The 123,030-nt window shown below is 36.8% G+C and overlaps 4 protein-coding genes across 6 annotated transcripts; 3 read left to right on the top strand and 1 right to left on the bottom strand.

Moving 5' to 3' along the window:
• The first annotated feature begins 24,720 nt into the window (after nucleotides 1-24,720).
• Nucleotides 24,721-45,422, top strand: LOC117411158 (poly(A) polymerase gamma-like). 2 transcript variants are annotated; one of them, XM_034018374.3, is made up of 22 exons: nucleotides 24,721-24,868; nucleotides 26,577-26,750; nucleotides 27,078-27,144; nucleotides 27,533-27,614; nucleotides 27,793-27,902; nucleotides 28,945-28,998; nucleotides 29,929-30,040; nucleotides 30,325-30,414; nucleotides 30,509-30,647; nucleotides 32,060-32,132; nucleotides 32,477-32,597; nucleotides 32,711-32,795; nucleotides 38,204-38,257; nucleotides 38,336-38,455; nucleotides 39,066-39,175; nucleotides 40,257-40,378; nucleotides 40,480-40,649; nucleotides 40,763-40,866; nucleotides 40,974-41,197; nucleotides 41,404-41,487; nucleotides 43,737-43,796; nucleotides 44,895-45,422. In XM_034018374.3, exons 1-22 carry the CDS (start codon nucleotides 24,852-24,854, stop codon nucleotides 44,991-44,993), a joined length of 2,271 nt encoding a protein of 756 aa, XP_033874265.1. In that variant the 5' UTR covers nucleotides 24,721-24,851; the 3' UTR covers nucleotides 44,994-45,422. The 2 variants fall into 2 exon arrangements, with proteins under 2 accessions (XP_033874265.1, XP_033874266.1); XM_034018375.3 differs by having other exon boundaries at nucleotides 24,728-24,868; nucleotides 26,580-26,750.
• Nucleotides 45,423-52,603: 7,181 nt separating this feature from the next.
• Nucleotides 52,604-70,934, top strand: LOC117410670 (proto-oncogene c-Rel-like). Its single transcript, XM_034017392.3, has 11 exons — nucleotides 52,604-52,736; nucleotides 54,779-54,823; nucleotides 55,036-55,175; nucleotides 59,189-59,337; nucleotides 60,091-60,182; nucleotides 63,327-63,467; nucleotides 65,457-65,561; nucleotides 65,826-66,038; nucleotides 66,418-66,486; nucleotides 66,966-67,016; nucleotides 67,392-70,934. Exons 1-11 carry the CDS (start codon nucleotides 52,730-52,732, stop codon nucleotides 68,195-68,197), a joined length of 1,818 nt encoding a protein of 605 aa, XP_033873283.2. The 5' UTR covers nucleotides 52,604-52,729; the 3' UTR covers nucleotides 68,198-70,934.
• Nucleotides 70,935-73,201: 2,267 nt separating this feature from the next.
• On the bottom strand, nucleotides 73,202-104,184 carry pus10 (pseudouridine synthase 10). Of its 2 annotated transcripts, none has more exons than XM_034018782.3 (18): nucleotides 104,076-104,184; nucleotides 103,232-103,366; nucleotides 100,298-100,558; nucleotides 99,240-99,326; nucleotides 95,932-95,966; nucleotides 92,140-92,251; nucleotides 91,710-91,771; nucleotides 89,011-89,056; nucleotides 86,317-86,381; nucleotides 83,745-83,830; nucleotides 83,468-83,593; nucleotides 82,198-82,254; nucleotides 80,507-80,583; nucleotides 80,350-80,405; nucleotides 80,146-80,263; nucleotides 79,581-79,723; nucleotides 78,971-79,070; nucleotides 73,202-74,063 (listed from the first exon to the last, which is right to left on the bottom strand). In XM_034018782.3, exons 2-18 carry the CDS (start codon nucleotides 103,355-103,357, stop codon nucleotides 74,025-74,027), a joined length of 1,596 nt encoding a protein of 531 aa, XP_033874673.1. In that variant the 5' UTR covers nucleotides 103,358-103,366; nucleotides 104,076-104,184; the 3' UTR covers nucleotides 73,202-74,024. The 2 variants fall into 2 exon arrangements, with proteins under 2 accessions (XP_033874673.1, XP_033874674.1); XM_034018783.3 differs by having other exon boundaries at nucleotides 103,977-104,125.
• A 509-nt stretch (nucleotides 104,185-104,693) lies between these two features.
• LOC117410858 (peroxisomal membrane protein PEX13) lies at nucleotides 104,694-108,928 on the top strand. The gene is made up of 4 exons (XM_034017762.3): nucleotides 104,694-104,869; nucleotides 105,768-106,471; nucleotides 107,049-107,174; nucleotides 107,468-108,928. The coding sequence occupies exons 1-4, from the start codon at nucleotides 104,796-104,798 to the stop codon at nucleotides 107,764-107,766; spliced, it is 1,203 nt and encodes a 400-aa protein (XP_033873653.3). The 5' UTR covers nucleotides 104,694-104,795; the 3' UTR covers nucleotides 107,767-108,928.
• The last annotated feature ends 14,102 nt before the right edge of the window (nucleotides 108,929-123,030 follow it).

Raw genomic sequence — 123,030 nt, 5'->3', positions numbered from 1 at the left:
ATTCACTACAACAAAGAAACCTAATACTTCCAACATTGCTTTATTCTGTGGTTGAATTGAATCTACTGCTACACGTGTACATTCATTTATTACAGCGTTACCCTTGAAATAACAAATCAGGTTTTACTTATGAACTGTGTGCGTTACACAAGATAAGTGGGTGACATGTGCATTTATGGATTTTATAATCCTGGTGTGAGATCTACAGTTTAAGCTTCTGATATTAAGCGATTTGTGAAAATATACAACCAACAAAGTAAGGCATTGTGTAAAACAGTTTCTGCTCCATTTTCCTTTTTTTCCCCAAAAACTATAGTACGACGTGCGCTTGGCGTAACCTGGTGATGTATACCTTATTAATATAGGAACTCAAACACGCACAGGTATAGGAATATTCTTTTGGCTTGCAATGTGTACCCCCTGATTCCAGTACGTGTGTTTTATTACTCTGCCACTGATTTATGTAATAATATCGTTTGAACTATAAAGTCTGTGTGATGTATTCAAATGTACTCTGGGGTGTAAATAATGGAAGGACAGCATATAACCTTCTCAGTAGTTTTCAGTATGAATTTCGAGCAGTGTGTCCCCCAGTAATAACCTTTTAGAAAATAGACTGCGCTCTTATTTTATGGTGTAAAGTGTTTTGTTTTTTTGTTTTTTTTTAGCTTAGGGGCTCTGGACGTGAACGTGGTCAACAAACAGCACATAAAAGCGATCTCATTATAATCAATTTTGATGTTAACAGAAAAGGGCTTTAAGCTTCTCAGACACTGGTAAAGTAACAAAAGGGTTAACGGCTCATATTTACACTGGCTACACAAAGCATAAGAGAAAACGTGACATCTCGAGTTGAGTTGAATACCATCGTAGCCTACTTGCCCATTTTAACTGTTGCCTGTTTTCTTATCGTTTTATTTATTTACCGGAATTTATTTATTTACCGGTATCTATTTATTTATTTATCTATTTTACTTTTAAGTAGCTTCTGTGTTAATTTTATTTAAGGAACAGACAAGGCAGCAGTAAATCATATTCCAACAAATGTACTGACAGTAATGTACTGCAAGCCTGATTTTGAAGTTAGTTAGGTAGCCCATTGGTGGAAGGTCATTACATTTTCTGGAGTGATGATATCACGTTCCTAAATCCAAAGTCGCCTCTGCAAAAAAAAAAAAAAAAAAAAAAAAAAAACCTCATCGAACAAAATAGATAATAATTGTGGAAATCAATATGAATGAGTAAGCTTCTTGTTATATATTTGATCGTTCTCTTTATTAAAGTGTGGGGAAATGGAAATAGAGCAAAACAAAATAAGTCATGAACAAACAGTATCTCACCCCAACCACTCAGACTATTGAATGAAAGGGCTGTTGGGTCTTATCTGTATCTGTGAGCTGACTACCAACCTGCTCAGCCTGTATTTCACACAGTTCAACCTGCACCATGTCCAATTCAAAAGCATGTTTGGTTTTTTTTTTTACTTATCACTGATACGTTGTGGCATTGATTATTTTGTGTGGCATTAAGGTTCAATGTGTTCTTTGTTTGGAGAAGAAGAAGAAGAAGAAGAAGAAGAAGAAGAAGAAGAAGAAGAAGAAGAAGAAGAAGAAGAAGAAGAAGAAGAAGAAGACGAACAACAAGAACAAGAACAAGAACAAGAACAAGAACAAGAAGAAATAGTGATACGGTAGTAATCATATCCATTATGTTTATGGACGCTATTTGCCTCTAATGTTTAGTAATCGCCACACAGAATATACAAATACACAGCATGTGGCAAAGTCATATTTCTGATTTATATACCTGGAAATAACATTTATTAACTTCAAGTTTTTTTTCATGGCTTTTTCGCCAAATGATAGTTCTAGCAGCACTGGGGCAAAATGGACTCACATTATTAGTGTTTCTTAAAAAAAAAAAAAAAAAAAAAAAAAAGACTTTGCATTTCAGATAAGCACCAAATGACAATCATGTGAGGTTAAAAACTATTTTACTAGAAAACAGTCAAAGAGCTCCACAATTCGTTTGTTAATCAGAGCTGTACAAGAGCACTTAACTTACTGTACTATCCAATCAACATCATAGGTTTTATTTCAATCACAAATTGCAAAGCTTTTTCGGGATCACGTGTGTGATTTCTTTCTGTACCCTAATAACAATTTTAGCATTCAGATGAGGCGATTTCATTCTGTGACTGCCTTTTGTATTAGATCTGATTGTGAGAAGCCCCAGTGGGTACCTCTAAGGCAGAGATCTATCTGTGAGGCTGCAGCCGATTGAATAGTAGGCTGAGCGCTAACCTTGACCTTTCCCTAGACCCCGCTCCATCTGGTGGCAGCCTGTTTTTTTCTACTCCTTCTTCCTTCACAGTCAACATTGATCAAGGCAGAATCGAGCGGCTCGGCACCTCCAGGGGCAAGACAGACCCATGTGGACAGCAAATTTCAATATATGTAAATGATCGAGCGACTGATGCGATCATAAATCAACCTCTTATATAGGCTACTGCCTAGTTATGTGCATTAAAGTGCAGAACAATATTTCAAAATACATTTAATAAAGCGCTATTTCTCGTTTGTTTGCAATTATATATTATCTATCTATCTATCTATCTATCTATCTATCTATCTATCTATCTATCTATCTATCTATCTATCTATCTATCTATCTATCTATCTATATATAATTGAAGTTAATAATTGTTATTTCCAGGTATATAAATCAGAAATATAACTTTGCCACATGCGGTGTATTTGTATATTCTGTGCGGCGATTACTAAACATTAGAGGCAAATAGCGTCCATAAACATACTTTGTTTTATTTAATTGTTTTTCCATTTTCCTAATAAAGCAGGTTGCCCAAATCACCCTGTCTGGCATTAGCATACCTTTAGACATAATAGGCAATGAAAATGATACAAGGATTTTATATATTTTCTGTTTCAAATTATTATCTGTCATGTGCCATCTATTTATAATCTATCTACCTAGACTATGCCACAATGGCCTGTTGAAGTAGTTTCGTTTTATTCATGTTTATGAAAGAAAGCATTGCGTTTAACAGGAGAGCTAGAAGAACGAGTCACGTGCGTATACCATGGGCAGCAGCTCATAGAAAATTGACTGACTGGCCGCTTGGGCGCATTTCAATATATGGAAATGACCAGAGGCTTATGCAATAAATCAACGCTCAACACTTTGTCATTTTTCTCTTTCTGCTTCACTTTTTTTCATTTTCTTTTCCTACATCAGCTGCTGTGTTTTGCGCTTTTTTCTTTTTTGTAGGCCTATTCTGAAAGAAAAAATAAAATATTAATGTTTATTTACTGAGAATGTCAATGTAAAAATGGCAAGTATTTAAATTGTATTTATATAAACATGTTTATTTCTGTCAGTTTGTTTCAATGGAAATCTAGAAACTTAATATATTGCAACATTATGTAAATAATCCCTATAGATGATTCAACTTTAGAGAATAAAGGTGCTTAGTCAAAATGTACAATCCTATGATCAGTAACTATGAACTTTGACGAACCCACTTAAAATGATGTCTGGATTGGGGGGTGGAGGGGGGTGGGGGTTGGCTTTGTTTCTTTTCTAGTCAGCTAGACAGTTTTTTTCCTTACTGAATAAAGCATATGGGGGGGGGGGGGGGGGGGGGGTCACTGGTCATCGCCCTGCTCAGAACCTAATTAATTTCATTAAAGGAAATATACTGCTGCATTATATCAGCAATGGGTAATTAACCCCTTGGACACTGCAATGCTGTTTTAAATGGTTTATGAATAAGTTGCACGGTTAAAATCCAGAGGTTACTAGCTTTGAGCACTATTGAAGGAATACGGTAACTACCAAAAGTAACTTTCCACTACGTTCTGCGTTCTGCGTTCTGCGTTCTGCTTGCAGACTAGTAACACCATAGTCTGACTAAAGTAAAGCACAATAGTTTAATTTGACAATCATGCTTTCGTTTAAAATAAATCAGTTTATTGTAAAATGTTCAGGTTAAAATGTGATTCTCTACTAACGTGTTTTTTTTTTCAACGATCGCATCTGATTTTCTATATGCATGTTTCAAGACTAATTTGTATATAGTGACAAGGGAAAAAAAAGAGTATATCTTGCAACTGTATTTTTTTAAGATGTCCAGACAGGATTGTTATAATTCTGCTGTCATGTGCAGCGTGTTTAAAAAGCTAGGTTGCAACAATTACAGGGTATATCGTGCAAGAGTAATACTGTACAGAATGAACATCTAAATAACTCCTTTTGCCATAAATGTAGCATTCAACCCCTCTGCTGTATCAGTTTTCGATTTTACATAGTGTGTTTTACAAAACGCTGTTTAAATGATCTTGTGCTGCCTATACGGAATGTCTGAGACCTGTCCGTGCTTGCCATGCAGCCAAATTAAGTGTCAATTAAAAAGCTTCCATATTCCAGCCCACACAATGGATAAAGCACATGAGCTGAAATTGTTTAAGGGCAGTATAATCTTTTTTTTACAACTTAATGGAAGTTATTGTTTATGTCTTGTTGTATGAACAAAATATGAAACACAATGGCACATCCTCATAGATATGACCTATCCCAAACTAATAAGGCAGCTCTATACGTTAAGGTTTTGTTTGCCCGATAGACTGGGCTTTCATATCTTGTGTAAATACAGCTGTTGTCCTGCTTGTGTAGATTTAATAACTTAGTCCCATATATGTTATAAATCATTTAATAAAATCATATAGCCTAAATTAAGGGATGTCATTGTTAATGGTGCAAAATTAGTTTAATAAACCACCCGATACGCATGCCAGCGTCAGTGACACACTGTCGCTGGAGGTTAAAAGCGCTCAGTGCCTACTGGCGCTGGTGTGTAACACCTGTAACATGTTAAACCAGCGCTCACTGCTGCACCGCCGCGGACCAGCAGCCAATTGCAAGCCAATACAGAAAGAGTCACATGACAATTGTTCGTGTGGTGTTTTAGCTTGCTGAAATCATCTTCTTTAGAAACTTTATTTTTATTTTTGATGGCGCACATTGTAAGTGATATTCTGGAACAGGAGACTCCCTTTTCAAAGCGCGTAGAAACAAGCAATCAGCAGCGACAGTGCTTCCCGGCAGCTTTTGTCGAAATTCTCTTTTTATATTTATTTTCTGTTAACATTAGTTTATGGATAATCTTGTTTGCTTTTAAACCAATTAAATTGTTACCAAAAAAACCCCCGACTATTCTATAGTCCATTCATTTTAATTCCGTACATGGTCTTGTTGTACTAGTGCTAAAATATACACTCCCTTTTTTCTTTATATTTTTACCCGAAACCTCGCTTAATATAATTTTAGGAAATTACATGTCAGCACTGTACTTGCACCCAGAGCGCGTCTGCAGATGAAAATAAAAATACTGCTAAAAACAAAACCGTATTCAGTTCAACAGAGACAGTAAGTTAAAAAAAAAAACAAATAAGCGAAATGCTCCGTGTCTGTCTGTGTAGTTTGGAATTTGAATGTGCCGCCCCTGCTTGCTCTGTGACGCTCAGCCAATAAGCAGGGACGGGACGTTGAAAAGAATTGTGGGAAATGTCGTTTTAAGACCTTGGAATATACCTTTGCTTCTATGCCTGATCCCACATTTCCCACAATTCTTTTCAATGTGTGAAGTTGTGGAACTAGATTTTTAACTTCACCTTTCAGCGTGACTGTAAATCTTAATAAGTTTCTTTTGAAAATGACTTTCACGAATTGTAATGTGATTATTGTCATAAGCTTGGTTATTTAGCTCTGTTTAAATATCGCTCTGTTTGCCTTAAACTGCGGTATTTTAAATCCCCTGCAAACTGGCAATTGTGTCATTCTGACATAAGTAAGCCCCCCGTCATTTTGTTTACCAACCCACTGGTCATTTTGTGGTAAACACTTGAAACACTGTGTATGGTCCCAGACCACTTCAATTTGTTTGTGGCTAGTCGAGCACACAAGGCTGTATTGAAAGTGTCTGGATTCAAGTGCAGACAGATGGAGAGCATGGAGGTTAGCTTTGCCAAGCCTTGCGTTGACCTTTCCAGAGAGAATTAAATCAGTCTGGTCCCGTTGTTAGCGCAAAATTATAGCCTGGATCACAAATAATCCACCCAAAAGATATTGTTGCCAATACTTAGTTATCATTTTGCCTCTAGGCTACTTTCTTTTTACTTTTTACTAAGTAAAATAGAAAATGGAAATAGCTTGCATTACAACTGGTAATGCAAGCTATTCCACTATAGTGCATTTACTTAACACAATAAACAAGATTATATAGTTAAGAACGTTAACATAACCGAATTTTTGTATTTACATTTTCAATATATTGATTACACGATATAAAATTGAGTATCAGCTATTCTTCTGCACTGCCAACATGCCTTTAAACATTACAGTTCGTCTTTGATTAATCAAGATTCTGATTGACGTGATCATCAATTAAATAAAAAGCTAAAAAGTCAGATTTCCTCATATATCTTCTCATAAACTCAACTATTACCACCCTAAAGTAACCTATTACTACGCGTGTGTTCTTTAACTGGAATTCAACGCATTAGGGGCTGCATTTATTGATTTGCTAATACGATTTTAAAGAAATAAATAAAAACAAAAAAACAATCTAATATATCCTTCTACCTATATACAAGATCTGGTGAGGTGCTGAATAAAAGGGCAGAAAAATCAAGAATTATCTTAAAATCCCTGCTAAGTCAGGCTTTGCTTTTTTCAGGGGAATTTCAAGCTTTAGTAGTTCAGACAGATTCACAGGCTGATCATTAACATTAATGGGTAGATTTCACAACGTGGCATTATCACACTGTGAGATGGGTGGGCATACCATCTGGGTTTTGGCAGGTATTAGATGTAATCAAAGGGATTACTTGACTATGGCAGAATTTATACCTTAGACTTAACATGTTAAGTCTCTTACTTATTTAAAAACAAAAATAGGTGTATTGGAATTGGAAATGTATGTCAGTTTTGTTTATCTTTTGATTGACAGTAAATGTATTTATGCTGATAATATTTTTTACTTGATTATATATATATATATATATATATATATATATATATATATATATATATATATATATATATATATATAATTATTTTATTGGAAATCTATTTGTAACAAAGCATTTGATAATATTCAATTGTAGAAACTGAATTAGCTTTTCTAATGACATAATAGGCTTTGAAACTATTATGGCAATGAATACAAATAATCAAAAAATAACCATGTTAACTTCTACTTTGTACATTTGTATTCTGGGGCAATTTTATTGGTGCTGCAAATTGTTTTTGGGAAACTGTTTATTAGACAGAATTTTTCCTTTCAAGATATAGAATTTGCTTCTGTTTTCACGGATCTAACTGTTCTACACTGAAGATAAGTTTCCTCGGCATAAAAGGAGATCTTTCACACAGTTTGCTGATTTCACTTAGCAATCTTCATCAATCTATGGTAATGCGTGACCATGTTTATTGGTGTAATAGTGAAGTTGTTGTTAATTTTACACTAAACGGTTGTTATGATGATGAATGTGGAGGCTGAGATGGTACACAAGGGACTGCCAACCATTTATCTATTACTGAAAGAAAGCTCTATTGTTTTCAAGCAATATGAGTTGCTATATGGTTAAAGTTAATACCAGTAGGCTTATGTTAAAACAATGTTTATGAACATACCTTGACTCTTTAAACTGTAGGGCGATTAAAGAAATAATCAAACCACGCGGGCGCCAGATTTGTACAAAGATTCAGACTTTTGCTTTGAAGTTTAAGCGCAGTGATTTGTAATGAGCCACAAAACTTTCTACTGCATTAACTATTTTGGTACTTGCATTGATATTTCAGTTCCACGTGTTTGATTACACTATATCGCTCTAATTAAACTTGATAGGAGGCACACTTTTCGCAAGACGTTTGTTTGATTGAATGACTGCGTTGTTACTGTCTGAGGAAGTTGGAAACAAAGTAATAATTGCGACGTTATATGATATGTCATATGTACAATTGCCACTGGAATTCCTAGATGCCGATTTCCGATTTGTAATAGAAGAGATACTTTTGTAATTTGGTGTTTATGATGTTGTATTAAAGTTATGTAAAATGGAGAGCGAATGCATAAAAACACTACAAATTGTGAAAATCCAACATTGAGCGAGGATGAATGATTGGCTTTAGTTTTAGACGTTTTTCGTATCAGATTTTTTTGGGGGTAGCCAGATTACTCGATATGCTACATAATATAAAAAGTCAAAGCAATAATCATTAAATAATACACAATACAATTATATCAGAAAACATCACTTAGTCTATGATAGGCTAATACTCCTTTGCATTTTCATAACATCTTTTTAACTTTGCTTAAAGATTGATATCTTTTTTTCACAACTGGATTTACCTTTTCTCACCAGCGTTTCGAGCTATTAGGTTCTAAAATGTTGTTCCTTACAAGAAAAAGCAGTTTTTTTCTCTTTTCTTTTCTTCCTGAGTCGCATATTCTAATGAACTGGCGCCATCTTGAGGACAGATAAAAGCAGACGATAGCTATGTCTGTTTTTATTTTATTTGTATTACATTTGTAGAGTTTTTAGTTGTGGCCGGCTATTGTTTTTATATTCTCTTTTAACTCTCAAGAGTTTATTTTAACGAAATTGTGCTTATCGATGTGCTACTCCAGAGGCAAACGTTCTTTGAAATTATATAATTCCCTTGTGCTATGCTATGGGCGACTTGTTCTTAGTGTATCTGCAATTTGTTTCAATGTTTAAATTAATATATTGCAATACATGCCTGTATGGTTATGTACAATGTGATGTACAATTAATTATATATCGCTGTGCTGGGTTCCGCTTTAAACACTCAGCAACCTATCATGTTGACCTTAAGAATGCCTTTAAAATGGACAGTGTACCTTTCCTTGTAAAATTACCCTATTTGGTAAATTGCTACCCAATATACTACCCAATAATTATGAAATAGAAACCACCATACTTTGGAGTGTAAAAACTTTTGTATTTAATTGTCTTAGCAATGCCACCTGGCCTTGGTCAATATTTTGGAGTTGAAATGGAGACATGTGTAATGTGTGGTCTTTGCTACCCTATCGACTATTGACAAGTTAAGAATTTAAAACATTTTGAAGTATTGTTTAGCTGATTTAACAGTTTGTTGAATGCATTTTATTGGTCATTGCGTGTTAATTCGAAGATTAAAAAACAAATCATTTAAGTCGGAAATGGTTTGCAATAGATAACCTTAGAACATTACTGTTTACTAAGCGCATATGGGCTATTCCATTGATTTTCATGCATTATTTATAGGATTCACAGGTAAAGCAAAGGCTATGAAAAACAATTACAACTGGTAAGCTTCACATTAAAGTTGGTTTGAAAAGTCTAGGTGATATTATCATAAAAGGTGCACTATATGTTGGTGCTTGTATACCAGGTGCTCGTTTCTATATACCAGTACAATGTCTTATACTATCAGACTGTAAGCATCACCTATTAGGCAAGTTTTAGTCATTTACTTGTAACTAACAAGCACTTAATAGATCATTTATAAGCACTGAATAAGGCTTTTCAAGGTAGTCATTACACCTATTCCCACACATGCCTTATTAACAGCTAACTGGGTGTTAATTAAGGATTTGAAGACTATGCTGAAGACTGTTCTTCTCCAGGTAGGGGCTTACTGGCTGCTTGTTAATCACAAATACCTTAGTAATAAAGCAATTAATCAAAGTGGAGCGTTTAGGGATAACATGTTCTTTAGGCATAAACTACAAGACTACATTTATATTGATAAAGAACTTATTAGCAGGTTATAGGTCACAGATAAAGACTTATCTGACGTGAAACCCATTTCATCACTTACTTGCACTCTATTAACTACAACTGAGCTTGCTATTCAGCAAACAAGGTACAAAGAAGTAATTATGTCACTAAAGGTGCAAGAATAGCTTTAGTCACATAGTAAAGTGAAAAAATACAAAAATACATAGATAACCTGCATTAATAAACAAAAATGTGTTAGCCCCTGAAGTAGAAATTATATATATATATATATATATATATATATATATATATATATATATATATACAGCTCTGGAAAAAATTAAGAGACCACTGCAAAATTATCAGTTTCTCTGGTTTTACTATTTATAGGTATGTGTTTGGGTAAAATTAACATTTTTGTTTTATTCTATAAACTACTGACAACATTTCTCCCAAATTCCAAATAACAATATTGTCATTTAGAGCATTTATTTGCAGAAAATGACAACTGGTCAAAATAACAAAAAAGATGCAGTGTTGTCAGACCTCGAATAATGCAAAGAAAATAAGTTCATATTCATTTTTAAACAACACAATACTAATGTTTTAACTTAGGAAGAGTTCAGAAATCAATATTTGGTGGAATAACCCTGATTTTCAAGCACAGCTTTCATGCGTCTTGGCATGCTCTCCACCAGTCTTTCACATTGATGTTGGGTGACTTTATGCCACTCCTGGCGCAAAAATTCAAGCAGCTCGGCTTTGTTTGATGGCTTGTGACCATCCATCTTCCTCTTGGGGTTCAGGTCTGGAGATTGGGCTGGCCATGACAGGGTCTTGATCTGGTGGTCCTCCATCCACACCTTGATTGACCTGGCTGTGTGGCATGGAGCATTGTCCTGCTGGAAAAACCAATCCTCAGAGTTGGGGAACATTGTCAGAGCAGAAGGAAGCAAGTTTTCTTCCAGGACAACCTTGTACTTGGCTTGATTCATGCGTCCTTCACAAAGACAAATCTGCCCAATTCCAGCCTTGCTGAAGCACCCCCAGATGAGTTCAATTTTCAGCTTTGCCCAACACCTGGTCGTCTAATGGTTAGACAGAGACCTGGAGAGGCCTACAAGCCACAGTGTCTCGCACCCACTGTGAAATGTGGTGGAGGATCGGTGATGAACTCTGAGGATTGTTTTTTCCAGCAGGACAATGCTCCATGCCACACATCCAGGTCAATCAAGGTGTGGATGGAGGACCACCAGATCAAGACCCTGTCATGGCCAGCCCAATCTCCAGACCTGAACCCCATTCAAAACCTCTGGAATGTGATCAAGAGGAAGATGGATGGTCACAAGCCATCAAACAAAGCCGAGCTGCTTGAATTTTTGCGCCAGGAGTGGCATAAAGTCACCCAACATCAATGTGAAAGACTGGTGGAGAGCATGCCAAGACGCATATACAGTGCTGTGAAAATGTATTTGCCCCCTGTCTGATTTTCTGCATTTTTGCACATTTTTCACATTGTATTTGGTCAGATTTTTTTGTGGGTTGTAGTAGTATATAGAGGGAGTCTGAGAGAAAAAAATGACACCAAAGTTTGGTGCTTCTTTCATTTGTTTGGTGTGCAAGATAATCAAACATGCAATCTTCAGGTGTGAAAAAGTTATTGCCCCCCTAGTTAACTCAACCCAATTAAAGGGATAATTAGGGTAAGCTGTTTGAGTACTTTGGTTAACAACCAGGCCTGACTTGGGCCAGCCCTGCCCAATATAAATCTGACTAACTTTGGCCCTTACCATCAGAGTGAAGTTGTCAGCACACAGGTTCTAGAGGCACATCATGCCACGAACAAAAGAAATTCCTGAAGACCTCCGGAAAAAACTTGTTGATGCCTATCAGTCTGGAAAGGGTTACAAAGCCATTTCTAAGCCTCTGGGGCTCCACCGAACCACAGTCAGAACTATATTGTCCAAATGGAAAAAAAAGTTTGGGACAGTCAGGCCATCTGTCCGTGAGCTGAAGCTGAAGTGCAGCTGGGTCATGCAGCAAGACAATGATCCAAAACACACAAGCAAGTCTTTTTTAAAGTTTTGGAACGGCCTAGTCAAAGTCCAGACCTAAACCCCATTGAGATGTTGTGGCAGGACCTGAAACGAGCAGTTCATGCTCGAAAACCCACAAATGTCACTGAGTTGAAGCAGTTCTGCATGGAGGAGTGGGCCAAAATTCCTCCACGGCGCTGCGAGAGACTAATCAATAACTACAGGAAGCGTTTGGTTGCAGTTATTGCTGCTAAAGGTGGTGTAACCAGTTATTGAGTAAGGGGACGATTACTTTTCACACGGGGGCATTGGGTGTTGTATAACTTTCTTTAATAAATAAATGAAATATGTATCAAATTTTTGTGTTATTTGTTCACTCAGAGTCCCTTTTATCTAATATTAGGTTTTGGTTGAAGATCTGATAACATCTAGTGTCAAATATGCAAAAATGCAGAAAATCAGACAGGGGACAAATACTTTTTCACAGCAGTGTGTGTGTATATATATATATATAGTTTGTTTTGTTTTCAAACATGGATGCTACAAATGCATTTTTGTTTTGAAATGTAGACATTTAAACTGTCATAAAATGTAATTTTTCATTGCTACATAATGATTTTTATATTGCTAAAAATACACAACAGCTTTTAATGATTAATTACAAAAAGACCTTCAACAACAAAACTTCTCATGTCAAGGTGAATGCTAACAAGGTAGTTAGTAAAGTGTGTCAAAGATGAATCATACAAATTGTGTTGTTTTGAAAAGTGAACATTAGAACTCTTCCATAGTGTATCAAAATGGTTCAGAACACTTTCATTTTCAGGCATGCATTTCAGACTAACAGTAGACTGAACTGCAGAGACAAACAATGTCATTTATTGGTTATATATTTTTTAATTAACATAACTCCATAGTTCAAAAGGTGTTAGAGTACAAAATAATCTATTATTCTGTGGTCATCCACAAATTCAGAGGCAGTTGTTCAGAAATGTATGTCTAATACATGTGAGAAATGTAAACTTTAATACTAGTAAGTGATTCTAAAAGAAAAAAAAACGTGGATAAGGTGCTCAAAACATCTCAATTTTTGATTTGCAATGTCTTTTCTTTTTCATTTTTGGTAATGTTTTCTTTTCTTTGCTCATCAATGGCATCTGAGCACCTTTGGGCAAATGCCAGAAGTGTTTCTTCAGCAGCTGGGTCCCTTTTTCTGTGTGGGCCTGTGACGGGGTGCCCACCCCTTGTGTGTATTTTTTTATGTATGATTATTATTTTCATTTATATTATTATTATTGTGTATTGTATTTGTGTGCGGACGGATGGAAGCCGTCCAATGTTATTGTTTATTATTTGTGGCCGGTGAAAAGCCGGCATTATTGTTATTATTTGGCAAGGATGGGTTTACTTCCCCATCCTTAAATAAACATGTGAGAATGTGGCTGGAGCCTTAATGAGGTGATTGTTTGATCAATGGGTAGTTAAGGCTCCAGCCTCAGGATATATACACACACACATGAATCAGTGGTTGGAAATTCTGGCCTGTGATTGGTTAAAACCTCATCATAGGAGCAGAAATAGATTGAACAATTGCCCTGACATCCTTACACCACCGGGCAATAGTCTATCTCTGTCACTGTCAGTCCTGCCCCTTTTCAAAGGAACGCCTTTCTCCCTCGCACTCCTCACAAAAAGAGAAAATGGCTGAACACCGATTCTGTGACTTAACAGAAAATGAATTACAAAATATACCACAAAAGAAAGATGTCCAAACACTAAAATGGTGATTAAAACATCACTGTCACTGTTTTCTGACTTTCTAAAATTCAAACAAATTCAACTTGATGAAAACAAATATGACGGGCGGGATATAAACTGGATTATGCAGTAGTCAGCAAACCAGACAGAGAAAAACTTTGATAACTATGCGGTATGAACTTCAAAGACATTTTCTGCTATTATTTATGTTATTTATTTATTTACTTATGCTGTATCAGCCTGCGGCTTCGGGGATTATAGCCCCCTGTTGGTAAGAATGGTCTTCCCTCGGGTCAATAATTTTCCACTATATCTGCTAAGAAATAAATAATAATAAGAAGAAGGAGAAGGAGAGGGAGGGAGAGGGAGAGGGAGAGAGAGAGAGAGAGAGAGAGAGAGAGAGAGAGAGAGAGAGGCAAAGGGAGAGGGAGAGAGAGGCAGAGGGAGAGGGAGGGAGAGAGAGAGAGGGAGGGAGAGAGAGAGGTATTACATTATGATATTTTTGAGACCCCTCTTTCCTGATGATGCTGCATCCAGCCAATCCAACTGGATTTGAAACTGCTACGACAGCCGAGTCTTTAGCTTTGCTAATACAGAAAGCATATCTACATACATAAAACAATATTGTTTTGGACCATTAGATCAAGGTAAACTGAATTCTAATACAATCTCACTAATATATAGTTATACTGTATGCATAATGAACAATCTATTATTTTTGTATTACAGATGCTGTCCTCTTCTGGTGAGTGTGCAGAGTACAACCTGATAAGGCTCGAAACTCTCAAGAATTAATCATAAAAATAAATGCTATTTGCCCTTATATTTGACACAGCCAGTACGCCAGAGACACACCCAGTACAGGGTGTTTCCTGCTTCCCATTACTGGACTATCCATTTATTACAGTAAAAAGGAAAAACAATGGTCAGATATAACAAATAATTACTAATATGTAATTCATATAAAAATATAACCATCATCCTTATAAACGTTAACCATAGTAAAAGCATAGCAAAGCGTAACAAAGCATAGGAAAACAATGTAAAGAACAGTGAGGTATGGTAAGGCATATTAATAAACATGGCAAACCAGGGCAAAGTATGGTTAATACATGGTATTACCATGGAAAAAGCATGGGTAAAAGTGCAAAAATATCATGCAAACAGTAAAATAATACAGAGCAGTAGGTGCATTGATGTCTTACTGTTTAATTTGGGAGGGTACCCAATCAAATTACCTCAACTTTTGTAAACAGAGTTGTCTTTAAGTCACTTATAGGGCAAGTACTGATGGTTCAAACAAGAAGCTTCTGATAACTGCTGAAGCAACGGATTGAATGTGTCTTCAAGGAATTTTCACTTTTCAAGCTGCTCAAATTAAAATTGCTTTGATTTTGTTGGTGGAAAATACTGGAAAATGTCCCCTATAACTAGCTGCTTGAAAAGTGGTTCATGTCAGAGCTGATGAATCGGACCTTTGATGGGGTTCTGTCGTCAGGTGGTTTAGTACAGAGAAACAGACTGTGGGTCAGAAAGTAAGCAGGCACAGAAGTAAGGGTCTAGCCCAGCCCCCTTTCCCCTTTAGCTGCCCTGGCATTGTTTTGTAAAACAAAGCCACAATCACCTCCCTCCAGCTCATTTCTATATGTTGAAGGCAATAGAAAAAAGTGCTGGACAGTCCTGACAAAGTCAATACAGCTAAAGCAGCATGTTTGTCACAGTGGAATGACAAAATAAATCTACTGTTTGAAAGTAAAACATGCAGCTGGTGCAGTTTTGAACTTGTGGGTTTCAAACTATGCATTGATTAACAAATACACAGATTATGGTGTATGCCCATTTTTTATTTTTTTGATTGCAAGTCTGGTCACATTTTTATTACGTCCTGCTTTTTTAAATCGGTTTACTCTAAATTCCCTGTACTCTGTATTTCATTGTCTAAAAGCTGTGTGTGTGTTATAACACTGAGATTTGGTTGCATGTGTGTGAAAGTAATACAGGTCTTTGTATTTAAACTGTTTTATAACTACTTCATAATAAACAAACATTTTTTGATGTATGTGTGTGTGTGTTTTGTGCTTCTGACCCCTGGTCCTTGTTTGACAAAAAACAAGGACCAGGGGTCACAAATGGAGATTAGATAAAGGGGCATTCAGAACAGAAAATAGGAGGCACTTTTTTTACACAGAGAATTGTGAGGGTCTGGAACCAACTCCCCAGTAATGTTGTTGAAGCTGACACCCTGGGATCCTTCAAGAAGCTGCTTGATGAGATTCTGTGATCAATAAGCTACTAACAACCAAACGAGCAAGATGGGCCGAATGGCCTCCTCTCGTTTGTAAACTTTCTTATGTTCTTATGTTCTTATATTAGTGAGCAAAAATGGCACTTGTATGCTATGTATCAATGGTATTTGATTTGTCTACAATAATATCAACGTTACTAAAAAAAGTGCATTTCTCCCTCTTTCAGATGCCAGGTAACATTAAAATGTGGTGGTCTGGAGGGTGGGGGAGGTTTAGAGGGATCAGTGCATGTGCCAAGTGGGTCTCATAAGAAGTTTCACACTTTGATTTCATTGCAGCTACAGTACAGTACAGTCCTACACATTTTCTTTACAAAAATCACAAATCTCTTTGCTGTAAGTGACACTTTTGTTTCATCATGCACAAACTGAATGAATATGCATGTACCACTACTGTTTTAAAGGATAAACAGTTCTAATTGTAGAAACTTGAGTTAATGGAGCCAGCAAAGTTCATCATCATTTTCTAGAAGTTCTCAAAAAGAGCAGGCAACTGAGATTCTATAATCTCTGATAAGGGCAAAAATTATACATCTCCAATATTTGAGCAAAACTCATGAGAATAACTCATAACATTTAGGTAAGAAAATAACAAATGACATTAGAAGCTAGTTTTTAAGTACAATATATATCATGTGTTATGGAAAATGATGTGGCAGATGGTAGACAGCAGGGGATGTGGTTTATAATGGGGTGTCTTAGTGAAGGAACAATGCACTATCTTCATATACTTCAAATATTATGCTTCAAATATTAGATTTTATATTACATTAGTTACAATGTCTTTTAAAAAACTTAGGCGACATTATTTATCCAGTTTACATCTGTATCTGATATTTTACTGGTATCTGACACTGTTAACATGGTATGACATATTTTATTACTGTTACAAATAAGGTAAATTAATTTACTACTGTTTATCCAGCTAGTGGCATTCATTACATTTAGTTGGAGGAATGGGATATATCTTCAAGAGATTAGTGATAAATCATGTATTTTTAATGAATATCAATAGGAGAAACCCCATGACATAGCTCGCTATCTAATTTGATTCAACTCTGCTGAAGGCAACCCTACCTCTCTGGCTGGGGAATAGCATTATAATGACTTTGAGCATTATATAGGCTGTTTCAATGATTTAATGAACTGCCTATGTATTAAGTTCATTGGCTTTTAAATGATTAGAGTTAAAGAAAAATTAGCTTGTTTTGACTTGATCGCAAGTTTAAATAACCGGGACCTTTAAAAAAAGAAAAAAAAAAAGAAAAAACAGTGCAGGAGTGCAGTCAAGCACATCCAAAAAATCTTTGTAGTAAGGAGGAGAAGAATCAAGTAACCAAAACCACTGAATTATTGAGTATCAAAGGCAGCATATGTACACTTCAGAGGATTACAATAACACGTAATCATGTAATCTAGGCATAGCAATTGTTAGTTACACGTTTCTAATTAAATACCAGTGCCTGGGGAGGTAAAACATTTTGGAGAACCTATACTCTTTTAAGTTGCTGATAACAAGTTCTTAAAATACAAATAACATAGTGTGGTAGTTGAACTACACTTAGAAAGCAGGGCTTTTTAATGTTTTTGCTAGTCACAGACCTGGAAATGCTATCTTACGTGTAAGGTAAAGTTCTTTTGTGGACCTTTATTCACTGATGTTGTTCATCTGTATAACGATAACTGCCTCACATTTTATACAGATTTTTAACCTATAGATTAATGAAGTCTAAGATTATGAAGACACTACTATGCGCATGTGCATTGGTAGGTTCTGTAAAGAACCAATTCCCTGTGTCATATTGTGACTTCGGGGACAGTGATCAATTATAAATGTTTCACTTTCTTTTTATTAATCAAACTGACTTATGATTATAACCTTGGTCCAAAACGAGCCATATTTTGTTGATGTTGTACCATCACATTTGGATTAATTGATCTCAAAACTAGTGGAAAGGAAGGCCAATGGTGAAAAGTTTCAAATAGGGCCTCAGATTTAATTAGGCTAGCCCTATCTGCCAACCAGTGTTTTGTGGGTATTTTTGTTTAAGGGGTTTCCACGTGGTACCATGGTGCCTGACCAGGGGGTTTGTAAACTTCAAGCTAGCATGAGTAAGGGATGATCTACACAGTGCCAAAAAATAGAGGATTCACTTAGACTAAAAAATAGTTTTTACTCTTTTATTATTTCCTTTACAATACTTTTCAGTGCACAATGGTTTGAGGGGACCGCTGCTGCCAACAACATCACAGAAACAGGAGATGCTACTTTCTGCATTACAGATATGAGCACTAGAACAAATTCCATGAATTAAATAATTAAATAAGTGCTGTTTGATGAATGATACATTCACTTCTCACCAACAGTGTGGTCTCGTTCAACATGGTCAATGCTTTGGTGTAAAATGAAGAACAACTGCAACAGTGATCGGTAGTCAATTGATAATATTTTGGGTACCACTGTACCTGTAGGACAGATTTTTTATTAAAATCATTTGCATATACTAAAAGAGGAAACCACTGTGTATTCAGGGATACCGCGATATTTAATGAGCAACTATCCTGTAGTAAAAACTAGCCGATAAAAGCCCCACCCTACATTCCTAAGTATAAATAGCATTTTGCGTTACTACTGCACTTATGAGATGGCCTGATCCATAAAAATGTTTAAAGTGGAGATAATTAGCCATGCAGGGATATGAAGGTACTTAGTAAAGGGGTCTGAGTCGACTCCCTCTGTCCCCTCACCTCCCGACCTGCTCGCCCCTCCCCTCCCCAACCCTGGCTCTCCTCTGTGCTCCGCTCAGCAAGAATCACACTGCGATCTGCTGAAAAGAAATGGAAGAGAACCAAACTCCCTGCTGCCCTAGACCTCTACCGCACTCTCCTCTCCTCCTTCTCCTCTACTCTCTCCTCTGCTAAATGTACTTATTTCCAATCTGTAATCCAAGCCTCCACTAACAATCCACGTAAACTATTCTCTACCTTCTCCTCCCTCCTAAACCCTCCCCCCTCCTCCTCCCTCCTCTATCTCCTCTGATGACTTTGCCTCTTTCTTCTCTTCTAAAATCTCAGATATCTGCAAACTCTTTAACACCTCTCCCTCCCCCGCACCCCCTCCTGCTCCAACCCCTACACCCACTGCATCCCCTACTAACTCACCTTCCTTCTCCACCTTCTCTCCCCTCTCAGATTCTGACTCTCCTCCCTGCTCCAGGGTCACAAACCCACCACGTGTGCCCTGGACCCCCTCCCCACTCACCTCTTTCAAGCTGTTGCTCCTGCTCTACTTCCCTTCATCTCCTCCCTTCTCAACACCTCTCTCCTTTCTGGTCTCTTTCCCTCTGCCAGAGCTACCGTCCTGTCTCCCTCCTACCCTTTCTCTCCAAAATCCTCGAGCGGGCTGTACACCGCCAGCTCTCTGCTTTCCTGTCCAACCACTCTCTGCTCGACCCTCTCCAATCTGGCTTCCGCTCTGCTCACTCCACTGAAACCGCCTTCCTGTCTGTCACCAACTCACTAAACTCTGCCCGAGCTGCCTCTCTCTCCTCGACCTCTCTGCTGCCTTTGACACTATCGATCACTCTATTCTACTATCCTCTCTCGCTGACCTGGGAATCTCTGGCACTGCTCTGGCCTGGTTCTCCTCCTACCTCTCCAACCGCACTTACCAGGTAACCTGACGTGGAGCAACCTCCACACCTCGCCCTCTCTCAACAGGAGTCCCCCAAGGGTCAGTCTTGGGTCCTGTCCTGTTCTCTCTCTACACCCGCTCCCTGGGCCCCCTCATCGCATCCTATGGTTTCTCATACCATTTCTATGCTGATGATGCTCAGATTTTCCTCTCCTTCCCCACCTCTGACTCCACCATCCCCTCCCGTATCTCTACCTGTCTGTCTGCTATCTCCTCCTGGATGCACTCGCATCACCTCAAACTCAACCTCTATAAATCTGACCTCCTTTTCTTTCCCTCCTCCTCCTCTGATCTCTCTATCTCTGTTCCTCTGGAATCTACCACACTCTCTCCCTCCTCCTCAGCTAAGAACCTCGGAGTCACCCTGGACCCCTGCCTCTCTTATTCCCAGCACATCTCCACTCTGGCACGCACTTGCCGATTCTTCCTGAGCAACATCTGAAGAATCCGACCCTTCCTCACCAACTACGCTACCCAGCTCCTGGTCCAGGCCCTGGTACTCTCCCGCCTAGACTACTGCAACTCCCTCCTGGCTGGCCTCCCTGCGTCCGCCACCCGTCCACTCCAGCTCATCCAGAACTTTGCTGCCCGCCTGGTGTTCTCTCTGCCTCGCTTCGCCCATGCTACTCCACTACTCCGCTCACTCCACTGGCTCCCGATCACCGCTCGCATCCAGTTCAAGACTCTTGTACTAGCCTACAGATGCCTTGACCAGACTGCACCCAGCTACCTCCAGACCCTCATCTCTTCCTACACCCCCACTCGACCTCTCCGCTCCGCCTGCACTAGAAGACTGGCTCTACCTCCGCTATGCTCCCCTGCCTCCAGAGCCCGCTCCTTCTCCACCCTTGCTCCGCAGTGGTGGAATGACCTTCCTACAGATGTCAGGACTGCCCAGTCCCTGACCACATTCCGGCGCCTCCTTAAGACTCACCTCTTCAAACAGCACCTGTAGAACTCCTCTGTTTGTATCCTGGGACACGATTACCCTTCATTTAAATGTGCTTTATTTTGCTCTTATCTGCCCCCTATTTTACTGCATTTAATCCTGTACTTCAGAATACTGTAATCTGCCAAGTGTTTAACCTGTAGTATTTTGTATTTAATCATATCCTGATCTAACTATCACTGACACTGTTATCTGCTCCGTTTTTTAATCGTATTTTGTCATACTTGTACTTGCTAGAACCAAAGTCATTGTATTTATCTTGCTCTTAATTGTATTATTACTTGTCCTGTGATTCTTGAAATGTATTTGTTTACGACTGTAAGTTGCCCTGGATAAGGGTGTCTGCTAAGAAATAAATAATAATAATAATAATAAATGGAGGAATTTGTTCTGTAGCAGAACAAAACTCTGGTAGAGTGCTTATATTGAAATATGACGTCCCAATTCTCCCTGAAACTTCTTCATGATAATATTTCTGACATTACATTACAATGAAACAGACCTGAAACTTCTTCATGATAATATTTCTGACATTACACTACAATGAAACAAATCTGAAACTTCTTCATGATAATATTTCTGACATTACATTACAATGAAACATACCTGAAACGTCTTCATGATAATATTTCTGACATTACATTACAATGAAACATTATTACCTGTCTGAACATTCGGGTTTCAGTTTTACAGGTAGAGAGTCCTGGTGACCAGTCAGTGGCAGAGCACAACACAATCATGTTCTGAAATAATGTTGTTTATTTTTTATTGTGCGTTATTTCTGAATCATCCTCTATATGCATTCAAGTAAGGGCTTACTGAGTGCAAACAATGTTGTTAAGTCAGTGTGTGTAAGGAGCATCTCATAGAAACAGAAACAGAAAATGATGTGCATCATAAACTGCTCTGAATTTTTACATTGAGTTTCCTTTCAAAATAATGTAAATCAAGGTAACCCTAACCTGCCTCAAAATGACCCCTTACTATTAAAGTAGCAGCAGTAAGAGACACTGGAAAGGTCAAGAATGGCTTTTATAGTCCATTCTGATGCAGAACTTTATTCCAGCTTGTTCCCTAATTTAAGTCTGCTGAAGAAAAGTATCTTAAAAAAAGTTTTGAACAAAGTTTTGAACATAGCGTAGACTGGGAGAGCCAAGGTGGCGTACCTCTGGTTTAAAACATGAGCAGATGAAGACTGCAATTACATCTGCTGTTAGCTGGATACATATCTGTAAATCCATGATATGCTGAATGCTGGTCGCAGCTTCGGAGGAAACAATAGCAGTGGAATATTTTAGTGTCTTTCAGGTTCGCACTTTCTTCAGGCTTAAAAAATGGAAGGAAGATTAAAACTAATTAGCTGAACCACAGTGAATTCCTTTGTTCTCCCACGCCCCCACATCCATTTATTCAGCAACCAATTTTTAAGAACTTAAAGGGTAATTGAGATGTTAAAATGGGTAATACTATGCAAATGTTAGTGTTCTTTAATGATCATAATTGCCAATCTAAAAATGATAGATGGCACCGTTTTCCTAATCACAAAATCAGTAATCATCCTCAGATATATTTATAAAGAACATAGTCATTCTAAATGTATTTAATGGAAGCTTCCTTGCTCCCTGATGGCTCTGACTGTAGTAAAATTCTAAAAGAGTAATTACACCGACAGCTGGAATTTCTTTACATTAATGATTTCACACATTCAACTGATGCAAACTCAAAGCTGCATCTACTCCAGGTAATATGACCCCTGCTTTCAATACCTAAATACATTGATGAAAATGAAATCTTTATAAGATTTATACAGAGTCCTAGAAAAAGTGGGCCACCCCTGCTGGTTTGTGGTGCTTGCCCATTGCCAGACCTTTTGTTTACTAATTTTTAAAGTTAACATATAAGTGGACAATTGCAATCCTGTTTGTGTAAAAGAAAAGTGATTTTATGAAGAAAGGACTACAGAATAAACTAACTCTGCAGCCAGAGACTTCCTTTTTGAGTTTTAAACCCACAAATATATTTGGTAGCATTCAAATGTGTTACATACTTATCAGACTTTAACCAGGGGTGCAACTCATAATTATATACACAAACTCTGCTCCAGAAGTACATATTCAGCAGGTACCAGCTGTCAAAATCAATTTTAAGACTGAGAAGGACCAGATTGGAAAACCATTGAGATGAACCAACCAGAAAGGGCTCTGAATATCAAGAAAGTACAGAACTTAAAATAGGACACTGAGATAGCCACGTTTACTTTGCTGCTGTATGTTGTAAAATCTCGGATTATTTTATTTATTACAAAAGTTCAAACAGAGATCACTGATAGATGAAAAGGTGCAGTTAATGTACCAGACCATTACCTCTGCAGTCCCTGGTCTCAATTCTGACTTACATATTAAAGTGATTGTTGCCAGCAAAATAATTCTATACATTTTACCTGTTCTACACCTCCATTCGTTTTATAGGTCTCAAATATGCAGTTCTGAAAGAAACACATGGTATAATAAACATGTATTTTTCTTTTAAACCATTATATCTGGTACTGAACTAGGTTTAATGAAATCTCTCTTTGCAAACCATGCTTTCAGGTAGTGTTGCATTTCCTTGGTCATTTAACCAGCTGCTTTCCATATTGACCCAGAAAACACTGCTGAGGTGAAATTACCAAGGAAGTGCAACTAAAACATGGATTTTAATTTTTTTTTATCAAGGCCTACTTGTTATTCCAGCAAAAAGCACTGCATCTTTTGAAAAGACTCCTACAGTTGAATTTCAGTCGTGGTGTTTTCTGTACCATACAAGGTTAAAAAAAAAAATCTCAATTACAAGCTTCAGCAAGTTGGTAGAAAGGGCAACAAATGCAGTATTATAATTGCTTATATTTTGTTCAGTATTCACATCCTTGCAATGTTTTATACTTTCATAATTTAGCCACAAGTCTATATCAAACTGTCATTGCAACACATCTTCTGAACCAACTAGTGCAGAAGTTTAACTTCATTGATTTCCATTGAAACAACCTTAAGACCCCCACCCTAAAAACATTGTGGTTTTATTTATTTGTATGTCCCTTTTCAGAGATAACTGATAACTGAAGCCTGTGAATTTTCAATAAAAACTAAGGTTTTTCTAAGATAAGAGTGGCTAAAATAAGGGCTATTTTTAAATTACGATTTACACAACATCTAGAATGTCGTACCTCAGTACTACCAGCAGATGGAGCCACAGGACATCGTCGTCACTATGTCTGGTGATCTGCAGTCACACATCGATGTGAAGTGTCACGTCTTTCAAAGCCTGTAAGGGTTGGTTTTTTATTTTTATTTTTTTGTTTGTTTGTTTTAGTTTTGTTTTTCTAAATACCAAAACTTCCTGGTTCTTTGGTTTGCCTGTGACATACCAGTCATTCAGTTTTCAGAAACTCAGTAATACAACTAGCTGAATATATCAATGTGCAGTCTCTGTCAATGTCTTCATCTACACAAACGTGTTACAACTATTCAATAGATTGTATACAGTTATAGAAGAGATGCAAGTCGTAAAGTTCAATAACAAAAGATTTCTGTTGAGGAAATTTGGAGATGGAGAGCGTGGCGGAGGGGGGAGATAGTGTATTGTTTTTTTTTTAATCGCCTTTATGCAGTTTAGTATTTGTAACATGGTTTAATTTGTGTTTTTATGTATTTTGCCTGTGAATGCTATATATTTTACATTTCTTTTGAAAAAAAAGGTTTTATAATGTCAGAAACGTATGATACTGTGAGATTGAACCTGTTGTAATACATAATGTGCTCATGTTGAACAATACCAGTTAGTATCCTTTAAATACGTAAAAGGGTAACACAATCATGTTTCGTATACAATAGAAATATGTATCAGAATTTTAAAATTACTCATGGTTTTAGAGACCTCGATTAGACACTCATCCTGGTCTACCTTAGCTAAAACGGGTCTGTTAACTAGCCGTTAGAGATGTTGATAGAGGACCTACTAAGTGTTTTACTTTGTTGTACACAATTAATTATGAATATCTTTATGGTACTTTTTAATTACACCCACCACTCACTTGTGTCGTTGCTTTTAAGAAATGGTCTGACCATCGCAATAAGCGGCCTCTGTTATGTCAACTCTTCGGAGTTAAATCCGCGCAGTGGCTGTCGGGATCGTTTAAGCCGGTGGGCGCCATATTGGAGTAGATCTATTGTTATAAATATGGAGAGAGGGGCTGGTGGTGGTTGAGTTCATGTTTTGTCGAAATTAATTATAAACATATACAGAGAAAGCGCCACGGGGTGTCATGAGAGAAATGTCGGCGTAAGTGGGGTGATCTCATAACATTAGCATATTTTGATTGTATATGTATTTTGATGGTTGAAAAGGGTTCTGCAGTTATTCGTTGACTAGAGAGGCCTATGTTGTTTTCTAATTCGAGCTAAATCGTATTGGTTTTTAAAATAACAATTATTAATATTATTTAGGGATTAGCAATGGAAACCGTCGCATGATAACACAGGACATGTTTATATATATATATATATATATAGGTGTGGCGTTGTGCGTTGTTTATTAAAATAAATAAAATGGTTGAGTTCTGGTTAAGTTCCTGGTGTAAACATTGCACAACCACGTTAAGTAAACTATAGCTGTATTTTGTGTTCAGCCATGACATTATAAACTTTTAATAGAAGCGTATATGCTGCTGTGCTAACAGAAACGTACACGTTGTACTGTGTGCTGTCTTTAGTTTTTAGTAATTATACAGAATTTCTTTGTTGTTTACACTTACAGCTGTTGAAGTTTAGTCTCCTCAGTCATACTGTCTAGCTCGGGCATGGTGATAAAACACGCACATCGTCTGGCTAATTATTATAGTTACTTCATCTACTGTGTTGTAGGTCATGTCTTTGAAAAGCTACAACGAATCGGTAGCTAAGAACCGTCAGAAAGATACACACAGGGCAGGCATGTACTATTTTCTGAATGATCCTAAGTTAGCATTTAGCGTGACCTATTTGAAATGATTGGTACGGTACGACAAACCTGGTGAAGTTTAAAATAAATCAATAAATAACATTGAGTTTTATGTTCTACATTTTTTAAAGTATACATTTCGTAGATTCCTTTCAGACCGGGAAGTAGGATAGAGTACACATTTGTCACTGTCAACATTAGACGATTTACCCGGACTACATTAAACAGATCTGTGTTGGGAAATGTTTGATATGGTCAGACCTATGTTTCCGCAAAATTATAAACCGTAATTGCCACAGGCGTTTGCCACAGACGTTTACGTAATGGATTGTAGTTGTTTCAAAGGATATATCCTGTGTTAAAATGTAGTATACTACTTGCTGTTGGATCTCCTGTTGAATTGCTTACCTGGGCACCAAAAGCGAATTGTAATGATTTATCATCAATATCCACCATCAATAAATACTTGCATTGAAAATGACTGAAGTGGGAATTTCATTGTCTAAAGCCCATTCCCCTCCTCCCACCTACTTGATTTCTTTTTTTTATGCACCGTGAATGTTTTATATTGTGAACCAAGGTGGAGCCCATATTAATATACTTTATTTTTGTTTTAGTTTTTTTTTTTGAGGGGGGGGGGGCTTGAAATGCAGTCTTTATACTGTATATTCATCAAAGCTCCTGAACTTGCACTGTAATATGTTCTTTGAAATAGCAATTACATTTAATCAACAATAGTAAAAAAATTAGTGAACATGTAATGTCAGTTTTTAGATATTGCCAATGCAAGATTATAGGTAAATTGTGATGGGGAAATTCAAGAATGGTATTGAGCTGTATGACTATCAGAATCCTGTAGATAGATTTCTTGGATTGGATTTACACTTTCTCTTCCACTTGTAGTTTAGTCCTGCACATACACTTGTCATGTATACATTTAATGTATTTTGTGCCTGTTTTCATAATTACTGTGCCTAAATGTGTCAGTAGAAGGTTTGTAAAGGTGGAGGTAGGAGATACATGTTGAATTTATTGTTTCTTGATGTGCCAGCAGCAATAATGCTGTGCAAGGAGGCCAGCAGCAGCAGCCTCAAAAACATTATGGGATCACTTCTTCAATCAGCCTGGCTTTTCCCAGAGAACTGGATCACATTTACACACACAAGTTAACAGAAGCAATGAAACCCTTTGGGGTGTTTGAAGATGAGGAAGAATTAAATCACAGGTAATCCCACAACTCCCCCCCCCCCCCATTTAAACAGGGAAACATTTTTTTTGCCCCAACTTGCACGTCAGGTAACCATTCAAATACTAGTGACAGTCTTTCATCCAGTGTGGTAACCTTTGCAGAGCCAGCTTACAATGAGTTGTTTTAAGGCTGCACAAAATGAGCAATTAAAACGTCAAGTTGTGTGGGCCTGTACTATGTAAACACCAACATGTTTACAAGTTGTTGATTTCTCTATACATTTTTTAGTGACTTATTTTTGTTTCAAATTTAAACCTCCCCTCCACTACCTTTTTTCTTTTTTTTTTTGTTATTGCTTTACAGACTGGTTGTTTTGGGTAAATTGAATGACTTGGTAAAGGAGTGGATTGCAGAAATAAGTGAAATTAAGGTAAGTGTTTTATTATTTTGTAATTCAACCAAACTCAAACTCGCGACGTCCAGACTATAGGGCACTCCAAACTGCGTGCCTTTTACTGGATGCGCCACTTGGGAGCCCCGCTTAACTTTTGAAAACAAAAGGTTTGAATACTAAAGTACAAGCAATGACAACAGGATTAAAGTGTGTCTGTTTGAATATCAAAAAGGGAGGTCAGCAGTATTGACGTATTGAAAATAATGGAGAGAACAGTCTTTTGTAAGTGTGTACCACAAATTGTGTGGTTGCCTGAAGGTCCTAAATCTACAAAAAAAAAACACATTATTTGTACACAGTTGTCAGAACAGTTTTTTATATATATATGTGTGTTTTTGGGTTTTTTTTTTTTTTTGTATTTCAGAACCTACCACTCTCCGCGATTGCAAATGTTGGTGGTAAAATTTTTACATTTGGGTCCTATAGACTTGGAGTACACACAAAAGGTATGAATACACTTATTAAAATGTTTCCATCTTCAAATCTGTTTTTTGAGAATAAAATTGATTAAATCACTACGTCTTTCATAACTTTACAAGTTAAGGGTACCAGGTACATTTATTCACTTTTTTATTTTTATTTGTGGAGGATATTGACGCAGTATTGGACTCTTTCACTTTACAGGGGCGGATATTGATGCTCTCTGTGTTGCACCTCGCCATGTAGAGAGACCAGACTTCTTTCAGTCATTCTTTGAAAAGCTTAAACTACATGAAGGGATCAAAGATCTAAGGGCAAGTGTTTCAATTATTGATTTTAATGTCATCAGTTGCTAAAACTGAGCATGTTTTTCTTTTTTCTTTTTATAGTTTGGATATTGACTTTGTCAGTGGAACTCTAATTCCATGAATGTTTAGACATGTTTATTAAATCTTTCTGGCCTGCATAAGCTCAATTATTAAATGTGTCTCATTACGTTACTTTAACCATTTGAATTGGTCACCCCATTACTACAAAGTACGTAACAGATTAATAAACAGAACGCCATAGCTGGCTGCTGACATTTTATTGAACCCTTGCATCCCTGTGAATACGTATAACAAGATTTTAAAAGGAAGTTTTTTTTTCAATATTTCAGAAGTGTAAAAACATTATAGGTTTTAATTTACAAGTGCACTTACACAAATTTCATAAAAATAAATTACATTTTCTTTTATATATGGATCTTGCAGGGCACAAATATATATTTTGTCAACAAGAGAAGATGCTGTTTTTTAGTAGATTTCCCGTTTCTGACACCGATCCCTGAACAGTATAGATATTATAACCATTTATTGGAATCTGGCCATTTAATGGCTTCTGTAACATAAGTAAGCTGTATTTATATTTTGTTTAGTAGTTTTGTTCTATGAATAACTTTTGAATAAAGTTTTTCATAAGAAGCCCATAAGTGCTACATGTTTGCATGAAAGACACAAAAAAAACTTAAGTTTAGGTTAGTTATAGTAAGTAGCATAACAAAGTTTTTTACTGTCTGCTTTGTATGATTGCAATAATTCTCATAGCTGTTTTCATATGCAATGTTTTAGCGCTGTCCCAAACTTCTACAGTATCAAAAAACTTATCTATGGCTGATCTAGCATCCATTACTTATGTCAGTAACAAGCAACTATAACTGAAGAGCAGCTTCTGAACTTGGGTAAAAGCACTTTGGCACAGACTTGCTCAAACACAATATAAGTAATTGCAATACAATCTACTCGGAATGTATTTTAAAACTACTCCTTTTAAATATCTGGTCTGAGATGCTAATTGACTTTTTTTTTTTTTTAACAGGCTGTGGAAGATGCATTTGTACCAGTCATCAAGTTTAAGTTTGACAGCATTGAGGTAAAGTGTGTTTACTTGTTGTCCGGTAACTAGTGGTCAATTGCAGCAAACTTTACTGTTTAGTTCTATTCCAAGTTGAGTACTAGCTAGTACAGTACGCTCTGCAGATCATCCCAAGCTCTGTACTATCTTAGTACCAATTGCAATAAAGACAATACTGGGGAGGGGGGGGATGACGGGAAAGTAAGAAGAGTGCTGCGTTTTTGTATTACATATTTAAACTAATTTTAAAACTTTTAGGTGTTTTTTAAATTTCTTCATTCGAAGTAAGATATAGGTGTCAACTCAAGAAAATATTCAGTACCTGATATTGAAAAGAATAGTTAGCAGAAATTATCCTAAGTATCATGCAAACAGTTAATCTTTATATATATTTCATTTAAAAAAAAAAAAAACTGCCGTTTTAAAACGTTGAAATTACACACAAAATGGTTAATTTCATATGAGCAATAAGTTTGTACACCTGTTGCTGTAAAGAATCACTTGACTAACTTAATACCTTGTTTTACAATCCTGAAATGGGCAGAAGACTGATGCATTGTTTTTGTTGCAATTGAGAACATGTTAAAAAAACAAAAAACATGCAGTCTGTAAGTGCTTGATTCGTTGCAATTGAAACTATCCTGCAGACTATCATTATAACCGTCCCCTGTGCTAACCACAGGATCATCCTCCAATAAGCATGCTACTTTCAGTTTGTTGCAATTCACCCTTGAATGTGTGAAATAATCTAAAATGTATATTTCAGAAAGCCCTCAACCTAGGATATGACCATATACATACACAAACGAGCTACAGTAATTCAGTATTGTCTTTTAGTGTCGATCCATGCTCTGTAAATCATTTGTGTAAAAGCAGCTTGGGTAACAAGTCTCTACTTGAAAATGTTTTGCAGATTGACAGTTCATTACAGTATTGTTCTCTATGCAGATTGATCTTTTGTTTGCAAGGCTGGCTTTGCCCGCTATTCCAGACAATTTGGACCTTCGAGGTGATTCACACTTGCGAAATCTTGATATAAGATGCATTCGTAGCTTAAATGGTAAGTTTCTGGTATGTTTTATATTTTGTATAATGTGAGTAACTTGCACTTGAAGCTTCTCTTTGTATTCAGAAACAAAAGGCTATCGTGCACAACTTTCTTGTGGACTCCAAAATTGTCTATAGAGATAGGGAACTCAAACTATATTTTGACATTACCTATTCTGTGTCATTAAGTCCTTGTAGAATTGAGTTACAATCTCCTCCTGATAAATGTGTTATTCAATTTTGAACTTTTGGCATTGATAAGTGTAAAATCATTTTTATTGATGTAAACTTTGACAGGTTGCAGAGTCACTGATGAAATTCTGCATTTGGTGCCAAACAAGGAGAATTTCAGACTGACCTTGAGAGCCATCAAACTTTGGGCAAAACGTAAGTAAATGGATTGAATAGTAAGGCGCAGTGACTGAAATACTTACTTACAATGGGCCTAGTAAATTTGTATTCTGAATGTACTGCTTTTCAGGCCGTGGGATTTACTCAAACATGTTGGGCTTTCTCGGTGGTGTCTCCTGGGCAATGCTGGTTGCAAGAACCTGCCAGTTGTATCCTAATGCAGTAGCAGCAACTCTGGTCCACAAGTTTTTCTTAGTCTTTTCAAAATGGTGAGTAATTTTAATGTGGTATGAAGTGTCCCTGAATTGTTTAGGATTATTTTGTATTTTAACAAGAAAATCCACAATTGCCTGTATAGATTACATTTAAATTTTGAAAGTTGTCATTTGGATTTTAGCTATGTATATAAATTTGATTTAAGAATTATCAAATTAACATGATATTCTGATATCTATCGTAAAATACAGGGACGTTCTGCGTTAACCAGGGTATTACACGGAAGACTGACTTTTTACCAAATGTTTGACTGGTCTGTCTTATTTATTAGTGCTGGGACAAACATGGCATTTAATATTTGTTCATTTGCAGAATGTAATCAAAGCCATTATATGTAACACTACTAAAGTGAAAAAAAAGTGTATTTCAGGCAAAATGGTACATAAAGTAGACGTGTGGTGTGTTGTTTTTTTTTTTTTTTGTTTTGTTTGTTTTTTATTCCCTACCATGGCCGTTTTCTTTGCAAGCAACAGTGGCAATAGACATAATTAATTTTTGTAATGTTACTGAGGTTTACTTATGCCTTTTCGCTGATCAGGCAAACAACTTGCATTTAACTTGAGTTAACACTTCAAATAAAATAAATCTGGAATATGTGTTGTACAGTGAAAAAACAGTATTATATTCCATATAACAGAAAAGAGCATCACAACATAATTGTGTGTGTGTGTGTAATATATATATATATATATATATAATATATATATATATATATATATATATATATATAAATTACACACATATATAAATAATATAATTTTTATTTTTTTATATACTTGATTACGGCACATTTGCCTTGCAAGTTGGGCCAGTGTTGAAAAGCCAGATGCATTTCTGAGTGACGTTCCTGCATCTGTGTCCAGTGATTGACTCGCTTCCCAAATCTGAAGTGCCATCTGCAGTTTTAGATATCACTATGCATGTGCATCCTAATCTGGTCTGTTTACTACTTGCTGTCTCAAACTTTTAAAATGGAGGGTTAGGGGCAGCTGTGTTTTGATAATCATTTTTTTAATTTTATTTTTTTTAACATTCTCTCCTCAATACTGTATTAATCCCACATATCATAGATGTTTTTTCACTTGTCGTTTTGGAAACTTGTACAAATTCTGTTGAGTGGTAAATTGGAGCAAGGCAAAACAAGTTGTGATACGTGTCTTATCAATTATGTATTTTCTGGCATACACGGCAATGGATTTTTGCCTTAAAATACATGTCAAGAAATGTTCATTCAAATATTCAGATTTGTCCCAGCACTATATTAGTAGTACTATTGGTATTTGGGGATCTTTGCAAATCTGTTGTCGCCTCCCATTTATTTTTTTTATTTTTTTGTTGTTTTACGGGTTGTAAATTTTTTTTTTTTTTTAATGTGTGTGTTTTTGTTTTGTTTTTTTTCCCCTAGGGAGTGGCCAAACCCTGTGCTTTTGAAACAGCCAGAAGAGAGCAATTTAAACTTGCCTGTCTGGGACCCACGGGTAATTTAAGCATCTGCAGAGATGGTGATATGAATGTAGCATCCACTGATTTGCTTGCATCTCTGGGACTGTTTGTTACTTTAACTTTTAAGCATTGTTGGGTGACCTTGACCTATCTCTTAATATCATGATTTAATTAAATTGAAAATTGGTAGGTTAAACAAACAACCTTGTGGTGATTTTCAAACTTTGCATAATCCTTTTTTGATAACTTATTTTGTGATGAATGAATGTGATGATGGTTGATGTACATATATGATTTTGTACCTAGACGCACAAATGTCTATAGTCATTTTTGGTTTATTGTAGTGATCTAGATGTCAACACTGCACATCCTTTTACAGGTTAATCCTTTGGATAGATACCACTTAATGCCAATCATAACGCCAGCCTATCCACAACAGAATTCTACGTACAACGTGTCCACGTCAACACGAACAATAATGACTGAAGAGTTTAAGCATGGTAACTGTTCATTTTATATAGTCCTTTTTGGCTATATTAAAAATAACTTAATGGCCCTTATGTACCGTTTTCCATTTTTAATTTTGTCTGTCTGAATCTTGTTTTTTTCCTAGGTCTTGCTGTCACTGATGAAATACTTCTAGGGAAAGTGGAATGGTCAAAACTCTTTGAACCACCACACTTTTTTCAAAAGTACAAGTATGTATATCTTTTTTTTACATACGGTGAAAAGGCATCACTTTTTATATAAATTTAGTCGTTGCCAATTATTTTTATTATTTTTTCCCCAATTTGGAAATGGCCAATTATTTTTAGGCTCAGCTCACCGCTACCACCCCTGCGCTGACTGCGAAGACAAACGCACGCTGTCCTCCGAAGCGTGTGCCGTCAGCCGACCGCTTTTTTTCACACTGCGGACTCACCATGCAGCCACCCAAGAGCTACAGCGTCGGAAGACAACGCAGCTCTCGGGCAGCTTACAAGCAAGCCCGCAGGCGCACGGCCAGACTACAGGGGTTGCTGGTGCGCGGTGAGCCGAGAACACCCTGGCCGACCTAACCCTCCCTCCCCCCGGGCAGTGCTCGGCCAATTCAGCTCCCGTCCTCGTCGGCAAAGGAATATCCTGGACTCGAACTCGCGATGTCCAGACTATAGAGCACATCCTGCACTCCACGTGGAGCGCCTTTACTGGATGCACCACTCGGGAGCCCAAAGGCATCACCTTTTAACCCTTTGCGGTCCTATGTCGGACCTGGTCCAACATTGCAATTTTCCCTTCATCAAAGACGTAAAAAACAGGTCTCTAGTTGTTTAATCCAGAAAAAGCCGAGAAAACATTCAGTGGCCAAGTGAGACCGATAGGAGCTGAGAGAATCCGGAAAAAAAGGGGGGTATCTCATGAATACAGACAGCCCTGACACCACATAGATAACATGAACATAAACAAACAAGATAGCTGCTTCTGCATCCAGCACTCAAAGAATATCACAGACATTTGCAGAGCTTTTTTTAGATGTTATAGTAATAAAAATAATGACTTGGATTGCATTATTGAGGAGTTTGGTGATAAAACGAGTGATCAGGAGATGATTTATCAGTATGCACTATTATGTAGAGGTATGTGAAAAATACAACGAACAAGGGGTGGGGCGGTGCTGGAGATGCAGTACTGAGTGTCCTGTTGATATGCAGTGCCTTATAAACCTGTTTTACTGGGGGGGGAGGGGGGGGATACTTTTAAACGGCGCATCTACAGTAAACTGCGCATGTGAAAATAAATTGGACTTGACACGCTGAATAAATGGATCCCAAGGGTTAATATTTAAAAGGAAATGCTGCTACAAGTCCCTAATCTTTTTAAATCATATAACTAAATATATTGTATCAGAAGCCAGGCTTGGGTGGTAGCATATGTCTCTCACACTTGCATTTTTACATGTGTTGGTGGAAGTTTATTATTATTTATTTCTTAGCAGACGCCCTTATCCAGGGCGACTTAAGCCCACCGCACACAGCCCGACTCAAGCCGTCCCGACTCATTTCATCTCAACTGGCCGTACAGAGTTTGGATGAATCGTATCAGTGTGCGTGCCCTTAAAACCAAGATTATGCAGATTTCAGTCAGGATGTCTTCAGATTTGAAGATTGAACATGTTGAATCTTTTTCAGACGCAGTTTCGTTCAGATGTGATCAATCTGCCTGTGTGCAGCGGTTGCCGACCAAGACTGACTGAGACCGATTAGTCATAAGGGTGTCAACCAATGGTGAAGCAGGTTTAAGTGATGTAGCTTGTCATGTAACTTGTCACAAGATGGCGGAATATTGACAGCTTTAGTTCCACAGGTAAAAATACATTAGTCATGAATTGCTCTGAGTGTCCTGAATTCAAAAATATCAGATATGTGCGCATTTGAATAGGTTTTTTTTAGGCGTTTACTAATCAAAGGTATCAGTATACCTTTTTATTATCAATCTACTGGCAGCAAATATTTTCTTACTGCGCTAAAACAGAAGTAACCGGTGTGTCGATCTCCAATAGGTCACAAATCACAAGCTCCTAGATCCACACGCTGAGAAAAAAAAACCCGCCAAAGTCAAATAAAAAATCAACAGGTTGGATTTTATTTACCACAGGCTAAAGTGTAGTAGACAAGTTATACAAAAAGTCAAACACTGCCTGAAACGTTTGCACTGTGTAAATGGTCAATTAATTAATAGGCTAAGCGCTTCTTTTGGTTGCCTCGCTGTGCTGTCTCCGCCGTCTAATCAGTATACGATGCCATGCATAATATGAGGGTCGCTATGTTGGGCTAAGTTAATACAAAAATGTGCACAGGGCAGTATTACTTAAATCTGCATACATAGTAATCACCAGGATCTAGTTGTGGTCCGTCTAATTCAGTCTTAGCAGTGTGCGACACCCAGTCGGGGGAAAAACTCAATTGTGACGTCAAACCAAAACTGAGCACAACTAATCACAAAATCTGTGCATACTCAGATGAGATGAGTTGGGATGGCTTGAGTCGGGCTGTGTGCAGCGGGCTTTACCCATTTACCCATTTATACAGTTGGGTTTTTACTGGAGCAATCTAGGTAAAGTACCTTGCTCAAGGTTACAGCAGCAGTGTCCCCCACCTGGGATTGAACCCACAACCCTCCGGTCAAGAGTCCAGAGCCCTAACCACTACTCCACACTGCTCCCCCGTTAAGTTTGTATCTGAGCAATTACCTGTGGCTGCTCGTCAGAGGAGGCATTGCCGACTCAAATTTAAATAAGTATGTAATATAACAATAAATACATAGTTTTATGCCAAGGCAGCCGTCTGATCCAAATTCTCCACTCAGTCACCGCTGTATGTTCAGAGGAGGCAGATGCGCTCTTGTCGCCTCTGTAGTTCTGATTAGCATGTCCTATTAGCCGATCGTATAATTCAATTTCTTCAGCTGGCTTGCAAAGAGCGCTGAGTAAAGCAGTAAAAAAAAAAAAAAAAAAAAAAAGTCGAACTGTGCATGTCACCGCCTCTCCTTTTTATCCAATCGCTGGACGTGTGACCTTGGATGCTAATACTGATGCAAGAGGAGTGAAGCATGGTTTAGAAGGACTAGCGAATCTATAGATTAATTTAAATGTAACTATTTATTTTATTTATTTATTTGAGTTGTACTGTTTTGTTTGTTTGTTTCTTTGAATTAATGTACCTTGCTCTGGAATTAGTTTGGCTGAATGGCTTCCTTTTTATTAAATACACGTTTCATATGTACACAGAGGTATATCATTTTGTTGGTAAGTTTAGCAAATTAAGTCTGGGGCGTGCTTGATTTGTCTGCCTTTCCTTTCTCAACTTTTTTATTTAGAAAGTATTTTGTGAAAAGTGTGGTGGTGACGTTGACTTAATCTAAATACTGTTGTATACAGTGCATTTTTTTTTTTTTAAATTTATAAATTGTCGTTGCCAATTTTAATTTTTTTGCCCAATTTTTAGAATGGCCAATCATTTAAGCTCAGCTCACCGCTACCACCCTTGCGCTGACTCAGGAGGGTGAAGACAAACACACACTGTCCTCCGTCAGCCGACGTTTTTTTTTTTTTTTTTTCCACACTACGGAATCACCATGCAGCCACCCAAGAGCTACAGCGTCGGAGGACAGCGCAGCTCTCGGGCAGCTTGCAGGCAAGCCCACAGGCGCCCGGCCAGACTACAGGGGTTGCTGGTGCGCGGTGAGCCGAGGACACCCTGTCTGACCTAACCCTCCCTCCCCCTGGGCTACGCTCGGCCAATTGTGCACCGCCCCCTGGGAGCTCCCATCCACAGTCGGGAAAGGAATACCCTGGACTCGAACTCTCAACATCCAGACTATAGAGCGCATCCTGCACGCCACGTGGAGCACCTTTACTGTTACAGTGCATTTTTAAACTATTATTATTAATTGGTCATTTAGCAGAGGCTTTTATCCAAAGCGACTTGGATACCAGAAGTATTTTACTCTGCACATTTTTAAGCAATATAATATTATACAACGTAATGTTGGTATATTGGGCTGGACATGGCCTGCCCGAAACCATATGCTGGCAGTTGCATTTATTAGATTAAACTATGGGCTACTCTCTTCTTTTCTCTGCTGGATAGTGGAGAAAATGTGTTTTACAGCTGAATTGGGGTAAAACATTGATATTAAGTGTTCAGTCAGAATACAATAAGATTCTTCTGCTACTGGGGGATTAAGGGACCAAACAATAAATTACAAGTCTTGCAATACACAAAATCAGAAGATGGTATTTGTGAATCTGTTTGGGAACACACATAATCGCTTTCTTTTCAAAGGTAATATGTCTGCACTGTAAATGTTTCACGTTGACATTTACTTCCCATCTCGGCATATTTGTGTTCATTTAAAATGTTTATAATATCAAAAACATTAACCTCAAGAAAAAACTATAATCACTAACCATTAAACTTTATTAAAGCCAGCATACAATTATCCAAAGGGACTCTGTAGTCTTTTGTTTTGCAAGTAAGAAATGTATCAAAAACAAATTCAACCAGCCACTATTGCTGTTATTAAAATGCAGCCGTGCCTAAATAAAACTTAAAAGTACTGTATAAGGTATTGGTGGCTGTTTGCCTCGGCATTTATACTTCTGAAAAATACAGAAAGCTTGTGCTTAACTAATTTAGTGTTCGATGATACAATTAGTTTAAAACTGCAATGTTCATGAGCAGCACTGAGCAGAGCTCTCCATACAGTAGGAAGAATCGCCAGATGCCTGCTTCATCCGTCCTCATGTCAGAGTGGAAATCTGCTCAATTGAAGTCACGCATGCGTACAGGTGAATGATAATTTTGAAAAAGTCTGAGCTGTTAAACACAAAATGATTTTTTGATAATGATATTATACTGTTTTTTTTTTTTTGTATTTGCGTCATCCCGCGGACCCCTTATGACCCTTAGAAGTACCCCTGCTTAAAACCCAGAACTATTGCATTGCACACAAATGTACTTTATTAAAAAGCTCCTTTTATTAACCATTTAGAAGTATAACTTCAGGTTTTATATTAGTTTAACACACCGATTCCTCTGTCCCTTGAGTAATGATTACATCTGAAACCTGCAGGTGTGTTAATACAAGTATACTTGAAGCCTCTTGCAAGTGGTATGAATTCACATTAGATCTTTTGACTGTTCAGTTTCTGCTCCTCCTTTCATATGTCAAACTGGTAGTTTTGTAGTTTGGGTTTGCAGTGACAATGTTTGACGTGGTTCTAAAATATGCAAACATTTTTGTACTTTTCTTGAACAGACAAGACTCCAATTACTCACATCAGTGAAGGGACAAAGTCTGAGTTCAGCCTTCTATTATGAAAGCCTTGTGAGGCAATAAGTGGCAGCAGTACCACTCTTGACCTGTTGGAGCCAGCCTTCCCTTATGAAAGCATTTAATGAGTTAACTTTATTGGGTTTTGGGTTGTGTGTGGCCATGAAGCCAGTGATGGATTTTCAATTTTAGATTAATTTTAATATTAACCAATATGAAGAACTTATTTCCTGTTTAATTTTAAAACTGTTTGTTTTGTTTGTTTTTTAAAAACCCCTCTTGTAATTCACAGGCATTATATTGTATTAACAGCCAGTGCATCTACTGAAGAAAACCACTTGGAATGGTAAGCTAGTACTGTTTTATTCTTAGTGTTAAACATTTGAATTAATAGTGCTAAAATAAATTCCTGTTTTCTTTGTAGGATCGGTCTCGTTGAGTCCAAAATTCGAGTTCTAGTTGGAAACTTGGAGCGCAATGAGTACATAACACTTGCACATGTAAACCCTCAGTCCTTTCCTGGATCAAAGGAGCATTGCAATGAGTGAGTTTCTTTAATCAGTGCTTTGTTTCAAAGTGTGTACAATGTTGTAAACCCAATAGAAGTACAGCTCCTTCATTTGTGTTAAATTATGTCCAACTGGGAGTTTAAAAAATAAAACAAAAAAAACACAGCTGAAATAAAATCGCCAACTGGAAGGCTTCTGATTTGTTTTAGTAGGCTTCACGTTTATCATTATTTTCTACAGGTGGAATACTCAAAATGAAATGTGTATTTCTTTACTTTAGCTATTAATGTCACCAAAAATCTGCTCAGTGTTTACTAATGTTTCTGTGCATTCATTCTTTCAAATACTAAGGCTACCAACTAATTAAGTTATACTGTAAAAGGTTTACTAGTCTGTTAATATGATTTTATTGTACTTTGTGCTAGAGCATCTTGCATTTTTTTATTGGAGTTCTCTCCTAGACCTGTATGTGGTGTGCTGAAGGAGTTAAGATGCTAAGATTGAGCTATGCTTGTTAAGGATACACACATTTGTAGTGGAAACTGTCCTCTGTTAAGAACCTAATGAACGGCAATTTAACGATTACACAATCTGTATTACACACCTAACTGTCATTTGTACAATGCATTTTCTCTCCTCTTTCAGAAATGATTTTGTCTCAATGTGGTTCATTGGCATCTCATTTAAAAAGGTAGAAAATGCAGAAAGTGTAAATATTGATCTGACCTATGACATCCAGGCATTCACTGATACTGGTAAGTTTAAATTGTTATATAGCTTCCCTGAAAAAGAAGCAACTAAAAGGCAATGTATTCCTACACCCTGTATTTCAGGTTATATATATATATATATATATATATATATATATATATATATATATATATATATATATATATATATATATATATATATATATATTTTTTTATAATTTATGGATTGATGACAGGGTACGTGGGGGGATTTTTCTATTTCTTTTGGATCAGTGAGGGTTCTGGGTCTTGCAAAACAATTAGAAGCCTCTCTGGTAAAGCATTGCGCTTTTGTCATGTTCTGGTAATCCTTGAGTAAACACTGCAACCATAGATACAGAAATACTGTACTGCATACAAAAACTCAACTCTATTGGTTAGGGACTTTAGTGAAATACATTTTGATTGGTTTGTAATGCCTGAAGTTTGTCACTAAGATCTTTACTACAGAAAGTTTTTAGTTTTATTTTAAACATTTTGGGCGAATTCAGTATGGTGTCGGGTAATTCTTTGTTGACTCTGCAGAAAAAAAGTTCCTAAAAAAAAAAAGGAGAAATGTTTTTTGACCTACAGACCGGACTAACTGGTTTGGTTGATTTTTGTCTGAAGTCTGACAGGCTTTTATGTCAATTAAAAATCTCTCTCTCTCTCTCTCTCTCTCTCTCTCTCTCTCTCTCTCTCTCTCTCTCTCTCTCTCTGAGATAGAGAGATATATATATATATATATATATATATCATTTAAAAAAAAAAAACTTGTTACAGCGTTGTGTACAATTGTTATCAGACAAATTAATCTCAAATTATAATGGTCTGTCTGCAAAGGGCTAATTAACGCAAATCATGTTATTGTTTGAATGTTGAACTCTTCCTAATACAGGCCTCTAGTTGCTGGAGCTGAAAGGGCACTGCGGCTATAATGGCCGTGAATAGACATACGTTTTGAGGGGCATTGCAGCAATTGAGAAGGGCACCCATGGCAATTGCAGCATGGCCACCCTTAATTTCAAGCCTTGTTAGTAGTCTTGGGTTTCTCCGTTTGTGAATCTTGACTGCTGATTTTTCAAGAACTTTGGATTTTCTTTTTCAGTGTACAGACAGGCAAATAACATCAGCATGTTGAAAGATGGCATGAAAATTGAAGCTACTCATGTAAAGAAAAGGCAGCTTCATCAGTACCTACCACCAGATCTTCTGCAGAAGAAAAAGAAGGTAACTTGTGGCATGTCTTCCTTTTAAACCTTGCTATTTTATTTTTGCATCTCCAATACTGACAATGGATTGCTTTTTGTTTTGTTTTTTCTCCTATACAGAGCATAGCAGATATAAACCGCAATTCAAATGGAGGTGGGTCCAAGCGATGTTCTCTGGATGGTAACCCATTGGACAGCTCAAGGGACACTGATAGTGGAACACCCTTCAGCTCTCCAACACTAGTGAGCAAGCCTTCCAAACCAAACATAGATGCAGAGGACTCTGAAAGGTAAGTGATGCCCTAAGTTGGAAATCCTCTGATTGTTTCTTTTCAAAATTGTGCAACTTCATAAAATCATACATCAGATGGAAATAAAATTTAACATACAACTTTGTTAACAGCATTACACCAAGCAAAATACCAGCAATGTGTGTAGATGGGTCGCCACCTTTCGACACATCTGGAAAAGCAGAACTTGGGATGTCTATTCCTGTAATTGGTTCAAGTATGTAACCTTTTGTTTTGTTTTGTTTTTTAAACTTAACTACAATAATATACATATTTACTTTAATGTCAGAACCACTCCTCTGAAAAATCCTTTGGTTTTCTTAGAGCCTGTTGCTGACCCTGTAGTAAAATCAGCGCAGCCTCCAGCTGGAAGCACCATCCCCACTGTGGTGGGCTTGAATGTTATTCCACGTCTGACATTGCCAACAAATAGCCAAACAGCTCAGATGTTGCTTAATGGAGTAACTAGTGCAAACTGCGCCACTCCCAAAAGACCACATTCTCCTTCCGTGGAGGAATCTCCAAAGAGACTGAAAGACACAGAAAAGGTAAGGATGGTGTTTTAAATTTGGGCTACTTTTATTTTACCTGAGAAGATCATGAACTGTTGATTTTTGAATTCAATAGATCTAGAAAAATGTATGATAGTAATTGAACCAGGTGTGTTCATAAAACATGTGTTCATAAAACTAAATAGTTCTTTTTTTAAAATTAGATTGTACTGCCTTAATATTAGTGTTCCATTTATTTTCAGTTGACTGTCCTGGATGGTTCTTCATTCAAAGAACCTTACCCACCTGGCAACAATGGTCAAGAACCCGATGAGGGGCAGGTATTGGTAAGTAGAGTATAGCATGTTTGCCTAGCAAGCAGTTTTTCTAGGGACCTGGTATACACAAGATGTTTTGTTTTTTACTAAAGACTTCAACATGCTTTTTTTTTTTCTCCCTCCCAAAGCATTACCTGAAAATAATATATTCATTTATTTTGTGATATGAGGATGTACTAGACTTCATGCAGAAATTACGTACTATTTAAACTACTTTTGAGATTTAATCCAGCAAACACTCGTGATAAGGAACAGATTTTTAATGCTTTTTTTCTCCATTTAGAGGTATGTTCCATTTAATATAGCTACTTGGTTTAGACTTATTACTGGAATTTACAGTACTATAGTACAGTCAGCACTCGCATATCTAACCCTAAAATTAGTTCAGTGAGGGTTAGAGTGACGTATGTCGGTGGGAACGTTGTAATCCGCCCTGTGCGCACACGTTTCGTACAAGAAATATGATTTGCGTTTTGAGGAACTGTACAGGGAGACTTTCATTGAAATGTGTAGCACACAAGTTGGGAATAACGCAGCAGTAAAAGACAACTTGTCTTTTTCAGGGAATATAAAAAAGATGCAATGTCAAATACATAGCTGAAAGGACTGTTTTTAAAATAAGTAGGCTTCCATTTAGATGTAGTTGGTTTTGTTGGTACAGTACTATATTTTCAACAGTAGTATTTTAATTCAGAACGCTATGATTCTGAAAATCACTTGCCAAAAGACAACTGGGCACAGACTGTAATACAGTACATACTTTTAAATCGGCTACGTATAGTAGCAGTATGTCAAATTCCCCATTAACGACCCAACAGTAAAATGAAATCAGTTACCCATGCACAGAACTGCTTAAAATGTAAACACAATGCAATTTAGCAAAAGATTAAAAAATAACAATAGTCTCCAGAATTAAAACCATATCCAAAGTCAGTATTCAAAATCACAGAATATAGTGCTTGATAAACCCCTAATGTCACAAAAACTAAAGATCACAGATTTAAAAAAAAATAATAAAATAAAAAAAATGCATCGCAGTGTCAAACTGCTGAATGATTAACTTTTACATTACCGTGCCTTGTCTCGTTCGCTTTGTTTTTGGAGGGAGTGCTGTGTAACTGCAGTGCACAATAATGACAGACTGATTTGCCATGCCAGAAAAAAAAAAAAAAAAAAAACCCAGGCTGTGACGGTTAAACGGTTAAACAAGTAAATTGTAACATTGAAGGGATGGGCTTTGTATCAGAAAACTGGTGACAGTCGGAAATCGAGTGACAGGTAAGTGCATTAATTTGTTACATATATATAATGGGGATTGATTTTATTCTTCATACAAGGGCGGTAAAACATGACTGACGTGTAGCCGAGTGCTGACTGTAGTATTATATGTATTTTGACATTTGCATTTAAATTTACTTGAACTAATTTAGAAATTCAGACACAGAATAGTTTCTAGCAATTTAACTTAAAAAAACAAAAAAAACACATTATTAATGGAATAAAACGTTGCAAACAAGGGTCATTTCGAAACTAAACCTGTGTGTCTTTCTTTATTGGTGTTGAGCATATAGGAAAATAATCAATTGTAAATATTTTAAACAAAGGTGTTTTTCCTAAAATTGAAGTCTTAAAGGGGGGAGTGACACTTGCCAGTTCAACCTATGCAACAATTTTGATAGTATGTAATAATGGAATGTCCCATTCCTTGGGCTGCACAAATGCATTTTTTGTGTTACGGTTTTAAATTCATTTCAGTTTTACCGTAAAACAGATTTTTTTGGATGTAAAAACAGCTGAAAAGCCAACCGATCATAACCGACTTGCATCCCGAATTTAAATAAATGTAGATTATATCTATCTCGTATGTACTTACTTCCTTATATTTTATGGATGGTTCCGTTTTCCAATTTTAATCTTAAGTCCATTTAATCTGCCACCGCAGATTCCCTCCGTATACAACAGTAATTGGGACCCACCTGAAACTTTAAACGACCAGAAAAATAAAGGGCTGTTGTCTTATTTTGTATGTTTACTGTTTGTCTCATTTCGTTTTGTATCCTTGTTTTATTTATTTTTAAAAGAGAAAAGGTAATTGCTAATATAACTTATGCTTATAACCTGTATAATTAATTTAAAACGCTACCTTTTCAGTCATTTTCACTTGATTTTCATATATATACATACATACATACATACATACATACATACATACATACACAAAACTACATAAATATTGAATTTGGTAAATCTTTTAACAGGAAAGTCTTGGAGGAGCTAAACCTATGCCAATCCCAACCATTGATACATCACGATCACAGGTATTGCTTATTAAATGTGTTTAACGGGTAAAACCAACAGAGTTTTATCCAATGACAAAATATGAATTACGTATGATATTTAAATGTAATGTGTAATAAAGCAATTTTGCTGCACCGCTTCAGTTCGCAAGTTATCGAGCTTCTTGTATTTTGTTAGCTCTTGGCGTATCGATGGTCAATTGTGAATATACTGCATGTGGAAGCTAGCGAATGGATCAGCTAATTGTAGACTGCGTGGAAATTGCTAGAAACACGTGACCAATAAGTTTGGGTTTGTTTAAATAAATAAATGAATGATTGATTCTACTCACTTGCAATGCATGTTTGACTGTTGAATAAGCAATTTGGGATCCATTTCTCAGTGCTGTCTTAATTCCCCTCGACCTAACCTACCAATTTGCCTGTCAGTCAACTGAGTTTTTGCAAGGTAAATATATAATACAATATTCTGTGTTTGGCGTCCTGTATGCTTTTAAATTGCTATAGCCAGGCAATCAATAAGGAATACAATATCGTTTCTGTTTTTGCATTGGTGCAGTATTTCATTTTCTTAGAAATATATAGCATATGCTTTTGTCAAGTATATTCAATTTCCAGCACTGGAATAAAAAAAGGTTTGTTTGTGTATTTGCTTCACAGCCCTATTTTGATTGGTGAAGAACACAAATAAGAATAATTGATTTTATTGCAAGTTTTTGTACAGTTTATTAAAGTAACAGTAGTTAAAATGTGAAGTTGTAGTTAATGCATACCCCATAAGTTAGCATTAAAGTTACATTTGTTACATTTTACTCACCCAAAATACATTTTACTTCCATAGTGTCTAAATTGAAGAGTCAATGATCCAAAACCTTATCGAGAGTGCTTGTTAAAACTCTGTTTGCACATTGTATTGCAGTAGTGTATTTAAATAAACTTGAATGTTGAATAAATGGGGTTAGTAAGTTGTTTTGATCTTTTATTTTTTTGTGGTCTTGAAATATAATTTTATATAAATGTTGCACATTTAATATGTAAAGATAACTTAATACATAATTTTCAATATTTAACTTGTATTCCTGTTGTGCTTTGTTTTTGTATCTTGTTTCTTTTTGACAGAGACTGCCCAGCAAGGAATTGCCAGATGCATCTTCTCCATTACCGACCAGCAACCTTCGTGTCATTAAAAATTCCATCAGACTGACTCTAAACCGATAACATAGGTGTCTCCAGCAGGTAAACCTTATTTTGTAATTTATCACAGTTCAAACCATTTTTTTTTTTTTTTTTTAATATAAATACATTTGAGTCTGCTCAATTGTCCTGAAAGAATTGTTAAAACAAGACTACTGGTGATAATTGTATAGGCACCTTTTTAAAGTTGTGTTTTCTGTATATCACATGGATACCTTGGCCATGTCTCCTGGTAATCCTAGAAATCCACCAACTCAAGGCGTTCAAAGATATAAAATATATATAATTGCCTTAAAGAATTGAAATGCTAGCTGCTTACCTCCTTGATGAGCTAAATCTCTGTCCTAAACACATCATTGTATAGTTTGTGTAATTGTTAAATCACTGATTTTCTGGATTTGCAAAACAGTTAACTTTAAAAAAAAAAAAAAAAAAAAAAAAAAAAAGTAAAAACTGAAAGAAAAAGACTAATGTATTGTTTTATATGTATCGCATTCTCTATTTGGTTGTCAATCAATTTAGACAATTTAAGATTTCAACATCTTTTAAAAAATTAAAAAGGTCAGTTGTTTCTGCTCTTCTAATCTAGGCAGATTGTTATAAAATATAAAGTGTTTGCAGTTGATAGAAGTACCTTGCAGTGGGAGTCATGAGTTAAACTTGCATGCTTTGAAATAGATTACAGGTTGCTAATAGAGCTGGAGAATTGTCTAACTTTGAAAATGTAATGTTTGGGATTGGAAAGCCTGCTTGCCTCCTATGGAGGCTTTAAAGCCGTAACTGTTCCTGTGTCTGAGAGTAATTTTAATAGTTTGTCACAAGGTTACACATTTCTGCTGAGAGGTATTCATTCTGCCTATGTTGGGTGTAGAGACAACATTTAAATGAATAGTTACCTTAATCATTCTTGGGGTTCATTTTTGTTTAATTTATATTTCCACTTTTATTTTTACCATGTACTTTTTATATAGAAAACATGCATTAGTTAACATTTCCATGGATATGCTTACTGTATAGTTACATGCTTATGCCAATTGTGTATTTTCTGTTAATCCATCACCAAGAAACTTTCCAGTCCATTTGAGTGAAGTTTTTGTAAGACAACAAATCATGTATTTGAAAGGATATTTTTATATGTAATATATAACAAATTGCCATCTTTAAAAAAAAAAAAAAAAAATGAAACCCCCAAGACTGTCGTCTTCTTTTTTTTTACTGTTGCATTTAACACCTTTTAATATTTAGTCAACTGATTTCTGTATTTAGTCAACCAAATGCTGAAAAACTAGAAGATTGGTGTAATTAAGAGCAAGTAATGTCAAATCACTATGCTGTGGGTTCAGCTATATCATGGTCCTGGAGTTATCTCCCTATTTTTACAATCTAACTAACTGCGCATGCCTCTAAATATTCTTCACCGCATAAGATCATCGATCATTTGGTGGTTGAATTTGCTGTAGGAGCTCAAACGTCCTCAGAACACCCACATGAACAAGAAAAACAACCAGAAAAAAGTTACCGACTTACTTTTGTTACAGGAGACTCAGTCAATGCAACTGGGGAAAGTAAGTCAAGTAGTATACAGTGATTGCCTGTTTCCTATACTGTAACAAAAGTGCATTTAAATGCTTTTTACAGTTACTGTTTTTTTTTCAATGTTTCTTGATGTATCGCTGCCCTTGTTATAACAGGGAGTATTTATATTGGACCCTGCCACTCCCGATAAAACAAGGGAGTGGTTGTACAGTATTTGTTAGCCTATTTGTTTTTCTATGAGTCTTTCGCTATATAGCGGATTTGTATTGGACCCCGACACCCATGATATAGAGTGGGTGATGTATTGCAAATGTCATAAAGGTAAGGGAAAGTTTAAAAAATAAATACTCCTTATTTTACGACACTATTAATATTAAGGTTTATATCAATGTTATTTGCACGAGTGAGTGGTCAAATAACCAAAGTAATCTTATCCTAATTTGGCCTACATGTATGTCTGTGCATGGCTTCAAACACTTACTTTAGATTAACTTTTTTGGCTGCCTCTGCCCAGGTAGGGAAAACAATCATGAGTTAGAAATTGCTTCAACACTTGTGGACAATGCATGGTTCAAGCATGACTCTGTGGTGGGTGCAGGTAAGGTAATGCATAACCAATCCTTGAACCAAAAATAATCGATGAAAAAATATAATCAAACAAGTGCTAACTTAATTTTCAGATTACTAATAATATGGGTGGACTGTGAAAATTGTATGGGAGAGTCTAGGTTTATTAAGTCTCTAGAAATATACAATTTAGTATATTTCAATATAATTTCAGGTATTTGTAGTGCTTAACCTTGTGAAAAAAGATGTTTATCAATTCAACACAATTAAGTGATCTACCTCATTCCTAACTTATATACTGCCAGCCAGGGCTGCAGTATGTTTGTGCACAATGTGCACCGAAGTATTTAGTCTGGAAGCCAAAGATTCTACATTTTATTTTTATTCTTATTTTGGTAAAATTAAATTTTAGTTAATGCCTCCTCCTCAGAGGGTGAACTGTGATTGTAAAATAAAAAATGAGCTTGCTCATCATGCTTTTCCCTCAATTGGTAAATATTTAATGTAACCAAAAAAACCACCACACAAAACAAGGCATATTTTACTTTTTTCCAATAAACAAAGAAAACTGTTTTAAAACAGTGCTGTGTCTAAGATTCTCTTTACAACCCACAATAATGCTCACACATGCATTCTCTAGCAACCGCATGCAGTATATTCACAATTGACCATTGAGACGCCAGGAACCAACGAATTATAAGAAGCTTAATAACATGGAAACTCAAGCCACATGGCTTATTGGGAACACAGACTACTGCAATATGATTTTTATATGCAGGTGTAAAATAATAAAATCAAACTGCTAACTTTAATTTTTAATAAAATAATTTGAATTTTGTATTCGCTTGAATGTGAGATTGTATTGATTTCTTTGAGTACGCCATAAAAAGATTAAATTCTGCAATTTTACTTAAGAAAAAAAGGAACTGACAAATGACATTTGACGTCTATTGACATTGACTGCAACTACATTCTTGCTGACATTTAGTTGTGTGTATCTAAGAGCATCACATGCATGACTTAAAAGGATTAAGATTGAGCAGTCAGTAAAAAATATATATTTAAAATCATGTTTTTTAAGCCATTATGACACATGAAGATCAAGAGTTTACCATAATTCTTGTACAAGCACTACTCTACCTGTGGGAATGACAGCAATGACTTGTTTGTCTTGAGTACTGAGCATGATGGATGGGTAAGAAGCATTACTACACTGTGCTTTCGAAGCCACCTGTAAGTAGTAATTGTGTCCATATATATTTACACACAAATTCTGTGTCTATAAATAAACACATTTGAAAGTAAAAGGGCCAGTGGTAATACATAAAACATGGTGCACTGTACAAAAATGGTATTTTATGTCCATGCATTCCACATCACACAATGAGTTGATGATTTGACATAATGAGTAGTGGTTAGGGCTCTGGACTCTTGAGTGGAGGGTCGTAGGTTCAATCCTAGGTGGGGGACACTGCTGCTGTACCTTTGAGCAAGGTACTTTACCTAGATTGCTCCAGTAAAAATCCAACTGTATAAATGGGTAGTTGTATGTAAAAATAATTTGTAAAAAAAAAAACAATGTAATTGTATGTAAAAATAATATATCTTGTAACAATTGTAAGTCACCCTGGATAAGGGTGTCTGCTAAGGAATAAATAATACTTGAACTACGTGACATCTTCCGTTAGGCATAAGGCCTATCCTATGCCGATAAGGCCTGTGTACGTTTGGAATTTAACACCCGCAGCTGCTGCTAACTGGCTTACTAATATTTCATAAGCCGACTTTTTATATTTTCAGTGTTATGGAAATGTCTCAGGCAAAATGTAATGGTACCCGTGACCTAAGATGGCTGCCATATAGTGGTCATGTTAGTTAGATAGATAGATAGATAGATAGATAGATATGGGCAGCAGTGTGGAGTAGTGGTTAAGTCTCTGGACTCTTGACCGGAGGGTTGTGGGTTCAATCCCCACCAGGGGACACTGCTGTTGTACCCTTAAGCAAGGTACTTTACCTAGATTGTTCCAGTAAAAACCCAACTGTATAAATGGGTAATTGTATGTACAATAATGTGATATGTGATATCTTGTAACAATTGTAAGGGAGTCTGCTAAGAAATAAATAATAATATATATATATATATATATATATATATATAGATAATTTCTCTCCCCCCCCCCCCCCCCGTTTGTGTTTGTCATGTTTGATCATAGGTATTGTACAACAAAAAATGTACCATTTTGTGCCTGTGACTTTCTACTGTATAAGGCACTACACTTTGGGTAATTGTCCTAATGTTTGGTACACAGGCGTCTTATTTGATATCCTCTGTTAATTTTACATTGCCAGTGCTGTCCAGTAAAATATATATATATATATTCCTACTGCCATCTTGTTAACCTAGCCCAATCAATGTTACAGACCACATTTATTATTATTTGTTTATTTAGCAGACGCCTTTATCCAAGGCGACTTGCAGAGACTAGGGTGTGTGAACTATGCATCAGCTGCAGAGTCACTTACAACTACGTCTCACCCAAAAGACGGAGCACAAGGAAGTTAAGTGACTTGCTCAGGGTCACACAATGAGTCAGTGGCTGAGGTGGGATTTGAACTAGGGATCTCCAGGTTACAAGCCCCTTTCTTTAACCACTGGACCACACAGCCACATAATTTCACAATGTTTTTATAGTTGGTACACAGCTATATTCAACGATTCTCTCAAATGTCCATTGAAGGTGATGCCCAGTAGAATGTAACCATTTCACTGTAACATTGTTTTCACCATTTGACAGATCAATGATGCAGATTTTTTCACACATCTCTATTGCATCTGCAGTGTTAGGGTTTGGTGTTTGTGAAAGTTAAATAAGGCACTGACCAAGTTTTTATAGTTGAACTCTGTGACCTATGAAGATCTCTATGGCACCCATCTATCAGGTATTTTGTGCCGTTTGTACAGTACGAAAATGACAGTCGTAACCATAACAAACAGGAAGCACCATCGGGGAAACTAATGTTGAAATGTGTAATTAATGAGTATATCTAAAAAGTAATACACATAGTACATTTAGCGAACTGTATGTTATATCATGGCATTGTTTTGGTCGAAATAAGTTTTGTCACTACTTGTAGCGACCATTGGATGAATAAGTTTGATTTATAAACAGTAACACTGGTCTCCTTGTATTTATTGCACGCGTAAGGTTGACATTTCAGTACTTTTTTCTGAGGTGTTTTTTGTTTTTGTTTTTTGTTTTTTTTTTAAAACCTATTGGTTAGTATAATATTAAAGAAGGGTTCCCTCAAATTACCCTATGTTTCTCTGTCTGCTTCGCCGCCCACGGCCAATGAGTGAGGTGTGAGTGTGTGGGGTCAGAAATCTCGTGGGCAATCGAGAAAAGTGGCGGGTGGCACATTGACAGTGCGTACGTACATTTAGGCTACAGTGCGACAGTGCGTACATTTAGGCTACCTACGCTGTAATGTCAGAGTCACTTGGTACTTGCTATTCGTGCATGATTTCCCTAGGAATATATAGGTTGAAAAACTTGACACTATATATACATAGTACATACATAATTACAATGTACGAAACTTTCTCCTGCATTGCCAAATATGCTTTATTGTGTGGTACCTAAATACTTCCTCATTCACACGCTCGCTGGGGCATTCCCAGATCTCCTTTGTAGTAATGCTTGTTTGCATTCTGGGTAGGTGTACTTCTGACATCAACACGGGGATTACCCATACTGAAAAAAAAAACAAAAAAAAACTTCGCTGTAAGTCCCAGAGTTAAACTATAAATTATAATTATTTTTACTCACAAAAATACAATAGATACAGGTGCCATTTTGTCTTTAAATGTGTTTAATTCAAACGTAAAACTGATAAATACATTGTTAATAAAATACAGTAGATTGTTTTTTGTTTTGTCTTTGTTTTCAACAATATACTTTCTGAAATGTATTTAAGACAACATCCTGCAAAGTGGAGTAACAGGTGAAAATTACACATAACGGGTCTGTAGATATGATCGTTTATTGTAGGCTAAATACAGCTTTCATGAGAACTCAATGTATATGTTAAAACCAAAACACTTTCACGCAATAACGTCATATTTGAAATTGATCATATATGTTCCGTCGTCAGAATATGGGTATTGATTGATATTTCGTAACTTTACTTGTAGGCAGCATTTACATGATTGTAATTGTGGTTTACAAATAACGTTTGGTGTATCTGAAGTTGGTGGAGCGGTTGTGGTATTTACCTGAAAACTCTCCTGACAGCAAATGGATACCGACTGGTACCGGGGACGAATACAGGTCAATAATTCCTCCACTAGAATTTCGATATCCTAACTCAGTTCAATTGTAAAGTCAAAACTGTTGTCTTATATAGATAGATAGATAGATATAATATCCGTGTGATATCAGTATGATGCATTACTAACTAGCCACATATATGCATGAAAAAAGCAGGTATTTTTAGGTTTATGATTCATATGTTTTATTAGCGTAGCTCCGAAGAAGTTAAGAGAAAATACAAACAAGGAGTAACGTCACAGAGGAAAGTACAATATATCCACGAGTTGGTTCTAAAACAGCTGTCACTTAAGCTGAGCATGATGATGATGATAATAATAATAATAATATGTTTTTATTGTTATTTACTGTAAATACCAGTTGGCATGACATAAATGTTACTATGTGGAATTTAAGCACTTTGGTAGGCCCATTAAACCTATAAAAGTCCTTTAAAACGGTCATTAGAATTGCATAGACTAGCTAACTACTGTATTTGCTTTTGTTGCTGAATCCCACCGATAACAATACAAATACAGCAGATACAAATGTAGGTCCTTTTTAACATGTTTAATCTCTGTGTACTGTAGCCCTAAAACGGGTTACATGGTAGCCTACATTGGTCAGCTATTTACTAGCAGTTAAGTATTATGGGCCTGCGGTTAAACTAGATACTATTTTACAATTACTTGTACACTATTAGTTATTTACTGTTACGTTTGATGTTTGCTTATAATTTAGTTTATTGCCTTTGAATCATTTACCTGTGGATAAATTGTGTATCCTGAAAACAAGACCTTTTTATTTGCTTGCTTCTTATTCAATTGAATTAACTTATTTCTGATTTTAAATAGTTTGATGATTAAGTGGGCTCAGCACACAAACAGTCTGTGTTGTAGTGTTACAGCACAATATTATAAACACACCGGTAGGTCTAGGACGGTTAGCTGTTCATGAAGGTGCGGGGATTCTCGTTTAACACTGATCTCACATAGGAATGTTAAAGCAAGCAAGGGGCCCTTTGATGACATGATGGTCTTTAGTGTGGGTGAGTGTTACCCCCCTCCCTCTCCCCCTGCATTGACATTAGATATATTATTTCAACAAGCTGTATTTCTAAACTTTAATGATGTAATTTATAGCCTACCGTGCATTCAGCCAATGACGTGCGGGCCAGAAGGGGCGGGCGTATTATGGGAAGTTCCCCTGGTTCAAATCCTGAAATATGTTGCGCTACCTAACAGGTTGTAAATCAGTTCTGTTTTCATATTACACCAAAACAGTTAGTGGTGTTTAAAGTCTCGATATTGTCCATTTGACAGAGTTATTAGGAAGGGCGTTTGAAGCATGAGCGGTGAGTATGTTTTACAAACAGCTTGTTTCTTAAACACTAAATTACTTTCATTTTCCACGATACGCAGTCTGAAGATTTTATTTAAAAACATTGTATTGTGGTTTCTTTTTTTCAACTTAATGAAACTGTGTTTGGGATTTATAGCCTACTGTGTAATTATTTACAGAAAACAAACTGGAGGATTATATTATAGTAGTATCTATGGCAAACCTTAATTACTACTGCACTGAGTATATTTTACTCATAATTTGATTCACAGGGCATTCCCCTAGTGGATTATTATGCCATAGGTGCTTTAACATAAATCCCGTTTTTAAACATTTCATACAGGATTATTTTAATACACATTTTATTGTAAACGTAGTATTTGCTTGCAAGTGCAGTTTTTTTATTAACCGTGTTTTGTAATTCAACCAGTTCATTAATTTAAACAAAAAGGGAACTGAAAGTGTGTCAGAAGAATCCATTGCTTCCTGCTTTTTATCTTCAATTTTTTGTTGCTTCTCACATATTAAATTTGTCTCATTACGTACTGTTTTCCTTTTTGTTGTATTATTTTAAAATATTAGTGATATCCAGTTAGAATCCGAATATGCACAACCCATATCTTAATGTAATGTGTGTATATATATATATATATATATATATATATATATATATATATATATATATATATATATATATATATTTTATTTATTTGAACATTTATTTGAAAGTTTAGTTCAATTACAGTTATATTTTAAAGTAAATTAAGGAGGTTGGAATTAAATAAAGTTGCACATTTAAATGAGTTCCTCTCGTTACAAACCGAGAACACTTAAATTGAAAATATATAGCTAAGAACAAACGAAAATGATAAATATGGAAGAAGAAATGTGTAGGTTGTCTGGTGCGTAGATGAAGAGACAGGGAATATGTGTCTCAAATGAAGATGTAGGTCTAACTATATTAAATATCAAAATTACGTCGTTTTCCAGTTTTTCCGAAAATAGTACACTTTATTTTTGTTGAAGACCGTCTTAATTCACTCCATTTGAGTAACCGTATTCAATTAAATCTGCCTGTCACAATAATTTAGAATTGGGGAAGTAGTACCATTCCCATTTGTTCTCGTGATTCATTATTTGTTCGTGTTTTGCTAAGTGAGTCCTACTTTGTTTGATTCATTTGACAGCTATGTCCAATTTTTCAAGCCTAGACAAGCGCGTTGCTGCCCGGTATTATTTGTGGCATAGTGCTCAGTAGGGACGGGACAGTGGGTGCAAGATGCGTGTTGGGGCCCCTTGTCTTTGTTTCACATACCAGCCAATAACCACTCATTTAATTGTGTACTTAGTTTGGATGCAACACACTTACACACTGTATGGTAAACATATTGCAAATACCACAGCTAGTGATACGTTTAAAGGGGCATATTCAATCAGAAATGTGTTGAAGGAGTTGAAGGTGTTTTACTGAGGAATCGTATTCCTCAATTGAGGAGTATTATACCTCCCCCCCCCCCCCAAAACCCACACTTTTAAGCATTTCTCTGTAAAATGAAAAAAAAAATACTAACGTTACAGAACTAACAGGCATTCTACTAGTAGTAGTACTACATTTGTTGCCGAACAGAAGTATGCTTTTAGATTGGGTGTTAAATGTATGTGTTACAAACGAGCAAAACGCTGCAATGAAATCAGGAAAAGAGTAGAACAAGTTATTGATGCCAATAGCATTGCTGACCTACATTGAAAACACTGAGAAAGACTTGCAGTAGAAACATTTGACACATCATATTTTAGTACTGTATTACTATATATACCAGTACCACCATTGAGTGCATTTTAGCTATGGGCGATTTCAGGCCTTTTCACGTTTAAATGTGTAATCATCCCACATTACTGTATAGTATTATGGTCATATTTTGAAGCCAGAAAGGGCAACTAAACACATTTTATGGTATGATAACTAGCAAGAAATGTTAGATACAGTTTATAATTTACTAGTTTAATTTCCCTTTTAAAATATATTTAAATACTTTAACTCTTTCCTTTTTCTAGTTCCAGCAACTCATGTTCTTATGTCGAGGGCTTCCCAACATTTAGGTGAGTTTTTGTGCCAATATTATGCAATCAACCTGAAAACAAGTATTGAAAACATGAGTACATCCATTTAATTTCTGCATGTGCAGCTACTTGACCATTTACCACATTGTGTGGTTTAAATATGCTTGACAGTACTACATTTAAAATATTACTGCAGTAATGGAGGTTAACCTGGCTAAGGAGTAAATGTTCACATCCTTTTTACTTTTCAGGTGGGGAGCCCAGTGTTCAGATGTTTGAAGAGCCTAAGCAAAGAGGCATGCGTTTCAGGTATAAATGTGAAGGTCGATCAGCAGGCAGCATTCCTGGAGAGCGCAGCACAGACAACAACAGATCATTTCCAAGCATACAGGTGAATTATCAAACAGAGAGAGATCATACTCTATTGAGTAAAAATTGAGGAAGGCTCTGCACTTCGGCAGTTCAAACAAATACTGCCACTGTTACGTCCTTATAACAACTTTAAAATGTCTGAAATCATTTCAGATTTCTGTTGTTGTTTTTATTTGGACTCCCATTTCTTTGAGAAGTTTAGTCAAGAAATCCCTGAATTAATTGGTTTCATATAAAAAAAATGTACACATTTTATTGCTACTTATTTTAAATAAGACCCCAAAAGCTGTCTAACAAGGAATAGAAATAAGACATCCATCAACAGTCCAAAGCACCTTTTAACCATTGTTCCATAGTCCAATTTTTGTTTTCTTGTGCATATTTTAACCTTTTAGTCTTGTTCGCTTTTCTTAGCAAAGGTATTATCACTGCAACACCTCCTTTAAGTCCTGATTGCAAGAGTGACCTTCCTACTGTTGATTTGATGGACAATGACACCTGTGCTTTCTGCCAGTTCTTTGTCAATTCAACGCTTTCTATTCCTTAAGAATATTATCTTCCAAGTATTGCTCATCCTTGTTAGACAGCTTTTTGGGTCTTCCAGTCCTGGGTGTCTCAATTGATGTTTCTCTGTACTTGCTGATAATGCTTCGGATCACACACCTTGAAAATCGAGCGATGCGAGCTATTTCACTCAATGTTTTTCCACAATGTGTATTTCGGTGATTGATCGTGTCAAGATATTTCCCAAAGAAACTGTACATGCAGATGGTGGTAATTGTTTTGCATATCGTAATGTGTCTGGGGAAAATACGATCAATCGTTATTTAGCTTCAGTCACACATTAAACAAAAGGCAACTACAGTGGCTGCTGAACAGAACATAAAATAAACAGCGTTCAGAAACCAATTATTATTGCTGTCGGCAAGATAAGTCTAGCACAGCCACCTCGTTTCAACCTGCTGCCTCCTTTTTCGCAGTTGGAATTTGTTTTGACTCGGTACCTACAAAATAAATTATCGGATGTGACAAATAACATGACAACGAACGTGCTACATATATTGCCTTTATTAAAGTATGCCAGGTGCCCTTGGGTAAACGAGATTTGGGACTGTTTCTAATCGTTTTCCACATCTGTATAACTTGGCAAAGCTTTGCCTTAACTTCCAACCAATTCAGTGGATGCAGACGTGCAGTCTCAATGTATGGGCAAGTCAACTGCAGGGGGATGCTGCATACTTGCCTTTAACAAATTTTAGTAAGGAAGCAAGTACCACTATTTAGGCTTTATATTGTTCTGAAATACTGTCTACTTAGGTTTATTTAATGTTTAAACAGGTCCACGAAATGTCCGTAAAATCCTAATTTTATTCCGCAACCTACCAGTGAAAAATACGTAAATTTACCGCGATTAAAGTAGACTCTACTCATAATGCATCTGAGTAGAAAAATGCAACATGTCTAAGACTTGCAAGCAGTGTGTGTGTGTGTGTGTCTATATATATATAGAGAGAGGATAGATATACCTTGAAAGGAGGTATAACTGGAGTTTTTTCTGTTTTTTTTCATGAAAACAAAATGTTTAAATGATTAAAACATCATTGCATTCAAAATCTACTTTACTTTAATATTGCTTATTTAATTTATGACCAGAAGATAAAGTAAAACTGGAGGTCATTAAGCAGTTGTGATATAAATATATATATATATATATATATATATATATATATATATATACTGTATATATTTTTCACATTGTATTTGGTCAGATTTTTTGTGGGTTGTAGTAGTAGTATATAGAGGGAGTCTGAGAGAAGAAATGACACCAAAGTTTGGTGCTTCTTTCATTTGTTTGGTGTGCAAGGTAATCAAACATGCAATCTTCACGTGTGAAAAAGTAATTGCCCCCCCCTAGTTAACTCAACCCAATTAAAGGGATAATTAGGGTCAGCTGTTTGAGTACTTTGGTTAACAACCAGGCCTGATTTGGGCCAGCCCTGCCCAATATAAATCTGACTAACTTTGGCCCTTAGTGACGATGTCAGCACACAGGTTCTAGAGGCACATCGTGCCACGAACAAAAGAAATTCCTGAAGACCTCCGGAAAAAAGTTGTTGATACCTATCAGTCTGGAAAGGGTTACAAAGCCATTTCTAAGGCTCTGGGGCTCCACTGAACCTCAGTCAGAGCCAGATTGTCCAAATGGAGAAAGTTTGGGACAGTAGTGAATCTTCCCAGGAGTGGCTGTCCTGCCAAAATCTCTCCAAGAGCAAAGTGTAAAATCGTCCAGGAAATCACAAAGAACCCTAAAACAACATCCAGGGACCTGCAGGCCTCTCTTGCCTTGGCTAAGGTCAGTGTTCATAACTCCACCATCAGAAAGACACTGGGCAAAAATGGGATTCATGGCAGAGTAGCAAGGCGGAAAACATTGCTCACTAAGAAGAACATGAATGCTCATCTCAAGTTTGCCAAAAAGCACCTGGATGATTCTCAATAGTTCTGGAACAATGTTCTATGGACAGATGAGTCAAAAGTGGAACTTTTTGGCCGACATGGGCCCCGTTATGTCTGGCGAAAACCAAACACTGCATTCCACAGTAAGAACCTCATACCAACGGTCAAGCATGGTGTTGGTAGTGTCATGGTTTGGGGATGCTTTGCTGCATCAGGTCCTGGACGCCTTGCCATCATTGAAGGAACCATGAATTCTGCTCTGTATCAGAGAATTCTACAGGAGAATGTCAGGTCATCCGTCCGTGAGCTGAAGCTGAAGCGCAGCTGGGTCATGCAGCAAGACAATGATCCGAAACACACAAGCAAGTCTACATCAGAATGGTTGAATAACAAGAAATTTAAAGTTTTGGAATGGCCTAGTCAAAGTCCAGACCTAAACCCCATTGAGATTTTGTGGCAGGACCTAAAACGAGCAGTTCATGCTCGAAAACCCACAAATGTCACAGAGTTGAAGCAGTTCTGCATGGAGGAGTGGGCCAAAATTCCACAGTGCTGTGAGAGACTAATCAATAACTACAGGAAGTGTTTGGTTGCAGTTATTGCTGCTAAAGGTGGTGTTATCAGTTATTGAGTCTAAGGGGGCGATTACTTTTTCATACGGGGGCATTGGGTGTTGCATAACTTTAATAAATAAATGAAATATGTATAACATTTTTTTTTGTTATTTGTTCACTTGGTCCTTTTTATCTAATATTAGGTTTTGGTTGAAGATCTGATAACATTCAGTGTCAAAAATATGCAAAAATGCAGAAAATCAGACAGGGGGCAAATACTTTTTCACGGCACTGTAAATGTATATATACAGTTGTGAAGATTGTTTTTAATGAACAGGTGGTAAAACAATACCTTGCTAGAAGACATGTAGTGTGACGTGGTTTTAAAGGAGTGCTGACAAAGGTTTTAAAATAGATTTTCTTCCATCTTATTAGTACTGGCAGTATTATCACTGGCCCCCATTTTCCTTACTTTGATATCTTGTGGTTCTTTGCTTATTATGTTTTATACTTCAGTTTGGAATATGAAGAAGTTGCTTTTACTTCCTGATGCGTCATGTTCTAAAGTTCAGATTTACTCCAGTGGTCAAGCCACAATCACACCATATGACCTGCAGCAAATATTTGCATACCACAAAATAATAAGTGAAGAGCTAAAAGATTTTCAGCACAATAAAAGGTTAAATGTGTTGTTTCTTACCTTTTAAAAGTAAGAAAGTAGCTACCTAATGTAATAACCTCCTACTGCTGCAAGGGAAACAAAATGCACAGGAGGCTACACAATGGAAGTCTATAGCTATGGCCAAAAGTTTTGCATCGCCTAGAATTTTAGGCTTGAGAGAGAATTACAAAAAACAATATCTCAACATAATTGAGATTTTTTTAACATCATGTAATCAAAGAAACTACAAAATTGTTGCAAAAGTCTACCAGAAGTCTACCCTAGTGGGTCAAAAAACAGGTAAGGCTACTGATGGATCCTAGGAGAGTTAACACAATATTTGTTTTTCTTTTTTGTCAGATCATGAATTACTATGGAAAAGGCAAGGTCATAGTTTCACTAGTGACAAAAAGTGTTCCCTATAGACCTCACCCGCATGACTTGGTTGGGAAAGATTGCAAAGATGGGTACTATGAAGCAGAATTTGGCCCTGAACGAAGAGTGATCTCGTAAGTGTCATTTGATTAACCACTGTAAGCATTTGACAAAAACAGGGAAGCATGGTTATAATATGAAGACACCAGTCACGTGACTTTCATAGTTTGCTGTTCAACCCTGTGTTTCAGTAGTTAGTGATGATGAAATACACTGAATCTGACTTAGTAATAGGATCCCTAAGTAAAAGCTCTTGTGATATCATCATTACACCCACTCTGAATAATTTCATTCCCTATGAGACTGTTTGTTTTATTTCCCATGTGGGAAATGGAAAGGGGAATTCCCTGGCAAAGACCACAATCTAGTCATATGCAAATTATTGTAATTGTTGAAAATACTTAAAATAGATTCATAAATAATTACAATTTTCAATAGTGCATTACAGTGTTTTACATTTTTTTTTCTGTTCAGACAAAACCATACTTGTTTCACAGCAACACTATTTTTGAATCCTATCTTATTTTTGTTCCAGCTACTTCCTCTTTGTTTGATGCAAGCTCTTGTGTGTTCACTATAAAGCTATAAAAACACTTTAAGCTCTCATTTTTTCCCCCATGGTGATGACCTCATCTGTTGTAAATGTATAAATGTCAGATAATGTTTATATGCTTCAATAACTCTGAGAATTTAGGTGCTTAAAAACACACAGCTGTCTTATTTTATTAATCAAGTTACATTATCCAGAAAAAATACAGTTTAACTGCCACATTGTTTTAACCTGATTTTAACCATATTGTACTTATATTACATTTTTTAATTCACAGCTTTCAGAATCTTGGCATTCAGTGTGTACGTAGGAGAGAAGTTAAAGAATCTATTGTGTTTCGGATTGCAAAATGCATCAATCCATTTAATGGTAAGAAATGTATTCAGTGAATATGAATACATCTGATGTTCTGTTCGTTTTCATTGGGTTTCCTAGTCCTATTATCCTGCGATAACAGGACGCGATACAGTTCAGTTAAACAAATGTTACAAAAGCTCAATCAGCAACATGGATGATGCAGCTGAATTATTGCTTCTGTTCAAGTAAGGCTCAGTGCAGAAGCAGTACTATTGACTTAAAAAAAATAAAAATCCAGGAACTTATCTCCTTGTACTCTCAGTAGTAAATGTTAATTATAAGACAATGTAACTGGCTGGCCACTTACTGATCCTATGAAATACTGACTTTGTCATATAAGAGGCATAGACTGAAAGCAAATTACACAGATAGACTTGTACAATTCAAAAGATAATCTAGATTTTATTTTGTCTTTTGAAAAAGAAAATGTCAGAAAAAAACAAATTCTCAAATAATTGGTATGTGAAAGGAAAGTTTTGTGTTTTTTATTTTGTAAGTAGCCAATTGTACACGCTGCCTGCTTTTTAACATAGCACTGGTTACTGAAAATACCTACACAAACATTACAGTTTTGATTTCCTCAAGTAAGAACTCTTACTTTACAGCTTCTTAACATATTTCATACAGATTTTAAATTAATTAGTTACTGAGTTGTTCAGACAAAATAGATCCGTGATCATCCATGTTGAACTTGACAGCCAGTCAATCGAACCTAAAACTTTAAAGGCACAGTGTATTCTCGAATCACAAGTCAACTCATAGTTAAAACTACATATACATCAAGTGAAATAATCGGTTACTCGTACGCTTGATTCACCATCTACATATTGTATAAATTATAAACCCCTGAGGTTCAATTGAAATTTAAAACATAACTAGTATACATGGTTCAGAAATGAATACCCATTTCTAGTACAGAGTTTAAAAATGATCACAAAATATGTTTTATTTTTTGTTTATTCAAAAAGAAAGCAGCATTCAGTCAATAGTAGACAAATGTAATCTTTCTTGACTTTTCAAACATAGTCACACAATAGTGCACATTGCAACGCATCGCTGAACACTACACAGGACAAGTCCACCGAAAACAAATAGCACTGTAAACAGGAAGCCAAACCTTTTTCAGCTTTACTCCTTATCGTTCTCAGATGAGTGAATCGAGACCACCTGTTTCCGGGGGCTCTCTTGGCAGTTGTTTGTGAGGCTGTTTTAGTGATATTCTTCATCTAAAATACTTTTCACATACTGTATAATCTGTACTGTATACAGTCTTGAAAGTGCTGTGTACTTCCTGTTATTGGAACAGGGACAGATAACCAATATATTTATGTTTTGAACACCTTGTAAATGTGTCTTCTAAATGTATATTAACTTTATGGGATTACATGGGCAGAGCTTTTTTGTGATTTATTTTTTTATTACTGTTATTATTATTTTCCATGAGTCTTTTTAAAATCAACAAGGGAAAGCACATATAAAATACCAGTGTAAAATATGAGCAGCATATTAAACAAACTAAAATTAACTCAGTTATTTGAAAAATATTGGTAAATATTTGCCACCATTTAAAAAGAAAAGAGAGGCAAATTGCTGTGTTATATCTGTGAACATTTTCATCAAATAGATTTAGAACAGAATTTGGAATGGAAATCTGTCGAGGTGTATTACTCATAAAACACCCTGAGCTGTGCATATACATCAAATACAGAAGCTAGCTCATCTGCTTCCTACTCAGTTAAAAAAAGAGGGGGAGGAACTTAGGCACTAGAGAAGTGATTCTGCTCTTCGAAAAGTCTTACGTTTTTAGAATTTAGGTGGTTTGACTTTATCAGCCATCGGACGTACAGTACTCTGTGGTGACCTTAAATGGGCTTCAGTTGACATCATTAACGTACGTTGTCACACTTGTAGGAGTAGGTTGGCTACCATGGAGACTAAATTGTGCTAGCAACAAACACTACACGTGTAATTAGAAACAAAACTGAAGACAATCATACAAAGGGGTATTCATAAACTACAACCTGTAAAATGTTTTAGGCTTCAGCCCCCCCTGTAAATAACCACTGCTCTGGTCAGAAAATGTAAACACACGTTTTATTTTAAACTCATGGATTCTTCTGTTCAAAGACAAAAAAAAAAAACTCTATGTCTTTTATAGAAACAGGTGTCTTGAATACCAAACTTATTTATTTTTTTTTGTTCCTCAAGGCAGGCTTTAATATAATGTAAGTTAGAAGTTGCACAGCAACTGTATGTGTTAATTGATTCTTTACTTGGGGGCATGTTTTTTACAAGGAGAGAAATTGAATGAGATTAGTTTTAAAGTTGTAATATTCTGATTTCCGTTCCTCCCTCACTTGGGGACTCTTGTTGTCACAGAAACCTCTTCCTGTGCACTTTCAGTTCCTGAATTAACAGGCGGTGTCATGAGCTTAACCTACAATAATGCACAATAACATCAACTTGTTGAACACTGGAAAATCATTGAGGAGTTTGCATTTTTCAGCAAGTGCAATGGCTCATCTTATTAGCATGTTAGAGACATTTTTTCAAACCATATTAGTGAAACTGTGAAATAAGAAGGTTTAATTATGTAATTTAAAATACTAGAAATAATACTATTGTAATGAGAGGAAATAATATGCATACTAAAAAAATGTATACCCAGTGCATTCCCTCTGAGCATATTTCTTGCTGTCTGATACAGGGAAGTAATCAAAGCAAATTGATTCTTCCTGCTCTGGGCTGAGGATAAGGTGACAAGGTCCTTAGACTGTACAGTACCTTATGCAGTACTCTGTGCTGGGCAGAAGTAAACATTCTGATATTACAGTTAACCTGCATGAGAAATTTGATAAAAAAATAGAGCTTTTAACTTTGCAACTTAACTTTGGAGACTGTATCGATCGGTGAAGCACTGAATTCAGAAAGCTCAGCTCACAACAATTACTTGTTCATTTGGTTGTAGCAGATGGAAGTCTGTTTTTTTCAGGCTAATTGAAATCTCCAGGTGGATTTGAGGATTTCAATGAAAAGATTCTAAAAGCAGTCTGTCAAACCAAGATTTTACAACTTTATATCCCATAGGAGATCTCCCAAAATGTCTATTGTTAAAAAGTTTGTTCATACTATAGCATTTCTTCTTTGTTTCTTTAGTTCCAAGGGAGCAGTTGTTGAAAACAGAAGAATATGATCTGAATGTGGTGAGACTGTGTTTCCAGGTCTACCTGCAAGATGAATGTGGACATTATACCAGGGCTTTACCACCCATTGTATCCAACCCCATCTATGACAACAGTAAGTGACCCAAACCCTTGCAAACCTGTACACAAGTGGTCCAGAAAGCACACTGGTACTGAAACTATATAATGCAATGGATCGCCAGAGTCAATTGGTTCATACCATTGTTGTGTTAAACTATGAACGTTTTACCACTATAGCTGCCCCTCAGCTACTCTGTTACAAGGTTGTTGCATTGCAGTTGTATTTCTTCAGTAATGTTATTGAAGTTAATGTTAAGGGCAAGTGCTGTTTTTTTTGCATGTTTCCCTATAAGGCAGATTTAGGTACTGCTGAAGGGAGAGGGGGTGGACTTGTATTTCACCTTCAGCCCTCAGTGGAAACTATTACACTTCACACAAAACTACCACACAATTTTGCACATAATGGCACTGCCCACCATTGCAGGCAGGTCCCTCTGAGGCAGGCTTTGGTCTTGCACACAGAGCAATGTAGAGCAGTTTATATTGTCATTGCCATGGTTTAGTCTCTAGTGCTGCCAATCTAGCACTTTTCATTTAAGATGCATGGTAAATGCTAACAATCCTATCTAATCTTTTTATTTGAATTTCAGCCAATGTGTTTATATTCACCTATATAAGGATTCATCCTGTATTAAAACATTTCTGTCACATCACCCTTTGATGTTTTAATTGACTAATTCTACAAATCTTCTAACAAAAAGTGGTGTGTGGCTTTGAAGAGTATATGAAAGAAGTGAATCATTTTTACAGATTCCTGTACGAAATACGTCACTAAAGCGTCATTATTTGGGGTGTAAATATACATTGATAAAAAATTCCTTTACATGATTACATAGAAACAACACATTTCTCTTAAAAGCTTATTTATGCTAAAGGCATGGTTCTATGAAAAGCATACTGGGTGTGGCACGGTACAGTACCGCTTGGTCTTTTGTGTAGAATTTGCTGTTATGTTAGTGTCCTTGTATTGGCATGCATAGTCTGTGTACTCTAATTTCTTCAATAATAAAAACTGTTAGTAAGCTAATTTATATGGTACACAATGTACATTTGAAACCTGAAAGGCATATTCAATTTAAGGTGTAGATTTCTGACAGGTCTGTAAACTTTTGAAATGTCATGACAGAGAGAGAGCTGCAGCTTGTAGGTGGATGTGGGTTGATCTGCTGTGTCAGTGTCGAAGCAGAGAAATGGCATTAGCAGAGGTGTAAATAAACATTACGTCACAGATGGGGCTGGCTGCATATGCTTCTCCTGGTAGAACTGACAGTCAGTTTTATGGTTGACGAGGGTGATGTTGAAAAGGTCAGATTTAGTTTAGAATTAAACTGTGAACTGTGAAATGCAAATGAACATTTTTTTTTAGGCAGAAGAGGGAGTTGCATGGGTTCCACTTTATGATTCTGATTAGCATGATTGACAGCCACTTATACTTATTCTTTTACAAACGTGAATGTTTTGATTTTAATTCTATTCTTTATTTTATTCTTTATTTGGGACACAATGAACATGCTGTTAAATAATTGACTTTTCATGTAAAGGTCCTTGGATTAAATAAGAGTTGTTAAAAACATGTTAATTATTACTAACATTAAATACTTTTAGTAAAACAAAACTACAACTGAAACTAAGCAGCAGAACAAAAATAAATAAATAAAAATAAAATTAGAATTACTTCTGCAGTGTCCAAAATATACATACATACACACACGCACACACAATAATGGCAACAGTATTTTACAAATGCTAAAGAAGGCTAGTCTTTTGTAAATGGAAATTTCACTACATAGGGATTTTCATGTGACGTCATTGCACAAGAAGTTATCCTAATTACATGGACATCACTTATAAAACTGGTTTCAACAAGGACATTTTGTTAAAGATTAGGTTCTTCCTGTAGTAACTGAAGGTTCTAATGCTTCAAGTTCCCGGTATTGTTCTGGGCACCTGCAACCATTATTTCATGTTACCTGTGCAGTTTTTCATTACATGCCATTATTAATGAGTGTAACTCATTTTGCAGGAGCCCCCAACACAGCAGAGCTGAGGATTTGCCGTGTCAACAAGAACTATGGGAATGTGAAGGGAGGAGATGAGATTTTCCTGCTTTGTGATAAAGTTCAGAAAGGTATAGCAATGTTGTCTTTTTTTGTAACTGACATTGGTTTAAAGAGTATCACAAGATTTCTTCAAACAGCTTTTAGTAAATAATCTCAGGTGTGTGTCCAAAGTGGATGACTGCTCCAAGACATTTCCTACCTTTCACGACTCTTCTTTCTCAACGTCCCTTCCCTTTCTTACACTTCATCCCAACTGATTCTCAAGCCACCAGTTTTAATTAAAGGGTTCAACTGTAGTGACATTTCTTCTTTTTTCTTTGATAATCCATTAGATGATATCGAAGTCCGTTTCTTCACGCAAAGCTGGGAAGGCAAAGGGTTGTTTTCACAAGCAGATGTTCACCGGCAGGTTGCGATAGTGTTCAAAACTCCCCCGTTTCACACCAACATCACCGCCCCAGTGAGCGTTCAGATGCAGCTCCGCAGGCCCTCGGACCAGGAGGTCAGCGAGCCCATGGACTTCAGATATCTCCCAGACAATACAGGTAACTTGCACTACCTACCACAGCCAAGCAATGGTAGGCATTGACAGGACGCATTATAAACAACGAATACTGGACAGCAGATACCTTTGTAATTCTTTCCTTCGTAAATTGTTTTCTTATCAATATGGGGATTTCCTTCTATGGAGAATACAGATCAAGATGAAAGGATAAACTAAATGTTTGAAACCTGACCTGTTGGGGTTCAAATTCAAATAAGATTCCAGACTGACAATACAGTACTGTACTGAGTCGTTTACAAAGGAAAGGACAACTGGTGTCTTGAGTGGAAATATTTACCTGTAGTAAATGTATTATGCATTGGCATCTGTTGACTTGGATTTTTTTTTTTTTTTTAATGACCCACTTTTTATCTCTGCAGACCCGCATCACTTTCAAGAGAAGAAAAGGAAGATCGAAGAGTTCCAAAAAAGAATGCAGGCTTTACCTGGTAAGACCTACATAGTTGAAGCTCTCTCCTAGACTGCCTCAAAAGACCTTAGAGTTGTTTTGCTTTCCACTGAACTCGTGGTGCATTTTAATATTTGGTAAACCTGAGTAGAGACAACAGTTGTTAAGAAGGTGGGTGTGCATTGGCAAGTTCTTTGTAACCAAATGTATAGGATCTTCAGGTTTGTTTTACACTTTCTAGAGCGAGTTAAAGGATCAGGGGCAGGTTTGAGATGCTTCCAGAGCAATGTGATTTTTTTTTTTTCTCCAGTTCTGTTTCAGTTATTTGCAACGTTACATTCTTGCATTTAAAGTGTAAATTTGGTACAACTGTGAAAATAGTTTCTTAAAAAGCAACAGAAGACTGAAGGTATATGACTTAAAGCAGAGTGTTATCTGTTGTATTTTTCTTTATCTTCCTATTTATGATCTTTTTGTATATCAAGAAAACAATGTAATACGCTCTTTGTTTTCTTGCAGGCATACACCAAATGGAAAGGCACAAAATAGTACCAAAGAATATTAAAAAAGGTATGAAAAAAAAGATATGTATTAAGATTAACAATGTGGTACTGCGGTGCTGCCCTCCTCTATATGTTGTTCTCTTTCAGGGGAAATATTTCATTCAGTTGTCCCACAGTTTCAGTATAGCAGGATGGCACATAATGCATTAAGTGGATTCTCTGTGCCCATCATGGGAGACTAATAGGTGCAGGTCCAAAGTCTCTATAGTGTTATACTTTCAGCAGATTTTTGTAACAGAAAAAGAATTATAGAAATAAAAAGTTGAACTAAACTATTAAAAAGGGGGTTGCCCTGCCTTATAGTGAGTTCTACCAAAGTTAGTAAGTAATGTACTTGACCCTCCCTTGAAGAAGTAACATGTTCTTCCATTTCCTTTTACAGAGCCTTTTAATATGTTTCCCCAGAGACCAGTAGCATCAATGGCCAATAGTACTTTGTCACAATCTGTCAGTTTCGTTCAACAGTCTCAGAACAACATGACTAATTCAATGTTCACACACAACGATCTGCAACAATGCAGTCTGATGACCAACCCACCGCAGTCCACCTCTGTCAATAGCAGCTGGTCTCCTGTCGTTACGTCAGGAATCTCTTTGGACACCATCAGGCTCAGCCAGCCCAGCAGCAGCAGCATGCTATCATCAGTTCAGACCAGCAAGACCTTACCTCCTTTAGCAGACAACCCTGGGCTCCCTCTACTGACAGATCATTACCTGAGATTTTTAGATTTGCAAAGTAATCCATCACAGCCTTCCGTAAACCAGAAGGACACAAACACTAACAGTACCGGAGCCTTGTCTGTCCAACAGCAGAGTACTTTTAATGTCCCTGATCCTGACATCTTTGGAGGGAGAAATAGTGTTATGAATCTAATGGTTTCAAGCACAGAAAATAATATGGAAACTGACGATATTCTTTTAAGCGGCATTCCAGGCTCCATGTTTCAGTGGAAGCAAGAACAGCAAGGTGCACAGGCAGCGGGTACCAACCCTCTGGGGATGAATTACAATAGTACTGCTCCAGGGCTGCCAAACAATGGAGGAGGAGTTTTTCAAGGCTGTATACAGCCGTGCAATGATGTAAGCAACAGTTTAAACTGTGGAGCACACAATGAACAGTTTGGGGGAGGGGCTAATCAAGGTGAAGACCGTTTTGATGCACTTTTGCAAGAATGGTTTTTTCAGTAATGATGAAAGTGAAAGTAAACTAAATGTGCTGAAACTGAAAAAACACAGTTTATTTCATGATTTTAAAAGGAATTATTTGGGTCCCCAAGTGGATCACTTGGTAAAAGCAAGGTTGCGTGATGTGCAGGGTGTCTTAGTCAAGGGAGCGCGGATTTACGTCCTGGCTGTGTAAAGCTGCCGGTCTTCACTGGAGAGTCCAGTGGGAGTGTCGTTTTAGCCACTGACCTTCAGTTCTCCTGAGCTATTGTGAGAGAAGGTAATTGGGCATTCTAAATTGGGGAGAATATCAGTGGGAAAATAATTAGGCAAAAAAATAACATATCCTTTTAACTAGATGCAATTGCAACAAATGCATTATTTGCTACGAGATTAAGTGCAAGAATAAGAGTAAATATATTTTCATCTTGTAAATATTTAAGTCTTGCATTATTGTAAAATAAGTTGTTTTCTAGGTTTTCAGTCAAGCTTACTAGCACAAAACGTTTTGTGATGTTATTAAAGTTCTCTTTAGTTGTACCATATATATATATTGATGGTACTTTTTTTTTTTTAAATCATATACCAATGACTAATTGTTCAATTTTGTTTTCATGACAAAATGCTATTATAGGGATTTTATCCCTAAAAGTAAAAAATACAAATAAAAGGTATGTTCTTGTCCTTGTTTGTAATGACTGTGTCATATTTAAACAATACAGTCAGCACTTGGATATCCGACACTCAGATACACGTCAGTCACGTTTTACCGTCCTTGTAGTAAGAATAAAATAAATCCCCATTTTTTATATATATATAGTATGTATGTAAATAATTCATGCACTTACCCATCACACTTGATTTCTGACTCCGTCGCCAGTTTTCTGATACAAAGCCCATCTCTTCAATGTCACAATTGACTTGTTTAACCGTCACAGCCCGTTTTTTTTTTTTTTCTGGCATGGCAAATCAGTCTGTCATTATTGTGCACTGCAGTTACACAGCACTCCCTCCAAAAACAAAGCGAACAAGACAAGGCACGGTAATGTAAAAGTTAATCATTCAGCAGTTTTAGATACTGTGATGCAAGTTTACTGTGACATTAGGGCCTTATCAAGCACTATAACCTGCAGCTGTTTTAATTCTGGAAACTGGTGTTGTTATTTTTAAATTTTTTGCTAAATTGCATTGCCTTTTTAAGTTTTAAGCAGTTCTGTGCATGGATAACATTTTGATATAATTTTGCTGTTGTGTCGTTAATGGGGAATTTTACATACTGCTACAATACGTACTGGATTTAAAAGTATGTACTGTATTACAGTTCACGTGTCCAGTCGTCTATTTTGGCAAGTGATATTTTCAGAATCATATCGTTCTGAATTATAATACTACTTCTGTTGAAAATATAGTACTGTACCAAAAAACAACTACAATACATCTTAATGGAAGCCTACTTATTTTAAAACAGCCATTTCAGTTATGTATTTTTGACATTGTATCTTTTTTGTGTTCCCTGAAAAAACTGACAAGTTTTTGTCATTTACTGCTGTGTTATTCCCCCAACTCATGCGCAAACAAATGAGTTGCCAAGTCATATTTTTTCTTTCCGTACAAAACGTGTGTGTGTGTGTGCAGGGCAGAGGGTTGTTTGGGTGGTACGGGGCAGCTTACAATGTGCTAGCCTACATACACGTCAAATCTGATGAAATAATCAGATGTGCGTCACACTCGTTTAACCATCACTGAAGTCAAAAAATTTTAGGGTCGGATATGTGAGTGCTGACTGTATACTTTCTTAAAGTTCTCAAAGATCTTCATATTGTATTTCTAATTTTATTATCAAAATCTATATATATCTCCTGCTGTGCAAAAGTCTTAGACATGTTGCATTTTTCTACTCTGATGCATTATGACCATCATCAATTTACTCAAAGCCTCCACTAGTGTTTTCTACTATTATAACAACCTTGACTTGCATAAAGAAGGAAAAACATTGAATGAAATAGCTTGCATCACTTGATTTTCAAGGTGTGGTATCAAAAGCATAATCAACAAGTACAGAGAAACATCATCTGTAATTGACAAACCCAGGACTGGAAGACCCAAAAACCTGTCTAACAAGGATGAGCAATACTTGAAGATAATATCCTTAATGAATAGAAAGAAGACAAGTGTTGAATTGACAACATAATTGGCAGAAGGCACAGGTGTCGTTGTCCATCCATCAACAGTCTAAGCACCTTGACCATTGTTCCATAGTCCAATTTCTGTGTTCTTGTGCATATTTTAGCCTTTTAGTCTTGTTCCCCTTTCTTAACAGGTATTCTTACTGCAACACATCCTTTATGTCCTGATTTCAAGAGTGACCTTCATACTGTTGATTTGATGGACAATGACACCTGTGCCTTCTGCCAGTTGTTTTCAATGTTTTTCCTTCTTTATGTAAGTCAAGGTTGTTATAATAGTAGAAAACACTAGTGGAGGCTTTGAGAAAATTGTTGATGCTCATAATGCATCAGAGGAGAAAAATGCAACACGTTTAAGGCCTTTGCACAACAGTGTATATACTGTTTGTATTACTTTGTAAAATTATATAATAAATATTTTTCATAAAAAAATCTGAACCGTTTAAAGCATAATATATAGATGTTTGTTACTGTATTAGTTTTCTCTTTCCATACTGAAGTATTTTATCATGTACTGACCTCAACATGGCATGCACTGTTTTGTATATTTGGTATTAAAGTTGTTTTGTAATCAATGGTGTAGTATTTGCAATGCCTGGTTTGTATATCATTGTGTGCAGGTATTTTGTTTGCATAAAAAATGATCTAACTTAGAAACTACACTGCAATCAGTTTGTGGCACTTTAAATTTTGACTTTTTTTTTTGTTTTGTTTTAAGTCAGGTGTGGCCAAAGTTGGCCCTTTCACTCCTCGTCCTTGTTCCTTCCAGCCCTGATCTAAATTGTTAAATTGAACCAATTAAACCTCCATTCAGACCCTTCAGTAGTTCATTGTATCATATTACCTGTTAAACCTGGAATGGAATGGCCCTCCACGACCATTGGACACCCCGTTTTTAAAAAACAAAACAAACAAGAAACCCCACCTAATACCACCAAACTATGATGCAATTTTGAGGATACTAGAGTTTAATGTTTCAGTAATCCTCCTACCCAACATTTAAATATGGCAGCAGTGTGGAGTAGTGGTTAGGGCTCTGGACTCTTGACCGGAGGGTTGTGAGTTCAATCCCAGGTGGGGGGACACTGCTGCTGTACTCTTGAGCAAGGTACTTTTATCTAGATTGCTCCAGTAAAAACCCAACTGTATAAATGGGTAATTGTATGTTAAAATAATGTGATATCTTGTAACAGTTGTAAGTCGCCCTGGATAAGGGCGTCTGCTAAGAAATAAATAATAAAAATAAAAAGTAATAACACGCCCAACAATCACATAAGGTGAACAATGATTGTTAATTCTTTAGCAATAATATTATTGCTCATTTTCATTTATGTCAGTAATTCCAACACACACTTACGGCTCATTCAACAGTAAAGAATTACAGCCTTATTGTACCAGATTGGAGGCGTGAACAGATTTGAGGTACAAAACCTTATCACCCAACAGATCCCTTAAAAACGATTTTAAAAAGCTACAATATTGTCAATTGTTGAACCAGGTTTTTTTTTTTATTTACGTTGAACTTAAGATGTAGACATAAGTGAGCAAAGAGACTTGGATGATGTGTTACTGCACATCACAGAACAAACTCTGAAGTAGGGAGATAAATGCTCATGGAACAGAGACATCACAGCTTGCATCTTTTTAACTCTGTGTTCTTCCTTGACTAAGAATTGCAAGGGCACCCAAGCAGTAGCCTTACAGAATGACTCATAACTACAGGCAGTCCAAAATATGCAAAAAAAACTAGAGATTTTAAGTAGATGTCTGCAGAGTGTTCTGCAGAGCATCGTATGTGTTTAGTATTTGCATTTATAATGGCTTATAAAAATTTAAATCAAGTACACAATCATATTAAACAACTTATGGGCTAAGCACTTCCAATTTAATAAGCACATTTTTGTCAATAAAATCCTTAGACACTCAAACAAAAACATCACATCACAAGGTGCTTTATCAGTCCATATTTTCAAAGCCATTACTCCTGTCTTTAATTGGTTCCTACTTTTTGAAAGGAGACAAAACATTTCCCGGTAATTTAACAAAACTAAAAGCGAACAACTAAGTTCTATATTTCAGGTCACTTTAGCAGTCTGTTTATGATCATTATGATGACAATGAAGCTGCAGGATATGGCAAATCTGAGGAAGACTCAGATTTCCAATAGATTCTGTTATCCGCAGATTTGAACTGCATCTACTCATAAGAGATCTAAGGTAGAACATCAAAATTCTTGTGCAACTTCTTCAACAGTTACTCCAGCTAGCGCATATAAATTTCAAGACATCAGCAATATCAGTGGAAGTGTTGAGTATTGTGTGTTGAAATAAAGGATTGAGAATATTCAATACAAGCTTTTTACATAAGCATTAATCCTTTGTATTATAATTAGGGCTTCTGATTTTCGGTTTTAACCAATAAAAACAGATAACCCTCCCACCCCGATCCAAACATTTTATCAGAAAAAAAGAAGAATGTGCCTATGACCACAAGGACATAAGGTACAATTGAAAAAGTGTGCATCAAGTACAGTTGCGTTACTATACATAGTGTGACAAAAAAAAAAAAAAAAAAGTAACCGAAACACAATATTTTCATACAGTATATAAAAAAAATGATTTACGTATAACTCAAATAGCTAAAAATAAGCACCAAAAAAATGTTATTAATAAAAAACGAAAAACAAGCGTAATTATAAATCACTACTGTAAGCATGGAAAATAATTATACGTTTCCAACAGAAGATGCCAATTTATTGATAAAAACCTTGGGACAGCAACTTGTTTACAGATTTGTTTTCATAGAACAGTAAAATGTAAATGACTAATTAAAGGCACTTAAATATGTCAACAAAACCATTTTATTAATATTGTATGTTAGAAACATAGAGTAACATGAGAACAAAACACAATCTTCTGCATTTCTGCTTTACAGCTCATAAAAATAAAAAAAAATCTCATTAAACTTGTTATTACTTGTAAATTTCTAGTTTAGAATCAGGATTCTGTGGTATTTCTGAGCAGAGAATTACAAACAATATGTATACGTGTCCTGCCACTAGTAGGTATTCTGTATTACACCAAAAAACATGTTTTCTCCTGCAAAATGTTATCAGTTTTGAATTTCCGCATTGGTTTCTGAGATACAGTACGCCTTATAACCTCCTACAACAGTTAGGAAAGGAACTAATTAATATCATTCTTATGGGATGATTAATTCATTTCTTGGTGACATATTAAACAGAGTAACAGTCAAACCTTCTAATGGTGCACCATTTAAAAAGCATTCTTAAAAAATAGCAAATACACATTCATGTGGATTTATTTGAGAGGTCAACATGGTGGTCCTGTTTATATATTGGCGATAAAACCAATTCCTAAGCAACTGGTATTTGGAAGACCATTATATTTAAGTCTGTATGACAGATGGTTTCTGATTTCTGAAGGCGTTGAACATGTAATCGTGAGATGCATTGCCACTGTCTTAAGTTGAGTCAAATGCTTTACATGAACATCACAAATATCTAATTAAACAGTTTTTTTTTTTAAATAAAAGTTTGAAAAACAATCAGTACACAGTCAGTATACAACAGTGATGTATAATACATCTTTCAAGGTTCTAGTTAACATAAAAAATTACTTCCTTTGGTGAACTTGTGTATGTCTTTAATCTTCTATTGCTGGTGGCCAATCAACATCAACGGACTGAAAGGAAAAGAAAAGTAAGGTGTCAGGTGAAGATGGTAGATTATTATCATTACCCTGGTTCCCTGAAATAGAAATGTAACCATTACTGAATGGGTATTTACCTCCTAAAGACCCAAATCCTGAATAAGATATAACAAAGCTGCTTGGCCGAACCTGTGACGTAGTCATGCCCGCCTCCAAGGGTATAAAGTACTGCACGCACAGATCTCAAAGCCATTTTTCCTTCAAGCCTGCAGCAATCATGGACACAGCGACCTTGAAGGTTAATGGTTACATTTCTATTTCAGGGAGCATGGTTCTGATAATAACCTAATGTTCCCTTTCAAGTATGAAATGTAACCATTACCGAATGGGCCAGTATACCCAAGTCGTTACAAGGGCAAGATTGCCGCATGACCAGAATGTTACAAGGGTCGACTGAGAAGCCACCCTTAACACTCTCGTTCCCAAATCAGGGTTTTGAGGATCCAAGACATTATTTACTAGAACCTAGTAAATGTATGGGGAGTAGCCCACACCGCTGCATTGCAAATGTCCTTGACAGATGCACCCTGGAATAAAGCCCACGAAGTTGCCATGCCCCTGGTGGAATGGGCAGTTAGCTTTTCTTTTAGCAACTTGGCTTGCTCATAGGCAGTCCTGACTGTGTCTGTGTGACCAGTTGGCTTGAGCGGTGACGTCAGACCCGGAAGAAACACACACCACTGCAAGTGAAATGAAAGGAATGCATTGTTGTGCCGGTTTATTCAAAAATAAAAAGTTTTAACAAAACAACTAGACAAACAAAACAAAATGTACACTCAACCAAACAAGTATTGTGCTGGTGTTTCCAGAACAAATAGCAATTGTTATTTGACCCCGAGTGTGTGAAACACTGCATCTTTTATGCAGCTGTACCGAGACTCGATTGCTAATCAATCATTCAGTTGGAATCTCAGTATATCTGCACGTGAACTAAATGTGCTCCCCGTGCTTCCATACTAATACTCACTTTAACACTAGAACCGCCTGATTTTCAAACTACCTAGAACCGCCACGTGGGTCACTGTGACCCATACATTTTTAAACTGCTTCGTTACGAAAATTAAAGACATGCTATCGGATACAACTGAAAAGTTTTATTCATGAACATCATATCTAACATTTGCATCGCAGAAACACCGTATTTAAATGGAAAATTAAACATAAAGGCTTTATTTTTAAAATGAGCGCATATACAGCACGACTACAAACAGTGAAAAAATATAATAAAATACATATTTCAAAAGAAACGGGTATGTACACAAAACTATAAAACCGAAATCATTGTTTCTAATACTACATAAAAAGAAAATATAACACTACTTCCGGTATGACGGCTGCATTGTACTCTATGGAGGAGCGTACGCGTCTGCCAGCTGACTGTGCCTGCATCCAGGAGCTGTGTTGTAAACACAGACGCAGTTCCATTGAACACTGTTGTGTAAACACGTGTAAACTGGTACATACAAACCTGTACAACCAAAATGTTTTTTTTTCTAATAGTAATATAAAAAAAGAATATATAACATACGTTTCATATTAGGCACATAAGTTGTTATCCTACCTGTCATTTCAGTTTGCTGTATGCATCTGAGTGCAGCTTGCCGTATTCCAATCAAAATGACTACTTTCAAGATTAAATATTTCCTTCTGATATATTCCCAGTTGCATTTGTGGAACAAAATGAAGGATTGTTGTCTCCAGGTACATTGAAAAATAAGCAACTAGGCTTTCACTGAGTTTGCATCTTGACAAATCCACAATCATAGCAATGTCTGTCTCGTAGTAGTCTACAAACAAAGAAAGGCTTGAAATAAAAAAATTAAAAAAAAACGTGTGCTAGGAGGAGGGGGCGTGTTTTGTTTGCTGCATTTACAAAAAAATAGAATATCTTACGTTATATTATTGTATTGTAATGCATGGGTCACATTGACCCATGTGGCAGTTCTAGGTAGAACTGTTTATAACTTTATCATTTTTGCGATTCTGGCTATCAAACACTGTCTGGATATTTAATTCATATATTTAGGAAAAGTCAAAAATACACATACACATACAATTTACAATGGAAGAGTAATTAACATTTTAAATCCAAATTGACCTGGATGTCGGTTCTAGTGTTAATCTGCACGTGGAGTGATTGTGCAATCCCCGTGCCAAATACAATGATACATTTTACATCACCTGTGCTACATAATCCACACTCTGTGCACCACTACAATAATACATATAACAGACATTAACACGCCAGAGACAACATAAAGCACAAAAATACGCACAGGGGCTGGGCACCCTGCCAAAGTCTGCTATCCATTTGGACAGCCTCTGCTTAGACTTCGCCCCATAGCAGACAAAAAATTGTTTGGATTGCCTCCAGCTTTTCGTCCCGTCAACATAACACCCTAGGGCCTGCACTGGACAGAGCGTATGGAGCTGCTGCTCTCTGTCAGACTAAAAAGGTGGAAGCCTCCAATTCCAAAAACTGGTTGACATGAAATGCTGAGATAGTCTTTGGCAAAAAAGCAGGATTGGTATGGCGTGTAAACCTTTGTTAATTAAGCAGGCTTTTCGCAATTGAGAATGCCTGCATATCACTCACCCACTTTGCAGAAGCGATTGCAAGCAAGAAAGTCATTTGGAGTGATACAAATTTCAACCCAGCTAAATGCAAGGGCTCAAATGGAGGCTTCATGAGTGCATCAAGCACCATGTTATGCCTCCGGTGAGGAACAATATCCTTCATAGGCGGCCGAAGCCATCGAGCTCCTTTCAAAAATTGCCCTGCCAGGAAGTGAGCTCCTGGAGAGACTGAGTCAATTTTGACATGGCAAGCTGAAATAGCCTTTAATGTAGAGGGGGATTTCCCCTCGTCAAACAGGTCCTGCAAAATTGCAGTATAACTGCCATGGGACAGGTCATGGGGTAAAACCCTCGAGGCAGGCACCACGTCTGAAAGACGCCCACTTGTACCTGTACTGAGAATGTGTGGATGTTGCTCTGGCATTTTGTTGGGTGTCAATAACCCTACTGGACAGACCCAGACAGCTCAAATGCAGCTGTTCAGAGGCCATACCCAGAGCTGCAGACTTGCAGTCACGCAGTAACTCTGCGAGCACCGTTCCTTGGTGGGAAACTGCTGCCCAGAGCTTCTCCATCTGCTCAGAGTCCGCCGATCGCTTGAAACGGTGACTTTTCTTCCTCAGGGGAGGAGAAGGAGAGGCTGAGGAAGACCGTGAAGGCGGCTTCCTGCGTGGGCTACTTTCCCGGGTGCGTCGTCCGCTCTCCCTTGACACAGATCCATGGGGTGAGGATGCAGCCACCTCTCTACCAGACAGGGATGCAGAGCGCTCTGTAGAGCTGCAGGAGATACATTTCTCCACCGTGCTGTTGGAGAAATGTGCACAAAACTCGAGAAACTGTGGTTCACCAGTGCCTCCTTTGCGTGCTCTGGCCCCAGGCAGGAAGAGCATATGCCATGCTTGTCCTCGGTAACGGTCCACTGGTTCGCTGTTACCGTGGGTAGCACTGTTCAGGGAAGCCCACCTGTGCAAGGTTCTGGCAAAACCACTCAGTCATTACTCACACAAGACTGAGGGAAGCCTGCTTGTTAGAATGAACTAACAGCCCTTGTAGTGGTGATGCAAAAGCTGTCACCAAAACTGCATCAAGATGCTGTGGTAGAGATTGCAAGCAATCACAACCAAGGCAGCCTCTTGGTCCTGCGTAGCACTGCTGAACCCAGCAGCTGCTTTCACTACACGTGTGCCGCAGGACGCACTGTAGACACGCCTCTGTGAAAACAGAAAAACAGAATGAGAAAAGAAAAACATTTTTCTCAACAAAATACAGTAATAAAAATTACTTTAATTATACAAACCGTATCGTAATTTTGGCCAAAGCCAAACAAAGAATAAAATAACTCCAGCCGGATCTACTGCAGCCTGGGGGGAGAGCACAAAGTAAGTCGACTTATGCTACATGATCCCTGGGAAGGTGCGACTCACGCCGCTGGTTTCATGCGGGGCACAAGGCCACAGCGAGACGTAACAAACAGGCTGTAGTGCACAAATATGTGTAATCAATAAAACTATTACAACAATTATTTTTAATATCACATAATTTGTGTAAAAACACAATAAATATCTATTCCTGTCAGGTCAGTTCTTAAAAGGAAAAATGGAGCTGAGATTTGTGCACGCAATCCTTTATACCTTCGGGGGTGGGCACGACTGCGTCACAGGCTCAGCTGAGCAGCTTTATTATATCGTATTTACGTTTTGGGTCTTTAGGAGGTAAATACCCATTCGGTAATGGTTACATTTCATACTTGAAAGGGAACAGCAAGTCACCTTGACCTACAACCTAAGCATGTCCATGCAGATAAATACATTTTCAAGACAGCACATTCAAAAGCTCATTCAATTAGGCACGTATAGGAGGACTGAAAATCATTGGGCCTCTTTTCACCTACTGAACCCAGAAGATGTTACCAAGCTGCTAAACCCTGGAGACATGGGCCACGTCTAGAAGGGTCTCCATCTGGATTCATAGGGTGCCTGACCAGTAGTGGTTGCTGGAGTTCTATGAAGTGAACTACCGCCATTTAATTTTCCCTATTAACAATGCATGGAGGGCAAATGCAGTGCTCACAGAGGGACTTATTCTGCACCCCAAAACGGTAGTGGGCCGTCAATGTTGAATAACAAATGTTAAGTCTCATCAAATTGTGTCTAGCTGTAGTCCAGCCAATCAGATGTCAAACGCATATCTAAGTAGCTCATTATAACCTAGATTTTGATACCTGCAAGAACTTGGTGAAAATGCTACAGATACAATGCGATGGAGCATTAAGACAACCATTTTAAAAAAGGTGCATGTCATACTTCCACATCAAGTTCCAGAATGTCAGTCACAGTGCTCATCAGGTTGCAGAGGTTTGGCTTAGTCCGTCCAAAATCTCCGTGAACAAATTCTTTAATGTAGCTTGAAGAATGTTAAGGACAATTTCTTGCTGAATATTCTTTTGAAATTTTTTTAAAAAAAAAACCCTGAAAATGTTGTCATTTACAGCAGAAAACATGAGGAATTCTCAAAAATGTTATTTAAGATCAGACTAATAAAAGACTGTAAATGTAACTGCCATGCTCAAATCAACAAAGGGACTTGCGATTCCCTATTTAATTAATTTGTGGGTTTTTATTTTTAAACAACAAAAATCCCCATGTGAATAGTATCTCTGTTTATATAGCAACAAGGTAATACAATTCATATTTTTTTCAAAACAACATCCAAGGATGATATACCATTTTTATACAACAAATTTACAGCCACACAAACAATCTTCCTACTTGCTGGCAAACAGCCATGATTCTGTTTTATTGCTCTTCAAAGAAAAAAAAAGTATTACATACAGCACATGAAACTGGATAAAGATAAAAGCTAAAAATGTAAGTGTGACACACATGAGTATCAGTGAAAATATCAAAAGGATACGTCCCTGCTTGTGTTTTCAGATAGAGGCGAAAGTGATGCTCATCCAGGAATTCAGCTCTCATGGTGTGAATGACGCGAGGCCTCACAGCAAGCGGGCGACGGTGGAGGACTCGAAGTGGTGTCTTCTGATCTATCTTAAACTCCTGTGGATGACACAACTCTGGATTTAATAACACATCAGTATCATCATATTCAACCCACAGCCTACAAGATATCTTTGATAGTAAATATTCATGACGTCATACGAACAACTACCTAGCTTAGACACTGTTACTGGCAGCAAAACTTTAAAACAGTTTTCTATTGGTGTCAAAAAAAAGTATTTGGAATAAAGCAGAGGAAATTATGCTAAGGATTATACAGGGTGATTCCTGTGGTAGTCTGAAAAACCTCAATACAGGACAAAATCAGGACAGAAAGGGCAAACGTTGTATACCAGGACCTGGCACAGTTGAAGGCATTAATACAATGTCCTAGCTGAGTAGAATAAAATAATTAACATGCACTTTTGAAAAAGGCTTTATTTATTTATTTATTTATTTATTTTTTAAATTGGTCACCTTACCTTAATATTGTTAATAAATTCAATATCACTTGTTTTTATAGCTTTCTCAGTCCAAATTAAAGCATTGTAGCACTTGGTCTTCCCTTCCTCTCCTTCCTTCATATGTACCATTGCCTCTCTAACAAAAAAAACCCAAAGAAACAAAGTAAGACATGCTGTTCTGAGAAAAACAAAACTCAAGAAGAAACAATAGGAAAAACAAACCTGGTTACAATCTGCAAATCCCGCACTTTAATTTTGTCAGAAGACTTGTTGATTGTCTAAAAAGAATAGGACCAGTTGTTATTCACTACTGACAATGCTTATTATTGGAAGTGAATTTTTATTTAACAGTATCCTTTTTGAACATTAAAATCAATACCTGCTGAAGATTCTTGATTTCCTCTTTAGTAAATGTTGCTCTATGTGGATTTAGTAATTCAATAGCAAAAGGCCTACCTGAAAATAAAAAACAAGAACAAGGTATATCAGGGACATTACTCCCATGTCATGACTTACATTCACAGTATCTCAAATAACATCTTGCCGTATAAAAAATGCCCATGCACACTGCATTAAATTCAGGTAAGCAGATACTGCCTGACCAGTTGAAGGCCATCAGTTATTGAAAGTAAAAAGTGGGTCACCATGACCTACATTCACAGTATGTGGAATGCAGTTTTAATTCATGGACATCAAATAATTGCTGTGCATTTGTACTGTCAGAAGTAGAGGGTTGGAATCTTTGCCATTTCCTTGTAAGCTGGCCCAAAGTTTGGTCGTTTACATCAAAAACCATGCTGTAATAATCATTTCCAGGTTTTTTAAATTAAAAAAAAAAAAAAAAAAACTTTATTTTTTCTATTTCCACTCCAACGTAACAAATTATTGTTTTTTGTTTCTCTGTATTAGTCATCAGTCATTACGGTTCTGAAAGGCTGTTACTGTACTAGTGAAGTAATTTTGCTTACAATGAAAAAAAACACACAGTACGTTGCGTCTCATCTTAAGTTACCATAGCAACAACCAGCACCGTTTCTTTTTTTTTTTCTTTTAGCCAAGACTCCCTGCCCTATACTCTAGTATGCGTGATAATTAAAGCTTCACATTTTCCCTTCAAATATGTAATCTCAAATGTAATGCTCTACTGCCACATGAAATGACCTGTTCTTATTAGCAATCTCAATTTTTAGTTATGGCTTCCCGTTAGAGTTTTTCAGTATAATCTAGCATGGCAAATTGAGTCTTAATCAGCCAATCAAGTGCGTTATGCTGCATTTCACATTTGACCCCTTCACAAGACAAGCACCAAAATAAAACATTAACAACATAGAGTGTGTTTCTTACCATTGATGTGATGCAAAACAAAACAAAGCAATTTCAATCTCACTCCTACATTAACAGCACGTGATACAACTGCTTACAGCAGCGCTTTAGAAGGGGGCGGGAGGATGTGGGTCACTCCTCCAATTAAAACCCATGCTCAAATCACCTGATCTACTAGTGGGAGTACAGTGTTTCAGAGAGACAGGAGTTCGTCATCGGAGGCAAAGCCTCCTCTGGTAAAAAAAAAAATCTCTGGTTTCCTCCAATTAAAACCCATGCTCAGATCACGCGATCTGCCACTGCTAACACTGTGTTTAATGGGAGAAGGGCCTCCCTTTGTAAAAAATAAAAATAAAAAAAAATAAAAATGCTCCTCTAGGACCAGAACACCATGTGGCACTGCTAGTACTGTAAGCACGTGTCTCTCAGCAGCCAGAATTGCTGTTCATTTAGGTATGGTGAATCTAGAGTTTTACAGATTAAAATATATTTTTTTCTTAAAATATAGCCAATAATTGTATAAAAAATTAAACTCTGTTTATACAATAATAATCTAGATTTGGATAATTCTATCATTCATTGGTAAAAAAATAAAAAATATATTATATATATATATAATTCTTTTTTTTTTTTCCTTTGAAAAGTTGAGAAGGCTCTGCCTCCCTTGCCTCCTCTAAGGAGAATCCACTGATTTGAAACTTTCCACAGAAACTCATTCAAATCTTAATAACATTTTTTTCTAATTACCATTGCCTAAGGTTCGGACATCAACGTCTTCTCTTCCTGAAGATGAAAAATTTAAACCTTCAGAAAAAAAAAAATTAAATAAATCTGCAGTCTGGAAATCAAAATGTCAAATGTAACAACATATCCAAATATAAAAGTTTTAAAAGATTTAAAAATATATATATAATTTTTAGAAAACAATAGACAACCTGTAGGACCCATAAGACTCAACATTCTGATATTTCTTCTCATTAAGAACGATTCATTTTTACAGATTATTATTATTATTATTTTTTTTTTAAATACAGTATTTGCATTTACTGCAGACATTTATAGGACTTAGGAACTATAATTGTTTTAGGCAAGTTAACGAACACTAAGTTTAAAATTTTCGGATTTGGGTTTTATCTTCTCAAAGAAATGCTTCAATAAAAAGTTATCCTTGCTCAGTTGTTAACCATATATTGTAGTGACAAATACAAATGTTGCTTTTAGCCAACATACACATTTATAAAAGATGTGAATTTTGCCTACAAGTAACATCTAAAAATGAAATATTTACTATGGAAGTTGTTTCAGCATTAATGGAGCTACCATAAGGTACATTTGCTGAAAAATAAACTTGTCTATTGCCACGTTTTTCCCAGTGTATCGAATCCACTGGTGCCATTTTGCTAATTTTAAGGTCATCTTTCTTATGCGGTATCCACTTGACTGCTCAACAATTTCAGTGTTCAATATGATATTTAGCATTGTAAGCCCAGTGCCAAATATTAATTAGAAATATATTAGACAATCAGCTTCCAGTTCTTTTTTTTTTTTAATTTAGTAGGCGCCAATTGTTTTTATCATTTTCTCCCCAATTTAGAATAGCCATTTATTTTTAGGCTCAGCTCACGGCTATCACCCCCGTGCTGACTCAGGAGTGGCAAAGACAAACACGCGCTGTCCGGCTTTTTCATTTTTCACACTAAAATATGTCACCATCAGGTTTCAACATTGGGAAGAAAGTTGACAAATGCTGCTTTAGTAGTGGTTCTATGTACTGCAAGACAAGACAAGTTTTTATGCAGTGTAAAGACCTTTGGGCGTCCAATAACTTAAAACAGGTTGGTTTAATACTGCCCCTCTTTCACTCTTCATTAGTAATGCTGTTGTTTCCCCCCACTATTTAACATCACTTAATTATAACAGAAATGAAAAAGGAAGAGATTGTAGTTGGGCAGGTTCTCAAATTTAGGGGCAAAACTATTTAGGTCATTAAATTAGACGCCTTTATGTTTGCACTCACCGCCAGCCTTGGAAACAGCTAACAGGTGCTCTGAAATAAGCTCTTCCACAGAGGACTCCATCTTCCTCTCACCATCTATCACCCAGGGGGTCTGGGGTAATGTTCTTGAGTACTTGTTGTATCTACCTGTTTACAGCACAAACTTATTGCATTAATTTTATTTCCTTTAACATATTCTGTAATGACAATTCTTGCAAAACAAAAATACCCCCCCCCCCCCCCCCAAGGAATGCAAAAATAATGCACTATAAATATTTAAAATCACCATAAAACCAACCTGCGACATAGAGTGGAGAGTGAAGACACTGAATATCCTGCACTTCACACTTTGTTTCTGGGGAATTGGGAGGGCAAGAAAACTGCCTGTGTCAAAAGGACAGATAGACAAACAAAATACTGATCAAAATGTGGTATTTAGTTTCATTATTTGTCTCTAAATACATGCCACTGTCATATTGAAATATTGGGATCTATTCACAAAGCTTTAACTCATGACTTAATTAAACAATGTCTTTTTGAAGCCTAGAAAGTCTCACAAATCCAAACCATGGTAGTCTGAACTGACCTGTAATCCAAACCACACAATCAGTAAAATACTGATACCATCTGAAAAAACACACATCATTTTATAATAAGTGAGGTAAAAGATTTAAGCAGTTTCTGTATGTTTTTTCATGAAATATAAATTGTGAGAGTATCAAAAGCACATTAAGACTAGACCAGGCATTTTTAGTATGGTACAGATATGATCAGTAATCCAAACAAATTATTAATCTGAACAGATTTAAACATATTTGAACTAATCTGAATAACTCATGAGTTTATGAACAGGAGCCATCATTTTCAAACCGTTACGATCCAACTCCTTAATTATAATGACTGCATGAACCCAAAAACCATGTATCTGAACATTTTCCACCAGTGGAATAAAGTCCTTCTTTACATTACCAATATGCAATCACAGCTGCAATCTTAAAACTTGGTTTTAGTAATGTGTATTTACTAGCAATATAATAATTTATAGGGAATTACTTTTATGCTTTTTAAATGATTGATGAAATTCATAAAAATGGAAATAAATAAGGAATAAATAAGTAATCCAACTGAAATTAAACTCTTAAAAGGAATATAAATATATATTCTTTAGTGCTGGGACGAACATGGGATTTTCATGTCTGGATCTTCGCTCATAATTTAAATATTCGTTCGTTTTCAAAAAGTAATAAAAGCCATTATATTGCTCTGAAAGCAGACAGCAACGCAGCAGGGGCAGTGGGTGTGGCCGTGGCCCCTGTGTGTGTGCCTTTGTTTTACATCAAGACCTTAAAATATGTAACACGTTAAAACGGAACAATATCCCAGGAGTAAAGAATAAGTTGCCATTTCTTCGCAGTAAACAGCGGTCACAGACACGTATTCATAAAGTAATAACATGAGGTGCCTTTTTGTAGCTGAACAAGCAAACGAAAACAGAAATTTAACTTTAAACACTTCAAATAAAACAAACGTGGAAATGGCGTTGTAAAGCGAAGGGGAAAAAAACTTGCCACTTTGGTTCTCGTTTATTACATTCCACATAACAGAAAGTCGCAACAAAAATATTATATATATATATATATATATATATATATATATATATATATATATATATATAAATCACTACACAACATTTTCAGGAAGTTAGGTACTGTTTAAGCAAGGCATTTCAGAATGACGTGCTTGCCTTTTTTCTGTCCCATGAGATTCTGACTCGCTCTAAAGCAGCACGACGCATTTTTGTCCTAGATGGCTTTACATAGAGATCACTATGTGTGCGCATGCATAATGTGGCTTGTTTACTTTTTGCTGTCTCCTGAGACATATAATTTTATATGTCTCAGGAGACGAGACGCTTCGCTTCAGCCCCGCTCCGGCAGCTGAACCTGAGGCGAGTCCATTCCCTCTTCCCCTCCTCGCCCGACCCGCTCTCCTTCTCGCACTTGGTTTGCTTGTCTGTCGCTTCAAACTGAACTCCCGACCGCCATTTAGCCAGGCTATTTATAGTTTAAAAACTGCTAATTAAAATGATCCACGAGTGGAAATGTTACCTTTTTTTTGTAAAAAATATAGCGTTGATTACATGGTGCTTTATGAACGGTCAATTCACAGGAAGTTACATTTTTGCTTCACTATATGTGCATTATAGAGAGGGAGTTATTTTATTTTGTATTTTAGTTAGTGCGTTGTTATATGCCCCGCAGCACCCGCCCCCCACCCCCGTTTATAGCGCTCTTCGGTTATAAAGCTCATATTGCGTATCCCCCGAGACTCTCATTATAGCAAGGGAGCACTGTATATATATTCATCTCATATATCAAACTGAGCTCTTTTTCATTTGCCATTTTTTGAAACTGTTGCGCAAATTCTGGTGAGACAGTAAAGAAGAAGTGCATTGAATTTTTGTCATTTGTAGCGAATACGAACATAGTGATTTTTGTATCCGAATACATGTCAGAAAATATTTGTTTGAATATTCAGATACTTGTCCCAGCACTAATATTCTTAGGGAAAAACATAAAGCAATTCAATTTGCTGTAACATTTGCAAAAGGGGATATTTTTTTGCTCACATGCAAGTTTTTGTTCTGCTTTTAGATTCAGAAAAAGGTAAATACCCCTCGCTGCCCATAGTATAATACTCAGTAACATATTTATCTGCAGCCTGGATGGTAAATATATAAACATTTTAAAGAATATTAGGGTGTGTTCCAATCCTTTCCCTAGGATTGGGCCTCCCCTCATCAATCTTGTTTCTGAACAGAGATAGGGCAATACTAAGTAATCGTGAGGTAAGATCTGAAGTCAAATTACTTGCGGAAATCCTCTTCTTTTATCTTCTCCAAGGCTTTTATCACAGCCATTCTGGTGAACACTGACTGCAGAGACAAACACACACATAAAAAAGAGGCATGTTCTTAGAAACCTCTGGGTCTTGACAGAGAGGATGTGGCCTAGGCCTTTATTACATCATTTCATCTAAATGTCTTAACAATAAAACTGTCTTAACAATAACATCTCGCTCGGCAGAGACATTTTACTTTCAACAAGCCCGGCAGGAAACTGATTCTGATGCTTGTTTTCTTTTACAGAGTTCATTGGAGTTTTTCTCACTGATAAGTTAATGTGACCCAGCAATACCAAAGGTCCAGTCCCTAAGGTTTTTAAATCAATTTCCCCAAATATTATTAGTCATAGTACAACTTTTATTGTTTCCATTATTATTGTGAAGTTGATTTTCCCTATAGATGTTTCTATCCTGGGGCAACTGCCTATTTGAAACTGTCACTTTCAAGATTTTATTTCTAGAAGCTCACAGTATCACTGTAGCCTGGTAAATGTAGCAAATCAGATCTATGCAGATGAGCTCCCATTCCCCTGCTGTGACTAGGGGTATCTCTGAATTAATAGTAAAGATCCACTCCACTCAAAACTAGACTACTTTTTTTGCATAATAGGCAGCTCCACTCAAATCAGTAAACCAATCTTGTATGTGCCAATTGTTATATGTTTTTCGATACAAGACATTGCAATTCATTAAATAATTATCCTATGGTTATTGTTCTGTAAAATTACCAAGAATAAGGAATGCAGAGAAAATGTACAGCTTTCAAATACTGCTAAAAGCAATGGCTAATAAACTGTCATGTTGTTTCCTGTCTAATCTGTGTTCTAACCATTAGACCACACTGCATCTTACATAAGCTTACCTGCAGAAAAAGGAAATAGCTACACATTGCGTCTGATTTTGTTTAATTTCTAAATAATACAGGAAAACGTCAAAGCAGGGAACATACGCATATACAAATATTTAATGATACATGGAACAAAATGAATTAGCACCTGCTCCTCACTATTGAGTTACTACTAGACTGGTGTTTTCCACTGTACATGAAACTATTTTTTCATCAGTTTAGTTACCTTTTTTTATGACTTTTGACATGTAAACAGGTTCTGCAAGTTTTAGTCAATCTGAAATAATCTGGTTTTCCCTTTCCCTGACTGAAGGCTCTACTGTATTATTATTATTATTATTATTATTATTATTATTATTATTATTATTAGTTTATTATTATTTTAGTTTATTTAGCAGACGCCTTTATCCAAGGCGACTTACAGAGACTAGGGTGTGTGAACTATACATCAGCTGCAGAGTCACTTACAATTACGTCTCACCCGAAAGACGGAGCACAAGGAGGTTAAGTGACTTGCTCAGGGTCACACAATGAGTCAGTGGCTGAGGTGGGATTTGAACCCGGGGACCTCCTGGTTACAAGCCCTTTTCTTTAACCACTGGACCACACAGCCTCTGTATGTGTAACTCTCTGTATGTGTAACTCTCTGCACAAAATACAGGGTCCTTGAACCTTGAAACGGTACTGTTTTGTGACAGTCTTGTATATAGGCTGGGCTGTCCTATTGTTTCAGCTTACACTGGAATCAGATGTCATGACTAATAAATGAAGGTGTCTCATCATGTGTGTCTGTGACAGAGAAAGAATGAATCTTGGTTATAAATCTCCCTCCCAACCTGTGAGGGCACTGTGTAAAGGGAACAGTGTGCCCCGGACTGGATGGTTTGGCAATTCATTCCAGGGAAAGGTGGAAGTCGGCCATCTAGAAAGGGGGCAGAGCCACAGTACACCAAGTCATCGCCCCTAGACGGAAGGCGATGTATTGCTAAACACTAGCACCAACCCAGACAGCACTGTACTACTGTTCACTAATAACTGTATTTCACCACTTGCACTTATAGCGCTCACTCTAGACTTGTGATTGTGTTTGTGTTCTGTGTGTGTTTAACCCAGTGGTTTTAACTGTGCAGTACACATTGCTGTGTATTGCCAATGACTATTATTTAGTCACCAAATGACCAGGATTATAAAATAATAAAGGATTGTTTGGACTGTGAACTGTTTGAGCATTGCATCACCTCTACACCTGTACACTGCAGACCACTTTGCTACAGTGTCTCACTTCTTTTTTGTTTCTGCTAAAAATATAGTCTGATATTTACCCCAGCTGACCCTTGCCTTGTATGGTTGTGAGTCACACTGCACAAATGCCAAGTGGTTAACAGTTGGACACTGGTTGCACTTACCCAATATGCTACTTTAAATAATTACCATGTATTTTACAAGCTGGATGAGCTGAATTGTTGTTCAAGGATGGGACTAAATGTGCAAGCTTCAGTATTAGCTACAGTAGAGAAATCCATATTAATATGGAACAATTCATTTGAATTGTCACTTCACAGAGGACAGACGGCCAGTTCCTAAAGTATCTGTGATATCAAGTTATACAGTTTGGTTACTGAAGCCATACAGTTATTTACCAATATACAAATATATTGGTTAACACTAGAATCTAATCTAGGTTTGTAAAAACAGTCAATGCTGTATGGGAATTGGAACACTTTATAGAACTCCCTTGGCATTCTAACACTTTATAGAACCCTAAAGAGAAATGATATAATATGCAAGATTCATAGAATTGGTTGCTACTTACCTGTTTGTTTTTTGCTGGTTTAAAACAATTAGAACAGACTGAGGCACTAGAAAAACAAAAAGAGGAAAAGACCAGTTAAAAGGACACTTAGTGGTTGTTTTGATGAACCGATACCGAGACAGTTTAGGCCACAGCTGGACTGCATTGGTGAAATTTATAGCACTGGGCAATCACCCTGTATTGCAACAATGGGATTACCCCTAAGAATAGACATCTGATGCAATCCATGAGGATTCATTAGTAATGTAAAATACTGCAGCTGTGGTTTATCCCAGTGGAGTATTGGTGGATTAAAATGTACTCCTTTAGTATAATTATTTCTCAAAACATTCCATACATATGCAGAACAAGTTCCTGCTCTTTCTTAATGAGATACTTACCATACAGTTTTAACCTGACGTGTAGTTGGTATCGAATAAGTCTACAAATTTACAAACATGACATTTTACTAGTATTAACCATGTGGTTTGCCTACTTTACCACGCTACAATTCTACCAGAAATTTGCTAAAATTATTTTGTTGCTTTTTTAAATAAACCGTATATCATTTGTAAAATCAGTAATTCCCTCTATTCACTATGGGTGTTCCAACACAAAGAAAGATACTACGAGATGCCAGTAAACCAGATTGCCACAATCAACTCCTAATTGTTACTTACTGTTATTGTGTTTAATCTGTAATACATTAGAAGTTATGTATTTTGTATTTACCACAGGTCTCAGGATGTTTATCTATACAGTTCAGCTACCTGTACATTAAAAAAAAGGAAATTCACATTCCTCTGTAGCTTAGAGGCAGACCTGTTTCTATGAATTCAGGAAAACCAGAAAATGGCTCATTTTGTGTGTTCCTATTAATAATAATAATATAATATCTTTATTTTTACATAGCGCCTTTCATAGTGGACCGCGTTACAGAGGTAGGCTGTGAACTGTGCATAATATGCAGAGTCACTTACAATAGGAAATTGATTTAACATCTCATCCACAGGATGAAGCACAATGAGGTTAAATGACTTGCTCAGGGTCACACAGTGAGTCAGTCAGTGGCAGAGGTGGGATTTGAACCGGTGACCTTCTGGTTACAAGCCCTGGACTTTAACCACTCAAATTACATCAGGCTTGTCACCCATAGACCTGGAGTCCTATAGTTCACATACAGTATTACCAAATGCACTTAAAATGATAATAAACAACAACAACAAAAAATCCAATTGTTTTCAATGTTTATTTTTTTATCTACCAATAAAACAAAGGTTAAGATATGTGCTCCCCTCTCTCACCAAATTAAAGTTAAAAAAATATGTATGCAAAGCAAAGCAATTTAGTGCCCAGGGCGAGCAAGAATATTTGCACACTCTACTGTTTTTTGTTTTTTTTCCCAGACGTTATACGAGTTAGGATATGTATATGTATAATGATATATAATATATACTGTATGTTGATATCAACACTGCCTATTTTGTAAATTTGTATTGTTAATAAAAAACTAAATAAATAAAATAAGTGATACAAGTAAATTATTTATGCGTATAGAGGTCTCAATATTATATATATATATATATATATACACACATACACACATATACACACACACAAGCGTGCCTCCGCACTTCAGCAGGTAAACTTCAAACAATCACAGGTGCTCAATCATAGCAGGGCAATAGATCAAAGCAAACTGCTTACCTTAATTAATTAGTCCATATAAAGAGACAGATGTTAATGTCTATACAACAGTGCTGACATTTCAACGTTGCCAGCTTCTTCCTCAGGGCATTCTTATTAATTAAATATATATTGCAAGGTTACGATGTGTGCTCTCACAACTTTTTTCTTTCCTGGGAGAGTCCATTTAGCGAAGTCGCCGAAGGTAAGCAGTCTGCTTTGATATATGTATATATGCCACAAAAAATGTTGAGTATTTATTTATTTTTTTATTCAAAAAGAAGAAAATTAACTACAGCAAAATAATTATCCATCGTTTTAACACACACAGAAACAAAGAAAATAATGGACATTCCAAAAGTATTTTTAAAAAAACGGATATAACATTTTTTTTTTTTTTTTAAATAACAATTAAAAAAATAAAGACAGCTAGATTTTCCTAGTTTAACTTTCATATGAGTTGTAATTCAGCACTTTTGGACATGTGGAACGGGAGATACAGACATTTGAAATAGTTAATTGCCAATACCATTCCGCATTGAACGCACCTGTAATGGAGGCGTGTCCCAACCACCACAGCCCTAAACCAATTACATGGGGGCACTCACTATAGTCATGGCTATGACCCAATGAGAAAAAAAAAAACAGATTGGTGATTGGACAGCTGATATGACAAGAAACATCATGATTATAGTCATGAAATTAAAACAAGTCGGCAGCATAGGATTAATAAATCTTTCCTTTTATTTGTATTTTTTTAAACTAAGTCATTTTTCCATCCCTCACAGCCTGCACCCTGGGCAGCTGCTCTGCTCCCTGCCCTATAATAATACAATAAAGAGACACCCCTAGCTGTGCCACAAATGACTGTCTGGTCTGCATCACATGTAATGATGCCTCTTTACAGTTTTCACAAAGAATTGTATTGTAACACTTGAAATGTATTTGCTTACGATTGTAAGTCGCCCTGGATAAGGGCGTCTGCTAAGAAATAAATAATAATAATAAAAATAATCTATTGCTTGGACACTTACAGAAAATGACAGTCCCCATCCGTTTCGGAGTGTGTGAATGCCACACTCACTTCAAAGGGGCTCTAACAGAAAAACACATAATAAAACATACTTCAGAAAAATCATATCAGCAATAACACTTTTTAAATGAATATAAATCAATGTACATGTTTGGATTTCTTACCCAGCATATGCTTAGGCAGCAAGTGTTGTGTCCCAAGTGATTCGTTTTTACATAATCAATGTGGTTGTTACCACACAGTATTTACGATCTCAATAGATTCTGTAAAATGTGTCAGATTCTGTAAAACGTCTTTTACAAATTGCTACTTTTTTTACAACCTCCCACTGCTGCATGTAATAGCAGGAGCATGCCTATTAAGTTTTCAGTGCAATTTAAAGACACTCCCAAAAGGTGGAAAGAATTATTGGAAATGATGTGAGCACTTGCCTTGCCATCAACAGGTACACCCAACTCCTCTGAGATCAGAGGGTGGATGATCCACTTGTAGGCTTCCTTGACTTGGATCACATCATCTTTCCCTGAAGAAAAACCTTGCTGTCTAAAAAGATAAAAAGAAGAAATGTTAAACCACTTCACAAATCAACCTGTTGAACAGTAAAGCTTGGCATCTGTGCAGTTCGTCACCCTTTAATTCCAAAAATGATCTAATGGTGGTTTATATGTAATTTTTCACACGAAAACAAAATGCATACAAAACATTTTTTTTATATACATATATAGATAGATTTACAAATATATAAATATATAATTAAAAAACGTTATCTTTTAGTATTACTAAATATACCACCATCAAGTGTTTTATAGTGTTAAAGGGTATAAGACAACGATTGGATGGTGGAACAATCTGAACAACACTTCAGCTTATCAATTGAAAACAAATGTTAAGGAGAAACGCAGGGAACCAAAGGGTTAACAAATTACAAAGAATGGTGCATTCTGTACCTGTTGAACTCCAAACACTATTAATATCTTTGGTGGGTGACATGCTAGACTTCATTGCATACTCAATGGGATGCACCATAAGTATGCATATGAGCAAAGTTACAAATAAAATGAGTATATAGACACACGCGGAACCACCGAAGAACTACAACAATGTGTTAAAAGCACATATCTGTTCAAACAAATGCCAGTTGTGAGATAAGGAACCAGTGTAAACTGCATAATCGTACAATTTCATTTACTTTTACTGTCACCTTTACCTTTTTGTGATGTTTGCAATGATTCTGAGTGGTTCTTATGGAATTACTCAACTGTGGGTTTTCTTTGGTCAGTCTGTGAAGGTGCTTTAACCTGCATTCAAGAACTGTTTTTCAGTTCTAGTTGCTTATGTATGTAATATAAGCTTGGTCAGCCTATTGCCAGTGCCACCTATTGATCTGCAACTGTTTTTGATGAATTGATGTTTGTTTGTTTGCTGGAAATGTAAAAGTATTAATGAATAGTGATGTGTACTGTTGTAATAGTAAATGGTGAAATATCATGCTTTTGGGGAAAACAATGATTTCACTTTTTTTAAAATATAAACCTAAATATTTAAACAATTCCAATGTGCAGGTGAAAATGTCATACAGGTATTCACTTCATTCCTTAAATAAATGAGGCCATAAAAAATGGAATTTCTAATTTTCATAAAGTCATCAACCTCTTACTGTTGTAAGTAGTGTAGTGGCAAGGGTCAAGCTTATGCCCCTTCAGCATTCCTAAACTACCGTTGAATTAAATGCTGCAGCGTTTATTTTAAATTGCTAAAAACAGCTGTGGCACTTATTCAATGGGGGTGGTAATCAGAAGTACTGTGCTATGGTTTTCGAAAGGCGCAATTTTTTATTGCGGTTTTGTACAGTATTTGAGGGAGGCGTATATTGAAGTTTATTTCTGTGGATACAACTTGATCAGGGTGGTGAAGAAGTACTACAACTTTAAACTGAAAGCTATTGAGCTCGCAGATCAGATCAGTGTTTGACTAGGTGAGGTCACATACCAGTGTAGCGTGGAGAGAGAAATGTCAATCAACACCAAGGAGGTCGGTTTATTTTCCCTTTCTTTTCTTACAGCAGTTTAAGAGTCGCAGGTCTGAACGCTTTTATGTACGGTGCGTTTCTTTCTCTTCAACCAGCAAGACAACTAAACACTCCCAGTCTCCTGATCCAGGCAGGGCTTCGGTGAGGAAGATGAGTTGATCCCGTGGCTATCCCCTAAACAGCAATGCCACAACGACAGCTACACTAGCTTCTGCTCCCCATTGACACTCCAAACCACCTCACCCACCACTTTCCGAACGTCCTGTCTAGATCAGGATTCTGCAGCGCCTCTTATTAGCCAAAATACTGTGCATACAACCTAAACAGAAATGCATTTAAGAAACTTAAATAACCATACAGCTCCTGCAATGTATTACTTTTCTTGAGAATTCCTAAATATATGTATTTTAGTGCTGCTGTATTTACTCCTACACCAGTATCAGTACGTAGTGCTGTGTACCTACAGTATTCTTTTTTTGTTTGGGTTTCATAAACTTTACGGTAAAATACTGTTATGCTCCAGTGTGTAATTCTATTCTTTTAAACACATTACTGAAGGAAGGTTCGAAACTTTGACTGTACTAATTTGCATAATACTGGCGACATCACCATAGCTACTAGTTTATTTAATTGAAAATGCTATTATTTTACAGGTAAGCCATATAAATGGAATAAAACATTAACATGTAGTTTAAAAATATGTTAATTAGTAATCACGTTTTTTTATTATTTATATCAAAATAAAAATACACGTTGTTTGTGTACACGTAATTGATGCTGCTTGCAACATATACAGTAAGCTTGCATTGCGACAGCACCTAATTGCGGCCAATTAAAAGAACTGCAGCTGACTTAGGCAAAACAAAGCTATATTTAACAGTCACCGTTCCAAGCAGGTTATCAGTCACAGTCAAATTGTACTACTTTACTACTACTACTACGACGACGACTACTACTACTGATAATAATAATAATAATAAGAACTTACACTTGTCAAGAGATTGATTATGCCTCCATGAGACATCAAGAGTCTCTTGCACAGTTTGTGTTCAACTTTTTTGGGTCGTATGGAAATTTAACCAAAAAAAATCTCAAAGAACAGAGGGTTTGAGACATTTTTTCCCAATACAGCTTACGCTGTACAACACTTTGTGGTCGATATGGCGAAGAAATTAAAGTTCTGCTCTGGATAACAGGAGCTGAGGGGGAGACGACAGGGAGGGTGCTCAGTTTTTTAAATGAAATTATTAGTACACTAGGTATTCAGTACACATTTTACTGAAGCAATACAACCACTATAGGCACCCCCCTGCTTGGACATAAAATACTGCTCTAATGCAGGGCAGCGGTGCCATATAGAGTTCCTACATATCAGTGATTTGGTAGTGGATTTAAATACAACAAGTTTTGTTTTAGTAATATGCATTATACAAATCAAAAGATCGAATTGTGCATGTGAGTGACATTTAATAGTATTCAAACGGTTTCTGTTAACAGAGAAAAAAAAGCGGGAAAAAAACCCCAACAAAAGTTACATACAGTGCATGAATGCCACCTGACGAACCTTCGAAGGTTTAGAACTATCTTCGAATTCCTGGCTAGCGAACAAACCATTGAACATTTGAAAACAGCCCTAAAGTGTATTCAATTCATTTTGTTTCTATTTGTAATGTTTTGCCATACTGTGTTTTGTATGCATTTCTCTATTAAGTACTGCATTTATCTGAGCTGGGGAAGGGAAAACATTTTTACATGTTTAATAATTGAGAGCAGCGTTCATTCGAGGGCGATGTCTATTACAAATCTGATACCCGTGAGGACTCTTATTCAAGGGCGGTGGTAATTCAAAGTAATATGGTACTTTTAGGAAAACAAACTGTACTGTCAACAAGGTCTGTCAACAATGCACACTATTAATATATTGCATAGTGCAGTAAACCGCTTTTTTGGTTGGTGTTCATGAAACTATATTCTCTTTAACCAAATAATGCATCCAACAAATGCATGTTGCAAAATAAGTAGTTGTGTTTATTGCATAATGTCATTTTACAGTATTCTCCTTTTTATTAAATGATTGCATACATGTTGATGACACAGTGTCAGGAATTCATCCTTCCCAGAAAAGTAATCCTGAAAAGGGAACATAATGCAATAGTCATTTCAGCTAGGCATGAAAAAAAAAGAAATTACCTACCCCACTTCCTGCTTTACCAGCAACCACGTAGCATGCTATTGGCAGGCAGCCACACCACGAATATGAAAGACAGACAAACAAGTAGAAGCGGTTAACAGCACTTCCACAAAGGGGCTGGGTAAAAACATACAGCAATAAAATTAGTGTCACTTTCTGCAATGAGCTTGGTATAATGCAACACTTCAAAAATCGCTTAGGAGAACATAAGGAAGCCTGAATTTTTGGTGGATAACCAAAAAAACTAGGCTCAAAACAACACTTCAAGTCTGACTGCTCCTGTTTATGCCCAGCTAGTGTCCTATAATCAGCTGCTAGGCCTTTGCCTTAACATTAGTGCCTTGCCCTGTGATCAAAATTGGGCCGCTGGTATACAGTTGCAAGGTGCCTGTTTTTCTCAGAAAACTGCTCTTAAATCATCAAATTCTAATTAAGGGATACTTTTTATGAGCTACACTTTGTTATTTCCTTCCTCATTAATAATATCCCATTATGTGCGTTCTCGATTGTATCTTCTGGTTAGATCATACAAACTTATTCCATCAAAAATACCCTTCTTAAAACTGAATTTCTGAAGTGAGGTGGTCTGAAAAAAGTGGAGTTTCTATCCTCTCTAAAACTGTGATTTTGTTTACAGGTTTTCCATTCTACTAACGCACAATTGTTAAAATGAAAATATATATTTATGCAGTTTTAAAGTGAAGTCAAGAATCTGGTTTCAAAAGAACTTAAGTTTGTATATACGATATTTAGTGGTTATCTTCCACTGCTACACCTACAGAATGGTACATATGATTCATATAATGGAACTTGGGGACATTGCTCCAAGTACTTCAAATCTGAATAGAAATTAAGATCTCAAACATGCTTGGAATCCAAATATACATATTATGGATGTTCATCTGATTCTAATAACCAGAGACTCTCAGTTATTATCATGGGTCTGTTACTCAGAACAGATCAAACTGGATTTGAAACTGTGAAACTACTTACGTTATTGAATGGTAAAACTGTAGGTGTTGGTAACTTTGAACAGTAGGCATGAGATGTAAGCTTAAAGGTCGCTAGGATGAGACCAACCCCAGGGGATAGCCTGGACACACCCAATCACCCATGTTGCTACAGTGTGTTGGTAGGGGTGGGAGTAATGTCATATTCTAAATAAGATGTTTAATTTATAATGACACAACTGAAAGAAGGGTAAGGGTATTACCCAGGCTCTGGCTTTCTACTTTCACTTCTCCATTCCTGTATAATCACATTCATATACATAAATGTTTAAATTCTTTAGTACCTTGCTCCAAGTATGTAAAACATTTTAAAAGCACCCCCTGCTGTTTCTACTCAGTCATTTAAATAACATAGAAGCAACCAAGGTTTGTCCTTGTAGTGACAAATCAGGGTTGCTTCTATGGTTCTGAATTCATCCCGTCCATATTTCGTTGTGGTATGTTTTGTTTGTTTGTTTGGATCAATTAAATATACATAAATAAGAATTTATGTGCAACACGGACACTCTGACGTGTGACAGTTTAAATGAGGACTGCTGATACGCATTAAAATAAGATTCGCACATAAAACAGAAAACAAATAACTTGGCCAAATGGTTAGGTGTTTTCATTGCAAACAATGACATAGAACATAAGCATATAAATAGGCTTTCTCCTTTCTGATGTTTATTTTATTCAAATCTATTAATTGAAATATGAAACGCAACATATTTTGGTGTCTTTCCTTCTTAATGCGATAACTTTTAGACATAGTCATTAATTCTGAAAAGTTGAATGTGGAAATATTATAAAGCAACTGTGTGTCAATCGTATCTAAAAGCCGCCTCGCCAAATAAATGCCTTAGGAATTGTCATATTCTGTTTTGAATGGTAAAATGCACTTTACTCTGTTGAGCGCATGTCAGTTAATCCAGTGGGGATGATGGCAGGAGTTTAGAGATACATGTGCACAGCAATTGGATGTTCTCCTCCATTTCCAAATCAATCTGCATATTTTGTACTTCACTGAACTTCCCTGCAGCTCCTCCCTCTCCCCTATCCCCTATCCTAACTTTGGGGGAGTTAGTACTGGGAAGTTTAAGTACTACCCTGCAGTGAAGTTAGTTTGATTGGCTTGTCCCCTTGTTCTCCACAGAGCAGATATAAAGAACTTGAACTAAAGGCAAGATCTTAAATGAACAAAACATATGTATCAGGGGTTTCCTAGGGCTTCTATTTTTCTCAAACTAGTTATTGTCTAGGTTTACAGTGAGAAAAAAAATAAAAACTTCAATATTCAAGTAAACTGCAGCTATGTATTTTAACTTATCAAGCGTCAGGTCTTGCTATTCTAAACTACAGCATGCACAGAATCACTTACTGCCCTCTCCTGGCAATTATTGTAAACTACAGAGAATGAATGACATTGACAGATAATGCTTTGTATTTTACTGTGCAATTAGCAGTTCACTGTAGATCACTGGTATGACACTCTGGGGTTTGCATAAAGGTTTCAGAGGTCACATTACATTACAGTCTGCTATTTGTTATGGCTATAGATATTGCTGCAGGTTATTTATAGAAAATAGACATTGCATTTTGTAATTGACATCAGATTTATAATATCACAGTATGTTATGCTGTATTTCCATACGTTTTCTGTTTATACAATAATCTAGATTTGGATAATTCTATCATTCATTAGTAAAAAAAAATTATATATATATAAGGGGGTTCACACCAGACCAAAGTGACTTAAAAGGAGGTCCCAACTGACACAAATTTCAGAAACACTGCTGTAAATAATAATCAACCTTCTTCTAAAACAGGTAATATTTATTTGAAAAGAAAAGGGTGCTGCACTAGGATCTTCCAAACAATAAAACCTCATCCCTTTGTGAAAACACACTTTCCTAAGAAAGAGTGCAGATCATATTCTACAGGTTTCCTTACCAATTTTCCACAGCTAAAAAGGAGACTATGCAAATATACACATATTTTTTTAGAACAAACAGAAAACTGGATTCATTATATTCTTTAGGTACCACAAACCTTTCCTGTCCCAATCCTTCAAATAAATAATAAACCTTGAATTTATTTTGCAGAGCAGTTTGATCTATTCCAGGTTTCAGTATCAGATTAGTTAGACACACCTGTGCTTAAACAGTTGTGCCAGGCTTATGGGTGTAACTAATTGAGCACATAGTAAAATGGTTCAAACTGCTAAGCAACAAGTCTTGTCCCCATCCTCATAGTGGAAACAAGGTAACTCTTAACAAGAGGTGTTCTCATGACCTCTATGGCTCAGTGGAGAATACTCACCTCTCTCACAGACAGCTGAGCTGGAAGGGACACTGAAACCACAAGGCTACTGAACTGGTAATTGGCAGACTCAACTACACGGGACATCTGTAGAAAACAACAGCAGAAGGCACTCTGATAGCATTATCAATGAGCTACAAATAAAGCATGGTGGAGTTCAGAAAGGTGGACAATTTCCCAGTATCACCAGATACTTCAAACGATAACGGTTTTGCGTTTATTTCAGTACAGGGCATTATTTCACTACAGGGTTTGGGGGATGTATAACACTTAATATACACACCTCTGAATATCTTTTAATAGTTTGAAGCAATGTATTTTGGAACCAGCTAAAAGGTGGTCTAAGGTATCATTCCTGTTAAAGGGAATTTGATATTCTTGAAGCTACCAGTACAAGAGAATATTTGGTTCTCTTTAATCATTTCACCCAGTATCTGTAAAACTTTCTGTGATATTCGCCCACACTTCTGCTTGTGGAAGTACAGGACATTCAGTTAAATAATGGCCTTTCTCTGACCTCCACAGTTTAAGACTTGTTTCAGGTTCTACCTTTTGTGATGTGCATTTGTTTTATACACCATTTAGCAGAGAGGTGGTTACTGCCATGAGATTTAAATAATTATGTTGCAGAATCCTTTTCATTTTATTTTTGCGGTTGTATGTTTTTTATAAAAAATTGGCCAAATCACTGTTTTTGTAGAGAAATCTAAGTATAACATTTTTTTTTTCCATGGCTCGGTTAAAATGTTTGATTTGGTTAGCTTCAAAAAAACAGATAATCCTTTTCTTACACAAGGATTGACCCCTATAGTACCACAGTGAAAAATGTAATGTATATGTACAATATATTAATAAAGCTATTATTGTCACAAAATCATGCTCCCTATTAATATTATATTATATATACATTTAAAACTACCAACATTATTTATATTTATTATATTATTTAGTAGTGTTTTCTGTTACATTTTGGGTTGTCACATATCAAAGCAACATTCTCCCTAGTCTTTCCTGCATTCATTGGTCAGAAGATAATGCAAAGGCAGTCTTAAACTTACTTGTTTTGCAAAGTCTTTATCACAGAAGTGTTGAAGTACTCCCAGACATACCACACATGTTTTTGGTTCATCTTTCTGGAGAGTGAGACACTCTTGAGTTGAGTTAGTTACTGTTCCATTCTTATCTGACTCAGGGATGAAGTCCTCTGTTTCCTCCAGTTTAATTTTTTTGCATGGGGGATCGTTCTCCTCTTCTGTCTCAGCATTTGATTTCTTGCATTCTCCTACTCTGGCAAAATCTGTCAGTTCTTTCATTAGATCCTAATGAGAGAAATGTGAAGTAATTAGCAGAAAAAAAATGCTATTTTGACTTTGGTTCTTATGGTTTTACCTCAGATTTTTGAAATTACACCCATTCATTTTAAAAAATAATTTAAAGACTAAGCTATACTGTTTTCTATGGCTACAAAAATGCAGTACCACTTAACCAAGTTATTAAACGGACCTACACAACAGAACCTTGGAGGGTAACGACATGGGCTCCTTAGAAAATTCTGGGAAGAAAATGTTTAATGAATCCATAAACCTGATTTCAGGTTCAATTATTTCCAACCTATTTACAAATGTGGCACATACAATGCAGTCTCTCCTCTTTCCCAGTGGGTTAGTCAGTAAAAGCACTTGTGTGTGTCACACAATTGGGAGTCTGCTGGTTCGCTGCAATGACCGTTGTGAAGTCCTTAGGCTTATTTCACCTGATTGTGCTTCAGTGACCCCAATTGGAAAGAGTGGGTTGTAATCTTTTCAAATTGAGTAGAAAAAAGCAGGACTGGGTGTAGAGCGATGTGATTTGTTCTATTGCATCAACCTGAAGGCAGAAAGGGTTTCCAGTGACTGTTACAATAGGTAAACTGGGGTAAGCATGGGTTGACTTATTTGAATTAACTGTTATTTTTGTTGGAAAGCCCTTAAATACAAAAAGATACTAACATTAAAAAAGGTAATATATATATATATATATATATATATATATATATATATATATATATATATACACTACCTGTCAAAAGTTTTAGAACACCTCCATTTTTCCAGTTTTTATTGAAATTTACGCAGTTTAATGTCTCAATGTACTCTGAAATTAAAGCATAGAACAAATAAACAATTGGAGATAAAAAAGAAATCATGGAATCGTTTTGTTTAACAAAATTTAAAATTTTTGACTCATCAAAGTAGCCACCTTTTGCAGATATAACAGTGTTCTTCCCAACACTTGCAGAAGTTCCCACAAATGTGTTGCACTTGTAGGTTGCTTTGCTTTCACCCTTCTGTCCAGTTCATCCCAAACCAGCTCGATGGGGTTTAAGTCTGGAGACTGTGCTGGCCATTCCATAATTTGAAGCCTACCGTCATGTTCTTTTCTTCTAAGGTAGTTCTGACATAGCCTGGAGGTATGTTTTGGGTCATTACCTTGCTGTAGGATGAACCCCTGACCAACTAGGCGTATACCAGAGGGTATTGCATGGCGCTGCAAAATGCTCTGGTAGCAGTTTTGGTTCAGGGTGCCACTCACTCTGTGCAAGTCGCCGACTCTGGATCCAGCAAAAGAGCCCCAGACCATCACGCTTCCTCCTCCATGTTTGACAGTTGGTGTCACACACCGAGGAACCATCCTTTCGCCTACTCGACGGCGTACAAAAACCCTGCGTGATGAACCGAAGATTTCAAATTTTGATTCATCGGTCCATAAGACCTTCTTCCAGTCTTCAGTAGTCCACTGGCGGTGCTTCATGGCCCAGGCAAGCCTCTTTTTCTTATTTTGCCATCTTAGCAATGGCTTTCTTACTGCCACTCGACCTGTCAAACCTGCAGCTCGAAGTCTTCTCTTCACAGTTGAAACTGAGACTTGCTTACTTCGACCAGTGTTAAGCTGTGCTTGAAGCTGTTGTCCTGTGAGCCGCCTATCACGCAAGCTGTTGACTCTCAGAAACTTGTCTTCTGATTCTGTTGTGGCTTTGGGTCGGCCAGACCTCTTCCTGTCAGAGTTTCCTCCAGTTTCCAAGTGCCTTTTGATGGTGTAGGAAACTGTACTCACTGACACCTTGGCTTTCTTTGCAATTTCTCTAAAGGAAAGACCTACACTTTTAAGGGTTATAATGGTCTGTCTGTCTTCCTTTGTTAATTGCCTTTTTCTCACCATTATGAGAGCAATATACTACTTCCTGCAGTACAATACTGTCCAAATAATGCTTAAGAGGGTGTAGTAACTCAGTCTGTTCCAACACTGCTTTTATACAGACAGAGGGTTTGTAAGTAATCAACAAAAGTTGGGACACCTGTAGGAATTGTTAGCATCAACTTTCAAGGCTTAATTTACTTCCATTGCTGCAGAACAGCTGTAAGTTGTTAACCCATTACTTGTTCCCTGAAAAAGGCCTTTTTGTATAACACTGAAATGTACATTATTTTTCAGTTTTTGGTAACCTAAACTTTTTTTTTTTAACCTCTGGCAGTTTACCGCTTACCTTTGTACCATTTCAGGTTATTCACTGGACTTGAACTGCTTAAATTTCAATAAAAACTGGAAAAATTGGGGTGTTCTAAAACTTTTGACCGGTAGTGTATATATATATATATAATCGACTGTTGCCACTTTCATGAACTTTTTCCCCATGTGGGGCACAAATTACACAATCATCCTTTTGCATACACATTCCCCTTCCCTGGAACCCTTTTCTCAATCGCTTAGTTGTGGTCAATGTATCATCACCCCACACATACAGGAATTCAGGGGCAAATGTATTGTAGTGTACACATTTGGAATCCTGGTACTTTCAGCTTTTAGTGTATCCATTGCTGACTTCTTTATGACAAATATTTTGCAAGTTACAAATGTCTGACCCAGCCTCATTTCATCTCACAAATTGTGACCTGTGCTATCTTCCATTAGGAGTACACATATGAAATGTACATGTCTTCATAAGAGGTCATTACCTTATATGACTGTCTGTAAGTGGACTGAAGTCCAACACAACAGAATCTGAGCACACAGCGAGGACAGCAACCAGCATTCAACAGCACTCTGACAACTGGCCTGTCCTTCTCCTTCAGTAGATGCATGGTAAAGGCCTATGGAGACATAACAATCAGTCAGTAGCAAATCCATGCTATAAAGGCACTGTCGTTACAACATTACTCTGTAGATCACTGGTCAGTTAAAAAAAACGTTTTGGTTTATAATAGAAATGCATACCAATCATTATCACCAATATTTCTTACCTGGGCCTGGCGTAAAGCAAATGTATTGATGTCATAAGACTGACTAATTAAATTTATAACTATTACGCGTCATGAACTCGGATTTATTTTAAGTCTGTTTTCATTTCAGCAACAACAACTTGACAGTACGTAGTTTCTGTAAAGTTAACTTTGATTAACACGCACTAAACGCTACTCTTCAAAAGTAGTCGTTGTAACCGCATTACCTTACGTTGTTAAAAAGTGATACTAGCGAGCAATAGACATACAGAATGTTTTTAAAATAGTTTACATGTAATTTGTATTACCCACTGATGGTCATTTTTATATACTGTAATTTCACAATTTTAACCAGGATAAAACCCTGTCGATGGTCACATTACTCTGACAATGTGTCCTAAGACTTCTGCAAACCGCGAGGGGACAAGCAAGATGTAACGTGAGTGTTTACAATGCAAGGAAAATATAACTCAAAATGTACCAAAAACACAGCAGGATAAATAACCAGATCATAAACGTTGTTGTCTAACTGCTCCCCCCGAAACTTGAATTCAGCAGTAAAACAAGAAATACTACGTACTTCAATACAGCAGAGCCAGAGGTAAACTAAACCAGCACCTCTTTCCAGACACGATTAGTCGTACTGAGAAAAATCGATTTAGTAAATTTAAAGCAAAAGTGCAGATATATATATATATATACGTTTTGTGTTTGTGTTACCCCATAGCTTTTCTCATAAATAGACTATTCTGGAAAAGTTAATTCGACAGTACTGCATTCTCAAGTTCTCATTCTCAATAGTAAACTGCAGCAGTACATTCAAATGTGTTTGTAGGTGCACCACTGCCTCTTGTATTGCCGAAACTTAATCAAATGGTAGTTGTCAAAATAGGTTTTACTTTGCACTGTTGCTTCAATGAAGAGATTAAGGGTACAGCCGATTTTTACAGTGTGTATCACCATGTATCTTTATCATAGACCCAATTGATTTATGATAATGATATAGCAACATACCATTTGCATACAACATTGGTAAGGTTGATTTTTCTAACTTTCAAAAAGAGTAAAAAAAATACTTAAAACTGTATATATTTAATGCTTATCCTAGTCCAGTTCGGTATGTTCATTTGATGGGAAAGAATACGTGCTGTATTTGTTTTCTACAGAGCAGATAACTTTGTTCGATTTCTCCGATGTCCATTGGTAAGGTCTGATATAATTGAGTGTCACAGGTTATAGTCCATTCTGGTTAGAAAGTGTAGAAAACACTGGCACAATTGTACTGTTGGACATTTAAAGGATGGCACCTCAGCCTCCTCCGAAACCATGGGAAAGACGGATTCCAGGCACTATTCCTACACCGGCTGCTTTTCAGTAAGTACATTTTTGTTGTTTTCCTTCGTAACCACAAACACCATTTGGAAGGATTTGTGACTAGGCCCAGAGTTTTCTTTCAGCTCGAGTCTTGGTTGTTTAGGCCAATACCGTAAATGAATAAAAACACAGCACTTTAAACGTGAGAGCCTTTATTTCGTAAAGTACACACAAAAATATAATTAGTAAAAAAAAAAAAAAAAAAAAAAAAAAAACTTTCTAGACTATTGATCGAAGCACAGCGATCTGTACAGTAATGTTAGTATTTTAAATTAGATTTAGTTACTTGTTCATGTAGAACACCTGTGTCATACACATACGCGTTGACGTCTGTATACCTGCAGCAGCATAACAAGTGGCATGTCATGTGCATTAGTCAGCTACATCCATGCATGTAACATTGGGCCAGATTCATCATGTCTTACTGAAAAAGATATCTGTTCAACAATATAAGCAGATGTTAATTGCAAGGTAACACTACTGAACATACATGCTAGTTAACAAAGAATAGAAATGTGCCTCTCGTACTCGTATTCCTGGTTTTAACATGAATTTAATAAGACACATCTCAGCTTGATACCTATCCACTAGGGCTAATGAAGCATGTATTAAAACCTAGAATGGGTGAAACCGTTATGCAATGAGTCTTATTTTCATCTCTGATTTACTGTAAAGCTAGTAGGAAAGTGGTGGTGAGCAATCTTGGAGAGGTAGAACATTTGTTTAGGCAATAACCTGATGTTCTCTATAGACCTGTGGAACGCAGATTTAACTTTGACTAATTTAATTGAATTTCGGAGTTCATTTTAATTGGCAGTCACAAATGTTCACTTCCTTTACTGGTTTATCCAGTTTTCACTGTATTCCTGTTTTTGATTGTCCTATATTTATTTCACAGGTCTTCAGATTTAGGACCTAGTGTTCTGACAAGACCAGGCCCCCCTGTCCTTGCCAGAGCCCCTCCACCAGTTCCCCCGAGATCAATGCAGCAGATTGGAGGCAGCAGCCTGACAGGCTACAGACCAGCTTACAGCTCCCTTCCTTCTTCATATAGTCCCTATGGGAGCTCATTATATGGCGGTATTGGTGGCTACAGCCCGTTAAGCTATGGATATGGGGGAGGCCTGGGGTACAACCGGTTTCGAAACGATGAAATTCCAGCCAGCCGGTTTGTGCAGCATGCGGAAGAGAGCAGTAGAGGGGCCTTTCAGTCCATTGAGAGCATCGTCCATGCTTTCTCCTCCGTTAGCATGATGATGGATGCTACCTTTTCAGCCGTTTATAACAGTTTCAGAGCGGTGTTGGATGTGGCCAACCATTTCTCAAGGCTCAAAGTCCATTTCACCAAAGTGTTTTCTGTATTTGCATTGGTCAGAACTCTGCGCTACCTGTACAGGAGATTGCAGAGGCTGATGGGCCTGCGGAGAGACTCTGAGGCAGAAGACCTGTGGTTGGACAGCACCGGGTCAGAGGTTGCTGCTGGAGCCAGTGCTGCTAATTCTGTCAAATCCTGGCCAATCTTCCTGTTTTTCGCTGTTATTCTTGGAGGACCTTACCTCATATGGAAGCTGCTAAGTTCGGTTGACGGGTCTGAGGAAACAGGTGAGGCCTTATAAAGAAAATGGCAAGCATGCTGAGTACGCTTAATATGGGATGTGCTTGCAGGCTTGCATAGCACACAGTGCTACCAGGTGCCAGAAGTTATAATTGCAACAAGAACAAGATGTTTCACCTTAACTCTTGCTTTCTAAGTATTTTAGTATATCTGCATAGTCCAATAATCTAAATATTATAGTGGTACCCCAAAACATTATCCATTAAGAATGCACACCAACAGCACATTTTGTTCCACGCGGACCACTTTCAGTAGCAGTCACCAATGAAGTGGTAGTAAATGGATAATATCTGGGTTACCCCTGTACTTGTGAGGCAGTTTTCTCATTAAAATCGTTATACCAAGATATTCAATAAGAAAGACGTCTGAGTGGGATAAACTGGGTAACAATTGTGCATCCGGGATCTAATCAGTGATGATATGTGTTAAAATATGTATTTCCGCATTAAATGTAGTATTTTATACAGATGACATGAAATTAGTTTGCCTTTACCCAAAAGTTGTGCTTTTGGTACATTTTCCAAAAATGTGTATCATTTTTGTTTGTTTGTTTTTTTGGTAAAGGTTCCACAAACTGGTCGAATGGAGATGATGATCATGTGGTTGCAAGGGCAGAATATGACTTCAGTGCTGCCTCAGAAGAAGAAATTTCTATTTGTGCTGGGGACATGCTGAATCTGGCTCCAAAGGGTAAGGAGTTTTCAAGCCTAGATCATACACTGCATAATGTATCCAGCTTTATCACAGCATGTATTATCTGCTCTTGAAAACACAGGACAGATATGTTTTATGTTGGTGCCTGACCTATAGCCAAAAAATACTTGTTTACTAACACTGAGCCACCATTTTTATTTTTAAATCTCTCATAGCTTGGTAAATATCCTGTGCAGAGTAAATGAGGGGCCAGTGATAATGTTCAGCCACTGAAGATGTAAGAAAATTGGTTGGCACAAATCAGTAAACCATTTTGTTTTGTTTATTAGAACAACAGCCTAGAGTACGTGGCTGGCTCTTGGCTAGTCTGGATGGCAAAACAACAGGACTTGTTCCAGCCAACTATGTTACAATTCTTGGGAAAAGAAGGGGAAGGAAGCAAGCAGAACAGGAGAGGATCGCAGAACAACAGCAGGTGTTTAACAACACACAGCAAACTGCAGGAGCAGTGAGACAAGCTGAGACCCTGGCAGACCAGGAGGTAGCATTCGAGTCAGTGTTCACAGAAACACAAGAAAGTTCAGGAGTGCTGTCCAGTCCAGAGTCTGTGGTTGTTATTCCTGATTAATTAGGTCTATGAAATAGCACATCACAAAATGTTTTCTTTCATGTATTTAAAGGGCTGAAAATACCCTGGGGGAGTTGCTGTGCTTAAATTTAAACTATTGGTGGAAATGGGAATCTACAAAAAGGCAGAACAGCCACCTATGATGTAAAAAATAATTGAAATAAGTTGCATCAGCCTGTTCAAAACTATGTAAACTGGTCAAATTTAGATTTTAGTAAACAAAGAATATAATAACTGCATTCTCATATGCAGCAGACTTTTGTTTTACCAAGCCACACATACAGTATACAGCTATGGCCAAAAGTTTTGCATCACCCTATAGAATTAACTAATTTTGCTTCATAAAATTTAAATAAAACCTGCTGAATAATGTTACATTAACATATTGAATTACATTTCGAAATCTAACATAAAATACTGTACTACTACAATGGCTTCTGGTAGACTTTTGTGATATCATTTTGATTACATGATGTTAAATATAATATCTAAATGATGTTCATATCTTTATTTTTATTGTTATTTTTTAATATATCTCAATCCTAAAATTCTAGGTGATGCAAAACTTTTGGCCATAACTGTAGATTTAGACTGTCATGGAAGTATTGATTAGTGCTTTACATCCTCATAAAAGAAAAGCCCTATCAAATCATCACATTTTATACCTGTGTAATTTACAAGAAGCAATATGTTGTACTTGTTCTGTTTTATGCAAGTCAGAAAATTACATCCTGTAAATTCATGTTTTTGTCTGAAAGTTTGGAGGCTTTCATAAGTAACAAGTTAACTCAATGCAGATCTTTTTTCTCACAACATGTAATGAACAGAGGGTCTACTTATTCTTGTGATAATACGGCAGATCTAAAAACTATAGCAATCATATTTCCATTTACATTCATTTGAGAGTTAATTTCTGCAAATTGTCAGAAAAGATGACTTGCTTTTATTTTATATGCATGGTCTTCACTGCATGAACAAATGATGAGTGAAAGTGTGAGATCTGTAAAACTAGTTTTAGGGAAAAAATGTAACTGCTCTCTAAATGTAGATATCAATTACTGAAACCTTACTAAAATATATATTTGACAGTTTTAGAAATTGTCTGTGCTTTCACTATTGTAAATGTTTTTGCCACTTCTTAAATAAACAGTTACAGTATAAATCTGTATCTCAGTACTGTAGTTTTTTTAATTCTAATTATCTAAGCCATAGTTTGAATAACACATTGTTAGACAATTCTAAATTGTTTTGATGTCACATCAAGTGTTGCAGAAAACAGTACCACACATGTGTCTATAAAACTATTACTGAAGACTTGTACGCTTTATTTTGGCACAATATAAATGTTTAAATAATAGTTGATACATTTGTTGTAGTTAATATTTGAAATGTATTGTATATATATTTGTTTTACATAAATGTGGGGAAATTGAAGATAATATAAGCAATTTAAGTGCTTCATCCTATAAGTGATATTGAAAAAGTAATGTATTTTTATAGCCCTTAGTTTTACAGTGTAAATTGTGAATTAACATCAGCAAACTGAGTGGTGTTACAGTATATTCTTGGCCTTGCTGGCACTAAAGAAGGAAACCTGCTACAAAATGGCCAATAGTGGCCTAAAATGAATATATACAACCAAAAGAATAAATACTGTTATAAAAATATTTCAGTTTTGTTTCTTTGGAGATAATAGAACATTACCCTGCAGCCACATTTCCCTTTTAACAATGTAAATAAATTGAACCTTCAACAGGTTTTGCTCAATGAAATGGCATTTTAGTAATGTATAACATACCTTCTTTCATAGTTACTGGTATAAAAGTATAGTGAATAATACATACAACATTAGTTCATTGGCTTTCAGTTATGTCTTTACATCTTATTCAGTTCAGATGCTATGTCACTCTCCGATGAGATACTTAGTAGCTGATCCTGTAGGCAAAATAAAGGGAAAGTAGAGTTCATCTCAAACATGTTATTAAAATGGAGTGTTGCCAGTAATGTTTGCTTACTTGCTGTGTTTGCGGTTTCACAAATCTCTTACAAAAGCTCTGTGGTTCTTCTATGGTTCTATCTTTCAGTCTAAAGGTCAAACACTGCTGCTTTTACATTCCTAGGGGAGGTGGAGTTGAAACAAAGATTATACATAACATCAGAATAGCAGAATACATACTTGCATGAAATAAGACCAAACAAAGATAAATATCACAGTAACAAATTACAAAAAGGTTTTGCAAGAAATACACTTCTTATGTAAATTAATTAGATTAAAATGTTAAGAAACCAGGTTGCAGATGGTTTGCAGTTCAAATATACAGATAGTGGACAAAAAAATGGGTAAATGAAGGATACCAAGTATATTGAAAGCAAGGGCTTCCACAGGTGTGGCTCATGCGTTAATTAAGCAGTTAACATCCCAGCATGCTTAGGGTAATGTATACAAATGCTGGACAGGCCTGGTTGCCTACAATTATGGCTAGCATAGCTGCAAGAGGAGACCTCAGTGACTTTGAAAGAGGGGTGATTGTTGGGTCGCGTTTGGCAGGAGCTTCAGTGACCAAGACAGCTCAACTTGCTGATGTTTCACGAGCAACGGTGTCTAAGGTGATGTAGGCATGGAACTCCGAGGGAAAGACATCATCAGCAAAGGCAACAGTGGGCGGAAGCGCATACTCCAGGATCGTGATATCCGTGCATTCATTTGAAGAGCAAGGCAAAACAGGCGAGCAACTGCAGATCAATTGACTGCAAATTTCAACCTGGGGCGCGAGCAGCCAGTTTCATCAAAAACGGTCCGCCGAGAACTCCACAGAGCAGAATACCATAGTGGCCCAACGCCCTATTAAGTGACTTTACATTGGTGTTTCCATTTTTTTGTCCACTACCTGTAGGTCTCATTAATGTGCAGGTTTAATTTCCAAAACTACCATTTTGGGAACTTGTTCTGTCTTCAGTCTTCTCTTTTGATTGTTGGCCTCTTCTGTCAATCTGTTTAACTATTTCTCGAGTTCTTAAATTCAAGCTGTTGTTGACGCTCCCTGTAAAAGTTGACAATAATATAATATGACTAGGGCTTCTGATTTTTGGTTTTAATCAATAAAACCCGATAAAAACACCCCTGATACAAAAAATAAATAAATCGGTGGATAGCCAATAAACACTGGAAAACACCGTAAAAACTGTGGAAATGGTTAATCTATTCACGTTGACTTTACCCTTTTCACATTTAAAAAAATAAAACCTACTACAAAAATAATAATAAATACATTTCCCTGTGCTGCTGGGCAATGTCCCGCCTTCCTGCATCTATCATTGATTAGTTCTGAATACTTTAAACCCGCCCCAACTACTGAGTGACAGCACATTCCTACATTTCTATTGGAGACTCCGCTTGCGAGATTTAAATGAGATTACAATCAGGATGGAGTCTTGTTAGCGGGATTTAAAGATGTATTACAGTTAAGACACGGAGGATTTAAAACAGCATTGTGGCAAAATGTACAGAAATGCGTACACACAAAAACCTCAGAAGAATGTGCCCGTGACCATAGGGATTTCGTTGTGGAAGACAACAAAGGAAAGGAGGTACAACTTAAGTTACTATACATATTTTGACACACACAATAAAAACAACAACAACAAAAAACGCTCAAGCATTTTGGAAAGTAACCGAAAACACTAATTTCATACAGTATATCAAAAACGAAAGCCTCAAAAAAACCCGATTTACATAAAACTCAATAGCTCAAAATAAGCACCGAAAAATACAATTAATAAAACCCGAAAAACAGAAGCCCTAAAATTTAAATATGACCACAGTTTTAATTAAACAGACTACTTAGCAGTGTAAAGTGACTGAAGCTAACAAATGAATTCCAGAAATGTTACCTTTTACTTAGTTTTGCCTTAATATTTAAGTTGTTCAATTTGCTGATCTTTATGTCTCTGCTGCATATTTCTGATTATTATTATTAGTAGTAGTCGTATGTGACAGAAAGACAGTGATTCTTGGTGGTAAATCTCCCTCCCGACCTAGTGTGAGGGCGCCAAGTAACGGGAACAGATTACTCTGGATTACTTGGCCTGACTCTTCGTTCCGAGGTTTAAAAGGAAGTCGGTCATTTAGAAAAGGGGCGGAGCTTCGGTACAATAACTCATCAACCCGGAAGGGAAATGATGTGGCAGCCGCGGATTGGAGGAGCGGCTGCACTGGTATCACCATAAACTGTGTTTGTACCACAATCACTAATTCACGCACTAAACGGACTTGTGCATGTGTTTTGTGTTTCATGTGGGGATACAATAAACTGGACTATTATTTCGGGTTTATTATTAAAGTAAGTAATACACGACGCTGTATTACCAGTTTTATTATTTACTGTTTGTTTTGCCATCAGGCACTGTACATAAATGAAATAAAAAAACAAACCTTTGGACCCGGATTATAATTGTTCATCTGTTCTTTGATCACCTGCACACTATTAACCACTTTGCCACAGTCCCCCACAGAAACATTGTCTGCATACATTAAATCCACACTGATGAACTCACATGGAGAACTTGGGGAAACTCGAAGCAGTCAGAACACTGTCTCAGTAACAGGCAGGACTATTTCTAATAATTATTATTTTTCCAGCCCTTGAGTTTCCAGTGTAAAAACTATACAATGCAGTTTAGATTCACTTTGTATGTCGCTTTCTGTTTGTTATTACATACGCACTGGGGACTTTTTTAAAGCACACCTGTGGCATCAATACAGCTCTGAGACATATTTTCACTGCAACACTCCACTTGTTAAGGGTTGGTAAGAAATACATCAGTAAGAAATATCATATAGAACAAATGTGCTATTTTTTCCATCCGTATATATGGGGATGTTATGCACACCGCATGCACCAAGCGCTGTGCATGTGAAATGCGCCGAGTAGCACATGCACAGGAGCGCACTGGGCAATGTGCGCACCACGAGCACCAAGCACTGTGTGTACCGAGTGCAGTATGCGTATACCAGGGCACACACAAGCCGAAGCTGTGGCGGGCTTGTGTGGACGGAGTACAACACAATAAAAACAATATGACTGGAGAACACACTGCTGTTGTTGTTGTTTAATTTTTCGAAGGCCTAACACACAGAGGTGGGCTGGCCGAGGCGGCCGGTGAGGTATACTTTACAGCGGGTCTAGTAAAAATACAGCCCTGAGGAGGACAAGGCCTGCTGTTGTTTTTTTTTTTTTTGGGGGGGGGTTCACCTAGCTGCTGCACAAAACAGGCAAGTGGGTGTACCAGTTGGCCAGCAAAGATATTTAGTCAACAACAATAACAAATATATCTATTTAATATATTTTTAAACTGCCACGCGGCAGCTAGCATAGTCGCTCTGAATCTGTATTAATTCTAATTAACATTACTTTATATAAACTTATATTTTTATTATATCATGCAATGCTGGCTCTGAGGATCAGTCTTGATTTGGCCTCCCCAGCGCATCAGCATGCACAACTTTTGAATGAATTTTGTTTATTTATTTAAATGTTATATATTTATTGAAGTTAATTAGTTCATTCTTTTCTGTTGAGTCCCGCTTTATATAAACACAAAGGAAAAGCATGTTTAATACATAACAGCAACAACAAAATTAAGAGTAAAAATAAGCAATACAGCAACAATGCATTTTCTAAAGGAGTTAATTTTTTTTTTTTTTTTTTTTTACAAAAATTACTACTGCAGTTGGTAAGCAATTTTAAATGACTGCCAGTGCTATCAAATTTCTGTGAGATATTACTACTGACAGGAAAAAAAAAATGTGGAGCACTGCATATAGTAAGTAGCTATAGTAAGGTAAGCACATCCATTGATTACCCCATACAAGCCTAACTGATTAATTAGTGTAACCCCACCCTGGCCACTCTGCCTGCCTAGTTTCAAAAGAAAATAGCTCTTAATTAATTTTTTGGTTAGAATAGGAATTCTCTTTTTATTTTAGGAAGGAAAAACACTTTCGATGAGAGCAAACAATAAAATACACAAATCCGTAGGAGATGCTACCTTAGCACAAGCTTCCGACACTTTACCAATAGACTCTGTCTTGTTAGCAGTAGCATATTTCTCTCGCTTTGAAGCCACAGTAGCAGTAGATAGGTGTGTCACTTGACTGGTTAACTCCCTCACCTCTTTCTTTACAGTCTCTAACTCAGACTCAGCAGCAACAGCAGCAGCCACTGGTTTAACACTGGACGTAGCGATGGCACTCCTTACAGCATCCCTACTCCAAATCAAGTCCTCCTCTTCCCTTACCTCATGCAACAGCTCAGCAAAGGAAGGCGGTTTGCGTAACTTACGAGTTAAACGAAGACACAACGCCACCATGTTATTATTAAACCTTTATTTAACTAGGTAAGCACATTGAGATTAAAATCTCTTTTACAAGTGCGACCTAGCCAACAAAGGCAGCAGCAACACAATAAAACACGGTACAAAAACACAGATACAAAAATAAAATACAAATCATAATAATACAATCACCAATCAAATAGTAACAAACAGTAACAAGTCTACTCAACTACTTAAAACATGCACAACTCTCAAGTAGATAATCGTGCAGCTTACTCTTAAATTGTACTAAAGTTATTCGGGACTGCAACATAAGTTTAGATTGTAAATCATTCCAAGACCAAGGAGCAAAATTAGCCTTTGTACACACTTTAGGAACGGTGAAATAAAAAAAAATGTATGCAATCTAATACTGTAGTTACAAAAAGCATCTATAAAAGTATTCATTTATATATGGAGGTAATTTACAAAGAATAGCCTTATATAACAGAATATACCAGTGCTTCAACCTTCGCAAAGCCAAGGAGGTCCAGCCAAACAAACTGTATAACACACAATGATGAGTCCTGTAACTTGAATTCGTAATTTATCTCGAGGCTGCATGATATATAGGATCCAGTTTGCTTAATGTTAAGGGCAATGCAAACCTATAGACTGTGTCCCCATAATCAATTTGCGGTATGTCATGTGTGAGTGCTCCTTTAACAACCTGTTCCATGCGGGCATGGTTCATGTTGGCCAAAACAACCCCTCCCTTGCGAAACACACGGTGCAACAACTTACCCAAGCGATGCAAATACTCAGAGTTTTTCCCCTTCTGCCTGAAACGTGTTTTTAACCATTAAGTCAGCACCACTGCTCTTTGTACCAAAGAGCAACTAGGTAGTCACTGGCAGTAGCAGACATACTCCCTATTTTCAGAAACCTAACAAGGTCAGCTGCAGGTCCTTTGAGGCTCTCAACCATCCGTTGTCTCTTCACAATATCAGCACACTGACACTCATCTCAACCCAGGCGTCATATTCCTCCTCACTACTAGGAGTTGGTTTCACACCTGAAAACATGCACAGATTTCTGTAACCATGCCCTTCAGTAGGCGCAGCATTACATATATCTACCAGTGAACTAATTGCTCTTACTAGTTCCTTGTTTAAATCAAGGACAGGAGAGCTAACAATCCCCCTCACATCAGCAACTGTCTTTCCCTCTTGCTGGAGAAACAACAATAGCTTTGACTGAAAATCAACAGTGATCCCTGGAGGGTGGCTCTATGGGTGACATATTACCCACCAGGTGCACAGCCCACAGTCCGACCTCACCAGAAATACCCACTAGCGGTGGGACCTTTCAATGATCCAAATCAACGGAAGCTTCCACTAAAACAAAGACATGCTTTCCAGTATCTTAGGTGCAGTGTCCATGTACCTTAGTCCTACCAAGAACTTTTACTGTATTAAGCACTCTATACACAACATCATCCAGCACCTCTAGTGGCACATCACTCAACACCAGGGCACATACAATAGCAACCTGCTTCTCACTACACCAACTCACAATCTTATCAGTATCCATGGCAATAGCAGAATGCATCAATAACAGCAAAAATGTAAGCACCGACAAAGGCTACCAAAAACACACCAATAACTGCTGAAAATGAGGCTGCACACACACGAAAATAACAACACTAGATTACCAAGGAGCTAGCTAGCATGTATGAATAACCCGGCCTGATGTAATTGTGTGGTGATTACACTCCAAGAATGGAAAAATTGTGTATGGCACATTAGTTTAGGGCTATCCCAAGTGCAGCTTGATATGGTGAATTTCAGGTATTATTATTATTTATTTCTTAGCAGATGCCCTTATCCAGGGCGACTTACAATTGTTACAAGAGATCACATTATACATTATTTCACATTATAAAGATACCACATTATTTTTTTTACATACAATTACCCATTTATACAGTTGGGTTTTTACTGGAGCAATCTAGGTAAAGTACCTTGCTCAAGGGTACAACAGCAGTGTCCCCCACTGGGGATTGAACCCACAACCCTCCGGTCAAGAGTCCAGAGCCCTAACCACTACGCCACACTGCTGCCCCGTAAGAATTAGATTTAGAATTATGCTGGTAGTTTCCAAGTTATCATTTACTATTTGTATTTATTCACTGTGCTTGTTTCAAACTATTTTTTATTTCATTATTATGGGCAATTCATGGAGAATTTTATGAAAAGTGTTTTATGAAAATGTATGTCTTGTCGAACAAAAGTAATGGCAGCCATTTTCATTTTCAAGCAGTTCTAATCCAAATTTCGAAATACTTTAAAATTACCTTTAATATTTGGTGACAGGTTGTTTGGTTTCATTATGAAATGGCCGCCACAGCAAATAGAATAATGAAATTATATTTCTGTTGTTTTTCATTCCAATATGAACAGCGGCACATCAACTGAGGATTAAGATCAGCTCACTGATGCACAATGTACTATTTATGATATTGTACCAATGGCTTGTGTCATGGATGTCAAGTCTCAAAGACAGCAACAGTAACAGCAACCACACTGCCGTCATTTTCACATTTAACAGCAGATGATGATTACCTACATTCAAACAGCAGATGGCGCTATTATACTTACTATACCTATAATATTAGGTGTTTTTTTGATGATGTATTAATTCAAACGTGTTGTTCTCGCTAACTTTGAAAATAAAGGGAACAATTAGGTAAACATTCCCATGGGAGTGATTTATAAGCAGTTCAGTTTAATTGCCTATAAACCTGTACTGCTGTCTAATACTGCTTTTATTCACAGGAGGAAGACACAATAAAAAAGATTGTGTTAATATGTATGTAGGCAGGGCTTCTTAAACCTGGTCCTCGGGACCCCAGTGTCTTCTGGTTTTCATTCCAACTGAGCTCTCAATTACTTTCAAGCATTTATGATACATAATATATATATATATATATATATATATATATATATATATATATATATATATATATATATGTGCGTGTAACTTGTGTGTTACATGACCTTGCTCATATCTTTCCAGGGTACCTTGGATACAAGAAAGCCCCAAAAGACTTATCACCAGTAAAAATAAATAAATCATTTCTTATAATCACCTATTTAGTATCATTTAAGTCTCAGCAGGTCCACATTTAATACAAGTTATTTCCCTCTTAGGTGCTAAAAAAGCCAGGAAAGTTTCCAAACCACTAAAGAGGCAGGTGTCACCCACAAGCTTTCAAAAGAAGGAAAAAAACCCTAGAAAAGGTATGGAATACTGGTAGTGTTCATATTGAGCCCAGTGTTATTTTACTTTGTGTTAATATTTAACTGCGCAGGTTAAACGTGGATAGTGCAGTTTTGTTGTATCAGAGGACATTAGTCCACATCACAAATCTATCACACAATCTGGCACAGTTGGCAGGGGCATTGAGATCAAGAATGTGCACCTCTGGAGTGGAGGCTCTAAACAATTTAGCAAATGTATCCTTTCAGAAAAAGTTTATTTATAAAAAAAATATTTATATACAACAGCCATCATGTAAGTTTTTTGTTTAATTTTTTTTTTTTTTATTAATTTTGTGTTAAATGTAACCCTTTGTCACCTCTGCATTGTATTTGTGAGTAAAAGGAAAAATGACTCAAAGTTTATTTTTTTGACAATGAAAAACATTTTAACCCTTTCAGGACCAAGCATTTTTCAGTGGGATGCTCCCCCACGACCAGGCGTTTTTTGGCTGTAGTTGACGGTGTCCCAGCATCACCCCCCTCCGTCCCCCACTCAACTCAGCCCAGCTTACTTATCCGTACATCAGCGTTTCTTTCTTTCTTTTGTGCTTGAGATAGTATATGCTTATATCCTCTTGTTTCTTGATATTTATAAATGTTGTAAAAACATATATATTGTAGCGTTTTCGTGTTCTCCTGGGACAGAATTGAGACTGCAAACGTGAGTAGATAAAGGCTCAAGCCGTTTAATATTTACAATTATTAAATTTATCACAAAATAAATTATAAGATGAGGGAAAGGGAACTGCTAGTCGAAAATTGAAATAAATTATTACAATTAGTAGCAGGTTTCTTTTGATCCTTTTCCTCTATTTTGTTTATTTAGCAGACGCCTTTATCCAAGGCTACTTACAGAAACTAGGGTGTGTGAACTATGCATCAGCTGCACAGTCACTTACAATTACGTCTCACCCAAAAGACGGAGCACAAGGTGGTGAAGTGACTTGCTCAGGGTCACACAACGAGTCAGTGGCCTCTCTATCTCTCTCTCTCCCCACACACTCTTGCTTTCTCCAATCTCCCGGTCTTTGTCCTGCACTCCCTTATAGGGCAGTGCACCGACCCGCTCACCTGGTTGGAAGTTCTGTCCTTTGCTCCACACATCATAGGCCCACTTTTGCCTCAGTCCAGCGTCCTCTAGCCGCTCCCGTGCAAACTGGTAGACAGTGTGGCTGTTTGCCAGGGCCAGCCAACAGTCCTGAAGCCGGGGGACCCGTTTGACTACCGCTTGTGCTGGAACTGCGGGGTACCTGGCCACTTGGAAGCCTGCTGCCCCCAGTCACCTCTGGCCCGGAGGCCTCACACTCCGCCAGCAGCAAAAGACCACGGGTCGACCTAGGGGAGTGGGGGCAGGCCTGCAATATACTGCTTATTCCCGCAACGAATCGAGACACAGAGACAGTAGGGCTGGTTGGACGGGGTAGCCACATGCACGTGCCCTGCATGGTCGGTGGGGTACCGTGCAGAGCCTTGGTTGATACCGGCGCCACCATCATGCTCATTCGGCTGGGACTGTTGCCACACTGTGGAGAAGCCAGTGAAGCCTTGTGGGCCCCGACTGAGGTCCACCTCAGGACAGTCTTCGGCCAACTCGCACACCAGCCCACCAACAGGTGGCTCTGTTTAATGAGCGAGTAGGAGGTACTATTCTCTTGCTTGTTTTAAACAGTCTGTACAGTACTCCCTGCTTCATGGTATTTGTCTCCATCTATCAGAAATTCAAATAGCAATTGACTTTCAGTAAGCAAATTAAACACTCTAGCAGTAACTGCCTGAAAGGTCAAATTTTGGTGGCCCTGTACTGCTCCTTGTGCTAATTCATCAGCATGATTGTTACCTATAATCGCAACCTCCTTCCCCCTCTTGGACGGCCAGCTGCATGCTGAACACTGATTCTGTTACCCCTCAATTTTTCAATCTCTTTGCATATATTGGCGTGTGCTATAGGTTTGCCTTCATGGTCAGAGTAACCATTCTCTTTCCAAGCTAGACAGTGAATATCGAATGCTTAGGCGCAATAGCCTGTTAGAGTCTGTTATTAGTAATATGGTCTCATAAGACAAAGTAGGCCAGTGTTAATGCTGTTAGTGCTAATAATGTTTTAAAACCCTGGTTAATACTACTCTAAATGATGTATCTGCTTGTATGCCATGCCAAATATTTTGCAGGGTGAGAAGACCCAATGATGGGCAATTTTGTGTTTAAGATTCAGTGAGAGTTCTGTTCATTCCCACTGAACTACCCACGTTCAGTCCATAATGAATCTGTTTGTGGTGAGCGAAAAAAGACACATTGATTGTGCATCATTGTCTAAATGTTTGTAAATATGAAGAAAGTTGCTGGGAAACTGAATTTACCTTTCTTGGCACTGCAGATGAACCTCGTCCTCAGTGTGTCATCTGTGGTGATGTACTGGCTAATGACAGACTGTTTATTAAACAACCGCAGCTGGGGAAACGTGTGTTTCTAAAAGTTTGTGACGATTTCTGTAATATTTCCTTTGGTGAAACTAGCGTCACGTTCATCAAAATTTTAAGAAATAGTGGGTTAATAGGATGATCTATTACTGGGTATGTGTGCGTGTGTTTTTTTGTTTGTTTTTTTGGCAGATGTTCCTACCAGTAGGATGTTTACTGATTGATTCTGCTGCTGCCAGTAGCTGCACAAAACAAATTCTTAATATAACCATCCATTTCACTTTCTCTAAACTTAGTCAATAAAATATAAGTATCTATTTTTCTTCAGCCCTGTTGTTGAACTGGCAGTAGTCTTATTGGGGCTTCTTACTGGAAGTAGAAAAAAAAAATTGCTAAGGTGGAGTGTGATTCAAAAAAGGTTGAGAACCCTTGTTCCAGAGTAATAGACAGGCATGTATAAAAGCATGATTTAGATTGTAAAGGTATGCATTGTATTTTTGTGCCAGGAGCAATGATCATTTATGATTGGTTATATAAGGAAGTAATATAGAGAACTTTGTTCAGCTTGGTGTTATAATTGTTTGTTTCCATTGCCTAATGGTAACCAGGTACTCTACCAACTACTTTGAGCAGAGATAGGGAATCCTGGACACCTCCGTTCTTAAATTGAACCAGTTAACACTCCGAGGAGGTACTGAATAAATTCATTGTACCTACATTGCCTCTGATCTACATTTAAAAAGTAACTTTGTATGGGTTCTTCTTGTTTAGATGCACTTTTGTGTTTCACTCATCACAACATTAATTTGACCACTTTGCTATGTTACTCTGATAAAGACTTCCCTAACACATCTGGAAGAAGCAACCCATAAGGACATCTTTTTCATACCTTAAAAATTGCTATTTACCATTTTAATTGTTTTTACACAGAAAATCGTATTTAATATTCATTCAGTAGAAAACAAGTGATGTTATTTTCTTATTATTGTCTGAATTTATGGCTGTGAGTGTTCCTCAGGGCCAAGCCCTATCTTTTTCAGTCTCTGAATGATTTGTCTGTGATGTGTTATTGTGGCAGCGTGAACCTTGTACCCTGTGAATGTTTTTGATTAAAGGGTAGTGTTCTTCACACTTTTAAACCAATTTGGCAGAAATATGTTAAACATTTGGATCTAGTAATAGATAAATACATTTTTCCCCCAGAGCCTTGTAAAAAAAGCTACATTTGTCAGAAATGTTTTGGTGAACATCTTTTCTAGTCATTGAAATTCTTGCCTCTTATTCTAGACTCAGCATTCAGTCCATCACCATGGTGTCTTTTTACCACCTTAAAATATATTATCAGACTTTAGTATGAGACTGTTTACTGCTTCAGTCTCCCCAGTATCATTGTATATACGGGATAAACAATGATAAGTAGGGAATCATTGAAAGTAAACCACTGTTTTCAATTCACCAATTTGAGTTGTTTTATCCCACTTAAAACATATCTAATTTAACTGATATTCATTCTAAAAGCCCTTGTCTACCCCTCAGCAATGTTACCATGTTATTTGAATTGGACAGTGTGGCATTACATAACTTGCATATACCTTTAAGCATTCATAGCATGTTGGTGTAACATTATTTTTACTATGTAATTATATTATTCAAAAAATATTTAGTGCTGATGTTTACAAGCAAATGCACTCAAAATGGTGAATTTTCAATTCAAGTATCATGAAAATATGTTATAAATATTTCATTCATTTTAATTAATTAGAAGAAAAAACTGTTTACAGACTTCTCTTTTTGTGACACTGACTGTAATTTGTGTTTGTGTGTCTGTTTACCATTTGAAATTCAAATGTAATCTGCAATGACAATTTCTCTTTGAAATTAAAAGCAACGTTACAACAAGAGATATATACAAATGTATAAACTGACGTGATTCTATATTTATTGAAAAATACATTGGGTGCCATTTTGTTTCTTTTCACATGTGGCGGAGCTGAGGGTGCCACAAATAAAGGTGTGTCTCCCCAGATTAACTCAGCATTACTGCATATACAAGACACATTTTCTGGCTCCTGTAAATTATGACACAATCTGACTGAACCTTTGGTCTTTGCTCTTGAAGGCAATGGGCAAATTATTGTAAATTCTTGTTACTCATGAGATAATCGAAACTACAGTAGGCGTGGCCTGGCTTGATCTCCAACAACAAGCAGAGAAGAAGGAAAGAGAAGGCTCAGTTTTTCAAAGAGGTGCCCTGAAAAGCGTGTACATCGAAGTAAAATCTGACAAACTGTTTTGGATGAGACAAACAATGGGGACGACGAACTGCTGGCTGTTTTTTCTGTTCAGTTTGTTGGGAACTTGTTGCGTCTATGCAGTAAGACGCCTTCCTATTGGTAAGTTATTTGGCATTGTGTGTCATCTGCATAAGACCAGTAATAATATAAATTATTTCCATTGTATGGATAAATTGTATCTAACTTGGCCAGTCATTGGACTGAACATTAGTTGAAATTAATTAGCCAATACAATACTTCAAATGTGGTTAGACGAACACATTAACACACAGTATTGTACAATAGGAAAATACATCGTACACGGGGATGACTAATACAGCATAATGACTAATATCAAGTGTAAAACAATGTTCTGACACATTTAATGATTACTATAAAGTCTTTTTGTTTATTAACATATTCCTATATTTTAGAAACTACAATAAACTGTGACATTGGAACTTCTGTCCGTGGAGAGGTACAAGAAGACTATAATGGTAAGGTTTTTTCAATTCTGCAAATCCACCATACTGCACACTATGTTCTTACAGTTTACATGTTTATACAGCTGAGCTAGTCTGTTACAGGGTGACTCTAAAACAAGGAATACAAAAATGTAAAGAACCATGTCCTAAATGTTGCTTTTTCACAGCTTGCTCCTTATTCAAGCCTGTTGTTTAGGATAGAAATAACAGAAAATATATTTATGTAAGGATTAATAAAACAAAAAACCAAAAACATGTTTTGAGCTTTTAGTTACAAAAACATATTTCACAACACTTTAAATTGTTTATGCCCTAAAAACTATTTTAACTAATACACATTAAAACTGTTGTCAATCCATTTATAACATTTTTTTTTTACTTTGATTATGTAATTAATATTTTTTATCTATAACAGGTGAAATCGAAATAATAAAAGGCATACCATCAGGTGCAA

The sequence above is a fragment of the Acipenser ruthenus genome, chromosome 6, assembly GCF_902713425.1.
Source record: "Acipenser ruthenus chromosome 6, fAciRut3.2 maternal haplotype, whole genome shotgun sequence".
Taxonomy (NCBI): Eukaryota; Metazoa; Chordata; class Actinopteri; order Acipenseriformes; family Acipenseridae; genus Acipenser; species Acipenser ruthenus.
The sequence above is the reverse complement of the archived record's forward strand: the minus strand, read 5'-3'. Positions and strand labels throughout refer to the sequence as shown.

Bases quoted from the DNA above. Each gene is read 5' to 3' on its own strand.
- LOC117411158 (XM_034018374.3), top strand. The intron at 30,415-30,508 runs GTAAGTAAATGG...ACTGCTTTTCAG, and splicing joins CATCAAACTTTGGGCAAAAC to GCCGTGGGATTTACTCAAAC. The intron at 32,796-38,203 runs GTATGTATATCT...TGTAATTCACAG, and splicing joins CACTTTTTTCAAAAGTACAA to GCATTATATTGTATTAACAG.
- LOC117410670 (XM_034017392.3), top strand. The intron at 55,176-59,188 runs GTGAATTATCAA...CTTTTTTGTCAG, and splicing joins GATCATTTCCAAGCATACAG to ATCATGAATTACTATGGAAA. The intron at 66,039-66,417 runs GTAACTTGCACT...TTATCTCTGCAG, and splicing joins ATATCTCCCAGACAATACAG to ACCCGCATCACTTTCAAGAG.
- pus10 (XM_034018782.3), bottom strand. From the start codon at position 103,357: ATGCATCTACTGAAGGAGAAGGACAGGCCAGTTGTCAGAGTGCTGTTG. The intron at 95,967-99,239 runs GTGAGTATTCTC...GCCTGCCAATAG, and splicing joins CTCAGCTGTCTGTGAGAGAG to CATGCTACGTGGTTGCTGGT. The intron at 89,057-91,709 runs GTAAGTGTCCAA...TTGTTTTTCTAG, and splicing joins GATGGGGACTGTCATTTTCT to TGCCTCAGTCTGTTCTAATT.
- LOC117410858 (XM_034017762.3), top strand. From the start codon at position 104,796: ATGGCACCTCAGCCTCCTCCGAAACCATGGGAAAGACGGATTCCAGGC. The intron at 104,870-105,767 runs GTAAGTACATTT...TTTATTTCACAG, and splicing joins CCTACACCGGCTGCTTTTCA to GTCTTCAGATTTAGGACCTA. The intron at 106,472-107,048 runs GTGAGGCCTTAT...TTTTTGGTAAAG, and splicing joins TGACGGGTCTGAGGAAACAG to GTTCCACAAACTGGTCGAAT.